Raw genomic sequence first — 144179 nt, forward strand, 5'->3', positions numbered from 1 at the left:
CAGTCTCCTCTCTCACAAACAGCAAATGGATAATACTAGATAATTACTTGCTTACTGATAAGAACAGTGAAACCACCACCATTTTGAGATGAAGTACACATAAAAAAGCATAACTTTTGCAGTCAGAAATAATCAGAGACCTGTAGAACAGTATAAAATGCTATCGGATCATATTGACCCGAACAGTACAAGTGTAACAATCAGCGTGTAGCAAAAAGTAAATGAAAAAAAAAACAAAAACAAAACAATATATAGAGCTCCACAAATGAGGAGAAGTCAAGATACCACTAGTTTCAAATCCTCATATAAAAAAATATATAGGGTCTCAAAAATCATTTCGGGTCATATTGACCCGAATAGGGTTGAGCGACTTTCATTTTTTAAAGATCGAGTCGCGTTTTGTGAAACCTGACTTTGTCGAGTCGAGTCGAGTGCAGTCGGCCGATTATCGCTTAAAGTCGGGGATCGACCGAAACACGAAACCCAATGCAAGTCAATGGGGAAGCATAGTCGGCAGTGAGTGGAGGCCAGGAAAACACCTACAGTGCCCATTTTAATGCCAAAAACATCCATTCTTGTTTCTGAAGCTTGTCAATCTTAATTAACTTTATAATAATAGTTGTTCAATGGAACTTGGGTCATTTGGCAAAAGTTGTGGGGGGTAGGGCTGGTTCAAGGTTTTAGTGGGCCCAGAAATCGTGGACTACGTCACGGCGGTGGAGCAGGGAGAGGTAAGTATTTAAACGTTGCAAGTGCTGTGATCCTGAGCAAGCAGGGGGGCACACTTGTTCGCATTGGCACTGGCACAGGGCCCCTCAAAGTACAGCGGTGTGTTTGCACGGCGGGGGCGCCTCCCACCAGCAGCGACACTTTTGCGTACTCTGAGGGGCCCTGTGCCAGTGATGTCACCAACGAGTATACCCCCCCACCTGATGAAGGAACCTGCACTTTCATCTGCACCTTCCTCTTTGTCCCTGTGTAAGGTGGTATAACATGCGGGAAGGGGAACCTTACTTTCAGCAGGGTCAGATTCTGGCTGTGTAGAGTGCAAGGGGAATGTAGTGGTCTAGGTCAATGTACCAGCAGACTCATCTAGCAGTGGCTGGGCAATGGGCAGGATGAGGAGGAAACAGATATAGGGCCAAAGAATAAAGTAGGCTAAATGCAGTTCAAAATTGGTAACAGGACTAAACAGGGGGCATTGCTTTGTTCAGTGGAATAGCAAACCCAGGAGCAGCAGACACTGTTTTAAGGGCCCAAACACACTAATAGGCCAAATGCAGTTTAATATCTGATACTTTAGGCCAAAAGCCTAAGACTGAATCTCAGCCGAAAGCCAGAAGGTGGAAGCTCAGCTTTATTCAGTTGAGGGCAAACACCAGGGAGGGGCAGACACCGTTAGTAGGCCCTAACCACCAATTTTTAAAAACACAGCACTTAATGAGAGCCAGAAGATTGAAGCTCAGCTTTATTCAGTTGAGGACAAACACCAGGGAGGGGCAGACACCGTTAGTAGGCCGTAACCAAAGTTGAAGGCCAAATGCAGTTTAATATCTGATACTATAGGCTGAAAGCCAGAAGGTGAAAGCTCAGCTTTATTCAGTTGAGGGCAAACACCAGGGAGGGGCAGACACCGTTAGTAGGCCCTAACCACCAATTTTTAAAAACACAGCACTTAATGAGAGCCAGAAGGTTGAAGCTCAGCTTTATTCAGTTGAGGACAAACACCAGGGAGGGGCAGACACCGTTAGTAGGCCGTAACCAAAGTTGAAGGCCAAATGCAGTTTAATATCTGATACTATAAGCCGAAAGCCAGAATGTGGAAGCTCAGCTTTATTCAGTTGAGGGCAAACACCAGGGAGGGGCAGACACCGTTAGTAGGCCGCAACCAAAGTTGAAGGCCAAATGCAGTTTAATATCTGATACTATAGGCCGAAAGCCAGAAGGTTGAAGCTCAGCTTTATTCAGTTGAGGACAAACACCAGGGAGGGGCAGACACCGTTAGTAGGCCGTAACCAAAGTTGAAGGCCAAATGCAGTTTAATATCTGATACTATAGGCCGAAAGCCAGAAGGTGGAAGCTCAGCTTTATTCAGTTGAGGGCAAACACCAGGGAGGGGCAGACACCGTTAGTAGGCCCTAACCACCAATTTTTAAAAACACAGCACTTAATGAGAGCCAGAAGGTTGAAGCTCAGCTTTATTCAGTTGAGGACAAACACCAGGCAGGGGCAGACACCGTTAGTAGGCCGTAACCAAAGTTGAAGGCCAAATGCAGTTTAATATCTGATACTATAGGCCGAAAGCCAGAAGGTGGAAGCTCAGCTTTATTCAGTTGAGGGCAAACACCAGGGAGGGGCAGACACCGTTAGTAGGCCCTAACCACCAATTTTTAAAAACACAGCACTTAATGAGAGCCAGAAGGTTGAAACTCAGCTTTATTCAGTTGAGGACAAACACCAGGCAGGGACAGACACCATTAGTAGGCCGTAACCAAAGTTGAAGGCCAAATGCAGTTTAATTTCTGATACTATAGGCCGAAAGCCAGAAGGTGGAAGCTCCGATTTAGACATTGGAGGACAATTTGAATTAGGGACTGCAGACAGACTTAGTAGGCTGTCCCCTGTGGACCATGCATCCACCACATTAACCCATTGCGCCTTAATGGACACGTAATCTTCCGTGGCCATGCCTACAGGTCCATGCGTCTGTTGTCAGGTGCACCTTTGTACTCACAGATTGCCAGAGTGCATGGATAATGCGGTCTTTTACATGCTGGTGGAGGGTTGGGATGGCTTTTCTCGCAAAAGAAGTGTCGACTGGTTAGCTTGTAGCGTGGTACAGCGTAGTCCATCATGGCCTTATTAATAGTAAATAAAATATATAACTAGGCTCTATGAACTTTTAAATAGGTTCCAGGGGTACACGGGCAGCATTGGTGTGGTCAGTGGAGGAGTATTGCAAGTAGGGGCCGCAGACAGGCTAACAAAGGCCTAAAATAACAAACAATAGGCAGGCATGGCAGTTTTAAATCGGTTACATGGATACACAGGCAGGCACTCCAGGCAGCATTGTGGTCAGTGGAGGAGTATTGCAAGTAGGGGCCGCAGACAGGCTATCAAAGGCCTAAAATAACAAACAATAGGCAGGCATGGCAGTTTTAAATTGGTTACATGGATACACAGGCAGGCAGCATTGTGGTCAGTGGAGGAGTATTGCAAGTAGGGGCCGCAGACAGGCTATCAAAGGCCTAAAATAACAAACAATAGGCAGGCATGGCAGTTTTAAATCGGTTACATGGATACACAGACAGGCACTCCAGGCAGCATTGTGGTCAGTAGAGGAGTATTGCAAGTAGGGGCCGCAGACAGGCTATCAAAGGCCTAAAATAACAAACAATAGGCAGGCATGGCAGTTTTAAATCGGTTACATGGATACACAGGCAGGCAGCATTGTGGTCAGTGGAGGAGTATTGCAAGTAGGGGCCGCAGACAGGCTATCAAAGGCCTAAAATAACAAACAATAGGCAGGCATGGCAGTTTTAAATCGGTTACATGGATACACAGGCAGGCAGCATTGTGGTTAGTGGAGGAGTATTGCAAGAAGTGTCTGACACAGTTAGTACTCCCAAAAAATAAATAGATGTTAATGTCTCGCAAAACAACTATAAATAAAAAAAAGGGTGGCATGCTTAGGTACAGGGGTGGGCTCATCTGCAGAGTTTATGACAAAGTAATTTGGCAGTAAATTAGTATTTACTGGTGTCAATATAGGACACTGACCCAGACTACTGTAACTATCATCATAGATGTCAACAAATTGGTATTGATTGTCAGTGCCAGGCATTGAATGATGTCAGCGCATAGACTAAACATTGGTGGAGCTGTGCGAGATAATTTGGCACGTGGTAGAGCACAGTTTGAGCTGGGGGGGGACTCTCTTGTGGCCGGCGGTACCGCCCGAGGGCCCCTCATGTTACAACGGTGTGTCTGACGTTGGGTGCGCACCACCACCGCCAGAGACACTACATTGTACTATGAGGGACCCAGTGGCAGTGCCGTCGACCAAAAGCGAGCACACCCACCTCTTCTGACAAACAGCACTGTAACTAACGGGTGCTTGCACCAAGTGTCGAGAGTGAGACAACGGCCCCGTGGGGGGAGTTTTCCCATTGGGGGATGTGTAAACATGTCGTATGCTGGTCAAACAGCTGCTGCAAATTAAGAGATTTTAACACTCAGTAAGACCAGTCCACAAGCAAGACCTTTTTATAGGAAAGCTAGGTGTCAGCCGGGAAAGGTGGGGCAAAATAATTTGAAATCCAGGAGAGGTTCATTTTAATGAAGGTGAGATCATCCACATTTTGGGTAGCCAGACGAGTCCTTTTTTCGGTTAATATTGAACCAGCAGCACTGAATACTCTTTCTGATAGCACACTAGCTGCTGGGCAAGCAAGCTCCTGCAACGCATATTCTGCCAATTCAGGCCAGGTGTCTAATTTGGATGCCCAGTAATCAAATGGGAATGACGGTTGAGGGAGAACATCAATAAGGGCTGAAAAATAGTTAGTAACCATACTGGACAAATGTTGTCTCCTGTCACTTTGAATAGATGCTGCAGTACCTGTCCTGTCTGCGGTCATTGCGAAATCACTCCACAACCTGGTCAGAAAACCCCTCTGTCCAACGCCACTTCTGATCTGTGCACCTCTAACACCTCTGCCCTGTAGCCCCCTGCAGCTCGTGTGAGAACCATCACCGGTGCTATGTGCTGGGAATGCCTGAATCAAACGGTCTACAAGAGTAGCTTGTTTGGTTGCTAATATTTGTTCGAGGTTCTCATGTGGCATAATATTTTGCAATTTGCCTTTATAGCGAGGGTCAAGGATGCAGGCCAACCAGTAATCATCATCGCTCATCATTTTAATAATGCGTGGGTCCTTTTTGAGGATACGTAAGGCATAATTTGCCATGTGGGCCAAAGTTCCAGTTGGCAAATCTGCGGTTGTGCTGGTTTGAGGGGCAGTTACAGGCAAATCTACGTCACGTGTCTCCCTTACAAAAACAGAACCCGGCCTTGCAACGCCACTAATTTCTGTTGGCCCAGGAGAAACTTCCTCATTAAAAAAGTACTCATCCCCATCATCCTCCTCGTCCTTCTCCTCCTCTTCGCCCGCTACCGCGTCCTCTACACGGCCCTGACCAGACAATGGCTGACTGTCATCAAGGCTTTCCTCTTCCTCGGCTGCAGACGCCTGCTCCTTTATGTGCGTCAAACTTTGCATCAGCAGACGCATTAGGGGGATGCTCATGCTTATTATTGCGTTGTCTGCACTAACCATCCGTGTGCATTCCTCAAAACACTGAAGGACTTGACACAGGTCTTGTAGCTTCGACCACTGCACACCTGACAACTCCATGTCTGCCATCCAACTGCCTGCCCGTGTATCCTCCCACAAATACATAACAGCACGCCTCTGTTCGCACACTCTCTGAAGCATGTGCAGTGTGGAGTTCCACCTTGTTGCAACGTCGATGATTAGGCAATGCTGAGGAAGGTTCAAAGAACGCTGATAGTTCTGCATACGGCTGGAGTGTACAGGTGAACGGCGGATATGCAAGCAAAGTCTGCGCACTTTGAGGAGCAGGTCGAGTAACCCCGGATAACTTTTCAGGAAGCACTGCACCACCAGGTTTAAGGTGTGAGCCAGGCAAGGAATATGTTTCAGTTGGGAAAGGGCTATGGCAGCCATGAAATTCCTTCCATTATCACTCACTACCTTGCCTGCCTCAAGATGTACAGTGCCCAGCCATGACTGAGTTTCTTTCTGCAAGAACTCGGACAGAACTTCCGCGGTGTGTCTGTTGTCGCCCAAACACTTCATTGCCAATACAGCCTGCTGACGCTTGCCACTAGCTGTCCCATAATGGCACACCTGGTGTGCAACAGTGGCAGCTGCGGATGGAGTGGATGTGCGACTGCAGTCTGTGGACAAGCTCTCGCTTCTGCAGGAGGAGGAGGAAGAGGAGGAGGGGGGCGAACACCTACAGCCAACTCTTTCCTTGACCGTGGGCTAGGCAGAACTGTCTCAATATTGCTGTCCCCTGTGGAGCCTGCATCCACCACATTCACCCAGTGTGCCATGATGGACACGTAACATCCCTGGCCATGCCTACTGGTCCATGCATCTGTTGTCAGGTGCACCTTTGTAGTCACAGACTGCCTGAGTGCATGGACGATGCGGTCTTTAACATGCTGTTGGAGGGCTGGGATGGCTTTTCTAGAAAAGAAGTGCCGACTGGGTAGCTCGTAGCGTGGTACAGCGTGGTCCATCAGCGCTTTGAAAGCTTCGCTTTCAACTAACCGGTAGGGCATCATCTCTAATGAGATTAGTCTAGCAATGTGGGCGTTCAAACCCTGTGTACGCGGATGCGAGGATGAGTACTTCCTTTTCCTAACAAGAGTCTCATGTAGGGTGAGCTGGACTGGAGAGCTGGAGATCGTGGAACTAGCGGTGGTGCCGGTGGACATGGGTGAGTGAGAGAGGGTTGGAGATGGTATTCTTGCCAGTGCCCTACAAGCAGTGTTTCCTACTACTAACCTGGTGATTCCCTGACTGCTTTGGCCTGGCGACGAAAGCTGCACAGATACTGCAGGTGGTGTGGGAAATGGTCGGCTTACAGGGATGGAAGGGATGTAGCGTTGCTAACTAGCTTCATTGGCCGAGGGTGCTGCAAGCTTTAGGGACGTTTGGTAGTTAGTCCAGGCTTGCAAATGCATGGTGGATAAATGTCTATGCATGCAACTTGTATTTAGACTTTTAAGATTCTGACCTCTGCTTAAGGTAGTTGAACATTTTTGACAGATGACTTTGCACTGATCATTTGGATGTTGTTTAAAAAAATGCCAGACTGCACTCTTTCTACTATCGGATACCTTTTCAGGCATTGCAGACTGAGCTTCTTTAACCGGATGGCCACGCTGTCCTCCAACTGGTTTTGGTTTTGCCACGCGTTTTTGGCCAGATACGGGCCCGGTAGATGGAACCTGTTGTGATGTTGATGCCTGCTGCGGCTCCTCCTCCTCCGCTTCAGAACTACTGCCGCCTGCACCCTGTTCCCCCAATGGCTGCCAATCGGGGTCCACAACTGGGTCATCTATGACCTCCTCTTTTATGTTGTGTGCAACTTCGTCTGTGTCACCGTGTAAGCCAGTGGTATTGCGTTCGTGACGGAGCACCATAGTCTCCGCTGGTTTTGATTCTGCCTCAGTACACTGCGAGGGCAATGTTCTGGTCTGAGTCAAAGGAACAGCATAGTAATCTGGCTGTGGCTGTGCATCTGTGCACTCCATGTCCGATTCAACTTCTAATGGGCATAGCCTGTTAACTGTTTCACTGTGTAACCCAGGAACAGTATGTGTAAAGAGCTCCATGGAGTAACCTGTTGTGTCGACTGACGCATCCTTCACTGTTGTTTTTAGTGAAGGACACAAGGAAGCGACTTGTTCCTGACCGGGAGCATCCACTGACGATGCACTGCTCTGACATTTGGCACTTTCCGAGGAGGAGGCGAAAGAGTTAGAGGCAGAGTCAGCAATGAAAGCCAATACTTGTTCCTCCTGCTCCAGCTTCAAAAGTGGTTTTCCTACTCCCAGAAAAGAGAGCGTTCGAGGCCTTGTGTAGCCAGACAACGAACCTGGCTCAATAACTCGAGACTTAGGTGCTGTACTGCTTTTACCACAACCACCTGATGCTCCACCACCACTACCATCATTACCAGCTGACAATGACCGCCCACGGCCATGACCTCTTCCACTAGACTTCCTCATTGTTTGCAAAACGTAACCAAAGTAACGCTATTTGTTACTGTAAAACAACTTATCAGGTAAACTCAAACTTCTGTAGGATTTATATATACCTTTATAGGTGCCTGATACTGAAAGGAAAATCAGGCCCAATGTTACACACTAGGTTTTCTGTGCCTCAATAATTTGAGGCAGATGGCACACACAGGACCAGCACTCAAGCAGAAATGCCAATCTTAATCTCCCACTATTTTTTTTTTTTTCTGGGAGAATTTACCCCTAAAAAAAAAAAACGGCCAAGTATTACACAGTGTTTTCGGTGCCACACAATGACAGACAGATGCCACACACAGCAATGGCACGGAGGCAGACTTGCCAATTTTTATCTCCCACTAATTTTTTTTTTTGAAAAGGGAGAATGTACCCCCCAAAAAAAAAATGGCCAAGTATTACACAGTGTTTTCGGTGCCACACAATGAGAGACAGATGCCACACACAGCAATGGCACGGAGGCAGACTTGCCAATATTTATCTCCCACTCATTTTTTTTTTGGAAAAGGGAGAATGTACCCAAAAAAGAAAAAAAATGGCCAAGTATTACACAGTGTTTTCGGTGCCACACAATGAGAGACAGATGCCACACACAGCAATGGCATGGAGGCAGACTTGCCAATATTTATCTCCCACTAATTTTTTTTTTGGAAAAGGGAGAATGTACCCCCCCCCAAAAAAAATGGCCAAGTATTACACAGTGTTTTCGGTGCCACACAATGAGAGACAGATGCCACACACAGCAATGGCACGGAGGCAGACTTGCCAATATTTATCTCCCACTAATTTTTTTTAGGGAAAAGGGAGAATGTACCCCCCCCAAAAAAAAAATAGCCAAGTATTACACAGTGTTTTCGGTGCCACACAATGAGAGACAGATGCCACACACAGCAATGGCACGGAGGCAGACTTGCCAATATTTGTCTCCCACTAATTTTTTTTTTGGAAAAGGGAGAATTTAGCAAAAAAAAAAAAAGGGCCAAGTATTACACAGTGTTTTCGGTGGCACACAATGAGAGAAAGATACCACACACAGCAATGGCACGGAGGCAGACTTGCCAATATTTATCTCCCACTAATTTTCTTTGGGGAAAAGGGAGAATGTAGCAAAAAAAAAAAAAAAAGGCCAAGTATTACACAGTGTTTTCGGTGCCACACAATGAGAGACAGATGCCACACACAGCAATGGCACGGAGGCAGACTTGCCAATATTTATCTCCCACTATTATTTTTGTTTTAAAAGGGAGAATGTACCCCCCCCCAAAAAAATGGCCAAGTATTACACAGTGTTTTCGGTGCCACACAATGAGAGACAGATGCCACACACAGCAATGGCACGGAGGCAGACTTGCCAATATTTATCTCCCACTAATTTTTTTTTTGGAAAAGGGAGAATGTACCCCCCCCCAAAAAAAATGGCCAAGTATTACACAGTGTTTTCGGTGCCACACAATGACAGACAGATGCCACACACAGCAATGGCACGGAGGCAGACTTGCCAATATTTATCTCCCACTAATTTTTTTTTGGGAAAAGGGAGAATTTAGCAAAAAAAAAAAAAACTGGCCAAGTATTACAGTGTTTTCGGTGGCACACAATGAGAGACAGATACCACACACAGCAATGGCACGGAGGCAGACTTGCCAATATTTATCTCCCACAAATTTTTTTGGGGAAAAGGGAGAATGTACCCCCCCCAAAAAAAATGGCCAAGTATTACACAGTGTTTTCGGTGGCACACAATGAGAGACAGATACCACACACAGCAATGGCACGGAGGCAGACTTGCCAATATTTTTCTCCCACTAATTTTTTTTTTGGAAAAGGGAGAATGTACCCAAAAAAAAAAAAAAAATGGCCAAGTATTACACGGTGTTTTCGGTGCCACACAATGACAGACAGATGCCACACACAGCAATGGCACGGAGGCAGACTTGCCAATATTTATCTCCCACTAATTTTTTTGGGGGAAAAGGGAGAATGTACCCCAAAAAAAAAAATGGCCAAGTATTACACAGTGTTTTCGGTGCCACACAATGAGAGACAGATGCCACACACAGCAATGGCACGGAGGCAGACTTGCAAATATTTATCTCCCACTAATTTTTTTTTTGGAAAAGGGAGAATGTACCCCCAAAAAAAAAAAAAATGGCCAAGTATTACACAGTGTTTTCGGTGCCACACAATGAGAGACAGATGCCACACACAGCAATGGCACGGAAGCAGACTTGCCAATATTTATCTCCCACTATTTTTTTTTTTTGGAAAAGGGAGAATGTACCCCCCCAAAAAAAAAAAAATGGCCAAGTATTACACAGGGTTTTCGGTGGCACACAATGAGAGACAGATACCACACACAGCAATGGCACGGAGGCAGACTTGCCAATATTTATCTCCCTGCAGTTATCTCAGAAAAGTATGGCAGGCAGCTATAAAAAGGACTGCTGCACACAAAAGTGTGGACAAACACACAAGATAGCTGTGCAGAAAGGAAGGAAAAACAGGATTTGTGCTTTTAAAAAAGCAGTTGGTTTGCACAGCGGCGTACACACAGGCACAGCAACGCAGCTATCAGGGTCAGGGAGCCTTCTAGTGCAGCCCAATGAGCTACAGCGCTGAGGAAAAAAAAAATGTAGCTTCCACTGTCCCTGCAATCAAAAGGTGGTGTTGGACAGTGGAAATCGCTACAGCACAAGCGGTTTGTAGCTTTATGTACCCTGCCTATCACTATCCCTGCTTCCGAAGAAGCTGCAGCAACCTCTCCCTACGCTCAGATCAGCAGCAGTAAGATGGCGGTCGGCGGGAACGCCCCTTTATAGCTGCAGAAAGCAAGCCAATCACTGCAATGCCCTTCTCTAAGATGGTGGGGACTGAGATCTATGTCATCACGCTGCCCACACTCTGCGTCCACCTTCATTGGCTGAGAAATGGCGCTTTTTCACGTCATTGAAACGCGACTTTGGCGCGAAAGTCGCGTACCGCATGGCAGACCCCACACAGGGATCGGCTCGGTTTCATGAGACGCCGACTTTGCCAAAAGTTGGCGACTTATGAAAATGAATGATCCGTTTCGCTCAACCCTAGACCCGAACAGTACCACAGGGTTAAGGCATTGAGATGGGACTTATTTGGAAAAATTTATTTGGCAAAGTGAAGGATCTGATTTACATGCATGGCTTCTCTGATTGGGGAGGTATATTTCTGAATAAATTCTTGCCAGTTAAATAATGTTTTGAAAGGAGAGCAAAGGTGTTTTCATATGGAGTTCCCTTTTAGCTTCCACCACGGAAAGGATGAGGCTCAAGGACAGCCAGAAACATTGGATTATTAAATAATGAGATTAGTGGGGAAGGGTTGGACTGCAATTGAAATTTGAATCTTACATTCCTCCAGAATATTAGAGAGTGGACTGTGAAAGGCGCTGTGATAGTTAATCCCTGTGAAGCTTTTCTGTAGTCCAAATGAGACCTGGTAACGAGAATGGCTTTGTGAGAAATGACTCCAAGAGAACCCATCTAGGTTTGCTGGTATGTGAACATGTGATAGTTAGTTAGGGTATTTGGGCTTACTTGAAATATTGTGTGAAGTTGAGCAAGGATAGTCATCCCAATCTCCGGTGATGAAGCATAATTTTTTGGGGAGATTCTAGGTCTCTTTCCTTGCCACACAAATTTGGAAATTGTAGTATGTATATTGAGGAACATTTAGTTGGTATTGCAATTGGGAGGGATCGGAATAGATATAAAAAGCGAGGTAATGATACCATTTTTATTGTGTGTAGTCTACCCAGCCAGGACAAAGTCAAGGGGGACCACCTAGCTAAGTCAGCCTGAAGGTTCTGTTTAAGTAGGGTGTAGTTCCATTTGAACAGTGTCGACTTATTGGTTGTAAGGTTAATACCAAGGTATGTCACGTAATGTTCCTTTCTTATAAACTTAAATTGGGAGATTATGTTGGTTTGCACATCTGTTGGAGTGTTTACGAATAATGCTTCAGATTTTTCTATATTTATCTTGAGACCTCAGATCAATTTAAAATCATGAAGGAGTGAGAACAGATTGGGAAGGGTGATATGAGGAGACTGACTTTGTAATGATCTCCTAAGTTATTGGGGCTCTTTATGCTAGGGTTTCACCTTATGGCTTCTGCCAGGGAGGTTCAAAGGCTAGAGCAAAAAGGGAAATTGATAAGGGAAATCCCTGTCTAGTGCCTCGCTGTATGTTTATGGGGATTGGATGAGTCGATAGCAGCTTTAGATAAGCTGCAGGACTGTGATATAATAGCTGAAGACAAGAGATGAGTTTGGGAGAAATGCCAAATTTGGATGGGACCCAGGCGAGATAGTGTCATGTCGGACGCTGTTCAGACCAGGTCGTTCGGCAGACAGCGGTAATTCCGCTTTTGACCACTATTTGCTCATTGGCGTTGGCTAGATTCTATCTAGCTGTTCCGGGATTAATTTACCTGATCCTTGGATTGGAAGCTGGGCCATGCCCATTGACTTTAAATAGTTCTCCTGATCATTGGGCGTCACCGATTATAGCTTCTGTCTTGTGCGTTGTTATCTCGGTCTGGAGTGGAGAGCTGGTTGTTGGAGATTCGTTGCTGGTGGTGTATTTTCCTTTGTCTTTTTTACTCCTTCCTATATTTGTATTTATTTTGCCCTGCACATTTAAAGTGTATTCCTGAGTGACTGCGGCGTGGTGTATATTTTCCTTTATCCTTGTCTGTGCTAGCTGTGGGTATTGGTGTATTACCAACACTGGGTGTCGGGCGGAGATTTCAGCCTAGGGTTGAAACAGGAGACAGGGTGAGGTTCGAGGCCTGGACATGCACACCATCAGTGTAAACTCCAGGTAGAGGGTCAGTCAGGATTTCCCTAGTCTGAAGGAAATTGCAGGGGCCCGGGTTGTTAGCTCTCGCTCACCTAGTCTCCCCGTGATATTATAATCGGCCCAACAACAACAGTTGAGGGCGCTGTTCCTACAGGTCACTGAGTTGAGGGGGGCAGTGCAGCAACAGGGACTAGCAGTATCTAATGTGCAAGCTGGAGCGACAGGAAGAGTTGCTGAGCCTAAATTTCCTTTGCCTGAAAAATTTGCTGGGGAACGCAGTAAATTTGTTTCTTTTCAAGAAGCTTGCAAACTATATTTCCGCATGCGCCCGATCTCCTCGGGTAATGAGGCTCAGCGTGTGGGCCTGGTGTTGTCACTGTTAAGCGGGGATCCCCAAGCATGGGCGTTTTCTTTGCCATCTGATTCTGCTGCATTTGACTCTGTGGAGAGTTTTTTTCCTCTCTTGGAAAAATCTACGATGAACCTGACAGAATCGCTCTAGCAGAATCTAAGATATGCACTATTCACCAGGGGGAGCGAGTTGCAGAGGATTACTGTTCTGAATTTCCTCGCTTTGTGATCAATACACAATGGAATGATCCAGCATTGCGGAGTCAGTTTATACATGGGATTTCTTGAAGGGTTAAAAAAGCCCTTCTGATGTACAAGACTCCTACTTCTCTAGATTCCGCTATGAGTCTGGTTGTCCGCATTGATCGTCGTTTGCATCAGGGGGAGCAGGAGACACCGCCTATGGGAGAAGGTGTAGGTTCACGTGTGGTTGCTGCAGGTGAGCCCACGGAGTCTATGCAAATCGCAGGGGTGTCACATGTGAAGCATCGAGCCCCTGAGCTCAGGAAGCAGGGAGCCTGTTTTTACTGTGGTAAAACTGGTCATTTTATTAACATCTGTCCTCTGCTGTCTAAGAAAAACGCAACGGTGGAAAACTTCTAAGCTCAGGGTGTGGAGTAGACCAATCTGAGCTTATGTATATCCTCCATGGTGGTTTCTCAATGCATGCTCCCTGCTAAGGTTTTTATCGCTGGCAGTGAGCGGCCAATTACTGTTTTTGTGGATAGTGGTTCAGCCACAAATCTCATTGATGAGGAGTTTGCACGCACAGCAGGTTTTAGGATTGAAAAACTGTCGCATCCTATCCGCGTGGTCACCATCAATGCTGCTCCTCTCTCTCAGGGGGAGATTACTGAATTTGTGGCTGAGGTGAAACTCCACATTGGAGTTCTACATTCAGAGCGGGTTACATGTAAGGTGCTCAAGAATCTTCCTGCTCAGGTGGTTTTGGGTTTTCCTTGGTTGTCTATGCACAACCCGGTAATTGACTGGAAAACTCAGGACATAATTCAGTGGAGCGAGTTCTGCCAGGAGAATTGCCTGGCCACATGTGTGGCTGCAGTGACTTCAAGCGTTCAGGAGTCACTTCTGGATTTTGTGGATGTGTTCTCTGAGAAGGGTTGCTCAAAGTTGCCGCTGTTGTGAAATTGGATTTTGGGCTCCCCCGGTGGCCACTGGTGGAATTGAACTGGTGTGCATCATCCTCTCTGTTCACCTGTTTCCATCAGGATGTGGGAGTCGCTATTTAGCCTTGCTCCTCTGTCACTTCCATGCCGGTCAACATTGTAATCAGAAGCCTTTCTGTGCATGTTCCTGCTGCTAGACAACTCCCAGCTAAGTTGGACTTTAGTCCTTGTTTGTTTTTGCATTTTGTTCCAGTTCACAGCTGTAGTTTCGTTTCTGTGTCTGGAAAGCTCTTGTGATCTGAAATTGCCACTCTGATGTTATGAGTTAATACTAGAGTCTTAAAGTAATTTCAGGATGGCGTTTTGATAGGGTTTTCAGCTGACCATGAAAGTGCCCTTTCTGTCTTCCTGTTATCTAGTAAGCGGACCTCAATTTTGCTAAACCTATTTTCATACTACGTTTGTCATTTCATCTAAAATCACCGCCAATATTTGTGGGGGCCTCTGTCTGCCTTTCGGGGAAATTTCTCTAGAGGTGAGCCAGGACTATATTTTCCTCTGCCAGGATTAGTTAGTCCTCCGGCCGGCGCTGGGCGTCTAGGGATAAAACGCAGGCTACGCTACCCGGCTACTGTTAGTTGTGCGGCAGGTTTAGTTCATGGTCAGTTTAGTTTCCATCCTTCCAAGAGCTAGTTCTTATGTTTGCTGGGCTATGTTCTCTTGCCATTGAGAACCATAACAGTTTGACCGGCCCCAAAGGGTTAAATTAATTGACAGAGAAAGGAGAGAAAAGAGAAGTCTGCTGAAGATTTTTTTTTTTTTTTTTTTTTTTCCTCAGTTCTGAGTGTGCTTGTAATTGAATCTCTTGCAAGTCTGCCTATATTGCAGCCTTTCTCTCTCTCTCTCCTTCTAATCCTGGAATGGCTCTGTGTTCACCTGTTTAAAATGGATATTCAGAGTTTAGCTGCAGGTTTGAATAATCTCACCACGAAAGTTCAAAATTTACAAGATTTTGTTGTTCATGTTCCTATATCTGAACCTAGAATTCCTTTGCCTGAATTTTTCTCGGGGAATAGATCTTGCTTTCAAAATTTCAAAAATAATTGCAAGTTGTTTTTGTCCCTGAAATCTCGCTCTGCTGGAGATCCTGCTCAGCAGGTCAGGATTGTGATTTCCTTGCTCCGGGGCGACCCTCAGGATTGGGCTTTTGCATTGGCTCCAGGGGATCCTGCGTTGCTCAATGTGGATGCGTTTTTTCTGGCCTTGGGGTTGCTTTATGAGGAACCTCAGTTAGAACTTCAGGCGGAAAAGGCCTTGATGTCCCTATCTCAGGGGCAAGACGAAGCTGAAATATACTGCCAGAAATTCCGTAAATGGGCTGTGCTTACTCAGTGGAATGAGTGCGCCCTGGCGGCGAATTTCAGAGAGGGTCTCTCTGATGCCATTAAGGATGTTATGGTGGGGTTCCCTGTGCCTGCGGGTCTGAATGAGTCCATGACAATGGCTATCCAGATCGATAGGCGTCTGCGGGAGCGCAAACCTGTGCACCATTTGGCGGTGTCTACTGAGAAGACGCCAGAGAATATGCAATGTGATAGAATTCTGTCCAGAAGTGAACGGCAGAATTTTAGACGAAAAAATGGGTTGTGCTTCTATTGCGGTGATTCAACTCATGTTATATCAGCATGCTCTAAGCGTACTAAGAAGCTTGATAAGTCTGTTTCAATTGGCACTTTACAGTCTAAGTTTATTCTATCTGTGACCCTGATTTGTTCTTTATCATCTATTACCGCGGATGCCTATGTCGACTCTGGCGCCGCTTTGAGTCTTATGGATTGGTCCTTTGCCAAACGCTGTGGGTATGATTTGGAGCCTCTTGAAACTCCTATACCCCTGAAGGGGATTGACTCCACCCCATTGGCTAGCAATAAACCACAATACTGGACACAAGTAACTATGCGAATTAATCCGGATCACCAGGAGATTATTCGCTTTCTTGTGCTGTATAACCTACATGATGTGTTGGTGCTTGGATTGCCATGGCTGCAATCTCATAACCCAGTCCTTGACTGGAAAGCTATGTCTGTGTTAAGCTGGGGATGTAAGGGGACGCATGGGGACGTACCTGTGGTTTCCATTTCATCATCTATTCCCTCTGAGATTCCTGAATTCTTGACAGAATATCGTGACGTTTTTGAAGAACCTAAGCTTGGTTCATTACCTCCGCACCGGGAGTGCGATTGTGCCATAGATTTGATTCCGGGTAGTAAATACCCTAAGGGTCGTTTATTTAATCTGTCTGTGCCTGAACATGCTGCTATGCGAGAATATATAAAGGAGTCCTTGGAAAAGGGACATATTCGTCCTTCGTCATCTCCCTTAGGAGCCGGTTTTTTCTTTGTGGCTAAGAAAGATGGCTCTTTGAGGCCGTGCATTGATTATCGGCTTTTGAATAAGATCACGGTTAAATATCAATATCCGTTGCCACTGCTGACTGATTTGTTTGCTCGCATAAAGGGGGCCAAGTGGTTCTCTAAGATAGATCTCCGTGGGGCGTATAATTTGGTGCGAATTAAGCAGGGGGATGAGTGGAAAACCGCATTTAATACGCCCGAGGGCCACTTTGAATATTTGGTGATGCCTTTTGGTCTTTCAAATGCCCCTTCAGTCTTTCAGTCCTTTATGCATGACATTTTCCGTGATTATTTGGATAAATTTATGATTGTGTATCTGGATGATATTTTGATTTTTTCGGATGACTGGGACTCTCATGTCCAGCAGGTCAGGAGGGTTTTTCAGGTTTTGCGGTCTAATTCCTTGTGTGTGAAGGGTTCTAAGTGCGTTTTTGGGGTTCAAAAGATTTCCTTTTTGGGATATATTTTTTCCCCCTCTTCCATCGAGATGGATCCTGTCAAGGTTCAGGCTATTTGTGATTGGACGCAACCCTCTTCTCTTAAGAGTCTTCAGAAATTTTTGGGCTTTGCTAACTTTTATCGTCGATTTATTGCTGGTTTTTCTGATGTTGTTAAACCATTGACTGATTTGACTAAGAAGGGTGCTGATGTTGCTGATTGGTCCCCTGCTGCTGTGGAGGCCTTTCGGGAGCTTAAGCGCCGCTTTTCTTCCGCCCCTGTGTTGCGTCAGCCTGATGTTGCTCTTCCTTTTCAGGTTGAGGTCGACGCTTCTGAAATCGGAGCTGGGGCGGTTTTGTCGCAGAGAAGTTCCGATTGCTCCGTGATGAGACCTTGTGCTTTTTTCTCACGTAAATTTTCGCCCGCCGAGCGGAATTATGATGTTGGGAATCGGGAGCTTTTGGCCATGAAGTGGGCTTTTGAGGAGTGGCGTCATTGGCTTGAGGGGGCTAGACATCAGGTGGTGGTATTGACTGACCACAAAAATCTAATTTATCTTGAGTCCGCCAGACGCCTGAATCCTAGACAGGCGCGCTGGTCGTTGTTTTTCTCTCGGTTTAATTTTGTGGTGTCCTACCTGCCGGGTTCTAAGAATGTTAAGGCGGATGCCCTTTCTAGGAGTTTTGAGCCTGACTCCTCTGGTAATTCTGAACCTACAGGTATCCTTAAGGATGGAGTGATATTGTCTGCCGTTTCTCCAGACCTGCGGCGGGCCTTGCAGGAGTTTCAGGCGGATAGACCTGATCGTTGCCCACCTGGTAGACTGTTTGTTCCTGATGATTGGACCAGTAAAGTCATTTCTGAGGTTCATTCTTCTGCGTTGGCAGGTCATCCTGGAATCTTTGGTACCAGGGATTTGGTGGCAAGGTCCTTCTGGTGGCCTTCCCTGTCTCGAGATGTGCGAGGCTTCGTGCAGTCTTGTGACGTTTGTGCTCGGGCCAAGCCTTGTTGTTCTCGGGCTAGTGGATTGTTGTTGCCCTTGCCTATCCCGAAGAGGCCCTGGACGCACATCTCGATGGATTTTATTTCGGATCTTCCTGTTTCTCAGAAGATGTCTGTCATCTGGGTGGTGTGTGATCGTTTCTCTAAGATGGTCCATTTGGTTCCCCTGCCTAAGTTGCCTTCTTCTTCCGAGTTGGTTCCTCTGTTTTTTCAAAATGTGGTCCGTTTGCATGGTATTCCGGAGAATATCGTTTCTGACAGAGGTACCCAATTCGTGTCTAGATTTTGGCGAGCATTCTGTGCTAGGATGGGCATAGATTTGTCTTTCTCGTCTGCTTTCCATCCTCAGACTAATGGCCAGACCGAGCGGACGAATCAGACCTTGGAGACATATTTGAGGTGTTTTGTGTCTGCAGATCAGGATGATTGGGTTGCTTTTTTGCCTTTAGCGGAGTTTGCCCTCAATAATCGGGCCAGCTCTGCCACCTTGGTATCTCCCTTTTTCTGTAATTCAGGGTTTCATCCTCGATTTTCTTCTGGTCAGGTGGAATCTTCGGATTGTCCTGGAGTGGATGCTGTGGTGGAGAGGTTGCATCAGATTTGGGGGCAGGTAGTGGACAATTTGAAGTTGTCCCAGGAGAAGACTCAGCTTTTTGCCAACCGCCGGCGTCGGGTTGGTCCTCGGCTTTGTGTTGGGGACTTGGTGTGGTTGTCTTCTCGTTTTGTCCCTATGAGGGTTTCTTCTCCCAAGTTTAAGCCTCGGTTCATCGGCCCGTACAAGATATTGGAGATTCTTAACCCTGTGTCCTTCCGTTTGGACCTCCCTGCATCTTTTTCTATTCATAATGTTTTTCATCGGTCATTATTGCGCAGGTATGAGGTACCGGTTGTGCCTTCCGTTGAGCCTCCTGCTCCGGTGTTGGTTGAGGGCGAGTTGGAGTACGTTGTGGAAAAAATCTTGGACTCCCGTGTTTCCAGACGGAAACTCCAGTATCTGGTCAAATGGAAGGGATACGGTCAGGAGGATAATTCTTGGGTGACTGCCTCGGATGTTCATGCCTCCGATTTGGTCCATGCCTTTCATAGGGCTCATCCTGATCGCCCTGGTGGTTCTGGTGAGGGTTCGGTGCCCCCTCCTTGAGGGGGGGGTACTGTTGTGAAATTGGATTTTGGGCTCCCCCGGTGGCCACTGGTGGAATTGAACTGGTGTGCATCATCCTCTCTGTTCACCTGTTTCCATCAGGATGTGGGAGTCGCTATTTAGCCTTGCTCCTCTGTCACTTCCATGCCGGTCAACATTGTAATCAGAAGCCTTTCTGTGCATGTTCCTGCTGCTAGACAACTCCCAGCTAAGTTGGACTTTAGTCCTTGTTTGTTTTTGCATTTTGTTCCAGTTCACAGCTGTAGTTTCGTTTCTGTGTCTGGAAAGCTCTTGTGATCTGAAATTGCCACTCTGATGTTATGAGTTAATACTAGAGTCTTAAAGTAATTTCAGGATGGCGTTTTGATAGGGTTTTCAGCTGACCATGAAAGTGCCCTTTCTGTCTTCCTGCTATCTAGTAAGCGGACCTCAATTTTGCTAAACCTATTTTCATACTACGTTTGTCATTTCATCTAAAATCACCGCCAATATTTGTGGGGGCCTCTGTCTGCCTTTCGGGGAAATTTCTCTAGAGGTGAGCCAGGACTATATTTTCCTCTGCCAGGATTAGTTAGTCCTCCGGCCGGCGCTGGGCGTCTAGGGATAAAACGCAGGCTACGCTACCCGGCTACTGTTAGTTGTGCGGCAGGTTTAGTTCATGGTCAGTTTAGTTTCCATCCTTCCAAGAGCTAGTTCTTATGTTTGCTGGGGTATGTTCTCTTGCCATTGAGAACCATAACATGCCGCCACATCGTCCCTATGACTGTGCTATCAGGTTTAAACCAGGGGACAAATTGCCTAAAGCAAGGATGTTTAACATCTCTAGTCCGGAGAGACATGCGTTAAAAGATTACATTGCTGAAAGCTTGAGCAAAGGGCACATCAGGCCATCATCCTCGCCGGTGGCAGCAGGGTTCTTCTTCGTGAAGAAGAAAGATGGCGGATTATGCCCGTGTTTGGATTTCAGGGAGTTGAACCAGATTATGGTTCGTGATCCATACCCTATGCCACTGATACCAGATTTGTTCAACCAGGTGGCAGGTGCAAAGTGGTTTACCAAGCTTGACCTCAGGGGGGCGTACAACCTCATAAGAGTCCATCAAGGTGATGAGTGGAAGACGGCTTTTAATACCCCTGAGGGTCATTTTGAAAATTTGGTGATGCCTTTTGAGTTGACTAACGCACCTGCAGTGTTCCAACATTTCATCAATGATGTGTTCTCGCATGTTTTGGGGAAATTCGTTATCGTGTACCTAGATGACATCCTCATATATCCTTGCGAACGAGATGCTCATTTAAATCATGTCAGGCAGGTGTTACAGCTTCTCAGAGAGAATAAGCTGTATGCTAAACTTGAGAAATGTGTATTTTCTGTTCAAGAGTTGCCTTTCTTGGGTTATATTGTGTCTGCTTCTGGTTTTAAAATGGACGCCGCTAAGGTGCAAGCGGTGCTGCATTGGGAACGTCCTGATAACCTGAAAGCACTTCAGCGGTTCCTTGGGCTTTCTAACTACTGTAGGAAATTTATCAAGGATTTTTCCATCATTGCTAAACCGCTAACTGACATGACTAAAAAGGGTACCAATTTCTCCGTTTAGCCTGAGGCTGCTGTGCGCGCATTTGAATTTCTTAAGAACAGTTTTGTTTCAGCCCTCATTCTTGTGCAGCCAGATGTATCAAAACCCTTTGTTGTGGAAGTCGATGCGTCTGAGGTTGGGGTGGGGGCAGTACTATCTCAAGGCTCATCTTTGAGTGGTTTGCGTCCATGCGCCTATTTCTCCAAGAAATTGTCGTCCGCCGAACGTAACTACGATGTTGGCAATCAAGTTGGCCTTTGAGGAATGGCGACACTTCTTGGAGGGGTCGGTACATCAGGTTACTGTTATTACCGATCATAAGAATCTGCTGTATTTGGAGTCAGCCAAGCGTCTGTCCCCCAGGCAGGCTCGCTGGGCATTGTTTTTCACGCAGTTCAATTTTGTTGTCACTTACAGACCGGGGTCTAAAAACACTAAGGCGGATGCTGTGTCCAGGTGTTTTCCGGGGGGTGAACCTCGGGAAGATCCAGTACCCATCCTCCAAAAGGGTGTTGTGGTTTTGGCTCTCACTACCAAGGTTGAGGCTGAGATTGCCGAGGCTCAGGAGGAGGTACCATCTGAGCTTCCCATCAACAAATCTTTTGTGCCACTTCATCTCCGCTTAAAGTTTTTGGTGGAGCATCATGATGCTGTCCTGGCTGGCCACCCAGGGGTTAGTGATACCTTGGACTTGGTGTCATGTCGGTTTTGGTGGCCCAAGATCTAACAGGACGTGGTCTCATACGTGTCAGCTTGCACCACGTGCGCTAGGGCTAAGATGCCCCACTCCCGTCCTGTTGGCACATTACTTCCTCTTGAAGTACCTAGTAAGCCATGGACGGAAATCTCCATGGACTTCATCACTGATTTGCCCTCTTCAGCTGGGAACACGGTCATCTCGGTGATTGTTGATCGGTTTTCTAAAATGTCGCACTTTGTGTCTTTGCCTTCGTTGCCTAACGCTAAGACTCTGGCTCAGATATTTGTGCAGGAGGTGGTCAGACTTCATGGGGTTCCATCTGACATCGTGCCTGATAGGGGGTCTCAGTTTGTGGCAAAATTTTGGAAAGCATTTTGCTCACGGCTGGGGATCAAGTTTTCTCATTCTTCGGCATTCCATCCTCTGTCAAATGGTCAGACTGAGCACATGAACCAAAATTTGGAACAGTACCTATGCTGCTTCGTCTCTGATAACCTGGAGGAGTGGTCTACCTTTCTTCCTTTGGCTGAGTTTGCCATCAATAATCACCGCCAGGAGTCGTCTGGGGAGTCTCCGTTTTTTTGTGTTTACTTGCTACATCCTCAATTTTGTACCCTGAGTCAGAGGGGCTCTTCCGGCGTTCCGGAGGAGGTTCAGTTAGGAGCACAATTGTCATCAGTCTGGAGGAGAGTTAAACAGCGCCTGTTGAGTGTGGGTGCTAGGTTCAAACGTGTGGCTGACAGTAGGCGTGTGCCAGGTCCGGACCTGAGTGTGGATGACTGGGTGTGGTTATCCACAAAAAACATAAGACTCAAAATACCGTCCCTTAAATTGGGTCCACGGTTTATTGGTCCATTTAGGGTCACCGCCATCATTAACCCAGTGGCGTACCGATTGGAGCTCCCTATGGTGTATAAGATACACAACGTGTTCCACAGGTCTCTTCTAAAGAAGGTGGTGGGTTCTGTGGACGCGGCGCCTATGCCACCTCCAGTCTTGGTGGATGGTAATTTGGAGTTTGAAGTCTCCAAGGTGGTTGACTCTTGTGTACTGTGTTGCACTTTACAGTACTTAATACACTGGCTTTGTTTTGGGCCTGAGGAGAGGTCCTGGGCACCAGCCTCGGATATTCATGCGGATCGGCTGGTCAGGTTTTTTCATCATCGCCATCCAGCCAAGCTGGGTCCTATAAGCCGTGAGGGCCCTGGGGTCCCTCGTAGAAGGCGGGGTACTGTCATGTCAGACGCTGTTCAGACCAGGTCGTTCGACAGACAGCGGTAATTCCGCTTTTGACCACTATTTGCTCATTGGCGTCGGCTAGATTCTATCTAGCTGTTCCGGGGTTAATTTACCTGATCCTCGGATTGGAAGCTGGGCCATGCCCATTGACTTTAAATAGTTCTCCTGATCATTGGGCGTCGCCGATTATAGCTCCTGTCTTGTGCGTTGTTATCTCGGTCTGGAGTGGAGAGCTGGTTGTTGGAGATTCGTTGCTGGTGGTGTATTTTCCTTTGTCTTATTTACTCCTTCCTATATTTGTATTTATTTTGCCCTGCACATTTATAGTGTATTCCTGAGTGACTGCGGCGTGGTGTATATTTTCCTTTATCCTTGTCTGTGCTAGCTGTGGGTATTGATGTATTACCAACAGTGGGTGGTGGGTGGAGGTTTCAGCCTAGGGTTGAAACAGGAGACAGGGTGAGGTTCGAGGCCTGGACATGCACACCATCAGTGTAAACTCCAGGTAGAGGGTCAGTCAGGATTTCCCTAGTCTGAGGGAAATTGCAGGGGCCCGGGTTATTAGCTCTCTCTCACCTAGTCTCCCCATGACAGATAGGGCCAGGATAAGGAATCAAAAGCCTTTTCGATGTCCAAGGCGAACAACAAGAGGGGATTTTGTGGTGGTTTGTCGAGTGAATAATATTTAGATTCCTCCTGATATTATCTGACACTTGTCTCCAGGGTATGAAGCCAACTTGGTCACGGTGGATTAGAGAGGGTAGTAATTTATTAATCCCATCAGTAATGATTGGTGTGAAAATTTTTAGGTCTATGTTTAATAGTGAAATGGGTGTATAACTTTTTGTTAGCAGATGGTCTCTTTTAGGTTTGGGGATCACGGTGACGTGTGTCACATAGAATTCAGGGGCATCTGAGATCCATTTAGGAGTGAATTACAAAAACACTTAATGTGGAGCATAAGTATCCCATTGAATTTTTTATAGTAAATTTCAGTAAGGCCATTGGATCAAGGGTCCTTTCCATTTCTTAGGTTTTTAATTGCTGAGATTATTTCTTCTTCAGAGATATCAAGATGGAAGTTGTTGGGCTGTGGGTTCTGTAATTTTGGGGAGTTGTGGTGGGGGTGGCTGTGGGGTGGAGTATAGTTTCTGATAATAGGTGTGAAATGTGTTGTAGATAGTATCTGGGTGTGCCGATATCTGTTCTGTAGTGTCTTTTTTGGAGGATATGGTGTTGAGCGATTCTTTCATTCTAAGTTTATGTGCTAACATTCTATTGGGTTTGTTGGCGTGTCTGTAGAATGTAGCTTTGGTCCAAGTAAGGGCTCTCTCTGTCCTAGTGGTGAGAGTGGCATCTAATAGTAGCTTAGTGCCCTGTATTTGCTTGGCTAGGTAGAAAGATGTGTAAAGTTGGTTGGCTAGTTCGAGTTTTAGAAGTTTGTTTTGTAAATTTGTTTGCAGTTCTGTTCTCTTCTTTTCCTGTAAGCCGCAAGCTTGATTAGGAAACCATTGCTGGGCCAGCATTTAGAGCTTTTAATTGAAGTTTCAAGTAAGACATGGTTGCTGGGTGCCCTGATACCTCATGAAAACTTGTCACAGACACCAGTTTCATAGAGTACTATTGGGAGAAAATGGTAAGGATAGTAACACAGGCAGTAGATTGAAAGTAAGTGCTGGCCTGCCTGTCTCTACTTCTACAGGAAACTCACATGAAGAAGACCTAACTTGTATACTCCACATTTAAAAAAAACTATTGTCACACACCATTAAAGTGGCATCAGAAACAGTATAATAGGTGTCTGATACACCTTCCACTACAGGTAACTTAATAGATAGAGACCCAACTTGGAGCCTCAATATTTCATTTTTTTTTAAATATCAGCAGCAGTAGCAACAGCAGGAACAGAAGCCATGACAAAGGTATCGCAGATTGCAATAATGCTAGATCAATGCATAACACTAAAAACTACACCATAGCCTATTCTGCGACTGGGGTGCAAAAGTCATTGGAGATCCAGAACTTGTTCATATTGATGAAAGTTTGGTGGTCTACACTTTCAGGGGACAGCTGGATGTGCGTATCCATCATGACACCACCAGAGGTGCTGAACACACGTTCTGAGAGAACTCTGGCTGCCGGGTCATGGCAAAAGCTCCAAGGCGTGACAGGAGAGCTTAGACCACTCTTCCAAAATGGAAAAGGGTCCAAGTTTCCAGTGATGGCATTGAGCTTAAGGTACTCATGCACCATCCTCTCCAGTTATTCACAATGTGCCAGACTTGTACTCTGTTCTGATGGTGCTTGGGCTGGTCTAAAAAATGTATGAAATTACTCTCAGAAATTACTTATCTCACTTACACTGCTGCTGCTATTGCTTTTGCAGTGATGCCTTGACGTTCCCCGGGTTGGAAGTCTAGAGCTGTCATACATGCTGTGTGGCAGCATTTCTGTGGCCAACAGAATCAAAAATGGTGGAGATCAAGCTTATAGCTTTGGCATATGTATTAGGAAACAATCTTTTACATGACTGCAACTGCAAGACTGAGGGCTGGCTGCAACGGTGAGAGAGGGTAGTGTGTGACGAACAGGACAAACTGCTGGAATGTGAGTGAGGTGCAGGTGGAGTTGTTATAGTGGATTGAGAAAGATGTGTTGTGTTTGGTAAAACAAAAACAGCAGGTATGTCCACTTCCATAGCAGCTGAAGGGCTCTCACTTACCCCTAGGGGGCAAACAAGTTGAGTATCTGCGGCCAGAGGCCTGTGTTAGGACACTAGGCATCGTTGCAGAATAGGAAGAAGCAGCAGATGTGGTTGATGGGATGGATGGTGGTTGGGGAGGCCTGCTAGTCTGCATTTAAGCACAGTGAGATTCCCAGACTAAAGCATGATGATCTCGCATGTGCCCGTTCATGCATGCAGTAGTCAAAATATCAAAATTTTTGCCTCTACTGAGTACTTTTCCTCAAATTTGGCAGATAATATGTCTTGAGTCATACTTTGTGGTCTCAAAATACGCCGTGGCTAGGCAATATTTGTCTTCCTGTGAGCTGCTGACTCATGACCAATGCTGACCAGAGCCACAGTTGTGGCTAAGGATGCAGTGCTTATCTTGGTTGCATCACTCCGTGTCTGTACTACAAGCCACCACGTAACCTTTTCATCTTTCTTCTCCTCCACCTTCTCTACTGAGCAACTCAGCTGCATGCCTCTGGGTTCACGCCAAATGATATTTACAACCTCATTGTCATCCTGTCTTTTCTCCCACTCCTCACCCTGAGAGTCGCCCTTCTTCTCTTCCTGCTCTGACACCAAAGTTCAGACCGCATGACCCTCTAGTATCTGAGTGAAATAAAGATCACCTCCACTTCCAGGGATTAACATCTGGTGAAAAGGGTCTAGAATCTGCTCAGACCCTGGATCCAACATGAAAAAAATTAGGGCATCGGTTCAGATACTTTCCTCCTTTGGATTTTGTGAATCTTTTAGCAGACCTCTTATGCCCGTGGACTACAATGTCTAAACAAATCTGCAGACTGGCCTATCTGTGGTTCCCCGCAGTCAGTTGGGTGGTTAGAAATTTGTGAGGCATGGGGAAACAAGGTTGATTGGGGTGCCACCTCTGAGGATTGTACTGTGTGTGTTAAGGTGGAGGAAGAGGAGGAAGAAGAGGAGAGGCCACTTGATGCAGCGCTTGCCATCCACTGGAGAACATACTTTTTCTAACCCTCATCTACAATGTGTGATGCTTGTTTAGTTGAACATTCATTAATAGGGTTGAGCAAAACGGGTCGGCCATTTTCAGAAGTCGCCGACTTTTGGCAAAGTCGGGTTTCATGAAACCCGACCCGACCCCTGTGTGGGGTCGGCCATGAGGTCAGCGATCTTCTGAATCTGGGATCGGAATTCCGATACCGAGTTCCGATATGTTTGCGATATCGGAACTCGGTATCGGAATCCACATTTAAGTGTAAAATAAAGAATTAAAATAAAAAATATTGATATGCTCACCTCTCCGACGCAGCCTGGACATCGCCGCTGGTAACCGGCATCTTCCGTTCCTAAGAATGGCGCTTGAAAGACCTTTCGATGACGTCACGGCTTGTGATTGGTCGCGGCGGCCCACGTGACCGCTGAGCGACCAATCACAACAAGCCGTGACGTAATTCTCAGGTCCTAAATTCCTCATTCTAGGAATTTAGGCCATGAGAATTACGTCACGGCTTGTGATTGGTCGCTGAGCGGTCACGTGGGGCGCTGCGACCAATCACAAGCCTTGACGTCATCGAAAGGTCCTTCACGCGCTGATTCTTAAGAAGGAAGGCTGCCGGAAAGAAGCAGGGTGCGTCCGAGGGTGAGTATATACCTAATAGGAATATACTCACCCTCGGCTTCTTTCATATATATATATCCATATACTCACCTCTCCGGCGGCCCCTGGACCTTACCGCCTTAACCGGGAGCCTCCGTTCCTAAGAATGAGCGTGTGAAGGACCTGCGATGACGTCGAGGCTTGTGATTGGTCGCGTGAGCGGTCACATGAGCGCTCACGCGACCAATCAGAAGCTGCGACGTCATCGAAGGCCCTTCACATGCTCATTCTTAGGAACGGAGGCTGCCGGTTACAGCGGTAAGATCCAGGGGCCGCCGGAGAGGTGAGTATATCCATATTTTTTATTTTAATTCTTTATTTTACACATGAATATGGTTCCGATACCGATTCCCGATATCACAAAAGTATCGGAACTCGGTATCGGAATTCCGATACCGCAAGTATCGGCCGATACCTGATACTTGCGGTATCAGAATGCTCAACACTATTGACAAACTGAAATAAATTAACTTTTTGATGATATTTTAATTTAGTGAGAAGTGCTTGTATAATAACAATTTTATCATGGCACAGCTTTGTGGTAAAATTAAACATATTTTGAAAATATATGGGTGGAAATTAATCAAATGCAGACATGGTCAAACCCTTTGTAGCTGGGTTACTGTTATGATTTATGTCTTTCTGTGTCTTAATAGTATTTGAGAAATAGTAATTCTATGGGGATAATGAGATAAAAGTAGATTTTATTATTATTATACAAAGCCAACACAAGGTTGGTAATTGAAAAAAAGAGAAAAAAACTAGCTTTCAATAGTCTCTCAATATCATTTCTAAACAGATGAAGCAGCCAAATGACCTACACTCATTGCGCCTATCACGCATAATAAAAAAGCAAAGTTGCTGTTGTATCACTATCAGGTATATTTAAAAAAAACAATCATGAAATTATTCAGCAAGTGTCTAAAAACCTGAATTATGTTTGTAAAATAACCTTTATTTTCTTAAACTCTAATACTCATTTTGCCATGGACTAGGTGAAACATTGTTTTCTGGAGTGAGCACACTATTATGCACAGTACACATGTGATAAAGTGGACAATAGATGTAACAGTGAAAAATTAAAAGGAAACTGCCACTGGGGAAATATTATAGTACATTTATTTAGTTGCAGTAAAAAGACAGGCAAAACGTGTTTTACTCCAGGAATCAATGATCTAAATGTAAAAGTAAGTTTAGAACAACGGATAAATGGTTATTGCAGCCTGGAACACATTATTGAGCAATTCAGAAGCAGTTATCTCTGCTTTAAAAAAAATGAAAATAGCCATAACCAAAATGTAAAATTCCTATGATTAAAAAAAATACATGACATTGAAATGTATAAAAAAAAGAGTCCTATCATCAAACAAATTTTAAGCCTTAAATGTGTTTCTTCTTAATACAAACTGAATATGGAGATAGAATGAAATATAACAAAGAGTAAACCTTGCTGTAATATTTTAAACAGTTCTTCTGTACAAGATTCAGAGAAGGGCAAAGACTGAAATCATATCTATGTACATGACTTTGTAACACATCAATACGTTGTTTCTCCATGGTGAAATCTCAGATATGAGATTTTCAGAAGCTCCAGGAAATATTGTTCGAAAGAAACTTTTCTACTTTTCATCAACCTTCACTCTTTGTATAGTTGATAGGCTCATTATAAAAAAATTGTATTAGATCAAGCACTAAAGGCAGCGATACACATTCAGAAGCTGTCAGCCTTGATCAGTCAGCATTAGTGTTGAGCGATACCGTCCGATACTTGAAAGTATCGGTATCGGAAAGTATCGGCCGATACCGGCAAAGTATCGGATCCAATCCGATACCGATACCCGATACCAATACAAGTCAATGGGACTCAAGTATCGGACGGTATTCCTGATGGTTCCCAGGGTCTGAAGGAGAGGAAACTCTCCTTCAGGCCCTGGGAACCATATAAATGTGTAAAAGAAAGAATTAAAATAAAAAATATCGCTATACTCACCTCTCCGACGCAGCCGGGACTTCAGCGAGGGAACCGGCAGCGTTGTTTGTTTAAAATTCGCGCTATTACTTGGTTACGTGAATTCCTGGCTTGTGATTGGTCAGGTCGGCCATGTTGCCGGGACGCGGACCAATCACAGCAAGCCGTGATGAAATTACGTCACGGCTTGCTGTGATTGGTCCGCGTCCCGGCAATATGGCCGCCCTGACCAATCACAAGCCGTGACGTCACGGGAGGCTGGACACGCGCTCATTTTAAAATGGGCGCGTGTCCAGCCTCCCGTGACGTCACGGCTTGTGATTGGTTGCGCCGCGGTCAACCAATCACAAGCCGGGAGGCTGGACGCGCTCATTTTAAAATGGGCGCGTGTCCAGCCTCCCGTGACGTCACGGCTTGTGATTGGTTGCGCCGCGGTCAACCAATCACAAGCCGGGAGGCTGGACGCGCTCATTTTAAAATGGGCGCGTGTCCAGCCTCCCGTGACGTCACGGCTTGTGATTGGTTGCGCCGCGGTCAACCAATCACAAGCCGGGAGGCTGGACGCGCTCATTTTAAAATGGGCGCGTGTCCAGCCTCCCGTGACGTCACGGCTTGTGATTGGTCAGGGCGGCCATATTGCCGGGACGCGGACCAATCACAGCAAGCCGTGACGTAATTTCGTCACGGCTTGCTGTGATTGGTCCGCGTCCCGGCAACATGGCCGACCTGACCAATCACAAGCCGGGAATTCACGTAACCAAGTAATAGCGCGAATTTTAAACAAACAACGCTGCCGGTTCCCTCGCTGAAGTCCCGGCTGCGTCGGAGAGGTGAGGATAGCGATATTTTTTATTTTAATTCTCTCTTTTACACATTTTAACATTAATGTTGTTGCGATACCCGATACCCGATACCACAAGAGTATCGGAATCCCGGTATCGGAATTCCGATACAGCAAGTATCGGCCGATACCCGATACTTGCAGCATCGGAATGCTCAACACTAGTCAGCATCATTCTGAGGTGAGGGTGGAAGGAGCTTTATATGATTGGCACCTGCAAGTGCCAATTCTTGTAGCAGCCCAATGAGTGCTTGCCCAGAATAGTTTATGCAAAATACAGAAGTCGAGATGAGTTTCTCACTGGCTGCTCCACATTGTATAGGCAATAACGAAGATGACAAAGCTCAGAATAATGCAATGAGTCTTGTCATCTCAATGGCTGCCTATGCAGAATGCCTCAGCCTATAACAAAACATTCTTGACTGCTGAGCTCTGTATATGGAGCAATTGTGATGGTAGAAGATGAGTTGCTAATCAATGAAGACAGTATTAAATAGAACAAACCTATTTTTATTCATCAATAACACTTGTCTATAAAAAAAAAAATTCTGGCATGGACTTTAAGAACAGTTTTAGACTAATTTGAGGGTGCTGAATTCAAATCTGATCATATAATTTCTCTATCACATCACGTTTTTGCGCTACAGGTATATAGCCCATTTTCAAAAATTCCATGATAAATATAAGTAGTGTATGTAAAGTGCCGGTTTATACGGTTCACTAAGGTAAATTTAGTTTTCATTTAGTCTCCCAATAAATGTGAGAATATCTTTGTTTTCTTTGAACATGCATAATTCCCATTTATTATGATAACACCCTTGTTTTCTGTTCTACTGGGACAGTAGAGCTACAGCAGAGCATTGGGTGAAAACTGAATGGCCTCAGCGACAGAGTTTGGCATCTGGCGATAAGAATGTCATTCATGATCCTCTAGTGGATAGGAAGAACATTGTCTTTCCTCCCTTACACATAAAACTTGGATTGATGAAGCAGGTTGTCAAAGCTCTCAATCACAGTGGAGAATGCTTTAACTATATATGTTCAACTTTTCCTGGTCTTAGTGAAGAGAAGAAAAAGGCTGGAATATTTGATGGAACTCAAATAAGAACACTTATGAGAGACCCAAATTTTATCACATCAATGAATGAGACAGAAGAAAGAGCTTGGAATGCATTTTGTAATGTGGTGCAGAATTTTCTAGGGAATAAGAAAGCAGACAACTGTGAAGAGATTGTGGAAGAGCTACTAATGAGTCTGCAAAATCTTGGATGTAGAATGAGTATCAAGATTCACTATTTGCACAGCCATTTGGACTTTTTTCCAGAGAACCTTGGGGATGTGAGCGAGGAACAAGGGGAGCATTTTCATCAGGACATTAAAACAATGGAAGAACAGTATCAAGGCCGGTGGGACTCACATATGATGGCTGACTATTGCTGGAGCTTGATGAGAGACAACCCAGAAGCTGTACATCACAGATCAGCCAAGAAAAGAAATTTCAAATAGCGGCCATTTGTCATTCATCTGTGTGCCATATATATGTGTTTTTATATTTTGTAGTTTAATTTTGTAAGTATATTTGATTTGCTGTACATAGACTTTGTAATCTTTGTTATTCCTTGATTAAAAATATACAAAATGTAGTACCGAAAATCATGTGTTTTTATCATAAAACATTAGGAGTAATTTTCATCAAAAAGTGAAAATATCTCGAAATCCTGGTGTGATAGCCAAAAACGGAGTTCATATTCGTAATCAGCAGCCAAAATTGACTTAACCCCTTCATGACCCAGCCTATTTTGGCCTTAATGACCTTGCCGTTTTTTGCAATTCTGACCAGTGTCCCTTTATGAGGTAATAACTCAGGAACGCTTCAACGGATCCTAGCGATTCTGAGATTGTTTTTTCATGACATATTGGGCTTCATGTTAGTGGTAAATTTAGGTAGATAATTTCTGAGTTTATTTGTGAAAAAAACGGAAATTTGGCGAAAATTTTGAAAATTTCGCAATTTTCACATTTTGAATTTTTATTCTGTTAAACCAGAGAGTTATGTGACACAAGATAGTTAATAAATAACGTTTCCCACATGTCTACTTTACATCAGCACAATTTTGGAAACAATTTTTTTTTTTCCTAGGAAGTTATAAGGGTTAAAATTTGACCAGTGATTTCTCATTTTTACAACAAAATTTACAAAACCATTTTTTTTAGGGACCACCTCACATTTGAAGTCATTTTGAGGGTTCTATATGGCTGAAAATACCCAAAAGTGACACCATTCTAAAAACTGCACCCCTCAAGGTGCTCAAAACCACATTCTAGAAGTTTATTAACCCTTCAGGTGTTTCACAGCAGCAGAAGCAACATGGAAGTAAAAAATGAACATTTAACTTTTTAGTCACAAAAATGATCTTTTAGCAACAATTTTTTTATTTTCCCAAGGGTAAAAGGAGAAACTGGACCACGGACGTTGTTGTCCAATTTGTCCTGAGTATGCTGATACCTCATATGTGGGGGTAAACCACTGTTTGGGTGCACGGCAGGGCTCGGAAGGGAAGGAGCGCCATATGACTTTTTCAATGAAAAATTGGCTCCAATCTTTAGCGGACACCATGTCGCGTTTGGAGAGCCCCCGTGTGCCTAAACATTGGAGCTCCCCCACAAGTGACCCCATTTTGGAAACTAGACCCCCCAAGGAACTTATCTAGAAGCATAGCGAGCACTTTAAACCCCCAGGTGCTTCACAAATTGATCCGTAAAAATGAAAAAGTACTTTTTTTTCACAAAAAAATTATTTTAGCCTCAATTTTTTCATTTTCACATGGGCAACAGGATAAAGTGGATCCTAAATTTTGTTGGGCAATTTCTCCTGAGTACACCAATACCTCACATGTGGGGGTAAACTACTGTTTGGGCACATGGTAAGGCTCGGAAGGGAAGGAGCGCCATTTGACTTTTTGAATGAAAAATTATCTCCATCGTTAGCGGACACCATGTCGCGTTTGGAAAGCCCCTGTGTGCCTAAACATTGGAGCTCCTCCACAAGTGACCCCATTTTGGAAACTAGACCCCCCAAGGAACTCATCTAGAGGCATAGTGAGCACTTTAAACCCCCAGGTGCTTCACAAATTGATCCGCAAAAATGAAAAAGTACTTTTTTTTCACACAAAATTTCTTTTAGCCTCAATTTTTTTATTTTCACATGGGCAACAGGATAAAATGGATCCTAAAATTTGTTGGGCAATTTCTCCTGAGTATGCCGATACCTCATATGTGGGGGTAAACCACTGTTTGGGTGCACGGCAAGGCTCGGAAGGGGAGGCGTGCCATTTGACTTTTTGAATGGAAAATTAGCTCCAATCGTTAGCGGACACCATGTCGCATTTGGAGAGCCCCTGTGTGCCTAAACATTGGAGCTCCCCTACAAGTGACCCCATTTTGGAAACTAGACCCCCCAAGAAACTTATCTAGATGCATAGTGAGCACTTATAACCCCCAGGTGCTTCACAGAAGTTTATAACGCAGAGCCGTGAAAATAAAAAAATAATTTTTCTTTCCTCAAAAATGATTTTTAGCCCAGAATTTTTTATTTTCCCAAGGGTAATAGGAGAAATTGGACCCCAAATGTTGTTGTCCAGTTTGTCCTGAGTACGATGATACCCCATATGTGGGGGTAAACCACTGTTTGGGCGCACGGCAGGGCTCGGAAGGGAAGGCACGCCATTTGGCTTTTTGAATGGAAAATTAGCTCCAATCATTAGCGGACACCATGTCGCGTTTGGAGAGCCCCTGTGTGCCTAAACATTGGAGCTCCCCACAAGTGACCCCATTTTGGAAACTAGACCTCCCAAGGAACTAATCTAGATGTGTGGTGAGCACTTATAACCCCCAAGTGCTTCACAGAAGTTTATAACGCAGAGCCATGAAAATAAAAAATAATTGTTCTTTTCTCAAAAATGATTTTGTAGCCCACAATTTTTTATTTTCCCAAGGGTAACAGGAGAAATTGGACCCCAAAAGTTGTTGTCCAGTTTCTCCTGAGTACGCTGATACCCCATATGTGGGGGTAAACCACTGTTTTGGCACACGTCGGGGTTCGGAAGGGAAGTAGTGACGTTTTGAAATGCAGACTTTGATGGAATGCTCTGCGGGCGTCAGGTTGCGTTTGCAGAGCCCCTGATGTGCCTAAACAGTAGGAACTCCCCACAATTGACTCCATTTTGGAAACTAGACCCCCAAGTTCCCCAAGGGAACTTATCTAGATGTGTAGTGAGCACTTTGAACCCCCAAGTGCTTCACAGAAGTTTATAACGCAGAGCCGTGAAAATAAAAAATGTTTCCTTTCCTCAAAAATATTTTTTTAGCCCAGAATTTTTTTATTTTTGCAAGAGTAACAGGAGAAATTGGACCCCAAAAGTTGTTGTCCAGTTTCTCCTGAGTACGCTGATACCCCATATGTGGGGGTAAACCACTGTTTTGGCACACGTCGGGGTTCGGAAGGGAAGTAGTGACGTTTTGAAATGCAGACTTTGATGGAATGCTCTGCGGGCATCAGGTTGCGTTTGCAGAGCCCCTGATGTGCCTAAACAGTAGGAACTCCCCACAAGTGACACCATTTTGGAAACTAGACCCCCCAAGGAACTTATCTAGATGTGTGGTGAGCACGTTGAACCCCCAAGTGCTTCACAGACGTTTACAACGCAGAGCCGTGAAAATAAAAAATCATTTTTCTTTCCTCAAAAAAGATGTTTTAGCAAGCAATTTTTTATTTTCACAAGGGTAACAGGAGAATTTGGACCCCAATATTTGTTGCCCAGTTTGTTGTTAGTACGCTGATACCCCATATGTGGGGGTAAACCACTGTTTGGGCACACGTCAGGGCTCGGAAGGGAAGTAGTGACATTTGAAATGCAGACTTTGATGGAATGGTCTGCGGGCATCACATTGCATTTGCAGAGCCCCTGATGTGCCTAAACAGTAGAAACACCCCACAAGTGACCCCATTTTGGAAACTAGACCCCCGAAGGAACTTATATAGATGTGTGTTGAGCACTTTCAACCCCAAAGTGCTTCACAGAAGTTTATAACGCAGAGCCGTGAAAATAAAAAATAATTGTTCTTTCCTCAAAAATTATGTTTTAGCAAGTAATTTTTTATTTTTGCAAGGGTAACAGGAGAAATTGGACCCCAACAGTTGATGCCCAGTTTGTCCTGAGTACGCTGGTACCCCAAATGTGGGGGTAAACCACTGTTTGGGCGCACGTCGGGGCTTGGAAGGGCGGGAGCACCATTTGACTTTTTGAACGCAAGATTGGCTGGAATCAATGGTGGCGCCATGTTGCGTTTGGAGACCCCTGATGTGCCTAAACAGTGGAAACCCCTCAATTCTAACTTCAACACTAACCCCAACACACCCCTAATCCTAATCCCAACTGTAGCCATAACCCTAATCACAACCCTAACCCCAACAAACCCCTAACCACAACCCTAACCGCAAAACACCCGTAACCCTAATTCCAACCCTAATCCTAACCCTAATCCCAACCGTAATCCTAATCCCAACCCTAACCACAACTGTAACCCCAACACACCCCTAACCCTATCCGTAACCCTAACCACAAGCCTAATCTTAACCCTATTTCAAACCCTAGCCCTAATTTCAACCCTAACTCTAATTCCAACCCTAACCCTAAGGCTATGTGCCCACGTTGCGGATTCGTGTGAGATTTTTCCGCACGATTTTTGAAAAATCTGCAGGTAAAAGGCATTTACAGCAGATTTCCAGTGTTTTTTTGTGCGGATTTCACCTGCGGATTCCTATTGAGGAACAGGTGTAAAACGCTGCGGAATCCGCACAAAGAATTGACATGCTGCGGAAAATACAACGCAGCGTTTCTGCACGGAATTTTCCGCACCATGGGCACAGCGGATTTGGTTTTCCTTAGGTGTACATGGTACTGTAAACCTGATGGAAAACTGCTTGGAATTCGCAGCGGCCAATCCGCTGCGGATCCGCGGCCAATCCGCTGCCGATCCGCTGCGGATCCGCGGCCAATCCACTGCCGATCCGCTGCGGATCCGCTGCCGATCCGCTGCGGAACCGCGGCCGATCCGCTGCGGATCCGCGGCCGATCCGCTGCGGATCCGCGGCCGATCCGCTGCGGATCCGCGGCCGATCCGCTGCGGATCCGCGGCCGATCCGCTGCGGATCCGCGGCCGATCCGCTGCCGATCCGCGGCCGATCCGCTGCCGATCCGCTGCCGATCCGCTGCCGATCCGCGGCCGATCCGCTGCGGATCCGCGGCCGATCCGCTGCGGATCCGCGGCCGATCCGCTGCGGATCTGCGGCCGATCCGCTCTGTGTGCACATGCCATAACCCTAACCCTAACCCTACCCGTAACCCTAACCCTACCCCTAACCCTACCCCTAGTTCTAACCCTAGTTCTAACCCTAACCCTAGTGGAAAAAGAAAAAAAAATATTTTCTTTATTTTATTATTGTCCCTACCTATGGGGGTGATAAAGGGGGGGGTTTATTTATTATTTTTTTATTTTGATCGCTGTGATAGAACCTACCACAGCGATCAAAATGTACTTTGCCGGCCGGCAGATGCAGCGGGCGCACTGCGCATGCGCCCACCATTTTGGAAGATGGCGGCGCCCAGTGAGGAGGCGTACGGACACCGGGAGGATCGGTAAGTATGAAGGGGTGGTGGGGGGGTGGATTGGAGCACAGGGGGGGTGATTGGAGCACAGGGGGGGTGATCGGACCACAGGGGGGAGCGGACAGCAGGACGGGGGAGCCGTGTTATGACCCCAGTGGACAGGGTCTCAGAGGAACGTGTAAGTCTGCAAGATACAAAAATCCAGCTCATAGGGCTGTGGTAACTGGGTTGACCAAATAGCTACTCCTAACGCCAACACTAGAAGTAGCCGGGGATCATGCCTACGGTGATCGCTAGATGACTCGCGCCAGCCGGAGAATCTAACTACCCCTAGGAGAAGAAAACAAAGACCTCTCTTGCCTCCAGAGAAAGGGACCCCAAAGCAAGATACAAGCCCCCCACAAATAATAACGGTGAGGTAAGAGGAAATGACAAACACAGAAATGAACCAGGTTCAGCAAAGAGAGGCCAGCTTACTAATAGCAGAATATAGCAAGATAACTTATCTGGTCAACAAAAACCCTATAAAAATCCACGCTGGAGATTCAAGAACCCCCGAACCGTCTAACGGTCCGGGGGGAGAACACCAGCCCCCTAGAGCTTCCAGCAAAGGTCAGGATACAGATAGGAACAAGCTGGACAAAAATACCAAACAAAACAAAAGCAAAAAGCAAAGAAGCAGACTTAGCTTGAAAAACAGGAACCAGGATCAGAGGACAAGAGCACAACAGATTAGCTCTGATTTCAACGATGCCAGGCATTGAACTGAAGGTCCAGGGAGCTTATATAGCAACGCCCCTGAACTAACGGCCCAGGTGAGGATATAGGAAAAGACAGACGCTCCAGAGTCAAATCACTAATGACCACTAGAGGGAGCAAAAAGCAAAATCACAACAGTACCCCCCCTTAATGAGGGGTCACCGAACCCTCACCACGACCACCAGGGCGATCAGGATGAGCGGCATGAAAGGCACGAACTAAATCGGCCGCATGAACATCAGAGGCGACCACCCAGGAATTATCTTCCTGACCATAGCCCTTCCACTTGACCAGGTACTGAAGCCTCCGCCTGGAGAGACGAGAATCCAAGATCTTCTCCACCACGTACTCCAACTCGCCCTCAACCAACACCGGAGCAGGAGGCTCAGCAGAAGGAACCACAGGCACAACGTACCGCCGCAACAAGGACCTATGAAACACGTTGTGGATAGCAAACGACACAGGTAGATCCAGGCGAAAGGATACAGGATTAAGAATTTCCAATATCTTGTAAGGACCAATAAAACGAGGTTTAAATTTGGGAGAGGAAACCTTCATAGGAACAAAGCGGGAAGAAAGCCACACCAAATCCCCAACACGTAGTCGGGGACCCACACCGCGGCAGCGGTTGGCAAAGCGCTGAGCCCTCTCCTGTGACAACTTCAAGTTGTCCACCACAAGATTCCAGATCCGCTGCAACCTATCCACCACAGAATCCACCCCAGGGCAGTCAGAAGGTTCCACATGACCCGAAGAAAAACGAGGGTGGAAACCAGAGTTGCAGAAAAACGGCGAAACCAAGGTGGCGGAACTAGCCCGATTATTAAGGGCAAACTCAGCTAACGGCAAGAAGGTCACCCAATCGTCCTGATCAGCAGAGACAAAACACCTCAAATAAGCCTCCAAAGTCTGATTAGTTCGCTCCGTCTGTCCATTAGTCTGAGGATGGAAAGCAGACGAAAACGACAAGTCAATGCCCATCCTACTACAAAAGGATCGCCAGAATCTGGAAACGAACTGGGATCCTCTGTCTGACACAATATTCTCAGGGATGCCGTGCAAACGAACCACGTTCTGGAAAAACACAGGAACCAGATCGGAAGAGGAAGGCAGTTTAGGCAAAGGAACCAAATGGACCATCTTGGAGAAGCGATCACATATCACCCAGATAACAGACATGCCCTGAGACACCGGAAGATCAGAAATGAAATCCATGGAGATATGTGTCCAAGGTCTCTTAGGGACAGGCAAGGGCAAGAGCAACCCGCTGGCACGAGAACAGCAAGGCTTAGCTCGAGCACAAGTCCCACAGGACTGTACAAATGACCGCACATCCCTAGACAAGGAAGGCCACCAAAAGGATCTGGCCACCAGATCTCTGGTGCCAAAAATTCCTGGGTGACCTGCCAACACCGAGGAATGAACCTCGGAAATGACTCTGCTGGTCCACTTATCAGGCACAAACAGTCTGTCAGGTGGACAAGAATCAGGCCTATCAGCCTGAAATCTCTGCAACACACGTCGCAGATCAGGAGAAATAGCTGACAAGATAATACCATCCTTAAGAATACCAACAGGTTCAGCGACTCCAGGAGCATCAGGCACAAAGCTCCTGGAAAGAGCATCGGCCTTCACATTCTTTGAACCTGGTAAATACGAGACAACAAAGTCAAAACGGGAGAAAAACAATGACCAGCGGGCCTGTCTAGGATTCAGGCGTTTAGCAGACTCGAGATACATCAGATTTTTGTGATCAGTCAAGACCACCACACGATGCTTAGCACCCTCGAGCCAATGACGCCACTCCTCAAATGCCCAATTCATGGCCAACAACTCCCGATTGCCCACATCATAATTTCGCTCCGCAGGCGAAAACTTCCTAGAGAAAAAGGCGCAAGGTCTCATAACAGAGCAACCAGGGCCTCTCTGCGACAAAACGGCCCCTGCTCCAATCTCTGAAGCATCCACCTCAACTTGAAAGGGAAGCGAGACATCAGGCTGGCACAAAACAGGCGCCGAAGTAAACCGACGTTTCAACTCCTGGAAAGCCTCCACGGCAGCAGGAGCCCAATTAACCACATCGGAGCCCTTCTTGGTCATATCCGTCAAAGGTTTCACAATGCTAGAAAAGTTAGCGATAAAACGACGGTAGAAGTTAGCGAAACCCAAGAACTTCTGAAGACTCTTAACTGACGAGGGCTGAGTCCAATCAAGAATAGCTCGGACCTTGACTGGGTCCATCTCCACAGCAGAAGGGGAAAAAATGAACCCCAAAAAGGGAACCTTCTGTACACCAAAAAGACACTTTGAGCCCTTGACAAACAAAGAATTTTCACGCAAAATTTTAAAGACCATCCTGACCTGCTCCACATGCGAGTCCCAATTATCAGAAAAAAACAGAATATCATCCAGATAAACGATCAGAAATTTATCCAGATAGTTCCGGAAAATGTCATGCATAAAGGACTGAAAAACTGAAGGGGCATTAGAGAGCCCAAAAGGCATCACCAAGTACTCAAAATGACCTTCGGGCGTATTGAATGCGGTTTTCCATTCATCCCCTTGCTTAATGCGCACAAGGTTGTACGCACCACGAAGGTCTATCTTGGTAAACCACTTGGCACCTTTAATCCGGGCAAACAAGTCAGACAACAGCGGCAAAGGATACTGAAATTTGACAGTGATCTTATTTAAAAGCCGATAGTCAATACAAGGCCTCAAAGATCCGTCCTTTTTAGCCACAAAAAAGAATCCCGCACCAAGAGGGGAAGAAGACGGACGGATGTGTCCTTTCTCCAGAGACTCCTTGATATATGAACGCATAGCGGTATGTTCAGGTATCGACAGATTAAACAGTCTTCCCTTAGGAAATTTACTGCCTGGAATCAAATCTACACAAATCAGGTCTACACAAATTCGAACAGTTTGATATTTGGATGGATTGGCACCACAAAAATACCTGGCATTATTTCTCACACTGCTGAAGCATCATAGAGCGAGCAAATGACATCAGGCAAAGCCAAAATGGCTTCCTTATAATGCCATGCAGCTATCACATTTTCTAACACAGCCAACCTGGAGGTCAATCACAGCCAGTATAAAATTTGGGGGCTCTTTTTTCATTTTATAGTGTAGGAATAGAAGACCAGAGGGCACATTTTATTCCACACAGGAAGAAAAAAAAGAACAAAATGGATTGTGTTGTACTACTGCATCATATAGATTGTATCACATGAATATATTGCTCCCAGTATGCCCTTAACAATTACATGGAGTAATGGGAGTTGTTACCAGCCATTATCATACTGTGGATCATACCAGACACAGTCAAAATCACAAATAAACATTTACATCCAGGTACTTTATATGTGATGCTTTCTCTGAATGGAGAACTTCTCATCCATTTCATTTCCATCTGGTCAATATGCCATGATGATTTTTCACATCCAGAGTTTATCACTGCAGACTTTTCTCTTTTTAGGTCTTATGAAACGCATCCCAACACAATGCCATGAAAAACAGCAGTGTCATTATAATGTTCCTGAATATAAATATTTGTACCCATGATGAGCACCTGAATAAATAATTGCTCTGCCTGCTCAAAATGTGACACCCATACTGTACTTCATTGCCTCCACACTGTTTTCTCTTTTACTGGATACACTGGGGCTCCTTTGCAAGCTGTCCTCTCATACTGTGTCCTCCTATACTACTCAACCTCTATATTGTGACTCCTCCTCAGCATCCCTCTGCTCGGTACACTGTCTCCTCGCTGTGAACTCACACAATCCCCCAATGCTGCCCCCCCTATATACTTGGCTACTACCGTCAATCTGTCAGCCTTTATTAGTTATATCAGTCCTCCTTATGAACTATAACCTCCACACTGCCCCAGTTTGAAATAAGATTACTGTGTCTCCACTTCACACTGTCCTATCTCGCCTTTTTACCCTCGGTTTGTATCTTTATCCACACTGACCTCATATTCAATATCCCCTCATAAATTTGACAAAATTTAGAAAAATTACATTTAGTCTGTGTATTTCATGTTTCATATTATTATTATTATTATTATTATTATTCATTTTTATAGCGCCATCTATTCCATGGCGCTTTACATGTGAACGGGGCAAATATAGACAAGTACAATAAACATGAGTAAAACAAGACACACAAGTACAGGAGGAGAGAGGACCCTGCCCGCGAGGGTATATTAAATGAATTTCATTTCCTTTGGTGCTGAGGAGTTTCACAACCCTTTCAATGATGGTTAGTAACATGCAACTCCATTTCACACCTGCTACTGGTCTGGTAATTTCCTCTCTCTATAAAATCTGGCCAGTCGTTCTCTTCCTATTCAGTGAAAGTTTACATCCTGGTTCCCTGGAGCTGCTGTGTGGAGTTGGAGATTGGTTTTGCTGCTGGAGATTGTTGTATGCTTTTCTCATTGCCCTGTTACCATTTGGTTTGTACATTCGTATTCTTCCCTATATACCTCTCTACCTTTGGTGAGTGTTTTGTATGTTAGTTGCTTTTTATATATATATATATATATATATATATATATATATATCTGTTTGTATTATGTTTTTGCACAATAACATTTATCTCCATGGCCTCTTGAGGTAGGGAGAAGGGACATTTAAGGTCTAACAGGAGAATAGTAAGACATTTGGCCCAAACCTCCTCACCATCACAGGTACCTTTGGGAGCAGGAATAGTTAGAACCTCAGCCCTAGGGCTCTTTCCCTTATCACGTACAGTCACAGTATGACATTCGTGCCCTTAAGACATATTATTATACCACTCCAAATAGTTAATGAGCAATATTATCCATATGCCCATTTTATGCCAGCATCACCTTTGAATTCATCTAGGGTTGCAGTGAGCATGTTGACACTATAAGTATTTCACATAATTTTGTTCCAATGAGCCATAAAGATTAAAAAATAAAATTACATCCTCAATACTATTTTTTTTTTTTTTTTTTAAGCCCCATATTTTTTCTTTTTACAGGCAGGAAATGGATCATAGAATGTGCTACACAGTTTATTATTATCACAACAATACCTTCCACTTGAACGGAAACATCTGTTTGGGCACACAACAGGGCTCAAAATGATATAAAGCTATGTGAGTTTTGAAGTGCAAATATTCCTGAAATAGTTTGCGGATGCCATTTGCAAAGCTCATGTGTGCCAAAACAGTAGAAAACTCCCACAAGTGACCACACTTTTGAAACTGCACCTTTTTGGAACTAATGCAATAACTATTTTGACTTTAAAGATTTTTTTGCCAGAAGCGCGAGTTAAATGCTGTTGTCAGAGATTGACAGCGGCATTTAATGGGTTAACAGCCACGGGTGGATTGTGACTCCACCTGCGGGTGTTAGAGGCACATGTAAGCTGTTCAAAACAGCTGACATATGCCGGGAAAGATGTGGGCTCAGAGGCGGAGCCCACATCAAAGAGAGGGAGTCAGACGTGGGCGTATTATTATGCCCAACATCGTAAAGGGGTTAAAAAAAAGAAAGAGAAAAAAATTTGGTCATATGTACAAGGAAAACATTGATAATGACAGCTAAATCGTCTTCATATATAGTATCTCCAAAGCTCCCCCATAAGTCACCCCAACACTACCATCATTCTGAACAAATAAACAATATAAAAGATAAATCCAGCAAAGAGTCCACCATAAGTAACATTGTTAGCAGAGTTTTACCCATAAATATTGCCAGTGAAGTTGCCTGGCCATTAACAACTCAGTAGGGATTTGCCCAAATATACCATCAAATATCATAAACTGTAGAATTGCAAGGATCCCCACATAAAAAGTACAAGCCAGGGGCATAAATTAGGGCTCATGAGTCTCATCCTTTCCCTTGTAGACTGTGAGCCCTCGCAGGCAGGGTCGTCTCTCCTCCTGTACCAGTCGATGAGTGATTTTGTTCAGGATTATTGTACTTATTTTTGTTATTTATACCCCTTTTCACATGTAAATCTTTGGAATGCTAAAGTGCTCTGTACTACTTTGGCAGAAGGCAATTTGGGCTTTCTTTTGGTATCAGAACTCAGGTTGTACCGCTGCCTCTTCACCTTCTGTAGTTAGAGCTAATAAACAATACTACCAATATCGTACCAATTTATAGAGTTTGCCAGCACACTACCATAGACTATTATAACATCCTGGCTGCTTTGAATAGCAATTAGGAGGTACTTTGTACACACGTATTTATAGAATTTCCATTGGGATCAATGTGCATAAATATGCTGATAGAATTACTATGGGCTGTAACAGCTAGCAAAAGTTTAAAAGATCTTCCCTATTTCTTCTGAATACTTCTTGCATCACAGTTTTAAACCAAGGGGGATCATCTACTTACACAATGTAGATCATGTTTGATCCTTTTTATTAATAGGAAATATACCAATAGGTGGTGAGTGTGTTGTGAATAATATTTTTTTACATAAAATGAAGCATAGCTGAAAGAAAAGGTGTTATTCATACACTAAATATTTGAGGAGTGCATTCTGACTTCGAGCTCCATTTTCTGCAGAATAATTTATCCACATCAAGTAGACACAGTCAGAATTACTTGCCATAATAAACATTGCATAGTCATAAAACACTCCTGAAACTTACTGAAAACATGTTTTTCCAATTCTCTATAAATATTTTATTTATTTTTGCAAACTTCAATCTTGGCACTGTGACTTAACTTGTTTGATTCTAAATGAATTATTTTTATTATGGAAAAATATGCACAATGTGTGAGTTTACATCTGTAAAAAAGCAAGAGAGCCACATGTGGTGCTGTACTGAAAGAAAAATGAATATATCAATCTCATTTTAAGGTATTTACAGTTCTTGTTACTGATATGTTTAGTTTATAGTGTATTACATTTTAGGCTGGAACTATATTTTTGTCCTACCATAGCTCTGATTCAATTATACACCTGTAACCTCATCTGCATTGTATTTATCTACATCTTCAGCATCTTTAGCATGCATTTAACAGTAGATCACAAATGGCAGAATTTTCAACGCACTGACGTGATCCGTGTGACTGCCAAACCCCTGTTTCAAAAAGCTGGCATGCAGGTGACTATTTTTTTGTGTCAGCAAAATGGTGTATTATCTAAGACACTACAACAAAATGTAACAGTAGGCCACAAATGGCAGAATTTTCAATGCACTGACGTGATCCATGTGACGGCCAAACCCCTATTTAAAATAGCTGGATTTTTATGCTGTAATATAGAAAGGATATGGCTGTAATCTGCAGTGCCAACAAGCAAATGGAGCAGAAAAACGGTGGGCTCTGGATTGCTTTTAAAGAAAGTAATCAGGATTAAGATCTAAAAAAAATATTCCTGGCCCTGATACCTGAGACTATGTACAGGTGCATCTCACAAAATTAGAATATCATAAAAAAAATTAATTTCATTTGTTCAATACAAAAAGTGAAACTCATTTATTATATAGCATCATTACAAATAGAGTGTTAGGACTGGCAGAACGCACCGAGTAAATATAACGATAGTAAAGGTGCGTTCGCAGCCCGGGGTCCACCGTGCAGGAGTGGAACCTGCTGCTAGGTAAAGGCAGCACTATATGGCGGTACTACACAAGAATAGACATGTGTTCCATCACCCGGTCTGTACAGGAGTGAACTCTGTTGCTTCACAGAGTCGCAGGGAATCAAGGAAATGCTTTCCCCTGTTGGCTGTTACAGGGAGCAGCAAATGAGTACTAGTGGGATCCCTACAATTCACCCCCACTATGCTGCTGCTTGATCCCGCTCTGACCCTCGGTGGCTTTTGAGCCCTGAGTCAGATGCAGAGATCGAGCGGGAGTTCCCGCCGTACACTGACCGATTGTCAGGAGTAATAGAAGATAGTCGCACAGAGTGCGTACAGCACCGCACTGGAGGTCACTGCTGGTTAGACACAGTACAGATCGTGCTCTTGTGTATAGATTAGCCCTGTCAAGCGCTAGTTAAATCCAACATTCGCGAGCATTCAGCATCACTAGAAATGGTATTGATTAAGGAGCAATCACCAGAACAGGCATACAACCACCCACACATGATAACAGGTTTATAGTAGCGCATGGCCGTTCGGCCATGCCAACCTTTTATAGCTGTAGCTCTCCAGGACCTTCCTAGTGGACCAATAGGAGATGCTACAGGACCTGAGCGTGTGACCCCCGACCTACAATGAGAGGTCTTCCATTGGGCATGCTCAGAAGGAGAAAAGCAGGACTTAGTCCCAGGAGCGCCTGCTCGCCGCTGAACAGTACTGGTTATAATGGCTGAACCTGGAAGGCCAGAAGTATCCAAGCGCACAGTATCTGTCTGAACCAGGCGCTGGGACCGACATCTCTGCTGTGCAGGCTCCACTGCGGCTGGAGGAGAATAAGAGACCGCAGTGGAGGTGGTTCGAGATTCCCCCTGTGCAGCGGCGGGAACTCGACACCTAACATAGAGTGATCTATTTCAAGTGTTTACTTCTGTTAATGTTGACGATTATGGCTTACCATAGTAAGCCATCTAAAGAGCGCCAAACATGCAGGGCGGTGACTCGAACTCCCGCCAAGCAAAGGCAGAAATACTCGCTGAGCTCCAAGCATCGTGAGCACTGCGATGCTTGGGCAAGCACCGAGAAGTGGCGAGCATGCTTGCTTATCACTATTGGGAAGTTATGAGGGTTAAAAATTGACCTGCTATTTCTCTTTTTTCCAACAAAATTTTCAAAGCCATTTTTTAGGGACAACCTCACATTTGAAGTGAGTTTGGGGGGTTAATATGACAGAAAATGCCCAAAAGTGACACCATTCTAAAAATTGCACTCTTAAGGTGCTCAAAACTACATTCACAAAGTATATTAACCCTTCAGGTGCTTCACGAGAACTAAAGCAATGTGGAAGGAAAAAATTAATGTTTTGCTTTTTAACAAAAAATTTATATCGGATCCAAACTTTTTTATTTTTACAAGAGTATCAAGAAAAAGTGGATGACAAAATTTGTTGTGGAACTTCTCATGAGTATGCCTATACCTTGTATGTGGGGGAAAGCCATTGTTTGGGTGCATGGCAAGGCTTAGAAGGGAGGGAGCACCATTTTGCTTTTTGAACCTAAAATTGGCTGGGATTGATGGCGAGCACCATGTCATGTTTGTAAACCCCCTGCCGAGCCCAAGCCATAACCCTAACCCTAGCCACAACCCTAGCCCCAACCCTAACTCTAGCTCTAACCCAAACCCAACCCTAACCCTAGCTCTAACCCCAACCCTAGCCTTATGATATTATTTTATTATGTTTACCTAACTAAGGAGGTGACAAATGGGGGTTTCATTTACTATTATTTTTAGTTTGATCACTGTGATAGGGTCTATCACTGTGATGAAAATCAAACAATAGGAAAAATCTATTGTTGCCGAGTACCAGCAGAAAGATCTCGGCAGGCGTAGTGCGCATGTGCTCACTATTTTCTTCCAGGAAGAAGATGTGGAGGGCCGGGGGAAAAATCCCGAGGGTCTTGGGATGACAGGTACTGAGGGGGCTCATTGGACCCCATTTCTTTCTCCTCTGGTATGCTAGATCATATCATAGGAGGAGAGAAATGAATGGGAAATCTGACATTATTATTATTTTTTTGTTTTTTGTTTTTTCCGCAATCGTCGTTATTACATGAATATCAGAGATCACGAGACTAGGACGGTAAAAAAAATGACCCAAATCAAGTTCTCAGCTACCCCGATACCAGAGATCCTGAAGATTTTCCAACACTACTACTGGGGGAGCTATACTCTTAATTCTCAGCGCCATCAAAAAGCGGCACTGAGGAATAAGTACCCTTAACTGCCACCGTTAAAAGGCGTATTGGCAGACGTTAAGGGGTTAATACTTATATGTGTGTAAAATACAGTGTGTGTTATATGCTGATGTGTGTTTACCATGCAGTCTTTGCACCACCTGCAGTGTCTTTGTGTTTGTGTAGTATCCACATTTATAAATATCGTCAACACAGAGTTCTTATCTGTAAACAAGTCGGCAATCACCAAATGAATGAAAAAACTTATTCTCAGTCTTCGAGTAATTGTTTTGGAACAAAAGTCATTTTTTGGCACCACAACACCCTGTGTAAATTGGAGATGTGCTGCTTATAATATCACATAGACACGATATGAATAGGGACAGAATGTTCTATCAGAGATCATTCTTTCCCATTTGTTCACAGCCTGTGTAAAAAGAGTCCGATAAACACATGTCAAGCTGAAATATATTCAATTATATATATATATATATATATATATATATATATATATATATATATATATATATATATATATATATTTATATACAGTTGTGCTCAGAAGTTTACAAACCCTGGCAGAACTTTTGCCTTCTTGGCCTTTTTTCAGAGAATAAGAATCATATCACCAAAACTTTTTCTCCACTCGTGGTTAGTGGTTGGGTGAAGACCTTCATCATCAAACTACTGTGTTTTCTCTTTTTAAATCATAATGGTAACATAAAACATCCAAATGACCCTGATCAAAAGTTTACATACCCCATTTCTTAATACCGTGTATTGCCCATCTAACATCAATGACAGCTTGGTCTTTTGTGGTCGTTGTGGATGAGGATCTTTATTTTCTCAGATGGTAGAGCTGCCCACTATTCCTGGCAAAAAGCCTCCAGTTCCTGTAAATTCCTGGGCTGTCTAGCATGAGCTGTGCGCTTGTGATCTCCCCAGAGTGGTTCAATTATATTAAGGTCAGGAGACTGAGATGGCCACTCCAGAACCTTCACTTTGTTTTGCTGTAGCCAATGACAGGTAAATTTGGCCTTGTGTTTTGGATTGCTGTCATGTTGTAACGTCCAAGTATGTCCCATGCACAGCAGTATTTTCTGATAACATACTGCATTCATCTTTCCTTCAACTGTGATCAAGTTTTCTGGCCTTTGTAGCTCACATCCGTGCTTTACAGTAGGAATGGTGTTCCTTTCATCATGGGCCTTACAGACGTCTCTCCAAATGAAACGTTTATGGTTGTGGCCAAAAAGTTCAATTTTGGTCTCATCACTCCAAATTACCTTGTTCTAAAAGATTTGAGGCTTGTCTCTGTGCTGTTTTGCATATTGTAGGCGAGATACTTTGTGGCATTTGACTATTAATGGCTTTCTCACCCATGCAGCCTATTTTTCTTCAATTGCCTCCTTATTGTACATCTTGAAACAGCCACACTGCTAGTTTTCAGAGAGTCCAGTATTTCGGCTGATGTTATTTGTGGATTTTTCTTTCCATCCCGAACAATTTTCCTGGCAGTTGTGGAGGAAATTTTTGTTGGTTTACCTGACTGTGGTTTTGTTTTTACAGAGACCCTGATTTTCCATTTGTTAATCACAGATTGAACGCTGCTGACTGGCATTATCAATTCCTTGGATATCTTTTTGTATCCCTTTCCTGTTTTATACAGTTCAAATACCTTTTCCCATAGATCTGTTGACAATTCTTTTGCTTTCCCCATGAATCACAATCCAGAAACGTCAGTGGCTGGGTGAAAGATGCAAGAGTCTGTCTGGATCCCAGAAACTCATTCACCTTTTATGCGCACACTGATTACAAGCAAACAGGTCACAGGTAAGTATGTAACATTTAGTAGCCATTCAAACCCTTTTGTGTCAACTTCTCTGCATGTTATCAGGCCAAAATCATCAGGGTATGTAAACTTTTGATAAGAGTCATTTGGATGTTTTGGGTTGTCATTATGATTTAAAAAGAGAAAACTCAGTAGTTTGACAATAAATGGCTTTACCTAACCACTAACCATGAGTTTTGGTGTTATCATTTATATGCTCTAAAAAAAAGGCCAATAAAGCAACAATCCTGCTGGGGTATGTAAACTTTTGAGGACAACTATAGATATGTATATAGTCATTTGTGCGCGTGAAATGGTCTGAAATCAGCTTGTGTAAATACAACCTTAATTAATTCTGTCTGATGGATGCAATATAGAAATAACAAAAAACTGACTGGCGTGGATGTGCCAGTCAGTTTGTTTGTTATTCCTATGCTAGCTTACTGACCGAGTACTCCGCCCTTCACCATGTGGTGATTTTGAGTACAGCAGGTTTCTAACTACCCATAAATGCAGACATTGCTGAGAGAGGTGTCAACATTCACCCAGGAACTCAGACATCAGCCTTAGAGAGGTGTTCACATTGGACATGGACCCATCAGACTTATGGGACCACCTTGACATTGGTTGATGGGCAGACATTATTTGGCCAAATTTTGTGCAAAGCATCTCATTATTTTTTTAAAAATATTCAAAAGCCATATTGCTATTCATATTTCATATATTTAACATTGACATGCTTTAGCACTATAAAGTGCAACCTTTTTTGTATATTGCTGATGCATGCAATATGTGAGAATTTGTGACCCCACTTTTAACTTTTGTTCAAGGCTCCACTTTGACAACAAATGGCCCTGGAGGTGGGTACATAAAAGAACTGAGATATTCCTGAAGGCAGCTCTACCTTTTTTTGCAGATTAACAATGAATGTTATCTTTTTTACAATTTTAATACGCAGAGATGAATATTTCTTCATTAAGTTCCTTTTAAGGAAATACATGTTAGTTGATTAGAGTAGTTGAGTGGTTATCAGAATGACTCGGATTCAATTTAGAGTACATTAGGAACTGAATCCAATCTGTTTTATGTAAATGTGATTGATGAATGTTTTATTCACTACATGTATACTTTAGAATGAAATTCACATTACATGAATATACAGTATATTGCTATATTTCTTGTTTGCTTATACACAGTACATGCTATAATATTGCAAATGATCAATTACTTTCCAGTTTCTAAGTTTTCAGGTGATTATTTTTTGCATAGTTTGACTTTAAAGAAGTTCACATCTATTTCTTACATCCTACAACCTATCCTTGAGTTGTTTACCCACAATTATGTCCCAATTTTCAGCAATTTTATAACTCAATGTGTTATTAACCAGGATTCTTAGTTGATAATTGGCATTCTGCATCTCTGAAATACATAATAATGAAGTAAATTCTTGCATTATTTTGAGCAATAAAATGTAAACAGGCTTTTTAATGTTCAAATGACTTCCACCTATCTGAATAGGGAAAAATGGTGGCAGCAAAAGGTAACCAACAGCGTATTTCACAACACAGTACAGTATCAGACTTTTTAGGCTTCCTCAATTGTATAAATGTGCTAAAATGTATACTTTTGTGGGGATAAGATTAATGCATTGTTGCTGCTTATAAACAGATAGTGCTAACAGAAGAGGCAGTGGTATTTTCACATGCCTGGGTGGAGCAATTACCCCTGATTTAGGGGCACAAAAAGCTTTTCCCCCTGCTAAATAAAGAAGCAACAGCTTTTTATAAACTATCCAAAAATTATTCCTTTAAAGGGAAAGAAAAAGGTGTCTGGTTGTGGCTCCTCAAACAAAAATGAAAAATAAATTAGATTTTTTTGTGGTGTGCAACTGGTTTGCTAATCACAAATTCATTAGGCAATTAAAAACGGCTTTTTGTCAAGCCGTCCAAAAATGATCCTCTTATTACTGGAAACAAGACAGTGGCACTGTTTTGAAAATGAAGAAGTTCTGGTTTGTTATCATCAAGACTTTTAAAAAATTAGCCCTATTTTCATAGCTGTTTCTTGATAGTACCAAAACATGAGCATATGCTTCCCAGCATCAGTAGTACAGTAAAGCACGATGAAACACAGTGGGCAGCCAGAAGGTATATGGCTGGTTTGACGGTGCAGTGGTGCAGTGGCTACAGCATTGTAAAGAGGTAAGATGGGACAGATGAAGAGATACTTGACTGTTCAGTGTTTAGTGTTTTTTCACTATCAGCAAGACCAGGCGTATGTTGATGAGAGTAGTACTCATCAGCCAATGCCTGTCCGGCGGTAACCTTTTCACCACCGGTCACAGCTGCTGGCTTACACGCTGTCCTATGTGTGACAGCTTGGGAGCCACAGCCCTGTGACTGGTGGTAACGTAAGTAAGGTTACCACCAATCAGAGCCAGTGTTTCCCATGCTGTCACACAGATGATAATGTGGGAACCACTGGATGTTGGGACACCCATTTATTTAAATGGGGTTCAGGTTCGTGGTAAAGTTTGGTATTGTTCTGGTACTCGAAACAACCTTTTTTTTTTCTAAAATTCCCAGGGTCCACCCATCCCTAAGAGACTATCACTAACCAGACTACAGCTCACTTGACTGCTAGACAGCCCATACTTTCTCCTCTGATATGCAGCTCACTGTCAATAGACAATGTACATAGAAAATTGTGGTATAGTCAGGGTTGGTTTTCTGAGCTCTGCTTCATGCTACACCTAATAGCTCTGATTGTGTCCCAACTGTAAACTAAGTGATACATCATTAGAATCAGAGATGCTTTTCCTAGATTATGCTGCTCACAAAATAGCAAAGACCTGTTGTAGATTAAATTAATATATTTTTTTTAAAAAAAATAATGATGCTCAATGAAAATTAAATTATGTTAATGAAAACTAAAATGCTAGTTTGTGAAGGTGTTACATGTAGGTTCACAACCAGTAATAAATATACGGCAACAATGGCAAAAAGTCTGTGGCAAGTAAACAATTAAAACAGTTAATCCATAAATAAAAAGACATTTCATAATAAAGCAGAAGAAAAATAAATTCAATGTGCCTTTACAAAATCAGATGAGACCAGAAGATGTATGTACAATCACTTGCCACATGCAAGCAAGTGTAACTGGCCACTGTACACATGTGTACAAGACTAATATTGGACTAACTGGAGACATAAAAAGGGCTTAATAGAATATTTCAAACAATGTTGACAGTCTAGTAGGTGAACAGTTGTGTTTAACCCATTCACCCCCAGCCTGTTCTCATCTTCCTGACCAGGTCAATTTTTCTCAATTCTAACCTCTCATTTTATAACATAATAACTCTGGAACGCATCAACATATCCAAGAGATTCTGAGACACTTTTTTCATGACACATTGTACTTCATGACTGTGGTAATTTTAGGTTGATATGATTTAAGTTTATTTATGAAAATATGGAAAATTTGACAAAAATCTGAACATTTTGTAATTTTCAAAATTAAATTTTTTATGTCCTTAGACCAGATAGTTATACCAAACAATATAGAAAATAAATAACATTTATCACATGTCTACTTCACAATAGCATTAGTGATGAGAGAATACTTTCGGCACTCTTCGCTACTCACACAGATATTATGGTATTTAAGTATATTCGAGCGACCCTCCGAGCAGGTTTGGCGCTTTATTTGCAGCCAATGAACATGCTGGGCTAGCTTGCCAATCACTCTAATCCCGGTGCCATCTTTGGTGTGGCATTACTGTGATTAGCTGGTCTTCCAGAATCCTAGAGACTATTTAAAGGCTGCCAGCACCATCTTGTGCACATTGCAGCAGGAAAAAGCATAGGGAGAGTGTAGTTTCAGCATAGGGAAAGTGAAAGGAGCATAGGGATAGTGATAGAAAGTTATAGTGAGCATTATTTATTCCAAAAAGCTCTTTTAAGGGCTGAAGACTGTCTAGATTACTTGTTTTTGTTTGTTAGTTGGTGATTTAGTACCGAGAGATTTAATAGGAGGGAGGGTGGGTGAAAGGCTGGCACCTGGGTGTTCTGATCATTGCAAATAGATGCTGCAGCTCTCTGCAATTTTTCACTAAAAATACCTAATATTTGTATAGCTTTTGTGCGACTGGCGCTATCTAGGTAGAGATATTCGTACATGACAATTAAAGGGAACCTGTCACCCCCAAAATCGAAGATGAGCTAAGCCCACCAGCATCAGGGGCTTATCTACAGCATTCTGGAATGCTGTAGATAAGCCCCCGATGTATCCTGAAAGATGAGAAAAAGAGGTTAGATTATACTCACCTGGGGCGGTCCGATCCGATTGGCATCACGGTCCGGTCCGGGGCCTCCTATCTTCATAGGATGATGTCCTCTTCTTGTCTTCATGCTGCGGCTCTGGCGCAGGTGTACTTTGTCTGCCCTGTTGAGGGCAGAGCAAAGTACTGCAGTGTGCAGGTGTTAGGCCTCTCTGACCTTTCCTGGCACCTGTGCATGCAATACTTTGCTCTGCCCTCAACAGGGCAGACAAAGTATGCCTGCGCCAGAGCTGCAGCATGAATACAAGAAGAGGACATCATCGAAAGAAGATGGGAGGCCCCGGACCAGACCGCGATGCCCATCGGACTGGACCGCAGCGGGACAGCCCCTGGGTGAGTATAATCTAACCTCTTTTTCCATCTTTCAGGATACATCGGGGGCTTATCTACAGCATTCCAGACTGCTGTAGATAAGCCCCTGATGCTGGTGGGCTTAGCTTATCTTCGATTTTAGGGAGGACAGGTTCCCTTTAAGCTGGGGCAATAATCTTCATTACTCCGCATTTGAAGTATGTCAGCAAGAGGATTGAAAAAAAAAATTCTATTGGTTTAAAAAATAATGTATCTTTATCTAGCAGTTGTGCGACTGGCGCAATCCGAGTACAGATAATTGTATGTGACAATTTAGCAAGGGCAATAATCTTCATTACTCCGCATTTGTAGTGTGTCATCAAGACAATTAAAAAAAATCATAATTTTCTATTGGTTTAAAAAATAGAGAATCTTTATTTCGCAGTTGTACGGCAGGCGCAATTCGGGTACAGATAATCATATGTGACAATTTAACAGGGACAATAATCGTCATTACTCTGCTGTTGGATTGTGTCATCAAGGGAATCGAGAACAGGTTTCACCATTGTACAATGTGCCAAGATTTCACAAAGTACAAAACATTAGCCATGTGGGGTATGCATACATGACCACTAAGTACTTATTGCAGCAGCAAGAGGAGGTGATTTCATGAACAAAATGCATTTGGTTAGTAAGGTATGAATCTTAAGACAACTTCCCAAACAAAACATCTGGGCTGCTTTTACATTACTTTGCTGTCATCCGTAGGGCTTACAAAGTCACCGGAAATCCAGCCCTTGTTCAACTTTAGAAGAGTCAGCCTGTCTTCATTTTCCGTTGACAAGTGTGTGCACCTATTCATTATGATTGCGCCAGCCAAACTAAAAACCCACTCAGACAACACACTTGCAGCAGGGCATGGCAAGACCTCTAAGATGTAGAAGGAGAGGTTGGGCTGAATGTGGAGCTTGGACAACCAATAGTTAAAGGGCACTGAAGAATAAGGAAGGATGCTGGTATGGTAACTTAAGTAGTCCTTCACAATTTTTGTCACAGATAGCCCTTGCTGATGTGACCATTTCAAGAAAATGTGTCAGAAAAGAGCCAGTACCTCTGCCAGTAGCGTTGTCTGAGGGTAATCTTTTTAGAGAGTCTTCCACAATGGCCCAGTGGTATACATGCACTGGAAATGGCATGTCTGCTCAGACATGAGAGAAGCAAGTTTATCCTTGGGTCAAGAAAAATTAACAGCCAGTATTTCATGTTGGACAAAATGTGTGCAACTGGCGCAGTCTTGGTAGAAATAATCGAATGTGACAATTTAGCAGGGGCAATAATCTTCATTACTCCACTTTTGGAGTGTGTCAGCAAGATGATTGAAAAAAAATCATAATTTTCTATAGGTTTAAAAATAGCGTTTCTGTATCTAGCAGTTATGCGACTGGCGTAATCCAGGTACAGATAATCGTATGTGACAATTTAACAGGGGTGATAATTTTCATTACTCCGCATTTGGAGTGTGTCAGTAACAGTAAGACAATCTAAAAAAAAAAAAAATCAACATGGGAGAGGGGAAAAAGGATTTTCACAGTGCTCACCAGAGTATTACAGGACCACGTGTGCCAAGTTCAATATGGCTGGAGTCCACTTGTAAATGCAGTCAAAAATGGAAAAACCAGCACCAGTTGATTTCTATAAAAATTCAAGTTTTGTCTTTTATTTAATCCATTGTTTGAAAAGACTTAATAACATACATATCATAGAGTGTCAAGGGGTAAACATCCCCAGCCTGTCTCATGTGTTTCGGACTTTTTGTTCTTAATCACTGGCATCTCATCCTTCTTCCTCCCACCATGAAGAGTCCCAGGAGATATATGAAATTAACGCTGGCCAATCTGAGAAACTGTTTATGTTTCCTTGGTATTTGTAAGGCATCTCAACGTGCACCATTAAAGATGGTCATGAGGAGGTAGAGTGCAGTGATGTACAAAGATTTGAGCACCAACGGCCAGCAGAAAGGCACATTGGGGAAGGTCAATTGATGTCTGAAGAGGTGGAGGATAATCATAAGGCATAGTTGCCATCAGGTCAGCTTCAAATCGCATCTTAGAAGGAGGATCAGAATGAGTAATTGGAAGACACCGTGGTCGATGATGAAGCCACTGATCCAACCTAGCACGGTGGCCGCCTAGTGTGCACACCAGTGCAGAGAGGGATGGAAAACAGACAAGAAGAGGTAGTGGTTTACCCAGAGGTAGAACTCGGTCAACTGTTCCACTGAGCCTCCCTACTCGGCTAGATAACAGGCCAAGGGTGCGTTGTTCTTCTGTATGGTAGTTTTTTTCCTGAAATTCCTTCAGAGAAAGCAACTGTAATTTGCAGCATCTGCCAAACAAAGCTAAGAAGAGGCAAGAACACTGCCAATCTGAGTACCACCAGCATGCATAATAGCATGGCAGACAAGCACCACAGTAGGTGAGCACTAAATAGTGCCTGAGGGTGAAACCACTGCCCCTTCCCATATGTTACAGCATTCTCAATCTGCTGACCATGAAGCAGTCACTGATGCCTCCTGCCCACAACCAGTGATTGCACACACACAATAGTCAGCAAACACATCCACTTAATTTACCCAGCGCAGTATTCTGTTGCCCCTGCCCCAGACATTTACTAAAAAGCAGAAATATCCAGTCACACATCCACAGGCCTAAACGCTAAACATCCACATTGCCAGATTGCTAGCCCTGGAAATGATGCAATTTCAACTTGTAGAAATTGAGTCTTTCTGTGACCTCTTGGCAGTGGCAACCGCATGGTACTTGATTCTCAGCCAACACTATTTTTCCCGGTGAGCCGTCCCTGCATTACATAAGCATGTGTTACACAGTATCAGCCATGCTCTGGCCAATGCAGTCACAAGGAAGGTTCACCCAACCACAGACACATGGACAAGTTCTTGTGGACAGGGATGATACATTTCCCTGATGACACACCAGATTAACCTGGTGGAGTCTGGGACAGAGTCAAAGGCTGAAACATCACACATCTTGCCCACACCAAGACTAGCGGGCACAACTTCCATCACGATTTCAGTCACCTCATAGTCTACATCCTATCTCTCCTCATTATCATCATCGTCAGTGGAACTAGCCTCCCCATCACTCCCCAGTTAGGAAATCTGAAGCACTGCCTAGGCGGAGCGGCAACATGCTGTGCTGAAGCTCATCTTTTTAGGTGATAAAGCTCACAACGCTTAGAGCTGTTGAAAGGGATAAAAGAATAGAACAATCAGTGTCTCTCCCTGATGAACCTCCAACCAGGTCTGGTTGTGTGTGATAATGGGCAAAACTTGGTGGCTGATTTAAAGCTCAGCAAGCTGGTACACATTCCATGCATGGCCCATGTGCTGAATTTGGTTGTACAGCAGTTTTTAAAACCATACCCTGACTTACTTGACCTACTTACCAAGGTACGCCATGTCAGCGCACATTTCCAAAAGTCATATCAGGCTTTCCCATTCTAGCTTTCCAAAAGTCATATCCCAATCTAGCTTGTTGCAACAGCACTTAAATTTGCCTTGTCACCGACTGATTTGTGACCTGCCCACACGCTGGAATTTTACCTTCCATAAGATGGCAAGGCTTAGTGAGCAGTAGAGGGCAGTCTATGAATTCCAGCTTCTCAATACCCGCCAAAGTAACACTCAGCCCCCACACATAACAACTGCTGAGTGGGTGTGGATCGCTGCGCTATGCAAAGTTCTTCAAAACTTTGAGTAATGCACCAAGATGGTGAGCACTGATGACGCTATTATGAGTGTAACCATCCCACTGCTCTGTCTATTAAAATGTTTGCTGCTGCAGAATTTGAAAGAGGAAGCTTTGCATGCCGAGCAGGTGGGTATGGAGCAAGTTTTTACAGTGGCTGATACCACACAGCCCAGCCTCATACAGTGTTCTCAGGCCACATTGGGTGATGATGAGGAACAGGAAGAGGAGGACGATTTTTTGCTGTGCGCTATACAGGGGACACCCAATCCGAGCCTCATGCCTATCCAACATGGAAGACCTGAAGAGGAGGAGGCTATGCATTGTGAGGAGGAGAGGATGATTAGTGTTCTTCCTGGTGAGGACACTGAACATTTGACTCTTTGTAGTTTGCCACACATGGCAGAGTTCATGTCCAGATGCCTTTCCTAAGATCCTCATGTGAAAGACATTTTGTCCACCAAGAAATACTGGCTGTGCACCTTTATTGACCCACTTGACCCACGATACAAGGAGAAATTTGTTTTTCTAATGTCTTAGGCTACGTTCACATTTGCGTTCAGCGCCGCAGCGTCGCCGCATGCATCATGCACCCCTATATTTAACATGGGGGCGCATGGACATGCGTTGCATTAGCGTTTTGTGACGCATGCGTCGCTGTGGTGCATGCGTCAGGGCGCAGAGAACGCAGCAAGTTGCAGTTTTTTCTGCGCCCAAAACCATGCAAAAGTGGACGCATGTTTCAAAAAACGCTGCGTTGTGCATGCGTTCACATTTGCGTTGTGCGTTGCATCGCTGACGCTGTGGCGCACAGCGCAAATGTGAACGTAGCCTTAGGCAGACGTGTCATTTTCAGTGCATGCATGCCCTAGGGCCGTGGTGAAAGACTTTCTCAAACGATTACCTTCAGACAATGCTGGTAGCAGAGGCATTGGCTCTTTTCAACCAAAAGGATAACATGGAGGGCCACAAACAACTGGTGCAACTCAGGGGGTAATGTCCACCAACTGAGCCATTTTCATGAGACCGTCCCATCAGCAAAGGCTACTTGTGGGTGTAACTATGACGAGGAGGAAGAAGTTGACCAAGAAGGTGAAGGACTAATTAAGTTACCATACCAGCATCCTTTCTGATTGTTCAGGGCCCTTTAACTATTGGTTGTCCAAGCTACACACTTGGCCCAACCTCTCCTTGTATGCCGTGGAGGTGCTGTCATGGCCTGCTGCGAGTGAGTTGTCTGAGCAATTTTTTAGCCCAGCAGGTGCAATCATAAAGGATAGATGCACACGCCTGTCAATGGAAATTGTAGACAGGCTGACTGTTCTAAAATTGAACAAGTGCTGGATTTCCTCTGACTTTGTAAGCCCTATGGATGACAACAACATTATGTAAATGCAGGCCAAATTATTTTTTTTTAACTTGTCTTCACGTCCATCCCTTACCATCCAAAACCAGTTTGTTCAGGAAATGAATTCCTCCTCCTGCTTCTGCAATAAGGACTTAGTTTTCATCTATGTATACCTCACATGGGTGTTATTTTGAACTTTTTGAAACCTTTGCACATTGTGAAATGTTGAAACTTGTACTATCTATCTCTACCTGAGAGAGACCCCTTGGCTAATTTTTTTAAACCATTGCACATTCTGCAATGGTGAAACTTGTACTCTCTATCTCTACCTCTTGCAATAACTGCAAAGTAGTATTCAGTACAATGCTTTACAAGATCATGGCTTTTGAACATTAAGAAAAATATTTATGAGACGCTTTGCACAAAATTTGTCCAAATAGTGTGCGCCCATCAACCATCGTCAAGGTGGCCTCATTAATCTGATGGGTCCCTGACCTCCCTGTCCAAACGTGGACACTTACCTAAGGTTAATGTCTGAATGCTTGAGTGAATGTGGACACCTCACTCAGTAAAGCCTACATATATGGTTTGTCCGGAACTAAATGTGATTAGATGTAATTAAAAACCACATGGTGAAGGGAGGAGTGCTCAGTCAGTAAGCTAACATAGAAATGACAGAAAAAATGACTAGTGTGAATAGGTGCATACCAGGAGCAGCTACCTCCATATACAATATACAAAAAAAAAAGGTTGCACTTTATCGTGCCAAAGCAGACCACATCTCAGTACCAATGCTTTCTGGCTGATATTTTGGTCACTTTTGAATGTTGGTTGTGCTTTCACACTCGTGGTAGCTTGAGACAGACTCTACAACCCACACAAGGGGCTCAGGTAGTGCAGCTCATCCAGGATGGCACAACAATACGAGCTGTAGCAAGAAGGTTTGCTGTGTCTGTCAGCATAGTGTCCAGAGGCTGGAGGCACTACCAGGAAAAAGGCCAGTACACGAGGAGATGTGGAGGGGGCCGTAGGAGGGCAACAACCCCTCAGCCTTTGTACAAGGAGGAACAGGAGGAGCACTGCCAGAGTCCTGCAAAATGACCTTCAGCAGGCCACAAATGTGCATTTGTCTGCACAAACCATTAGAAACCGACTCCATGAGGATGGTCTGAGTGCCCAACGTCCACAGATGGGGGTTGTGCTCACATCCCAACACTGTGCAGGGTGCTTGGCATTTGTCACAGAACACCAGGACTGGAAAATTTGTCACTTGCACCCTGTGCTCTTCACAGATGAAAGCAGGTTCACACTGAGCACATATGACAGATGTGACAGAGTCTGGAGATGGCATGGAGAGCGATCTGCTGCCTTCAACATCCTTCAGCATGACTGGTTTGGCAGTGGGTCAGTAATGGTGTGGGGTGGCATTTCTTTAGCGGGCCACACAGCCCTCCATGTGCTTTCTAGAGGTAGTCTGTCTGCCACTAGGAACAAAGATGAGACCATATGCTGGTGCGGTTGGCCCTGGGTTCCTCCAAATGCAGGATAATTCCAGACCTCATGTGGCTGGAATGTGTCAGCAGTTCGTGCAAGATGAAGGCATTGAAGCTATACCCTGGCCCGCCTGTTCCCCAGACCTGAATCCGATAGAACACATCTGGGACATCACGTCTCGAACCATCCACCAACATCATGTTGCACCACAGACTGTCCAGGAGTTGGCAGATGCTATAGTTCAGGTCTGGGAGGAGATCCCTCAGGAGAACATCCGCCGCCTCATCAGGAGCATGCCCTAGCGTTGTAAGGAGGTCATACAGGAATGTGGAGGCCACACACACTACTGAGCATAATTTCCTTGTCTTGAGGCATTTCCACTGAAATTGGATCAGCCTGTAACTTCATTTTCCACTTTAATTTTTTTTTATTTTGAGCATCATTCCAACTCCAGACCTCCGTGGGAAATTAGTTGTGATTTACATTTATAATTTTTAGGTTTTATTGTTATCAACGCATTCCACTATGTAATGAATAAAGATTCACAATTGGAATATTTCATTCAGTGATATCTAGGATGTGGGATTTTAGTGTTCCCTTCATTTTTTTTGAGCAGTATATATATATATATATATATATATATATATATATATATATATATAGCACAGACCAAAAGTTTGGACACACCTTCTCATTTAAAGATTTTTCTGTATTTTCATGACTATGCAAATTGTACATTCACACTGAAGGCATCAGAACTATGAATTAACACATGTGGAGTTATATACTTAACATAAAAGTGTGAAACAACTGAAAATATATTTTATATTGTAGGTTCTTCAAAGTAGCCACCTTTTGCTTTGATGACTGCTTTGCACACTCTTGGCATTCTCTTGATGAGCTTCAAGAGGTAGTCACCAGGAATGGTTTTCCAACAATCTTGAAGGAGTTTCCAGAGATGCTTAGAACTTGATGGCCCTTTTGCCTTCACTCTGCGGTCCAGCTCACCCCAGACCACCTCAATTGGGTTCAGGTCTGGTGACTGTGGAGGCCACTTCATCTGCCATAGCACCCCATCACTCTCCTTCTTGGTCAAATAGCCCTTACACAGCCTGGAGGTGTGTTTGGGGTCATTGTCTTGTTGAAAAATAAATGATGGTCCAACTAAACGCAAACCAGATGGAATAGAATGCTGCTGCAAGATGCTGTGGTAGCCATGCTGGTTCAGTATGCCTTCAATTTTGAATAAATCCCCAACAGTGTCACCATCAAAGCACCCCCACACCATCACACCTCTTCCTCCATGCTTCACGGTGGGAACCAGGCATGTAGAGTCCATCCGTTCACCTTTTCTGCGTCACACAAAGACAAGGTGGTTGGAACCAAAGATCTCAAATTTGGACTCATCAGACCACAGCACAGATTTCCACTGGTCTAATGTCCATTCCTTGTGTTCTTTAGCCCAAACAAGTCTCTTCTGCTTGTTGCCTGTCCTTAGCAGTGGTTTCCTAGCAGCTATTTTACCATGAAGGCCTGCTGCACAAAGTCTCCTCTTAACAGTTGTTGTAGAGATGTGTCTGCTGCTAGAACTCTGTGTGGCATTGACCTGGTCTCTAATCTGAGCTGCTGTTAACCTGCAATTTCAGAAGCTGGTGACTCGGATAAGTTTATCCTCAGAAGCATAGGTGACTCTTGGTCTTCCTTTCCTGGGGCGGTCATCATGTGAGCCAGTTTTTTTGTAGCACTTGATGGTTTTTGCCACTGCAATTGGGGACACTTAAAAAGTTTTCCCAATTTTTCGGACTGACTGACCTTCATTTCTTAAAGTAATGATATCCACTCATTTTTCTTTACTTAGCTGCTTTTTTCTTGCCATAATACAAATTCTAACTGTCTATTCAGTAGGACTATCAGCTGTGTATCCACCAGACTTCTGCACAACACAACTGATGGTCCCAACACCATTTATAAGGCAAGAAATCCCACTTATTAAACCTGACAGGGCACACCTGTGAAGTGAAAACCATTCCCGGTGACTACCTCTTGAAGCTCATCAAGAGAATGCCAAGAGTGTGCAAAGCAGTCATCAAAGCAAAAGGTGGCTACTTCGAAGAACCTAGAATATAAGAGATATTTTCAGTTGTTTCACACTTTTTGTTAAGTATATAATTCTACATGTTTTAATTCATAGTTTTAATGCCTTTAGTGTGAATGTGAAATTTTTATAGTCATGAAAATACAGAAAAATCTTTAAATGAGAAGGTGTGTCCAAACTTTTGGTCTGTACTGTATATATGTATATATACTGTATACTAGTCTCATAAACTTGACAAGAACCCCCTTAGTGTGAATAGGCGCAAGCTGCAATAACAGCACAATATGTAAAAAGAAAACACAGCAGCACTCTATAAGGGCCAGAACATACATGGAAACATTAACTCCAAGCTGTATTGTTACTCAGTAAGATATATACTTACACAAACTAAAACCCACATTTGTCTGCAAATAATTATTTGAAATGATTCTTATCTATAAAACCTTTATTACCTTCAGTTCATTCAGCACAATTCATTATGATAAATGATGGGCAACTAGGGATGGAGTAAGAGTAGCCATAGCCCAGGCAGTTAAGAGGGCGTGCCCCTCCAGCAAGCAATGTGTCATCTGGTTCCCTTAAGATATCATGTGATAGGTCATGTGATTAACATACAGGTGCTCTGGTGCACATTTGCAAAGGCAAAATGACAATTTTTTTCTTATATGTACAGCAATACAAATAACAGTGCTATACATAGCAGTACTACACGTAATACAGAATACTATATAATAAGAAATGGTGCTATATATAACAAGATGACGTTATATAGTTCGGGAAGGTGCTATCCATAACAAAAGGGAAAGCTATGTAATAAGGGTCAGTGCTATAAATAACAGGGGATGCTAAATAATATGGGACGGAATGCTCAGTGCGCATCATTTAATCATAGGTCCAAAACCAAATTTTATTTTCACACTAAACTCTATTTAATATCATAATATATATATTTTTTCTCTATCCTTCCCTAAGTACACTGTCTAACTGCTTTATTTTTTTCTACTACTTCCTCATTGATGACATTTCCTTTGAGAATCCCCAGTGCTTGCTGGGACAATCAAATCAAGCGTCATCATGGGGCAAAGTCTGTGGTCACAGACCCCTCCCTGGACTGAATTGTCTCCAGAGACCTCAGCAGAGAGCAATGATATCACTTGCTGGTGTGGCACTGGTCTCTGTTTGCTTATTCTTTACTTACACTGTGCAATAACAGTGAACTCTGTTGCCAGCTTATAATTTTGACCTTAAATAGATTAAATAGATTAAGTATGAAAATATCACTTAGTTCTGGACTACACTTTTCATAGCCTTGCTTAAACAGACAAACAGCAGTAAACGACTGACGATTGGTAATGGTTTAAGAATTTGTGGTCACATATTGCCACCAGTCAGTTGGTGTAACCATACCCCTATATATTATCCTTATAGACAATAAATATTTTCAACCAATAAATTATTGCTGACATTTCATCTGGATATAAGCTTTTTCTTCTTCATTTTGTCAAACCTTCTTGCCATTGTAATGCAGCGTTTGCCACACTGATCACCGTTCCCCTGAAAAAAAAGGTCACAAAAGGGTACACATTTGTTTCCTGAATAAGAAATCCCCCACACTGCACAACTGAATACAGATATTCACCCATCATTGATATTTAATTAGCTATTATTAACTCAAGATTACAAATGTAAATTGATAATTCACCGCTTTGCTCACTGTTCACTATATATTATTATTATTATTATAGCGACATTTTTTGCATGGCACTTTAAATGTGAAAAGAGGTATACATACTGTAATAAAAAAACAAGTGCACTAATCTTAAGCAATACAAGTCACTAGTGATGAGCGAGTGTACTCATTGCTCGGGTTTTCCCGAGCACACTCGGGGGATCTCCAAGTAGTTGTTAGTGTTCGGAGATTAAGTGTTAATCGCCTCAGCTGAATGATTTACAGCTATTAGCCAGGCTGAGCACATGTAGGGGTTGCCTGTTTGCTAGGGAATCCTCTCATGTAATCAAGCAGGATAGTATCTGTAAATCAAACAGCTGTGGTCATTGGAGATCACCCGAGCGTGCTCAGGAAAACTCGAGCAACGAGTACACTCGCTCATCACTACAAGTCACGACTGGTACAGGAGGAGAGAGTACCCTACCTGCGGGGGCTCATAATCTATAAGGGATGAGTGATGATACAATTTGAGAGAGCAGAGCTGGTCGTGCAGCAGTTTGGTGGATCGGTGGTTACTGTAGTCACTTTTCCCCTCTCAATAAATATATGTTATTCAGTCACTGTTCTCTTCCCCAATTTATCTTAAATACATGCCCCAATTCATTATTTCATGCAATTTCTCTCACCCTCAAAATCAATTTATTAAAGTATAATTTAATTTCTCCCCATATTCAATTTGTTACAATGTTTTCTCCCTCAACCCCCACCTTCAATCCATTATAGTGTGCTCTCTCCCACACCCACCCTCATTTCATTATAATTTCCTCTCTTAAGCCCTTAATTAATTATAATTTTCTCTCTCCTACCCCAGCTGAGGCATCAGCAAAAGCTGATGATGTAATCATGCTGGGGAGATGACGTCATGATGGGGAGTTATGCACTGCCTTTGATGGCGCACAAAATGATACAATGTGAGCAATCTGGATGTGGGCCACTTCAGAGCTTTGGGCCCTGAGAGGTTTTAAAGATTTCCCTCATTATAATCCATCAATGTGGGCAAATAAACTGTATTCATTTGGAGAGGTCAGGTAATAAGTTTTCAAAGATGAATCAAGATTTCTTAGCGGGAAAAAAAAGTTTTGCCTGTGCAAGTTTTGAAAAGGATTGCTGCTGGATATGTTCTATTGGATGACTACTGAATATGTGAACATAGCCAAAAAAAACCTGATTTCAATTGCATGCATTTTTTAATATTGAAATCTAAGGAAAACACATCTGTTAATTTCCAATCCCTTTTTTATTTAATTTGAAATGGATCAATTTTTTGCTAACTTGATCAGTTTCAAATGGATTAAAACAAATGGATCTTTAATAAAAAACCAGGGGAGGAGTCCTGCAGAGAGAATTTGCATATTCCCAGTGCATTCCTGGGATAAGTGAAGAGTCTCCGCAAGCTCAAAGAACACTGTATTTTGGCAGTTGCACCTGAAAAGAGTACATAAGTAAACCAGGGGAGGAGTCCTAAGGAGAGAATTTGCATATTCCCAGTGCATTCTACGGCTCGCAAATTTGGCAACATTTTTCACTGCTTTGATATCTCTTTAACAGTAAGAACATGGAAGAGGCCAGGAGCCATTTGGTGAGCTGCATTTCTTGCCACACGTTCACAGACTTACCAGTGGAAAAGCCAAACTTCACATGCCAGAAATGCAAGCTTGTGTCCCTGTTGGAGGAAAAGTTGCAAAATCTAGAAGAGAAGTTAGCTACATTGAAAACCATTAAGGAAGGTGAAGAGTTCTTAGATAGAGCAGAATTATCTTTTCATGTTACAGAAAGAGATGAAATCCGAAGTGAACCTGAAAAAACAGAAATGGAAGCATGTGACACAGAGAAGCAGGAGGATCGAGAGGGCGTCAGCACCCATACTGCTCAGGAACCAGTACCAGGCTCTCACGCAGGAGAACAATGAAGAAATACATTAAGATAAGACTTTTCCCTCAAAGAACAACCTTGTATGCCCTCAGAGTCCTCCTGGATGGAGAAAGAAAAGTGTTGTGAAGAAGAAATGGAGAGTTGTGGTCATGGGGCATTCCCTTTTGAGAGGAACAGAGGCTGCTATCTGCAGACTTGATATAACCTCAAGAGAAATGTGCCGTCCTCCAGGTGGAAAAATTAAAGATGTGTCTGACAGGATATCAGGACCCTTCAGACCTACAGATGACCACTCATTCCTGCTAATACATGTGGGGAGAAATGACACCACAATAAAGGACCTGGAAACCATCTGCAGTGACTTTGAAAATTTAGGTAAGAAAGTTAAAGAACTGGAAGAGCAGATGGTCTTCTCTTCCATCCTCCCAGTGGATTGCCATGGAACAAGGTGGTGGAATAAGATTCTGCAGGTGAACAACTGGCTACGTTGATGGTGCTGTCAGCAAGGATTTGGATTTCTGGATCATGGAGTGAATTACCTATGTGATTGACTGCTTGCTAGAGATGGGTGCACCTTACGAAGACTGGAAAACGTATTTGGAAGTTGCCTTGCTGCACTCATCAGGAGAGCTTTAAACTAGAACAATGTGGGAAGGGACGTAAAAGGCCAGAAAAAGCCATACACCTGACAAATACTATTGAGAACTATTGCTCTTAAAAGTGGAAAGGCAGAACAAAGACAAAAAAATATAAATAATAAAAATATTGGAGGAAGAGAAACCAATCACAAACTAAAATGTTTCTATACAAATGCACAAAGTATGGGCAACAAACAAGGAGAATTGGAACTACTAACAAAGGAGAAGAAATATGATGTAATTGGAATCACTGAAACTTGGTGGGACGATACATATGATTGGAATGCAAGACTAGAGGGATACAACTTATTTGCAAGAAACAGACTTGATAAACAAGGAGGAGGTGTCGCACTCTATGTTAGAAAAGCTTATATCTGCATAGAGATTGAAGCTTCAGAGACTGGGAGTAGGGTTGAGCGACTTTTCATTTTTTGAGATCGAGTCGGGTTTCACGAAACCTGACTTTCTCAAAAGTCGGGTCGAGTGAAATCGGCCGATCTTATTGAAAATTCGGGGTCGGGGATCGGCCAAAACACGAAACCCAATGCAATTCAATGGGGAAGCATACTTTTTTAATATTTGCTTCAGCGCGATAATGTTGAAAAGCCGGTAATTCAACTGCCGGCTTTTCATTTCTCCTGCCTAAACCCGACATGATATGAGACATGGTTTACATACAGTAAACCATGTCATATCCCCCTTTTTTTTGCATATTCCACACTACTAATGTTAGTAGTGTGTATGTGCACAATTTCAGCGCTGTAGCAATTAAATTTAAGGGTTAAATCGCGGAAAAAATTGGCGTGGGCTCCCGCGCAATTTTCTCCACCAGAGTGGTAAAACCAGTGACTGAGGGCAGATATTAATAGCCAGGAGAGGGTCCATGGTTATTGGCCCCCCCCGTGGCTAAAAACATCTGCCCCCAGCCACCCCAGAAAAGGCACATCTGGAAGATGCGCCTATTCTGGCACTTGGCCACTCTCTTCCCACTCCCGTGTAGCGGTGGGATATGGGGTAATGAAGGGTTAATGCCACCTTGCTATTGTAAGGTGACATTAAGCCAGATTAATAATGGAGAGGCATCAATTATGACACCTATCAATTATTAATCCAATTGTATGAAAGGGTTAAAAAACACACACACATGATTAAAAAGTATTTTAATGAAATAAACACACAGGTTGTTTTAATATTTTATTGCTCTCTCAATCCACCTGAAGACCCTCGCTTGGAAAAATAATAAACGAACAATATACATACCCTCTGATGAACTGTCACGTCCCATGAGGTAAATCCATCTGAAGGGTTAAAATAGTTTACAGGCAGGAGCTCTGCTATAATGCAGCTGTGCTTGTGCCTGTAAACCCCGGCGAATGAAGGAAATGTAGGTCAATGACCTATAGTTACCTTCAGTCGCGATGATGCGCCCCCTGATGGATGTCCTCATATGACCTGGAGCGTGGGAAAAAGTTCCCATGCTGCAGTTCATGAGGACATCCACCAGGGGGCGCATCACCGCGACTTTTGAAAAGTGCCGATCTGTTTCGCTCAACCCTAACTGGGAGTTCTGTGGAAACTGTTTGGGTAAGAATATAAGGAGAGAACAACGGAAAGGACACCATTGTAGGCATTTACTACAGGCTGCCTGTGCAAGCTGAAGATATGGATGAACTCTTTATGCATCAAATGGCCAAGTTCTTTAAAAAATATGACATAGTGGTCTTGGGAGATTTCAACTATCCTGATATTTGTTGGGAATATCTCTCAGGCAAAACTAACAGGTCAAGCAAATACTTATCCTCTCTTGCTGACTACTTTATCTTCCAAAAGGTAAGGGCGAAAACAAGGGTAACTGCTACCTTGGTTATAACCCTTATAAACAGGTAGGAAATGGTTGATGAGATAAGAGTAGCTGGGACCCTAGGAGGTAGTGACCATGCTATTTTAGAATTTTGGATAACTAAAGGAGGAAGACCTGTGAAGACTCAGACTTCAAGGTTAGATTTCAGAAAGGTGGATTTTAAAGGGACTCAGAAAGAGAATCGGAGGGATCCAATGGCTGGATATACTTAACGAAAAATATGTCTAGGAAGGATGGGAAATGTTCAAAAATGAGTTTCTCAAAGCACAATTGTTAGCAATTCCAACAAGAGGGAAAAATAAGAAGCATTTAAGGAAATGAGAACTTAAACACATGATAAAAAGGAAGAAATAAATATTTATCAAATGGAAAGAGGGAGGCATATCTAAAGAAGAATATAATGCTGTCTGCAGAACCTGCAATGCACAAATCAGATGAACTAAAGCTGAGAATGAATTAAGGCTTGCAAAAGATGTCAAAAGCAATAAAAAAGGATTTTGGGGATATGTAAAAGGCAAAAGAAAAGTCAAAGGTGCTATAGGATGTTTACTGGATGAAAACGATAAAATGGTAAGAAAGGATGTTCAGAAAGCTGAACTTTTAATTTCCTATTTTAGATCTGTTTTTTTCTCAGAAAGGAAATGTAACATCAACTGATCTTTACTGTCCTATGAAAGGAATAGAAGAATCCAGGATATCTATAAACAGAAAGATAGTGAGGAAACACATAGCTAAAATAAATGAGTTCAAGTCTCCAGGTCCAGATGAATTACACCTCAGAGTACTGAAGAAGATAGCAGAAGAAATTTTTGAACCACTCTCCATAATCTTTGACAATTCTTGGAGAACAGAAGTCCCAGAAGACTGGAGAAGAGCAAATGTTGTTCCTATCTTCAAAAGGGGAAGAAAGTTGACCCAGGGAACTATAGGCCTGTGAGTTTGACTTCTATTCCAGGAAAGATCTTTGAACAAATTATTAAACATGTATGTAAGCACCTGAATAAGAATGAAGTGATTATCCAGAGTCAGCATGGGCTTGTAACTAATAAGTCATGTTAAACAAACTAAATTTCCTTCTATGACAGAATCACTGACTGGGTGGATCAGGGAAATGCTGTAAATATAGTATATATGACTTCAGCAAAGCATTTGACAAAGTATCCCACACCATCCTTATTGAAAAAATGACTAAGTTTGGAATGGACAAAGCTGTTAGGTGCATTCATAACTGGCTTAGTGATCGGACCCAAAGAGTGGTTGCAAATGGCTGAGCATCCAGTTGGAAGAATGTCTCAAGTTGGGTACCACAGGGTTCTGTCCTGGGCCCTGTACTGTTCAACATCTTTATCAATGATTTAAATGAAAGAATTGAAGGTACACAAATTAAATTTGCACAAAAAATGACATAAAGCTAGGAGGGATAGCTAATACTAGAGAAGAGAGAGGATTCAAAAAGATATAAATAAATTGGAGCAGTGGGCAGCAGCTAACAGAATGGTTTTAACAAGGCAAAATGCAATGTACTACATCTGGGCAATGAAAATGAAAAAAACATATACAGAATAGGAGGAATAGAGCTAAGCAACGGAGCATGTGAAACTTGGGTATACTAATAGATCATAAACTGAACATGAGTCAACAGAGTGATGCAGCAGCAAGAAAGGCAAATGCAATTTTGGGATGTATTAATAGATGCGTACAGTCTAGATCACACAAAGTCATTATTGTCCTCTGCTCCTCTTTGGTCAGATCTCATCTGGAATACTGTGTCCAGTTTTGGTCACTGCAAAGGAGACATCAACAAACTGGAGCAAATTCAGAGAAGAGCGACCAGAATGGTGACCGGTCTGCAAACCATGTCCTATGAGGAAACAGTTACAGGATTTGGGAATGTTTAGCTTGCAAAAAAGAAGACTGAGAGGAGACTTAATAGCTGTCTGCAAATATCTCAAGGGCTGTCACAATGTAGAAGGATCATCTTTATTTTTATTTGCACAAGGAAAGACTAGAAGCAATGGGATGAAACTGAATGGGAGGAGACAGATTATATATTAGAAAAAACTTTTTGACAGTTAGGGTGATCAATGAGTGGAACAGGCTGCCATGAGAGATGGTGAGTTCTCCTTCAATAGAAGTCTTCAAACAGAGGCTGGACAGACATCTGTCTGGAATGATTTAGTGAATCCTGCTTTTAGCAGGGGGTTGGACCAGATGACCCAGGAGGTCCCTTCCAACTCTACCATTCTATGATTCTATGAATCTGTTTTCCATAAATGTCAAAGTTAAAAAAATGGATCCAGTTGAATCTGTTTTTTTTAGTTGGAAAAAAAAAGTTGTGTCTGAACAACTTTCTTGTCAACGGATTGCTGCTAGATGCATTTAAATGGATGATTACCAGACATGTGAACATAGCCTATCAGTAAATCATAGAGTCATTAAAGGATTAAAACAGCAAATGAAGCCATCTATGTTTTCCTGCTGATAGAGGCAGGTCCCCCATGTATAACACAGTGTACGCTCGCAGTATATGGAGTAGCTTCTTCCAAGCAGAGATCACCTGAACCTAATAAGCGGCTTGCCCTCTTGCTCACCTGCGATGCCCATTGCTTATTTCACAAGTACACATATAGACATTTATTTGAGTCTATGTAAGTGTAATGTTCATTTTATTACACATGCACACAATAGAAAATCTGCATAATATTCAAATCAATCACCATTCAAATCACATAGATACAGTTTCATGTCAAGCATGCTTTTAGACCAAAATTAATCATACCAGATAATAGGCTTCTTTTCACTTCAGCATACATTTCTATCCTCATCTGTTTATCACTGTCATCTTTACTGAATTATAAATTTTTTTCTGATTTCTTCTTCCCATTGTCAAAGTAAACACATTTTTCTATGAACCACATTCTGTTTTATTTCAATAGCATCTTATTTTGCATTTAAAGCATGAGTTCTGAAACTGACATATGTGCACTATATATATATATATATATATATATATATATATATATGTATATATATATATATATATATATATATATATATACTAGCTGAAGAGCCCGGTGTTGCCTGGGCATATTATATATCTGTGGTTAGTTATAGCACCGCGCTTCTCTTATTTTCCCATCACACCTCTCATTTTCCCCCTCACATCTCTTATTTTCTTTCTTACACCTCTTATTTTCCCCCTCACTCCTCTCATTCCCCCAACACTTGTCATTTCGACCTCACATCTGTCATTTTCCGATCACTCCACTATTTTCCCTCACTCCTCTCATTTTGCACTCACACCTTTTCATTTTCACCTCACACCTCTCATTTTCACCTCACACCTCTCATTTTCCCCTCAGTATATACATGTTTGTCATCTCCCTTATATATAGTATACACCTGTATGTCATCTCCTGTATATAGTATATACCTGTATGTCATCTCCCCTGTAAATAGTGTATACCTGCTGTATGTCATCTCCTCCAGTATATTGTATATACATATGTGTCATCTCCTCCTGTATACAGTACATACCTGTATGTCATCTTTTCTGTATATATTAAATACCTGTATGTCATCTCCTATATATAGTATATACCTGTATGTCATCTCCTGTATATAGTATATACCTGTATGTCATCTCCCCTGTATATAGTATATACCTGCTGTTTTTTATCTCAGCCTCTATATACCTATGTGTCATCTCCTCTTTTATATAGTATATACCTGTATGCCATCTCCTCCTGTATATAGTATATACCTGTATGTCATCTCTTCTGTATATATTAAATACCTGCATGTCATCTCCTATATATAGTATATACCTGTATGTCATCTCCTGTATATAGTATATACCTGTATGTCATGTCCCCTGTATATAGTATATACCTGCTGTATGTTATCTCCTCCTCTATATACCTATGTGTCATGTCCTTTTTGATATAGTATATACCTGTAAGCCATCTCCTCCTGTATATAGTTTATGCCTGTAAGTCATCTCCTCCTGTATATAGTATATATCTGTGTGTCATCTCCTCCTGTTTATAGTATATATCTGTATGTCATCTGCTCCTGTATATAGTATATACGTGTGTCATCTCCCCTGTATATAGTATATACCTGTGTGTCATCTCCTCTGTATATAGTATGTACCTGTATGTCATCTTCCCTGTATATAGTATATACCTGTGGGTCATCTCCTCCTGTATATAGTATATATTTGTGTGTCATCTCCCCTGTATATAGTATATATGTGTGTCATATCCTCCTGTATATAGTATATACCTGTGTGTCATCTCCCCTGTATATAGTGTATATGTGTGTCATCTCCCCTGTATATAGTATATACCTGTGTGTCATCTCCCCTGTATATAGTATATATGTGTGTGTCATCTCCCCTGTATATAGTATACACCAGTGTGTCATCTCCCCTGTATATAGTATATACCTGTGTCATCTCCTCCTGTATATAGTATATACCTGTATGTCATCTCCTCCTGTATATAGTATATACTTGTGTGTCATCTCTCCTGTATATAGTATATATCTGTGCGTCAACTCCTCCTGTATTTAGTATACACCTGTGTGTCACCTCCTCCTGTATATAGTATATACCTGTGTGTCATCTGCTCCTGTATATAGTATATATCTGTGTGTCATCTCCTCCTGTATATAGTATATACGTGTGTCATCTCCTCCTGTATACAGTGTATACCTGTGTGTCATCTCCTCCTGTATATAGTATATACCTGTGTGTCATCTCCTGTATATAGTATATATCTGTGTGTCATCTCCACAGTATATAGTATATACATGTATGTCATCTCCTCCTGTATATAGTATAAGGTAAGCACCTTTGCCTGTTTTTCTGTAGTGTTTTTTCTAGAATAGTGGAGGTTTTTTCCTCCTTTTTTTCCTCCTGTTGTGGTTCCTCTTGTATATAGTATATATGTGTGTGTCATCTCCTCCTGTATATAGTATATTCCAGTGTGTCATCTCCTCCTGTATATAGTATATACCTGTGTGTCATCTCCCCTGTATACAGTATATACCTGTGTGTCATCTCCTCCTGTATATAATATATACCTGTGTGTCATCTCCCCTGTTAATAGTACATACCTGTGTGTCATCTCCCTTGTATATAGTATATATGTGTGTGTCATCTCCTCCTGTATATAATGTATACCTGTGTGTCATCTCCTCCTGTATATAGTATATATGTGTGTGTTATCTCCCCTGTATATAGTATATACCTGTTTGTCATCTCCTGTATATAGTAATATATGTGTGTGTAATCTCCCCTGTATATAGTATATACCTGTATGTCATCTCTTCCTGTATATAGAATATACCTGTGTGTCATCTCCCCTGTATGTAGTATATACGTTTGTGTCATCTCCCCTGTATATATTTTATACCTGTGTCATCTCCTCTGTATATAGAATATACCTGTGTTTCATCTCCCCTGTATATAGAATATACCTGTGTTTCATCTCATTTGTATATAGTATATACCTGTGTGTCATCTCCCCTGTATATAGTATATATGTGTGTGTCATCTCCCCTGTATATAGTATATACCTGTGTGTCATCTCCCCTGTATATAGTATATACCAGTGTGTCATCTCCTCCTGTATATAGTATATACCTGTGTGTCATCTCCTCTGTATATAGTATATACCTGTATGTCATCTCCCCTGTATATATTATATACCTGTGTGTCATCTCCCTGTGTATAGTATATGTGTGTGTCATCTCCCCTGTATATAGTATATACCTGTGTGTCATCTCCTCCTGTATATAGTATATACCTGTATGTCATCTCCCCTGTATATACTGTAGTATATACCAGTGTGTCATCTCCCCTGTATATAGTATATACCTGTGTGTCATCTCCCCTGTATATAGTATATATGTGTGTTTCATCTCCCCTGTATATAGTATATACCTGTGTCATCTCCTGCTGTATATAGTATATATCTGTGTGTCATCTCCTCCTGTATATAGTATGTACCTGTATGTTATCTCCCCTGTATATAGTATATACCTGTGTGTCATCTCCCCTGTATATGGTATATACCAGTGTGTCATCTCCTCTTGTATATAGTATATACCTGTATGTCATCTCCCCTGTATATAGTATATATGTGTGTGTCGTCTCCTCCTGTATATAGTATATATCTGTATGTCATCTCCTCCTGTATATAGTATATACCTGTGTGTCATCTCCCCTGTATATAGTATATATGTGTGTGTCGTCTCCTCCTGTATATAGTATATATCTGTATGTCATCTCCTCCTGTATATAGTATATACCTGTGAGTTATCTCCCTTGTATATACTATATATGTGTGTCATCTCCCCTGTATATAGTATATACCTGTGTGTCATCTCCCCTTTATATAGTATATACCTGTGTGTCATCTCCTCCTGTATTAGACCTCGTTCACATGTTATTTGCTCAGTATTTTTACCTCAGTATTTGTAAGCTAAATTGGCAGCCTGATAAATCCCCAGCCAACAGGAAGCCCTCCCCCCTGGCAGCATATATTAGCTCACACATACACATAAACACAACAAAATTCACCCTAGCGAATTCATGTCCACAAATAACCATATAACCAATGTCAAAAGTGAACATATATCAAATAATCACATGACCAGATCCATATAATAAAAAAGATACTAGAAAAATATATAATTCATATACATATATGTGACCTTCCAGAGTGCAAAAACAAAAAACAATAGATGGCGCTATAATAGGCCTTCTATCCCAATAAAGTGCATATGCATCAATAATAATAGTCTAACCCAGACAATAAAGTGCATAAATCTCTGAAAAAATACTAGTACCAGTGTGAAGATGATCTCTGGCCCTCCAGGACTCCGACCCCAACGTACGTTTCACCTGAGTGGCTTTTTCAAGGAGACTCCTATTATTATTGATGCATATGCACTTTATTGGGATAGAAGGCCTATTATAGCGCCATCTATTGTTTTTTGTTTTTGCACTCTGGAAGGTCACATATATGTATATGAATTATATATTTTTCTAGTATCTTTTTTATTATATGGATCTGGTCTCCTCATTAATTATACATTTTGCAAAATACTGTAGTATTATTTGTTGTCGTTTTTTCTTTTTTGTAATAAATTTTGGTAATAAAATCATTTTTTAACATATATATATCTTTCATGTGATTATTTGATATATGTTCACTTTTGACATTGGTTATATCACACATACACATAATAGACAGGTCATGTGACTGACAGCTGTCGTATTTCCTATATGGTACATTTGTTGCTCTTGTAGTTTGTCTGCTTATTAATCATATTTTTATTTTTGAAGGATAATACCAGACTTGTGTGTGTTTTAGGGCGAGTTTCATATGTCAAGTTGTGTGTGTTGTATTGCTTGTGGCGACATGCTTGTAACGACTTTTGTGAGATGAGTTTTGTGTGGCGACATGCGTGTAGCAACTTTTTGTGTGTCGAGTTGCATGTGACAGGTTAGTGTAGAAAGTTGTGTGCAGCAAGTCTGGCGCAAGGCGAGTTTTGCACGTGGCAAGTTTTATGTGTGGTGCATTTTGAGTATTTGCAAGTTTTGTGTGAGGCAACTTTTGCATGTGTTGCAACTTTTGTGCATGTGGCAATTTTTCTGCGTGTGCAAGTTTTCCATGAGGTGAGTTTTGCACGTGTGGCGAGTTTTGCGTGAGCCTAGTTTTGCATGTGGCGAGTTTTGCGTGTGGCGAGTTTTGAGCGACGACTTTTGTGTTTCGACTTTTATGTGGCGAGGTTGGTGTATGTGTGGTGAAATGTGTGCTGAGGGTGATATATGTGTTCAAGCACATGGTAGTGTGTGGCGCATTTTGTGTGTGTTCATATCCCCATGTGTGATGAGTATCCCATGTCGGGGCCCCATCTTAGTAACTGTACGGTATATACTCTTTGGAGCCATCGCTCTCATTCTTTAAGTCCCCCTTGTTCACATCTGGCAGCTGTCAATTTTCCTCCAACACTTTTCCTTTCACTTTTTCCCCATTATGTAGATAGGGGCAAAATTGTTTGGTGAATCGGAATGTGCGGGGTTAAAATTTCCCCTCACAACATAGCCTATGACGCTCTCAGGGTCCAGACGTGTGACTGTGCAAAATTTTGTGGCTGTAGCTGCGACGGTGCAGATACCAATCCCGGACATACACACATACAGACATGCACATACACACACATTCAGCTTTATATATATATATATATATATATATATATATATATATATATATATATAGAAAAAAGAAAAAGGAACAGCACAGAGATACTTATCTTCGGGTGCAGGGCCCCCAGATAACCAGTCCACAGATCATCCAAGTTTCATATATTTCAAAAAAAGAGGCAGCACTCCATTGTTTCAGTGAAAAAATGTGCAGGGTTTAATCTACCCACATATTCAGGCTGAATATGTGGGTAGATTAAACCCTGCACATTTTTTCACTGAAACAATGGTGCTGCCTCTTTTTTTGAAATATATATATATATATATATATATATATATATATATATATATATATATATATACTGCATATGTACAATATTAGGCAAAAGTTGGGACACACTTTGGTATTGAGATATAAAAGTTTGGACACACCTGTTCATGCAATGGTTTTCCTTGTTCTTATTGGAATAGATACATTGTAGATTAACCCGCAAACCGCAGTACTAGTACGGCGCTGCTATTTCCGGTCACAGCGCTGCATAGCACGGTTACCTGTTGAGTATGACTGCTGTTCCTGATAGCAGACCATCCTGGCACGTCATCACGTGGGGCTCATCCGCCCCCCCGCATTGGCGATCACTGTGATTGGCTGGTGAACTCTCACCAGTCAATCACAGCGAAGCTGACAATAAAGTTGCAGAAAAAAAAGCATGTGAAAAGCTATGATTGGTGCTGGGTGACGTAGCACCAATCACAGCCGTCATAGTAGGTGGGGTGATCATCACATCACCTCACCTGATTAACCCCTATGGCGCTGATTGGCTGAACAATAGCTTCTAGCCAATCAGCGCCAAAGGGGTTAATTTGCACGCCATCTTTACCTCAGATTTGGGGTGCAGAGCAGTGGACTAAGCCCCTCTGTGCCACCTGAGCAAAGGATTCCATTGGTGGCCAGTGTGATCGTCCCTGCGATCTCCTACCCTCGTGCCTCCTGTGCTGATCTCCTGCGATCTGTGCTGTGCTGCCATATGCCTGCTGTGTGACTCCTGTGATAACAGCAGCCGCAGCTGCACCTCCCCCACCCCTTTCCCATCCCCCATCCTGTTCCAGTACCCCCCTCCCCCTCCTTCTCCTCCCTCCAATTGATATTGCAATTTGCTATCTTTATTGCGCTTTTATTCCTGTGTGCGGCGTCCCGCGCAGATCATTCTTGCTCTTCCTGCGTCCACAGCGCTCTGATCAGTATCACTGCTGATCAGAGACTGCACCACAGGACTTTTTCTTTTTTTAGCTAGTTAGCGTAGCAGACTTCGCAGTCTAAGCGAAGTCCGATTTTTTTTTTTAGAAAAAATAATAATCGTAGTTAGTACAGTGTAGTTTCAGACTCAGCAAAGTACCGCAGCCAGCGTCCGTGTTTGACGTCCCCTTTCCCATCTTCCCTCCCTGTTCCAGTACCCCCCTCCCTCTCCTCCCTCCAATTAATTTTTTTGCTCACTTTTTTGCACTGTTTTTCCTGTGTGCGGCGTCCCGCGTAGAGCATTCGTGCTCTTCCTGTGTCCGCAGCGCTTTGATCAGTATCACTGCTGATCACAGACTGTGCCATGGGAATTTTTCTTTTTTAGCTAGTTAGTGCAGCGGACTTCACAGTCTAAGTGACGTCCGATTTTTTTTTAGAAAAAAAAAATAATCGTAGTTAGTATAGTGTAGTTTTAGACGTAGCAAAGTAGCGCAGCCGGCGTCAGTGTTTGGTGACATCCCCCCTGTCCAATTGAATTTTTAGCTCACTTTTTTGCCCTTTTTTCCAGTGCACGTCGTCCCGTGTAGAGCATTCGTGCTCTTCCTGTGTCCGCAGTGCTTTGATCAGTATCGCTGCTGATCAGAGACTGCGCCATGGGAATTTTTCTTTTTTAGCTAGCTAGTGTAGCGGACTTCGGAGTCTAAGCAACTTCCAATTTTTTTTAGAAAAAAATAATAGTAGTTAGTACAGCATAGTTTTAGACATAGCAAGGTAGCGTAGCCGGCATCACATCGTTAGTGACGACCAATCTTCTTTTTGAGAAAAAAAAATTGTACAGCATAGTTTTAGTGGTAGCGTGTTAGTACAGCCGGCGTCACCGACCGAAAAATTACAGAGTAGATTTATAGGTAGGGAGATAGCTTTTTTTTCTTGCATAAAAGTGCATTAGGGGAGCGTATGTCACATTGTTGGTGATGTCCGTTTTTCTTTTGTAAAAAAGAATTTGCGTCTGATTTATTTATAGGGAGGGCATTAGTGTAGTGAACGTCTGTTTTTTTATACAAACTTTTTTTTAAATCTGATTTTTCTTTCCATTTTTTCTTCTACATTTTACCTCTTTACTAGTGTTGAGTGATACCTTCCGATATGCATTGGTATCGGTATCGGATAGTATCGGCCGATACCGGCAAAATATCGGATCTCGCCGATACCGATACCCGATACCAATGCATTTCAATGGGATGCAAAGTATCATAATGGTTCCCAGGGTCTGAAGGAGAGGAAACTCTCCTTCAGGCCCTGGGATCCATATTCATGTGTAATATAAAGAATTAAAATAAAAAATATGGATATACTCACCTCTCCAGCGCCTCCGTTCCTAAGAATGAGCGTGTGAAGGGCCTTCGATGATGTCGCGGCTTCTGATTGGTCGCGTGAGCGGTCACATGAGCACTCACACAACCAATCAGAAGCCGCGACGTCATCGAAGGCCCTTCACGCGCTCATTCTTAGGAACGGAGGCTGCCGGTTACAGCGGTAAGATCCAGGGGCCGCCGGAGAGGTGAGTATATCCATATTTTTTATTTTAATTCTTTATTTTACACATGAATATGGTTCCGATACCGATTCCCGATATCAAAAAAGTATCGGAACTCGGTATCGGAATTCCGATACCGCAAGTATCGGCCGATACCCGATACTTGCGGTATCGGAATGCTCAACACTACTCTTTACTTCTTTTTTCTCTCTGTTTTGTTATAAAAAGAGTACCCTATACACAAGCCCCACACATTACATGTGTAAAAGCATCACTTACATACACATCCCTGGGGTTTGGGAAAAAAATTAAAATGGCCCATTCATCAACAAGGCGCTATTCACTAGAGGAGGTTTACGCCATCCTTGTGTCTGTCACGGATCCAGCCAGTGAGAAAGATCCCACATTCCTCTATTCCTCCTCCTCCTCGTCCTCCTCATCTCGTGAAGAAGAACCCCCAACAAGTCGCCCTAGGACCCAGGCAACTCCTGCAGCAATCGATCCCGTATGAATTGCACCCCCTGAAAATTTTCAGCCCATCATTCCGGATTTCAGCAGCAGCTCAGGAATCCAGTTTGACACCAATGGCCTCACTGAAATTGACTTCTTCAAATTCTTTTTCAGTGAGGAAATAATAAATCTTACGGTGGCCCAGACGAACCTATATGCCCAGCAATTTTTCACCCAAAATCCCACGCCATCATACGCCAGATGGAACCCCGTAAATGCAGCAGAGATGATGACATTTTGGGGAATTGTGCTGCATATGGGCATAATAAAAAAAGCAGAGATTCGTCAGTACTGGAGTACTGATATTCTCTACAGTACACCAGTAATCCACATGGCCATGAAAAGGACACGATTTGAAGGGATCCAAAGATTTTTGCATTATAGTGATAATGCGCAGTGTCCTCCCCGAGACGATCCTAACTTTGATCATCTATATAAAATTCGGCCAGTGGTTGAACACCAGCAGAAAATTTACTGAGGCATACATACCCTAGAGGGACATCGCTATTGATGAATCTCTCATTCACTTCAAAGGGAGGCTAAAATTCCAACAATACCTGCCCAGTAAGAGGTCCAGGTACAGAATAAAGCTGTACAAACTGTGCGAGAGTACCTCAGGGTACACCCACAGATTTAGGGTCTATGAGGGGAAGGACACCCAAATTAACCCCCTTAATGCCCCCCCCCCCCCCCCCCCCCGTCCTGGGGGTGAGTGGGAAAATTGTGTGGGAATTGCTGCACCCACTGCTGGATAAGGGTTATCACCTCTACATTGATAACTTTTACACCAGCATCCCACTCTTCAAGGCCCTCTCTGCCAGAGGTACAACTGCATGCAATCAGCGATGCCTCCCTAAGCCGCTAATTGGGCAAATGCTGAGAAATGGTAAAAGCAGAGCCCAATGCAGCGACAACATGCTGGTAGTCAAGTATAAGGACAAAAGGGATGTCCTTATCCTGACCACCATACACCGTGACAACAGCATCCTTGTCACTGTTCGTGGGACCACAACACAAGTCCGAAAGCCAGATTGTATCTTGGATTACAATCGGTACAGGGGGTGTGGATCTTTCAGATCAGGTCCTCCAACCATACTGTGCCATACGAAAAGCCAAAGTATGGTACAAAAAATTGGCCGTGCACATTGTACAGATGGCACTGTACAATGCTTTTGTGCTGTTCAGATCTGCAGGCAATACAGCGATATTTCTTCAGTTTCAGGAGATAGTCATCAAGGCCCTAATGCTTGGCACTCAGGGAGGTTAGGGCCCCAGTACTTCTGAATCTGATAGTGCCCATATTGTCCCACGTCAACATTTCCCAGTACAGGTTCCCAAGCAGCGAGGACAGGCCAATCACAAAAACAGTGCAGAGTATGCTCCAAGAGGGGATTCCGAAAGGACACAACTTACCATTGTGAAACCTGCCCTGAGAAACCTGGCCTTTGCATTAAGGATTGTTTCACACATGTCCACAAATTAATAAAATTAGTTTATACCCTTTTGACACAACACATCTATAATCTGATGTACCGAGCACATCTTACACATACCGCTACATAATAAATTAATACACTAAAACCAAAAGCATTATAGTTATCACTATAAAACTATGCCTCTAGATAAATTCCTTCAGAGGTGTAGTTTCCAAAATAGGGTCACTTGTGAGGGGTGTCCACTGTTTAGGCACATCAGGGGCTCTGCAAACGCAACATGATATCCGCAGACCATTCCAGCAAAGTCTGCAATCCAAAACGTCACTCCTTCCATTCTGAGCCCTGCCGTGTGCATAAACAGTGGTTTTCCCCCACATAAGAGGTATCAGCATACTCAGGAGAAAATGTGCAATAACATTTGAGGTCTATTTTCTCCTGTTACTTTTGTAAAAATAAAAAAATTGGGGCTAAAAATCATTTTTGTGGAAAAAATGTGATTTTTTTATTTTAATAACTCAACGTTATAATTTTCTGTGAGGCACTTGGACGTTTACGGTGCTCACCACATATCTAAATAAATTCCTTGGGAGGTCTAGTTTCTAAAATGGGGTCACTTTTGGGAGATTTCTACTGTTTAGGCACATCAGGGGCTCTGCAAACGCAACATCATGCCCGCAGACCATTCTACCAAAGTCTGCGATCTAAAAAGGCACTCCTTCCATTCTGAGCCCTGCCGTGTGCACAAACAGTGGTTTTCCCCCACATATGGGTATCATCGTACTCAGGAGAAAATGTGCAACAACTTTAGTTGTCTATTTTCTCCTGTTACCTTTGTGAAAATAAAATTTGGGGCTAAAAATCATTTTTGAGGAAAAAATATGATTTTTTTTCACGGCTCTATGTTATAAACTTCTGTGAAACACCTGGGGGTTCAAAGTGCTCACCACACAGCTATATAACTTCGCTAAAGGGTCTAGTTTCCAAAATGGGGTCACTTGTGGGGGTTTTCCAATGTTTAGGCACATCAGGGGCTCTTCAAATGCGACATGGCATCCACTCTCAATTCCAGCCAATTTTGCATTCAAAAAGTTAAAAGGTGCTCCTTCCCTTCCGAGCCCTGCTGTGCACCCAAACAGTGGTTTTCCCCCACATCTGGGGTATCGGCGTATTCAGAAGAAATTGCTCAACAATTTTGGTGGACAATTTTCTCCTTTTACACTTGAGAACATAAAAAAATCGTTGCTAAAAAAACATTTTCTTGGAAAAAATTAGATTTTTTTTTTCACGGCTCTACGTTATAAACTTCTGTGAAGCACCTGGGGGCTCAAAGTGCTCACCACACAGCTATATAAGTTCGTTTAAGGGTCTAGTTTCCAAAATGGGGTCACTTGTGGGGGTTTTCCAATGTTTAGGCACATCAGGGGCTCTTCAAACGCGACATGGCGTCCACTCTCAATTCCAGCCAATTTTGCATTCAAAAAGTTAAAAGGTGCTCCTTCCCTTCTGAGCCCTGCTGTGCACCCAAACAGTATCTTTCCCCCACATTTGGGGTATCGGCGTATTCAGGAGAAATTGCTCAACAATTTTGGTGGACCATTTTCTCCTTTTACACTTGAGAACATAAAAAAATCATTGCTAAAAAACATTTTCTTGGAAAAAATTTGATTTTTTTCACGGCTCTACGTTATAAACTTCTGTGAAGCACCTGGGGGTTCAAAGTGCTCACAACACAGCAACATAAGTTCGTTAAAGGGTCTAGTTTCCAAAATGGGGTCACTTGTGTGGGTTTTCCAATGTTTAGGCACATCAGGGGCTCTTCAAACGCAACATGGCATCCACTCTCAATTCCAGCCAATTTTGCGTTCAAAAAGTCAAAAGGCGCTCCTTCCCTTCTGAGCCCTGCTGCATGCCCAAACAGTGGTTTTCCCCCACATATGGGGTATCGGTGAATTCAGGATAAATTTCTCACCAACTTTATCATTTTTTGATCATTTTCTCCTTTTATCCTTGTGAAAATAAACAAATTGTTGCCGTATTATCATTTTTTTGACTAAAAAGTTAAATGTTCATTTTTTCCTTCCATGTTGCTTCAGCATCTGTGAAGCACTCGAAAGGTTAATAAACTTCTTGAATGTGGTTTTGAGTACCATGAGGGGTGCAGTTTTTGGAATGGTGTCACTTTTGGGTATTTTCTGTTATATAGACCTCTCAAAGTGACATCAAGTGTGAGGTGGTGCCTAAAAAAATGGTTTCCTAAATTTAAATTGAAAAAATTAAAAATTGCAGGTCACATTTTAACCCTTATAACTTCCTGACCAAAAAATATTTTGGATCCAAAATTGTTCTGATGTATAGTACACATGTGGGAAATGTTATTTATGAACTCATTTTTGTGACATCTCTCTGATTTAAGGGCATAAAAATTCCAAGTTCAAAAATTGCTAAATTTTCAAAATTTTCGCCAAATTTCCATTTTTTTCACAAATAACCGTAAGTCATATCAAATAAATTTTACCACTATCATAAAATACAATATGTCACGAGAAAACAATCTCAGAATCACTAGGATCCGTTGAAGCATTTCAGAGTTATGACCTCATAAAATGACAGTGGTCAGAATGGAAAAAAATGGCCTGGTCAGGAAGTTGAAAACAAGCTTCGTGGTTAAGGGGTTAAGGGTATGTTTCCACGGGCAGGATTGCATCAGGATTTGCTCAGGATTTGACTCAGGTAAAATCTGCATCAAATCTGCACCTGAGGTCACTGGCAGGTCACCTGCATTTTTGATGCATTTTTACATGCATTTTTTATGTTTTTTATGCGTTTTTCATGCGGATTTGTGTGTTTTTGTAAGCTCAATAAAGATATACAAAAAAAAGAATGGTGATGTCATTTCTTGTCCAACCTCTTCATTTACATACTCCATTGAAGAATAATGTTTACACACACAGACAGATGATAGGTAACAGATAGATGATAGATGATAGATAGATATGGGATAGATAGATAATAGATAGATAGATCTATCTATCGTATCTATCTGTCGTATCTATCTATCGTATCTATTGTATCTATCGTATCTATTATCTATCTATAAATATATCTATCAATAGATATATCTATAGATAGCTAGATAGATATATCAATAGATAAATAATAGATAGATGATATATACAATAGATAGATACGATAGATAGATAGATAGATAGATAGATAGATAGATAGATAGATGATAGATAGATAAATAGATACGATAGATAGATAGATAGATAGATAGATAGATAGATAGATAGATAGATAGATAGATAATAGATAAATACAATAGATAGATAATAGATAGAAGATAGATAATAGATAGATGATAGATGGATAATAGATAGATAGATCGACAGATAATAACAAAGCCTGATGTTTAGTATTTCTATGTATCTATAGATATATCTATCTATAAATGTATATATAGATAGATTATCCATCTATATACTGTATATATCTATAATCGTCTAAGAGTCTGTTTGTCTGTAGCGGAAATCCCGCGTCGCTGATTGGTCGTGCCAGCCGCCCGTGACCAATCAGTGACAGGCGCAGTCCGGCCGCGAATTGGCCCGGGATTTAAACCGCTCAGCTTTGCTGATTGGTCGCGCTCGGATGGCCGCTACCAATCAGCGATATTGCAGTGGGATTTAAATACCGCTTAGTAAATAAACTACATACATATTCTAGAATACCCGATGAGTTAGAATTGGGCCACCATCTAGTAGATGTGTAATAGCAAGGCCGATGTTTATTAATGAACTAAATAAAAAAAATGAATTAATTTAAAAAAAACTGAAAAAAATGGCGTGGGCTCCCATGCAATTTTCTGCCCCAGAGGGGGAAAGCCGACGGCCGGGGGCCAATATTTGTAGCCTGGGAAGGGGGTAATACCCATGGCCAGTTTCTAGGCTATGAATATCAGCCCGCATCTGTCTGCGTAGCCTTTACTGGCTATTAAATTAGGGGGACCCCCCAAAAAAATTACTTGGGGTCCCCTATATTTTATAGCCAGAAAGACTATGCAGACAGCTGCAGGCTGATATTCATAGCCTAGAGAGGGGCCATGGTTATTGGCCCCCCTGGCTACAAATACCAACCCCACGCCGCCCCAGAAATGGTGCATCTGAAAGGCTTTACCACATCTAATGATTATCTATGGTAGATTTATGGCACGGCGACGAAGCGCCGCTGCATTGTAAACAGACATGCTGCGTTCTGAAAAGACACGCTGCATGTCCGTTTATGCAGGTCTGCCACCTGCGTGTTTTAATGCATAGTGGAGACGGGATTTCATCAAATTCCCTCCACTATGCTGTAAAATCTGGACGCTGCGTGTTTGACGCTGCGGCTCTACGCAGCGTCAAACACACAGCGTTTCCTGACTGTGGAAACGCACCCTAAGACTTAAGGCAACAAAACCATGGCAGATCATAACAAGATGTAAAGAAACACATGTGACGCAAACCAGAATATATGTTGATTATAGATGAGTGAGTGTTTTGAAATTAAAATTCAATGTATTCAGCTTAGAACAGCCTCTGCAAAGCACACCTGATGGTTGCAAACATTTTCTGAAGTAGGTGATTGCACATATGCAATCTTGACAAGCCATACATGTTAATTGGAAGCCGTTCCAAGCGACCATCTGACGACACTACCTGGGAGAATGCTAATATTGTGTAAAGCTATCATCAAAGTAAAATGCTTGTACTTTGAGGAATCTATAGTTTAACAAATATTCTCGTTTTTTTCACATGTCTTTCTTTACTCCTTGTTTCATATTACCGCCATATGAAAAATTCAGAAGATGCAATATAATTACAGTAATGTGGAAACGTTTTAGGCATGTGTGTCTGGAGAAATACTGTAAAGTTGGAATGCTTTGCAAAATAAAATTGCTAATAGTCTACTTTTATTAATTTACAAAATGCAAACTAAATGAACAGAGTAAGCTAGAGCAAATAAATATTTGGTGTAATTATCCTTTGCCTTCAAAAAAGCATCAACACATAAATTCTGCTACGGTATGTATATTACCACACAGTTTTTGAAGGAATTCAACATCTTGCCAGAGAAGAAAGAAAAAAGTCCTCCTCCAAGATAGAGCTTTGCCAATAGCTGCTACTGTGCAGGCGCGGGTGGCGCCATCTTGGAGGAGGAAATTTATTTTCTTTTGTAGCAAGATGGTGCCACTGGCGTCTGCGCAATACCAGCTACTAGATCACTGCTATATACACAGATAGCTACTACTGCGCAGGCACCATTTTATTTTTTTTTAAACTGTCAGGATAACCTCAAGCACATTTATTATTAACACAGTAAACATGCGATTATGCTGCAGCGCACCTGTGTCATGTCGGACGCTGTTCATACTAGGGCGTTCGACAGACAGCAGTAATTCCGCTTTTGTCCACTATGCGCTCAATGGCGTCGGCTAGTTTTTATCTAGCTGGTCCAGGGTTAATTTAGCTGGTGCTCGGATTGGAAGCTGGGTCATGCCCACTGCCTTTAAATAGTTCTTCTGAACATTGGGCGTCGCCGATTATAGCTTCAGTCTTGTGCTTGGTTATCTCGGTCTGGAGTGGTGGTCTAGGAGAAGGAGTATCGTGTCTGGTGGTGTATTTCCCTTTGTCTTATTTTCTCCTTCCTTTATTTGTATTTGTTTTGCCCTGTGCACTTATAGTGTATTCCTGTGTGACTGTGGCATGGTGCATATTTTCCGTCATCCTTGTCTGTGCTAACTGTGGGTATTGGTGTATGGTCTCTTCACTGGGTGGTGGGTGGAGGTTTCAGCCTAGGGTTGAAACAGGAGACAGGGTGAGGATGGAGGCCCAGACATGCACACCATCAGTGTAAACTCTGGGAGAGGGTCAGTCAGGGTTTCCCAGAGTTTAGGGAAATCGCAGGGGCCTGGGTTATTAGCTCTTGCCTACCTAGGCTTCCCGTGACAACCTGCTTGCAGAAGGTTTTTTTTGCAGTATGTACATATATTAATTATGTATACTACAGGGCAGGTCATTGAGAGATCAGTGACCTATTAGCAGAATTCATTCTGAATAGCAAATCAGAGCGCCACATAAAGCCCCCCACAGGCCGCCCCAGAGCACGTGCATATCATTAACTCAAAGCTGAACATACAGAATAAACAACAACCACAAGATGGATTTCATCAACCAAGGTATCATTTTTTCAGTATAATGGCACCAACCTAACATTGTCTGTAGGTTACTGTGCACAATCCTGCTGACGGGTTCCCTTTAATATAAGGACAGAATAGGAATAAGATTGATAGATAGTTAATATAAATAGGAATGGGAAGTACAGTGAGGGGCACGGTAGTGCAGCAAATTAGATAAATTATGCATACATCACAAGGATCTTTCCAAGTTGGGATTGGTTAGGAATAGGCATAGTGGGTAGACTTCCTAATTAGAATCAGTTAAAGAGATAGTGAACCAACAAGGGGTACAGATGAAGCCAAGGTGATGGAAAATACGAGAGAGGTACAGGACCACACAGGAAAGCAGCATGTGAATGGTAGCTACCAGGGGGCCTTGTAAGAATATCAGGGGCCTACGGCCCAAATTAGGTGGATGTATGGATGCCTCTTTCATCTTCCAAGGGAAGCCGGATGGGAAATGCTCTCCACATTGTCCTCTCTCTTCTATACTGGGTCTCCTCTTTACACTACCCTCTCACACGGTGTCCCCCTATACTGCCCAGTCACTATTGTGTCTCCTCATCACACTACCCCTCTTCAGCATACTATTCCCTCCTTGCTGTGCTCTCATACTGTCCCCCCTCAATGCCATATCTATATACCTCCCCCACACTACCTAGTCTCTGTTCTGTGTCTCCTCATACTTTTCTCCCCTATGCTGTCTCCTCTCACATTCCTCCCACTTGCTATATTGTCTCCTCATACATCTCCCCTTTTTTCCCACACACATTCCCCCTCCCCTTATTCACCATACTGTTTTTTCACACATTCTCCCCATACTGTCTCCTAAAAGTTCTCCCCTCCATCTCTCCCCAATTACACTGTGTTCCAAATTATTATGCAAATTGGATTTAAGTGTCGTAAAGGTTTAATTGTTTTGTTTTTCAAATAAACTCATGGATGGTATTGTGTCTCAGGGCTCAATGGATCACTAAAATCAATCTTAAACACATGTGATAATTAGTTTTCCAGGTGATTCTAATTAAAGGAAAACTACTTAAAAATGATGTTCCACATTATTAAGCAGGCCACAGTTTTCAAGTAACATGGGAAAGAAAAAGGATCTCTCTGCTGCCGAAAAGCATCAAATAGGGCAATGCCTTGGTCAAGGGATGAAAACATTAGATATTTCCCAAAAACTTAAGCGTGATCATCATACTGTTAAGAGATTTGTGGCTGAATATGAGCACAGAAGTGTTTGTGCTGATAAAGGCAAGGTTTCTGCCAGGCAAGTTAATTGGATTAAGAGAGTAGCTGCTAAAAAGCCATTTCAAAGCAGCAAACAGATATTTGAAGCTGCTGGTACCTCTGGAGTCCCTCGAACCTCAAGGTGTAGGATCCTTCAAAGGCTTTCTTTGGTTCATAAACCTACTATTCAGCCACCCCTAAACAGTATTCACAAGCAGAAATGGTTGCAGTGGGCCCAGACATACATGAAGACTAATTTACAAACAGTCTTGTTAACTGATGAGTGTCGAGCAATCCTGGATGGTCCAGATGGATAGAGTAGTGGATGGTTGGTGGATGGCCACCATGTCCCAACAAGGCTGTGACGTCAGCAAGGAGATGGAGGAGTAATGTTTTAGGCCGGAATCATGGAGAAACAGCTGGTAGGGCCCTTTAAGGTTCCTGAAGGTGTGAAAATGACCTCTGCAAAGTATATAGAGTTTCTGACTGACAACTTTCTTCCATGGTATAAAAAGCAGAAACATCTTCACCATCTCATGCTGCAAAGAATCCCTCTGAGTCATTGGCTGCTTTGGGCATAAAAGGAGATAAACTCATGGTGTGGCCACCATCTTCCCCTGACCTCAACCCTATAGAGAACCTTTGGAGTATCATCAAGCAAAAGATCTATGAGGGTGGGAGGCAGTTCACATCAAAACAGCAGCTCTGGGAGGCTATTATGACTTCATGCAAAGAAATAGAATCAGAAAATCTCCAAAAACTCACAAGTTCAATGGATGCAAGAATTGTGAAGGTGATATCAAAGAAGGGGTCCTATGTTACCATGTAACTTCGCCGGTTAGGATGTTTTGGAGTTAAATAGCTTTTTTGTTCAGCGAATGTGACCTCCTAATGCTACAAATTCAACACATGAGCATTTTCAGTTCTTTAAAACATATCAAATGTTTAGAAATTCTACTGTGCGTAATAATTTGGAACAGTTCATTTTGAGTTTTTATTCATTTTGGAGATGATACTGTTATCATTGGGAGGTTTCTTCAATAAAATTTGATGTATACTCTAATGGGTGATGACTTTTATTAGACTGACTGTCATTTGCACCAACCATTTAGGAAAACCCGAGAAAAATATCATTTGTATAATAATTTGGAACATAGTGTATAATAAATATTTGGAAGAGCACAAAGACATACAAAGACATTCAGAAGCACACATACACACACACAAAAGTAGAAGTGCTGATTTACAACCTTGGACGTGCCTTTACGTTCAAGGTTGTAAAGGGGTTACTTAGTCTGGTAGACATTGGACATAATACTGTAAAATATGGTTGAAATACTCTGATAAATTAGATGTCATACAATTTCTACCAGACACAATGGTTCTACTAGGTGGAGTGGTTTGGTCTTCGAGTATTTTACATAAATGATAAAAACCTGCTATAGTGTGTAAAATATTGACACATTTATATTGCTGTGTAGTAAGATTAGAGTCTCCATTCATCCATTAATTTTTTTTTTTAATTATCAGTTGAATCACATTTGAGTTTTTGGTAAGTTTTTGTATATTTCAATAATTTCATCTCTTCCATATGATCGTGTTCATACTTCATGATAATGCCACCTCCTTTATCTGCAGTACAGATCACTATATCTCTAATATTTTGTATTTTTTATGGAATATTGTTATACTTTTGTTAAATTACTACAATACATTTGACTTTTATTTTCTGGATATTTCTTATCATTACATTCTGAAATGCATTAAAGGATTCAGAATACTCGTTCATTGGATACATCATAGACTTACATTTAAGTGTAGTGTGTATGAATTGCAGATAATTTTTTCATTTCTTCTGAATCTCTATAATGTTTATTTTATTTATTAATTTAAAATTATGCATTAATCTTTTTACACCCAGAAATGCATCAAATTTATTAAAATGATTTATGGGGGCAAATTTTAAGCCTTTTTGTAGGAATTTTTGGTCATGTTTTTGCTCAAGTAAATAATTAGATTAAAACATTTTGTTCTGTATTGAATACTCCTAATTTGGATTTTGTCATCTTCCTTTTTACCTTTCTTTGCCCTCTTTTGATCCTTTTTGGGTTGCGTTTTGAAAAAAATCCTGTTTTAAAGCAATTTGCTTTATTTTCATTCCTTTTATGGTGTACTTTTTTATCCTTTGTTGTGATACCTCAATGTTTGTTTCCCATTTGTTATTAGTGGAAACTTCCATTATTTCTATGTCACTTAAGATGTCAAACCAAATCTGAATGTTAATACTCTCTGATGATGCTGCCCTTTTGAATGATGTAGGCAGTTATTCATATAGACCTCTATATTCAAAAATAGGCATAGTAGTGGATGATACTGCTTCACCCTCTATTATAACACAGGTCTGCGACTAAAAAGCTGTTTGATTATTTTCATCTAATTTCCATGTATTTTGGTGTTCTGAAAACGAAAAAAAATATAGAAAAAAATCCTGGGCATCAGAATTTGCCACAAAATGCAAAATTCTCTTCAAATTTAGTATATTTTTCTCAATTGTTGGTATTTTTTTATCTTAGGGTTTTGGAAGTCAAAATTACTATTAATTAATTCACATCAATGCTTTGAAGATATACAATGCCAAAAAAATATAACTTTCAATGAAAAGAACTTTCAGAGTTAGCTAATGAAGCCAGCATCAACATATTGCAAGCTGAACGAGCAGGCTCTGACATGCCCGGGCTTGATTTAACTGTTTTATCTTGCCTGTTCACACTTTTTCATCTCAGTTCGTGTTAGCTCATCATATTCAACCGTGTTTCCCAAAATTAGCATCATGGCTCAGCGGAAGTGTATTAATTCAATGTTTCTGTTACATTTTTGGTGAATATACAGTGAATATATCGGAATTCCGATACCGAGATCCGATACTTACCGCATATCGGATACCGGAATCGGAAGTTCCCAGAATTCAAACAGCACGAATTCAGCCAATGAGGAATGATTCCAAGTGTGATCACATCCTGTTCAGCATGGTGGGCATGTAACTACTGGCAAGGCTGTGATTGGCTGCTGAAATGATGTCATGATGCACTATAAAAAACGCTGCCACCCTTTCTGGATCACTCTGCTGTGAATTCAGTTAGACATAGGACGCTGTGTTCTGACTGAGGGCCAGTTGAGATAGCGATTTGCTTCTTTGTGCTTTTCCCAGGCTAATTTAGCAACCGCTGTGTGTTCACCTTGCTTTTGCCTTGCAGTGCTGTTTTCACAGCGATCTGCAAGGTCTCTGTGTGTGTGTGTGAGTGCAGCCCACTCTCTAGTCTGTGTGCAGCCATAGCCGGTTGTATTCAGCTCAGGGTGGTTCACTGTCTCATACTGTTCTGTCCATTCCATTGTCCTTTTTTGCAAATAGTGCAGCCCACTGCACATTTTTTCAAAAAATTCCTATTAGTGGCTTTCCACCCATATCCAGCTAAATTGTGGAAAAAGACTACATAGGATAACGTAGAAGCAGTTTTTTGGGCCTTGCAGCGCCGTTTATTGCTGTCTGCACTGTCTCCGTGTGAGTGCAGCTCGCCCTGTAGTCTGTGTGCAGCCACAGCCGGTTGTATCCAGCTCAGGGTGCGTCACTGCCTCATACCGTAAAATACATTGTCCTTTTTTGCAAATAGTGCAGCCCGCTGCACATTTTTTCTAATAATTCCTATTAGTGGCTTTCCACCCGTATCCAGCTACATTGTGGAAAAACACTACATAGGATAACGTAGAGGAGGTTTTTTGGGCCTTGCAGCGCCATTTACGGCTGTCTACACGGTCTCCATGTGAGTGCAGCTCGCCCTGTAGTCTGTGTGCAGCCACAGCCGGTTGTATCCAGCTCAGGGTGCGTCACTGCCTCATACCGTAAAACAGAGGTCCCCAACCTTTTTTGCACCCGGGACCGGCTTTAAGCAAGACCAGTTTTCCATGGCCCGGTGGGGGTGGGGCAGAGGCGGGGCTTTGGTCATATGGGGGTGGGGTTATGGAGGGATGGAGCTTAGTGCATACTTATCATATAATTATGACATTTATAATGAGAATGTGATTCAAACTGATTCAATGTGATTCAAACCTATAAAGCTGTGCCTTATATATAGTGCTCTGCACCGTTGCCCCATAGATGCTCCACATAAAGCTGTGCCTTATATATAGTGCTCTGCACCGTTGCCCCATAGATGCTCCACATAAAGCTGTGCCTTATATATAGTGCTCTGCACCGTTGCCCCATAGATACTCCACATAAAGCTGTGCCATTGCTGCTGCTGCTGCAATAAAAAAAAAAAAACACATACTCACCTGTCTTGCTTGCAGCTCCTCAGCGTCCCGTCCCGGCGTCTCTCCGCACTGACTGATCAGGCAGAGGGCGGCGCGCACACTATATGCGTCATCGCGCCCTCTGACCTGCACAGGCAGTGCGGAGAGACGCCGGGAAGATGGCGCGATGCCCGGCGTGTGGAACGAGGACAGGTGAATATGTAATACTTACCTGCTCCCGGCGTCCCGCTCCTTCCCCCAGACAGCTGGTCTTCGGTGCCGCAGCCTCTTCCTCTGTCAGCGGTCACCGGCACCACTGATTAGAGAAATGAAGCTAGCTGTCAGCGGCGCCGCGGACCGGCTGAAAAACCCCAACGGCCCGGTCCTGGTCGGCGGACCGGCGGTTGGGGACCTCTGCCGTAAAATATATTGTCCTTTTTTGCAAATAGTGCAGCCCGCTGCACATTTTTTCTAATAATTCCTATTAGTGGCTTTCCACCCGTATCCAGCTACATTGTGGAAAAACACTACATAGGATAACATAGAGGAGGTTTTTTGGGCCTTGCAGCGCTGTTTACGGCTGTCTGCATGGTCTCCGTGTGAGTGCAGCTCGCCCTGTAGTCATTTCAGCCCACCAAAAATAAAAAAAATAATAAAGTTCACCAAACACACCACTTTACAGTTATGTAGGCCACATTAGGTCATATTAAAGTCTAGTCCACACTTTAGAAAATTAGTGTTTCTTACACCTGTTAGGAGCTGTTCAGGAATAAGCACACTAAGCCGTTAGTACTTTTCTGCTTATCTTTATCAGTCAACCAAGATGAAGTAGGCAGGGAGTAAGGCACGTGGGCGTGGGCGCGGAGCAGGGAGAGGACGTGGGATTCTGTGCCTGCTGCGGGCACCGGTGACTCATCATCACCCACTTTCAGCAGGGAACAGTCCTTCATGCGCAGCTTTGTCGGAGAGCACCGTACACCGCTGCTGCGTGAAGACCAAATTGGAGCCGATGTCGGATGGATTGCAGCTAACACATCGACTTCAATTAGTGCCACATCCTCTCAGGCACAGAGCACTGGAGAGCACCCATCTGTCTCTTCACCACCTGCCAAATTGCCCAGGCAGTCAGAGAGCCCAGGACAGGAGCCGTCTCTACTTCTGTTCTCTGAATCTCTTGGCTTGGAAACAGGGGGCCAGCCAAGCAGCATTGGAGAAATGGAAGAAGAGGCAGTGTGCAGTGATGCCCAACAGCTTTTTCTCTCTGAGTCTGAAGAGGCGGGTGGGCCAGTGCCTCCGGTCACCACACCGCAGAACGCATCCGCTGATGACACTCAGGTGCCACTTTCTGGTGCGTGCTGTGCTGCTGAGACTACCCAGGAGGAGCAGTTGGTGGCAGAGGGTAGTGTAGATGATGAGGTCCTTGACCCATCGAGGCGTGAGGGACAGGAAGGTGGTGGGAGCAGCTCTGAGGAAGAGATTCCCCGAACGGGCCAAAGAGGGAGAGGGAGGGGGAAGACTGCGGAGCCTGTAGCCTCCACTTCGGCACCTGTTAGGAGCATGCCTCTTCCAACAGCCAAAAAGGGCGCTCCCAAGACTTGCAGTGCCTGGGCCTTTTTTTGACACAGTTGCAGATGACATTTGCTTTGTCAAATGCAAGGTGTGTCATCAGAAAATCAAAAGAGGGAGAAATGTTAGCAGCCTCAATACCTCAAATATGTGGAAACATGTGCGGACCAGGCACGCGGCGGAGTTACAAAAACACACTGAAGAGCTAGGCCAACCAACAGCGGCAGCTACCACCTCTTCAGCTCGTGTTTCCTCTTCCTCCAGCTCACAAACAGCTGGTTCGGCTTCCTCCCAGGATCGCCATGGAAGAACCTCTGGCAATGTTGTCCAGAGACCCACTGTAATTCCACCCGCAGCACCACGTTCCCAGTCATCCTCACACTCCCAGCCCAGTCTACAGCCATCGGTAGTACAGGCATGGGAGAAAAGGTGGCCTTTCTCGGCAAACCACCCATGAGCACAGGCTCTGACTGCAGGCATTGCCAAACTTCTGTCACTGGAAATGCTGTCATTCATGCTGGTGGAGACTGACAGCTTCCGTGACTTGATGTCATTGGCAGTCCCACAGTAAAATGTGCCCAGCCGCTTTTATTTCAGCAGGCAAGCCGTCCCTGCCCTGCACAAGCATGTGGAGGGACACATAAAACACGCGCTACTGAACGCCATCAGTAGCAAGGTCCACCTCACCACTGATGCGTGGACCAGTCTCCATGGACAGGGGCGATACCTTTCCCTCACTGCCCATTGGGTTAATGTTGTTGAGCCAGGTACAGATCATGTGAGTGGCGCAGGATGTGTCCTGCCCACTCCAAGGATTGCAGGAATCCAGTCTGTACGCATTGACTCCTCCTCATACACAAGTTCCTCAGAATCATCGCTGCAGGAGCCATCACAGTCCACCTCCACATGGACCCGTGAACATTTACCTGTTATGACCGACATGAGCACAGCCATGGCCAAACGTCAACAGGCCATCTTGAAATTAATTTCTTTGGGGAATTAAAGCCACACAGCGCAGGAGCTCTGGAATGCCATCAAGCAGGAGAGCGATGTGTGGTTTGTGGCAGCAAATCTCCAGCCAGGCATGGTAGTGTGTGACGGCAACCTCACTCACATCCCATGTCTGGCACATGTGCTCAACTTGGTCGTGCAGAGCTTTTTGAGGGACTATCCGGATATTGATGCACTGCTGCACAAGGTCCACCTAGAGTGTGCTCACTTGCGGCGTTCCAGCACGGCAAGATTGCGCATTGCAGCTCTGCAGCGCCGATTCCGCCTTCCGGAACATTGCATCATATGTGACCTACCTACCAGGTGGAATTCCACGTTACATATGTTGGAGCGGTTGTGTGAGCAGCAGCAAGCAGTAATGTAGTACCAGCTGCATCAGGCGCAAAGAAGTCGCACTCCGCGCCGTTCAGACTTCACAACCACAGAGTGGGCCACTATGAAGGACGTCTGCCAGGTTTTGCGTCCCTTCGATTATTCCACGCGGATGGCGAGTGCAGATGATGCACTTGTCAGCATGACTGTCCACCTTATCTGCCTGCTTCAACAAACTCTGCAAGCGCTAAGGGATGATGTTGTGGAAGAGGTGGAGGATGAGGACTCATCATTTCCATCAGCTTCTGGACAGTCAGCGCCACGTGGTTCCTCACAAATGCGTAGGCAGGGGACACTTTTTGAGGAGGATGAGGAGGAGTCAATGGAGGAGGAAGACATCCATCCAGAGGAGGGAGTTACACAATTGTCCAGTAGTCAGTGTGTACAGCGAGGGTGGGGTGATGAAGAGCGGGCAGAGCTCATGCCTCAAGCAGGGGACAGCGTTTCTTGGCCAGTTGGCAGTCTGCAGCACATGGTTGATTACATGCTGCAGTGCCTGATAAATGACCGGCGCATGGCCCACATTCTCAACATGGCTTATTATTGGGTGTACACCCTCCTCGATCCTCGCTACCGGGACAACGTACAAAGCCTCATCACACCGTTGAACCGGGATCGTAAAATGCGGGAGCACCAAGACACACTGGTCAATTCCATCATCTTCTCCAGTCCAACTGAGAGAAGTGCTGCTAGTGCTTTACAAAGCAGCTCAGTGCGTCCAGGCAGTGGAGGAGGCTCTGCACAAAGAGGGAGCAGAAGCAGTGCCTCTGCCCAAGGCAAGACCAGTATGGCCCAACTGTGGCACAGTTTTGTGTGCCCGCCACAAATGTCTACACCATCACAGGCGGCTCCAGTCGGCAGGAGGCAACGGTTCCGTCAGATGGTGACGGACTACATGTCTTGCCCTCTTACTGTACTCCCAGACGGCTCTTCCCCTTTCAAGCTTTGGGTCTCTAAGCTGGATACATGGCCAGAGCTAAGCCAGTATGCATTGGAGGTGCTGGCTTGCCCTGCGGCTAGTGTATTATCGGAACGCGTCTTTAGTGCTGCAGGTGGTGTACTAACAGACCGTCGCATGCGACTATCCTTCGATAACATTGACCGGCTTACTTTCCTGAAAATGAACCAGGCCTGGATCTCGCAGGAATTTGCCACTCCTCTTCCTGATTAAATAATTGGGTGAATGTCTACAGTATCCAGGTCTCCTGTTGTGTTCATCTTTCTACCACCTGAACTGTAATTCCTGGGCTCCAACACCACCACTTGAGGCTCAGAAGTGCCGACTGCACAGTCAAAACATATGACCCAGTGTTATTGGGTGTCAGTAACGTCAGCTGATCCCCAGCTGTGTAGCTGGCAATGTGTCCTGCGACCGCCACGCTGACACAACAACTGAAATTAAAGGGAAGCTGTCCCCCCCAGGCATTTGTTACTGACAACTGCGCTGTTATGTTATCCCTTGGCCAGGTGCACTTAGCGCTGCCCATCTTCTGACATCATTTGGTGTCAGGCTGACTGCGCCTGTGCGGCCGCGCTGGCCGAGATCCCGCCTCGCAGTGTCTTCTGATTTAATCACACTGCGGGCGTGGGATCCATGGACATGCGCAGTGCGTATCTTCACCTCCGCCTCTCACTCTTCTCCCTTTGCCTTCTTCAGACTGTGTGCCGTCAGTTGATCCCTAATAGCATGCCACGGCCGGGACGCCGCACAGTCTGAAGAAGCCGGAGGGAGGGGAGTGAGAGGCCAGGATATGCACTGCACATGCCCATGGATCCCAGGCTCGCAGTGGGATGACATTAGACGACACTGCGAGGCGGGATCTCGGGCAGTGCGGCCGCACAGGCGCAGCCAGCCTGACACAAAATGATGTCAGAAGACGGGCAGCGCTAAGTGTGCCTGGCCAAGGGATAACATAACAGCGCAGGCTCCGGGACAGAATCAAACAACGCTGAGGAGGTGACGCACGGCGCCAAGGGGGTAGGAATGACGGCTGTGCTGCATCCCATTACAAAGGAAAGTCCCACCTCCGGGACGGTTTAATGGTGTGAGGGGACACATTTCATAAGAGTCTAGTTCAGCGTTTGCAAGGAGCATAATTAAAAGAGCCAGCTTTTCCTTTTGCAGCATTAGTGCTGTACAAGATGGCTCTTTCAGCAACAAACGCCTGGGGGAGGTTAAAGGTTCCCTTTCAACTTGCTCCAGTGCAGGCTTCGGCCTACTATCTGCTCCTCCTGCTGACCCCGGGCTCTAACACCGCCAGTTGGTGCCCGGAAGTGCTAGCTGCACAGAGAAAAACACCCGCCAATGTGTCAGTGGGGTTCAGCAACGCCAGCTGTTCCCCTGCTGTGTAGCCGGCAACATGTCCTGCAAACACCACGCAGACACAACAACTGAAATTGAAGGGAACCTGCCCCCCCAGGCATTTGTATGTATAACAGCCACCTTGTACAGCAGTAATGCTGCATTTGTACAAGGTGGCTCATTCAGTTATTGTCCTTGCACACGTCAAACTCAACACATATTAAATGAGTCCCCTGAGACCATTAAACCGTCCCTGAGGTGTGATTTTCCTTTGTAATGACTCGCTGCAACCCCCTTGGTAGCGCTGCCCGTCTTCTGACATCATTGGTTGGCTGGCTGCGCCTCTGCGGCCGCCCTGACCCACACAACGCCCCTCGGTGTCTTATTTATTTTGACTGCGAGGGTGTGATTGATTGGCATGAGCAGTGCATATCTTCGCCTGTCACTTATCTCCTTCCGCCTTCTTCAGACTGTACGGCTTCATGGCCGTGGCATGTGATAAGGGATCAGCTGACGCCGCACAGTCTGAAGCAGGTGTAAGGACACGAGTGAGAGGCGAACATATTGACTGCGCAAGGCCATGAATCCCAGCCCCGCAGTGTGAATTAATGAAAAGACACTGCGCGGCTGGGATTCATGGGCATCGCGAACCGCATCGGCTGTCATGAAATGATGTCAGAAGACAGGCAGCACTAACAGCGCATGGCCAAGGGATAACACGACAGCGCAGACTCCTGTACAGCAAATAACGATGCTCAGGAGGCTGCGCCCAGCACCAAGGTGGGATTTTTGACAGCTGTGCTGCGTCTCATTACGAAGGAAAGTCACGCCTCCAACACAGTTTGACTGTATAAGGGGCTAAATGTTATACGTGTTTCATTCAGCATGTGCAAGGAACAAAATTAAAAGAGCAACCTTTGACTTGTGCAGCACTACTGCTGCCCAAGGTGTGGCTCTTCTAGTTTGTAATACCTGAGGGGGGTAAAAGGTTACCTTTAAAATTGGTTAAATTAGGCTTCGGCCTACACTCTGCTCCCTCTCCTCCTCCTGCTGACCCTAGGCTCTAACACCGCCAGTTGGCGCCCGGAAGTGCTGGCTGCACAGAGAAAAACACCCGCCAATGTGTCAGTGGGGTTTAACAATGCCAGCTGTTCCCCTGCTGTGTAGCCGGCAACGTGTCCTGCAAACGCCACGCAGACACAACAGAACTAAAACTGCCTCCAGTGCAGGCTTCGGCCTACACTCTGCTCCCTCTGCTCCTACTGACCCTGGGCTCTAACACCACCAGTTGGTGCCCGGAAGTGCTGGCTGCACAGAGAAAAACACCCGTCAATGTGTCAGTGGGGTTCAGTAACGCCAGCTGTTCCCCTGCTGTGTAGCTGGCAACGTGTCCTGCAAACGCCACGCAGACACAAAGCTGCCTCCAGTGCAGGCTTCGGCCTACACTCTGCTCCTCTGCTCCTCCTGCTGACCCTGGGCTCTAACACCACCAGTTGGTGCTCAGAAGTGCTGGCTGCACAGAGAAAAACACCCGCCAGTGTGTCAGTGGGGTTCAGCAACGCCAGCTGTTCCCCTGCTATGTAGCCAGCATCGTGTCCTGCAAATGCCACGCAGACACAACAGACCTCCAAATGCCTCCAGTGCAGGCTTCGGCCTACACTCTGCTCCCCCTGCTGACCCTTTGCTCCAACACCACTAGTTGGGGCTCTAGGAAGACAAGCTTGAATAGGTCCCCATTCTGGTTCCAGTACCGTCAGCTGGTTCCGGGTTTGCCGGTTCTCGGCAGTGTCTTTTGCTCTTGTACCTTCTGCTCCCCATCCTGGTTCCAGTACCGTCAGCTGGTTCTGGGCAGAGCCTTTGGCTTAGGTGCCTCCTTCTGGGTATCCGAGTTCCACCAACGTCAGGTGGTCCTTGGTAGTGCTTTCAGGCGCGAGTACCTCCTGCTTAGTAACCGGGTTCCAGTAACGTCAGCTGGTCCTCGGTAGTTCCATTGGCTCTTGGACCTTCGGCTACCCATCCGGGTTCCAGTACCGTCAGCTGGTTCTCGGCAGTGTCTTTTGCTCTTGTACCTTCTGCTCCCATCCTGGTTCCAGTACCGTCAGCTGGTTCCGGGCAGAGCCTTTGGCTTAGGTGCCTCCTTCTGGGTATCCGAGTTCCACCAACGTCAGGTGGTCCTTGGTAGTGCTTTCAGGCATGGGTACCTCCTGCTTAGTAACTGGGTTCCAGTAACGTCAGCTGGTCCTCGGTAGTTCCATTGGCTCTTGGACCTTCGGCTACCCATCCGGGTTCCAGTTCCGTCAGCTGGTTCTCGGCAGTGTCTTTTGCTCTTGTACCTTCTGCTCCCCGTCCTGGTTCCAGTACCGTCTGCTGGTTCTGGGCAGAGCCTTTGGCTTAGGTGCCTCCTTCTGGGTATCCGAGTTCCACCAACGTCAGGTGGTCCTTGGTAGTGCTTTCAGGCACGGGTACCTCCTGCTTAGTAACTGGGTTCCAGTAATGTCAGCTGGTCCTCGGTAGTTCCATTGGCTCTTGGACCTTCGGCTACCCATCCGGTTTCCAGTACCGTCAGCTGGTTCTCGGCAGTGTCTTTTGCTCTTGTACCTTCTGCTTCCCGTCCTGGTTCCAGTACCGTCAGCTGGTTCCGGGCAGAGCCTTTGGCTTAGGTGCCTCCTTCTGGGTATCCGAGTTCCACCAACGTCAGGTGGTCCTTGGTAGTGCTTTCAGGCATGGGTACCTCCTGCTTAGTAACCGAGTTCCAGTAACGTCAGCTGGTCCTCGGTAGTTCCATTGGCTCTTGGACCTTCGGCTACCCATCCGAGTTCCAGTTCCATCAGCTATTTCTCGGCATTTTCTCAGCCTTCTTGTACCTTCTGCTACATTTCCAAGTTCAAGACCCTAAAGACGACGACCCGGAAGACCGAGAAGCAGAAGAACAAGAGGCTGCAGAACAAAGAGCAGAAGAACATTAAGCATAACACTAAATATCAGAGCAAAAGATATTATCTAAATTATAAGCAGAAGAAGACTAAGCAGTGTATGGGGGTGAGTCCGTTCCTCCTCATGGTGCCCCTGGATAAAGCCTGATGCTGTAGGCCAAACTGAACGCGGACAAACGTAACTCTTTTGTGACAGGCAGAACGGAAGGTGTAATCTTCAAACTTTTATAGATAACAACTACGGGAATGCCTGTCACAAATAAGAATATGATGAAGAAGTTGAATATGAAGAAGAATAATAGTTAAATAAAAAGAATATGAACAATGTAACATAAAAAATAATAGGTAGAAGATGAAGAAGAAGATGAATGAGGTGAAGAAGAAGTTGATGTCAAAGATGCTGATGATGATGAAGAAGAAAGTGTGGGAGAAGTAAAAAAGAGGGTGAAGGGCGTGGAAGTAGTGAAACGTCAATATCTGACAAAATAAAAAAAATCTTAACATAGTCAATATCTTTGTAACTCCGAACGTCTTAAAAAAATGTTAAAATTCCTGCTATTCTATTTGATTGGGCTAAACCTCTATGCCTTTAATGTCTCCGCCACCTCCCCCAATACATCCTACATTATTCTTATTTGTTTTCCTTCATGTAGAATGGACCTACAAGGAAAGAAAGGGTTTATTTTAATTCCGATATTTTAGTCCCATTGACTTGCATTGGTATCGGGTGTCGGTATCGGCGAGATCCGATATTTTGCCGGTATCGGCCGATACTTTCCGATACCGATACTTTCCGATATCGGAAGGTATCGCTCAACACTAGTGTTGAGCATTCCGATGCTGCAAGTATCGGGTATCGGCCGATACTTGCTGTATCGGAATTTCCGATACCGAGATCCGATATTTTTGTAATATCGGATATCGGTATCGAAACAACATTAATGTAAAAAGGTGTAAAAGAAAGAATTAAAATAAAAAAAATCGCTATACTCACCTGTCCGACGCAGCCGGGACCTCGGCGATTGTAAGCGGCAGCGTTGTTTCTTTAAAATTCGCGCTTTTACTTGCTTACGTGAATTCCCGGCTTCTGATTGGTCAGGGCGGCCATGTTGCCGGGACTCGGACCAATCACAGCAAGCCGTGACGAAATTACGTCACGGCTTGCTGTGATTGGTCCGCGTCCCGGCAACATGGCCGCCATTAACCAATCACAAGCCGTGACGTCACGGGAGGCTGGACACGCGCTTATTTTGAAAAGCGCGCGTGTCCAGCCTCCCGTGACGTCACGGCTTGTGATTGGTCACGGCGCCATATTGCCGGGATGCGGACCAATCACAGCAAGCCGTGACGAAATTACGTCACGGCTTGCTGTGATTGGTCCGCGTCCCAGGAACATGGCCGCCATTAACCAATCACAAGCCGTGACGTCACGGGAGGCTGGACACGCGCTTATTTTGAAAAGCGCGCGTGTCCAGCCTCCCGTGACGTCACGGCTTGTGATTGGTCACGGCGCCATATTGCCGGGACGCGGACCAATCACAGCAAGCCGTGACGTAATTTCGTCACGGCTTGCTGTGATTGGTCCGAGTCCCGGCAACATGGCCGCCCTGACCAATCAGAAGCCGGGAATTCACGTAAGCAAGTAAAAGCGCGAATTTTAAAGAAACAACGCTGCCGCTTACAATCGCCGAGGTCCCGGCTGCGTCGGACAGGTGAGTATAGCGATATTTTTTATTTTAATTCTTTATTTTACACATTTATATGGTTCCCAGGGCCTGAAGGAGAGTTTCCTCTCCTTCAGACCCTGGGAACCATCAGGAATACCGTCCGATACCTGAGTCCCATTGACTTGTATTGGTATCGGGTATCGGTATCGGATTGGATCCGATATTTTGCCGGTATCGGCCGATACTTTCCGATACCGATACTTTCAAGTATCGGACGGTATCGCTCAACACTACTCAACACTATCTATCAGTTGACCACGACGGGGCACTCACAAGCACTTGGAGACACTGCATTTATCTTCACATAGCCAAGCTCAGAGTCTCATCAAAGGAAGTTCTCTGAGGCAGAGTACTCTTGTTATCCATTCCATTACGGATTACCTGAGCTGACAGCATATGTACCCATAACGGAGATGCCCTTAGGAGTGTGCAACTCATTCTTATGGACATATAATCCACAGTTTTGGATCACTACAATTCCAAATCACCATTAACTATAGTAGGTATCATGACTTTCCATTTACATATTATCAAATGTTAAGTTGGATTTACGAATGCATTGAGTTGTTAAGGTGGTACCACAGCAAATATTGCAATTCTTTGACTAAAAATAATATTAATTAAAATCCTACAGCATACATGAAACTACTCTTCACCAGTTTATATGAGTATAATGAGTAGAGCTATAAAAAAAATCCTGATTTCATGCATTTTCTTTTATTTACTTCAAAGAGAACATATAGAAAATAGAATTTACAAAAGATGAAGCATTTATGGTTCATGAAAAAAGAATTCCCTGAAGCAATTTTCAACTAAAATTATAGACTGAGATTTATATTAATCTACAGTCATCATAATTGTTCCCTCATTTTACAACAGTTCATATTTCACCAGCAACTAATGTTGCTTGTAGGAAGCAGCGCTCAATTACTAGAGTCTAAATAGGGCTAGGGACTTATGTTCACCGGCTGTACGATTTGATATATATTACACCAGTCTCAAACCACAGCTGTAACAAATAGGATAGCTAATAGGGTATTTCTAACCAGAGAGTTATAAATAATCAGGTAATCCATGTGGTAGATTGCTTTAACATTACTAGTAATTCAACTTTTTGTGTTTATGGAGTCCATGTGGATACTATCTTACGTCTTATCTCCGGACACAGTGATCTGTTTATAGAGCTGTGCAACTTTCATTTTGCTTATGGTTTGAGCTACTTTTCATAAACAAAATTTAACAGCCAAAGCAAAATATAAATATTTGCTCCCCTCTACTATTTTCCAATACTGCAGCTTCTAATGATTTTATATTTAAAAAATATTATATTTAAACCATTGTCTGTGATTTTGTTCCTTGGATATTTTGTTCTCTAGAATATTGTATAATTGGCTTGCATGGAAGTTAAAAAAATAATATTGAAGGTTAAAAGTTTCCATACAGCTTTATAACCTCCACTAAGGTAGTTTTCATCATGTTTGGGCTCTAAATGCTGTACAGGAAAGTCTCTCATTTAATCTGCCCATAGATTTTCTGTTGCTCAATGCAGAGGTGAATCTAGGTTTTCCTGCACTGGGGCCAAAAATTTAGCATGGCGTTACCGCTTATAAACCTTAAGCATTTGTGTAGTTGTTATGTCACTGCGCATAAGCAATTTGAATACTTACAATCACCTACTTACTAGAGATGAGCAAACCTTTTAAGGTTCGGTTTGGCTGGGATAGGCGAACCTCCAATGTTCACCAAACTGTTCTCCAAACTTCACCGAACTTAGCCTCACTCTTCCCAGTTGCCCTGGTGTGTTAGGCAAGTGGGGTAATAGTTGGGGGGTTGATGTCACTTTTGTATTGACAGATGACATCAAACTCCAAGGTTAGTAATGGAGAGGCGTCTAGAAAACGGACTCATTACTAACCCCATAGTGATATTGTATAAGAAAACGCACACCCATAATAAAATCCTTTATTTGAACATATGACACATACTCCCTGACTCCAAATTAAACCACACTCACGTCATCACCCAGTCCCCTGAAAACAATGTCCCCTATAAATGAATTAAAATAATACAACAACCATATTGCTCCAGCAGTGTGCAGTGCTAAGTTGCAGTGAGAAAGTTCACCCGAATTCATCAGCTAAATGAGCACTGGTGATTTCACTGACGGCGCTGCTGCGTGAATCTCCACACATTAAATGAATGCATCTTCCCACCCCCTTCACGCTCATCATGCAGCATTATCCTAGCCAAAGTCCTAACAAAAGCATTAGTGGAACCTGAACTTTGGCCAAATTTTTACTATTTTGAGAAAAATGCTCAGGAATCCAAACACAAATCCGAATATGCAAGGTTTGTGCCAACTTTGAGATTGGTGAACATTTTCTGAACAACTTTGCTCATCTCTATTGGTAACTAGCTTCTCTTCCTACTTTTGTTCATTTTCAGCATAAAATAATAGCCCCTGCTCCATTAGGAAAAGAAGGAAGAGAAAGAAGATAGTTGTTCAGTATGAAATTACATTTGAATGTTCATCTGATGAAATTAGCAAGCAGAGCTAATCTTGACAATGAGTACAATATACATGGTTAGGATTTGATATGCTAGAGTTCTAAATTGTATAATAAATGCTCCTAACAAAAACAGTTGTAGCAATCCTTAACTTGTCAGACAGCACAATATTTTATTATCATAGTATGTATCATATTAGAACCAATTAGAGTAGAGTAATATAGCACCAGAACCACCATCAGTTCAGAAATGCATCATCACAACCACCATTAGTACATGAATACAGTACATCACCAGAAGCACTATGAGTATATAAATACATCACCATAGCTACTGTCATGACCTCAGCCGCAGGTCCGGTCTCGGCTGCGCAGGGAGACCAGCGCCTATCATACAGTCTTACTCACCCTGTTTTTGGCTTCAGACGATCAGCTGCTCCTTTCTCTGCTAAGAACCTGCATCCTCTTGGCAAGTCTCCTGGAAATGCTCTTAGGAGCCGCATTCCGCTTCCTGCACAGACTTGAAACAGTAGGGCATTTGATCCCCATTAGGGCTGTTTGTGCTTTGATGCTGTGTGCCTAAAAAGCACTCTCCCCTTAAGGGAGGTGCTTGAGCAATGTGTTCATTCTCTGGGATTGTTGCCTCAGCTTCAGGCCACGCACTGCTGTGCTCTGCACTATACTTACATTTCTATTTTCACAGAGTCCTCTTCTGGCGATTCCTATCCTGGATCCCTCTGGTTTCTCCGGTTCCTACTCCAAGCTGACTTGCCTCTCCTCATGGAACCCTCCAGATCCTGCTACTGGTGGGATCAACCTTTCTGGATTTCATGGAGCTTCCAGGATTCTCTCTACCAGCAGAGCCAAGTATTCCACAGTGTTTCTAGTCTGTCAATACGGGTCATCCTCTGGTCCTGGATTCGCGGCATTCAGGCCAGCTGGTGTTGTAACGGGGGAATCCCTGTATAGGGGACACCTTACCCGGTGCTCCACTACGTGGTACAATGTTGTGATCCAGAGGTTCTTTCCCTCTGACACATTTTCCCTTTTTGTTTAACCTTGTTAATAAATATCTTTTGGTTTAAGAAATCCACTCTCCTGTCTTTTGAGTATCGGGTATACAGCCGCCACCGCACCATCAGTGGTCTAGTGAGTCCATTCTACTTTGTACCACCCTGTGGGCGTAACAACTACTATTAGTATATAAATGCTGCATCAGAACCACCATCAGAACAAAAATATAGCACCAAAACTATTATCAGTAATATGAATGCATCACCAGAAAGACAGTGCATGAATGCATCACCATAACCACTATTGGTATTTGAAGACATCACCAGAACCACTATCATTACATACATGCAATTCTAGTACTATAGTACTATCAGCACATGAATACAGCACCTTACCAATATGAGTACATTACTATAACACCAAAACCACCATTGATAAAGGAACATATTAGTACAATGATCAATTGCAATGTCAGGTAAGCCCATTAAATTTTAATAGCATGAACTTTGAACTCTCAATATGTCCTTAACAATAGTAAGGAAATACTGGTGTACTGTCACCTTTTCTTAATTTTGGTTGGAAAAGATAATACTATTAGATAGATATTACTAGATATTACTATTAATTTTTTAGTTTATGTATTATGGATTTTTAATACAATTTTAATGTATTTTTCCAAATAAAAATTTATTGTGATTTTCATTATATACTGCTCTGTGGTCCGTATTTGTTTGTTAGGTTTTCAATATTGTATTTATGGACGAGCTATGATTTTCTGGCCTCCTGTTTGGTATAAAAATGCTTGTATGGAGCTGGTGAAAGTAAATAAATAGGGATGAAGAAACTTGAACTGAAAAGTTTGAGGTTCTTACCGAACACCTAGTCCAGTACCAAACCCTGAACACAGACTTTTAACACTGACTTTTAACACCATGGGGAGTTTTCTGTTCAGGTTCGGATGGCTAATAAAGTTTGTTGGAAGGCTGCAGAGCAGCCAATCAACAAGCCTTTAGGCTGTGGGCTTGTCTGCAGCCATCACAGCCATGACAAACATGAGTGTCGCTACCATTCTGCCCTGATAAGTGCAGGGACAGGTTGCAGCTGGGGTGAGGGACAGAACTAGACTGCACACTCTGCAAAAAAATGGTGTGTGTAGTCTGCATGTGTCTTAGTGGGAGTACTGTGTCAAAATGCCACTGTGTGCACCCTGCACCAATATCTGTGGTCTTACTGTGCCAAAAACTGCTGTGTGTACTCTGCAACCCATATGTGTGTGAGTATTGTGCCCAAAATACCCTGTGTGTTCTCTGCAACACCCACCTGTGGTAGTACTGTGATAAAAGCAGCTGTGTGTACTCTGCACCCTTGTCTGTGGTTGTATGATGCCAAAATCCACTGTGTTTATTCTGCAATCTATATCTGTAGGAGTACTGTGTGAAAAATCTGGTGTGTGTACTCTGCAACCCATATCTGTGGAAGCACTGTGCCAAAAACCGTTGTGTGTACTCTGCAACTATTAACTGTGGGAGTAGTGTGCCAAGAAGCTGCTGTGTGTACTCTGCAACCTCCGTCTGTGAGAGTACTGTGGCATTAAGCCACTGCGTGTACTCTGCACCCTCGCATGTGGGAGTACTGTGCCAAAAATCTGCTGTGTGTACTCTGCAACCCATAGCTGTGGGAGTGTTGTGCCAAAAAACCTTTGTGCACTGCAATCCATATCTGTGGGAGTACTGTGCCAAAAAGTCGCTGTTTGTACTTTGCAAACCATATCTGTGCTAACATTTTTTTTTCCTTTTAGGTCCCGACAAATTGTAAAGGCGAGCTTTAGGCAATTTGGTGCTAGGAATAAGATCAATAGCACAATCATAGGGATGATGGGGAGGTACTATCTCTGTCTCTTTTTCTGAGAACACATCTCCTAAGTCCTTCAGATACCCCGGAAGATCCTTCAGACTAGCGGAGCATATTTGTACGTTTTTTGGACAATTCTTATAACGAGTGGTGTTGTGAATTCCGTTCTCGGACTCCCTCCTGTGGTCATGAATGGTACTTTGGTTAGTTCTGCTCTTGGACTCCCTCTGGTGGCTTTGAGCGGGACTGCTGGTCACTGAGGTTGGCTTTGTCAGCTGCTCTCGTTTATTGCTATGTTGGCTTCCCTATTTAACTCCACTCAGATCGTTACTTGATGCCAGCTGTCAATGTTTCAGTATTGGTCCAGATCTCTCTTGGACTTCTCTGAGGACCTGTATACTCCAGCAGAAGCTAAGTCTTTGCTAGTTCATTTGTTGTTACAGCTTCCTGAATATATTTCTTAGCACTGCTAATTTCTTGTCCAGCTTGCTATCATGATATTCCCTTGCTAGCTAGAAGCTCTGGGGTGCAGAGTGGCACCTCCACACCGTGAGTCGGTGTGGGAAGTCTTTTTGCTTACTCTGCGTGGTTTTTGTAGTCTTTTGTGCTGACGGCATAGTTCCCTTTTCTATCCTCTGTCTATTTTAGTGAAGGCTTGCCTCCCTTTGCTAAAACCTGTTTCATTCCTGTGTTTGTGACTTTCCTCTTAACTCACAGTCAATATATGTGGGGGGCTGCTTTTACCTTTGGGGAATTTCTCTGAGGCAAGGTTAGGCTTCTATTTCTATCTTTAGGGGTAGTTAGCCCTTAGGCTGTGAAGAGGCGTCTAGGGAGAGTATGGTACGCTCCACGGCTATTTCTAGTGTGTGCGATTAGGAGTAGGGTTTGCGGTCAGCAGAGTTCCCACTTCCCAGAGCTTGTTCCGATTACTAGTTTACTCATCAGGTCATTCCGGGTGCTCCTAACCACCAGGTCCATAACAGAGTGGGACTCCATTTCACAATCTCCTTCTGACACCAATCAATAACAGGATTGTGAATCTGCAATCATGGAAACCTCAGTATCAGTCCAGCAGGTAAAGTATTTAACACAATACAGGAGATGGATTCAAAGTGGAGTGCTCCCACTTTGAGAGTGAAATCAAAGTGCTCTTGTCCAAATTGTGAGCCATGGTGTCTTATCAAGGGTGACAATTTAAATGGGTCTTTCTATGCTAACTGTCCCTAATAGAGTTGGGTTGGATGTTCGAGTCCGGTGGGTTCGGCCAAACAGCTGCTCCCATCAGACGACCCCTGCTGCAGCTTACAATGAGAGCAGGAGCGGCTGATAGGAGTATTCATCAGCCGGCACCTGCACTGTAAATAAATAATGAAAAAAAACTGAGTGTGGGTTCCCCGGAACTTTTGATAACCAGCCAAGCAAAGCTCACAGCTGGGGGCTGCAACAATCAGCTGTCAGCTTCAGCAAAGCTGGATATCAAGAAAAGAGGGGGTCCCCACTCTGATTTTTTTAATTATTTAAATAAATAATTTGAAAAAACGGTGTGGGGTCCCCCTCATTTTTGACTACCATCCTTGCTAAAGCAGAGAGCTGGGGCTTATATTCTCAGGCTGGTAAAGGGCCATGGATATTGGCTCCCCCAGCCTAAAAACAGCAGCCTGTAGCCGCCCAGAAAAGGCACATCTATTAGATGCGCCAATTATGGTGCTTTGTCCTGTAGTGGTGGCAAGTGGGGTTCACATTTGTGGGGTTGATGTCACGTTTATATTGTCCGCCAATCAGAAGTAGTGTTTGCCACAAGGTCTTGCACATGACAGTTCGACAAACACCTGTTGTTCAGGGGGCTGAATCCAAACAGTAACATGAACTTTCTGGTAAATTCCATGTTCAGTGTCCCTGCCCGAACAGTAGGTATTCTGTACAGATGCCAAACATTACTGTTTGGGTTTTCCCATCTCTAGTCCCTAAAAATAAATTCAGAACCAATTCCAAATCAATAAAGTTAGCAGCAGACCTATAGTCAATGAACGCCAATGTTGATTACATCTGGTTCTTGAAGGATAACATCCTATTTATCAGAGGAAGGAAAAGTTACTTGGGAGTCTGTGTGACCTCCTCACTAGTGTTGAGCGATACCTTCCGATACTCAAAAAGGTATCGGTATCGGTTGGGATCGGCCGATATCCAAAAAATATCGGATATCGCCGATACCGATACCCGATACCAATGCAAGTCAATGTGACACAAGTATCGGAAGCTATCCTGGATGTTTCCCAGGGTCTGAAGGAGAGGAAACTCTCCTTCAGGCCCTGGGATCCATATTCATGTAAAAAATAAAGAATTAAAATAAAAAATATGGATATACTCACCCCTCCGGCGGCCCCTGGACCTTAGCGATGTAACCGGCAGCCTCCGTTCCTAAGAATAAGGAGTGAAGGACCTTCGATGACGTCGCGGCTTGTGATTGGTCACGTGACCGCTCATGTGACCGCTCACGCGACCAATCACAAGCCGCGACATCATCGCAGGTCCTAAACTCACTGCATTCTTAGGAACGGAAGCTGCCGTTTACATCGCTAAGGTCCAGGGGCCGCCGGAGGGGTGAGTATATCCATATTTTTTATTTTAATTCTTTATTTTTTACATGAATATGGATCCCAGGGCCTGAAGGAGAGTCTCCTCTCCTCCAGACCCTGGGAACCATACACTGGGAACTTCTGATTCCGATTTCCGATATCACAAAAATATCGGAACTCGGTATCGGAAATCCGATACAGCAAATATCGGCCGATACCCGATACTTGCGGTATCGGAATGCTGAACACTACTCCTCACCATCACCCAGACTCAGATGATCTCCCAATGGTTTGTTAGCTTGAGGATGAGTTGGGCAATTCTTATGAAAATGTTCAGATAGACCACAGTATAGACAGAGTCTGAGATCTTGTCTACGTCTTCTCTCCGCAACATGTAGACTGGCAACTTTAACCTCAGATAAATTGACCTGCTCCATTTATCTGACCTGGAAGTATAATGGACCTGGGAAGTATAATGAGCAGACTGCTGTTCACTATGTCTCTCACAGATCATGTGGTCCATTCGTATAGCCTGAGTCATGGCCTCCATCAGAGAACAAGGGGTGTCATGAAAGACCAGAGCATCCTTGAGGGTTTCAGTGGACAACTGTCGGAATTCGGTACAGTAGTCCTCAGCTATGTGACCCCCATGCCAGGTTCATGATCTTAGCCTCAGCGACCTGGATACTGTCGTGTTAATCGTATATCAGACCTAAACAATCAAAAAAGACATTAAAAGAAAAACATTCTGTGGCTTGTGGGGACAAAGAAAATGCCTAGATCGGAGGACCCCCTCACAGTAGGGACATGATTATTCCCACCCATTGGAACACCTCCCCTCATGACCGGGGGAGAGGCATTAAAAATACCCAACAGCTCTCCCTGAATACCCTAAACTGGTCTTTTGCTCACAAAAAATTAACAGAGAGGGATAATTCAGGTTCGGGAGAGGCAAACTGTACATCAGAGGGTACTGATGTCACAAACACTGACAGAAGTGGAAGGCTATAGGGGGACATCATAAAATTATTTTTTTGACCTTGCAACTGAAATTGCAATAACTCCAGACTCTGGTAATCCTTATCCAGATCCTGCGTCATCTGCGTCAAATTCGCCATCATGGTCACTAAGCACGTGAATGGGATCCATACTGGCGAAAATGAAAAACATATAGGCTAGACGTAATATGATGCTAGACACTTCTCACAACCAAGCCATGAGCCAGAATAGTTAAGGAGTCCAAGGTCAGAAGCCAGGAGGGTACATCATAAACAAAAGAAAGAGACAAGTTAGGTAGCATTCCGAGGACACACTACAAGGAGGATGATGGATCAGAGCAGAAAAATTAAGACGGACAGATGTTCAGAATGAGGCTGAAGATCAGGCAATGAAAGATCAAGCATAAAGTACTCAAGGCACAGAGAGAACAAACCTTACTTAGCTGAATGTATGTCTGGGAGAAACAGCTCAGTTTCATAATAATATGAATAATGAAAAGCCAGCACCTTCCAGTCTCAGATTAGATAGGCGAGCTGTCAATCAACACCCTAACATCTCAGCATGCCCCTGTACCAGACTGTATGACTAAGCTGTCAATAAAAGCACCGACAGCTTCAGCACACTCCTGTAACAGGTTGGATGTCTGAGTGGTTAATAACTGCATCCCAGTGGTGGAACCGTGACAAAAATATTATAGAATAATGACATTTTGCAATCCAATTGGCCAGTACGAGTAAGAAATGTACATCAAAAAAATCAACTACTATAGCAGATACAGATGCTTCTCCCAAAATTAGAATATCATCAAAAAGTTAATTTATTTCAGTTCTTCAATACAAACAGTGAAACTCATGTATTACATAGAGTCATTGCCAACAGAGTGATCTATCTCAAGTGTTTATTTCTGTTAATGTTGATGATTATGGCCTACAAGCCAATGAAAACCCAAAAGTAATTATCTCAGTAAATTAGAATAAGTAACAAAAAATGCCTGCAAAGGCTTCCTAGGTATTTTAAAATGTCCCTTAGTCTGTTTCAGTAGGCTCCACAATCATGGGGAAGACTGCTGGCTTTACAGATGTCCAGAAGGCAGTCACAGACACACTCCACAAGGAGGGTAAGCCACAAACGGTCATTGCTAAAGAAGCAGGCTGTTAACAAAGTGCTATATCCAAAAGTATGGTAGAAAAATGTGCAAAAACACCCAGGATAACTGCAGTCTTGAGAGAAGTGTTAAGAAAAGGCCATTCAAAAATTTGGAGGTGATTCACATGGAGTGGACTGCTGCTGGAGTCATTGCTTCTAGAGCCACCACACACAGGCGTATCCAGGGCATGGGCTACAAGCGTCGCATTCCTTGGGTCAAGCCACTCATGACCAAAAAACAACGCCAGAAGGGTTTTACCTGGGCCAAGGAGAAAAAGAACTGGATTGTTTCTCAGTGGTTCAAGGTGTTTTTTTTAGATGAAAGTAAATTTTGCATTTCATTTGGTTATCAAGAACCCAGAGTCTGGAGGCAGAGTGGAGAGGCACAGAATCCAAGCTGCTTGAGGTCTAGTATGACGTTTCCACAACCAGTGATGGTTTTGGGAGCCATGTCATCTGCTGGTATAGGTCCACTGTGTTTTATCAAGACCAAAGTCAGCGCAGCCATCTACCAGTAAATTTTAGAGCACTTCATGCTTCCTTACACAGACAAGGTTTTTAAAGATGGAGATTTCATTCTTCAGCAGGACTTGGCACCTGTCCATACTGCCAAAAGAACCAATACCTAGTTTAAAAACAACAGTATCACTGTGCTTGATTGGCTAGCAAACTTGCCTGACCTTAATTCCACAGAGAATCCATGAGGTATTGTCAAGATGAGAGACACCAGGCTGCTATAAAACCTACCTGGGTTTTCATAACACCTCAGCAGTGCCACAGGCTGATTGCCTCCAGGCCATGCCACATTGATGCAATAATTAATGCAAAAGGAGCCCCGACCACGTATTGAGTGCATTTGCTGAACATACATTTCAGTAGGCAAACGTTTCGGATTTTAAAGCAATTTTTCAAGCTGGTGTTATAAAGTATTCTAGTTTACTGCGATTAATGACTTTTGGGTTTTCATTGGCTGTAAGCGATAATCATCAACATTAACAGAAATAAACACTTGCAATAGTTCACTCTGTAATTACTGTATATAATATATGAGTTTCACTTTTTGTATTGCAGAACTGGAATAAATTAGCTTTTTGATGATATTCTAATTTTGTGAGAAGCACCTCTATATGCATTCTTAGGCCGGCGTCACACTAGGCGTATGAAAATACGGTCCGTTTTTTACAGCCATAATACGCAGTAATTGTCCCAAAACACTGTTCCGTATTCAATGCGAGGATACGATTTTTACACACAAATTTATCCGTGTGTCATCCGTGTGGCATCCGTATGACTTCCGTACAGCGATTTTTTTCTCGCAGGGTTGCAAAATGGACATATCATGGATCCATGTCACTGAGACACACATATATATATATATATATATATATATATATATGTATATATATATATATATATATATATATATATATATATTTATATTTAATTCAGAGCCAGATAGCAGAAATGCCGGTAATTCAATTGCCGGCTTTTTCTATCTCCTTCACAAACCCAACAGAATATGAGACATGGTTTACATACAGTAAACCATCTCATATCCCTTCTTTTATTACATATTTCTCTTTGCTAATGTAACAAGTGTCTCTGTGTAAAATTTGGGGGCTCTAGCTATTAAATTAAAGGGTTAAATCCCGGAAAAATTTGGTATGGGCTCTCGTGCAATTTTCTCCGCCAGAGTGGGAAAGTCAGTGACTGAGGGCAGATATTAATAGCCTAGAGAGGGACCATGGTCACTGTACTGTACTGTAGTTACCTTGAGTCGCGGTGAAGCGCCCTCTGCTGGATGAACTCATATGAACTCGGGCCTGGGAACTTACAATAGCAAGGTGACATTAACTCTTCATTACCCCATATCCCACCGCTACATGGGAGTGGGAAGAGAGTGGCTAAGTGCCAGAATAGGCGCATCTTACAGATGTGCCTTTTCTGGGGTGGCTGGGGGCAGATGTTTTTAGCCAGGGGGGGCAATAACCATGGTCCCTCTCTAGCCTATTAATATCTGTCCTCAGTCACTGGCTTTCACACTCTGGCGGAGAAAATTGTGCGGGAGCCCACGCAATTTTTTTCCGGGATTTAACCCTTTAATTTAATAGCTAGAGCCCCCAAATTTTACACAGAGACACTTCTTAAATTAGTAAAGAGGAATATGTAATAAAAGAAGGGATATGAGATGGTTTACTGCATGTAAACCAGTGTCTCATATCCTGTCGGGTTTGTGAAGGAGATAGGAAAAGCCGGCAATTGAATTACTGGCTTTTCTGCTATCTAGCGCTGAACTAAATATAAATATATATATATATGTGTCTCACTGACACATATATATATATATATATATATATATATATATATATATATATATATATATATATATATATACCTATTCTATGTGTACACATTTATTCTACCTATTCTATTCTATTCTGTCAGTGTGATTTTACTGTACACTGCACTGAATTGCTGGCTTTTCTATAGAACACCGGTGCGTATTTCTCGCAAGTCATATGCATGGTCCGTGTGTAATCCGTAATTTTCTCGCCCCCATTTAGACTTTCATTGGCGGATTTTTTGCGCAATATGCTGACAAACGCAGCTTGCTGCGATTTTCTACACGCGTAACATACCATATATTACGGATGCGTAATATACGGCAGATAGGAGCTGCCCAATAGAGAATCATTGGGCCGTGTGCAATGCGTATTTTCTGGACGTATTTTCTGCTCTTATACATCCATAAAACTTGCTAGTGTGACTCTGGCCTTATACGTACTCAGTGGTATACATCTAGGGCATAAGTTTAAAGGGTTTAAAATATTAATAAAACTTCAAATATATTCTCATCCCTTTCCAATTGTAGCCCTGAAGATTTTATGATAAAACATCAAACAATTTTTTATATACATATATGTATATATATATATATATATATATATATATATATACTAGATGGTGGCCCGATTCTAATGCATCGGGAATTCTAGAATACGCATGTCCACGTAGTAATATTGCCCAGCCACGTAGTATATTGCCAAGTCACGTAGTATATTGCCCAGCCACGTAGTATATTGCCCAGCGACGTAGTATATTGCCCAGTGATGTAATATATTGCCCAGCGACGTAGTATATTGCCCAGTGATGTAATATATTTCCCAGTGACATAGTATATTGCCCATCCACATGGTATATTGCCCAGCCACATAGTATATTGCCCAGCCACGTAGTATATTGCCAAGCCATGTAGTATATTTCCCAGCCACGTAGTATATTGCCCAGCTACGTAGTATATTGCCCAGCCACGTAGTTTATTGCCCAGTTATGTAGTATATTGCCCAGCCACGTAGTATATTGCCCAGCCACGTAGTATATTGCCCAGCAATGTAGTATGTTGCCCAGTCACGTAGTATATTGCCCAGCCACATAGTATATTGCCCAGCCACGTAGTATATTGCCCAGCCACATAGTATATTGCCCAGTAACATAGTATATTGCCCAGCTACGTAGTATATTGCCCAGCCACGTAGTATATTGCCCAGCCACATAGTATATTGCACAGCAACATAGTATACTACACAGAGCCACATAGTATACAGACTTAAAATAAAAAATAAACATATACTCACCTTCTGAAGGCCCTTTGAAGTCCTGGCCCTGTGTGCGGTGCGCACGGCAGCTTCCGGCCCCAGGGTTGGCATCAGCGCAGGACCTGTGATGATGTTGTGGTCACATGACTGTGACGTCATGGCAGGTCCTTCTTGCATACCATCCTTGCCACCGGAACCTGCCACTTGCATGCAGCGGTCACCGGAGCGTCGTGAGAAGCGGGAAAGGCGGCGGAAGGTGGGTATATAATCATTTTTTATTTTTTTTATTATTTTTAACAATAGATCTTTTTACTATTGATGCTGCATAGGCAGCATCAATAGTAAAAACTTGGTCACACAGGGTTAACAGCGGCAGTAACGGAGTGAGTTACCCGCAGCATAACGCGGTCTGTTACCGCTGGCATTAACCCTGTGTGAGCGGTGACTGCGGGGAGTGTGGAGCGGGCGCCGAGCACTGACTGTGGAAAAAGTAGGGAGGGACTAATCGGACTGTGGCCATCGCTGAATGGTCGCAGCAGCCATGACAGGCAGCTGGGGAGACCAATCAGCGACTTGGATTCCATGACAGACAGAGGCCACGACCAATAAATATACGTGACAGACAGACAGACAGAAGGACAGACAGACGGAAGTGACCCTTAAACAATTATATTGTATATATATATACTAGCTATTGAACCCGTTCTACGCCCGGGTGGCGAGCATTTATATTGGAATATGGTCTCCATCCTGGTATGTGCTGCTCCCATCCTGTCATATGCTGCTCCATCCTGCGCCCCCATCCTGTCATGTGCTGCTCCACCGTGTCATGTGCTGCTCCATCCTGCGCCCCCATCCTGTCATGTGCTGCTCCACCGTGTCATGTGCTGCTCCATCCTGCATCCCCATCCTGTCATGTGCTGCTCCACCGTGTCATGTGCTGCTCCATCCTGCGCCCCCATCCTGTCATGTGCTGCTCCACCGTGTCATGTGCTGCTCCATCCTCATCCCCATCCTGTCATGTGCTCCCATCCTGCGCCCCCATCCTATCACGTGCTGCTCCATCCTGCGCCCCCATCAGTGCGGGCGGCTGTGCTGAGTGCGGGCGGCTGTGCTGAGTGCGGGCGGCTGTATGTGGCTGTGCTGAGTGCGGGCGGCTGTATGTGACGTGGCTGTGCTGGGTGCGGGCGGCTGTGCTGGGTGCGGCAGCTGTGGACGGCTGTGCTGGGTGCGGTGGCTGTGCTGGGTGCAGCGGCTGTGCTGGGTGCAGCGGCTGTGCGTGGCTGTAGGCGGCTGTGGGAGGCTGTGCTGGGTGCGGCGGCTGTGCGTGGCTGTGGGCGGCTGTGCTGGGTGCGGCGGCTGTGCTGGGTGCGGTGGCTGTGCTGGGTGCGGCAGCTGTCCGTGGCTGTAGGCGGCTGTGCGTGGCTGTGCTGGGTGCGGAGGCTGTGCATGGCTGTGGCGGCTGTGCGTGGCTGTGCTGGGTGCGGCGGCTGTGCTGGGTGCGGCGGATGTGCTGGGTGCGGCGGCTGTGCTGGGTGCGGCGGCTGTGGGTGGCTGTGCTGGGTGCAGCGGTTGTGCGTGGCTGTGGGCGGCTGTGCTGGGTGCGGCGGCTGTGGGCGGCTGTGCGTGGCTGTGGGCGGCTGTGCTGGGTGCGGCGGCTGTGCTGGGTGCGGCGGCTGTCCGTGGCTGTGGGCGGCTGTGCGTGGCTGTGGGAGGCTGTGCGTGGCTGTAGGCGGCTGTGCATGGCTGTGCTGGGTGCGGCGGATGTGCTGGGTGCGGCGGCTGTGCTGGGTGCGGCGGCTGTGCTGGGTGCGGCGGCTGTGCTGGGTGCGGCGGCTGTGCGTGGCTGTGGGCTGTGCGTGGCTGTGGGCGGCTGTGCTGGGTGCGGCGGCTGTGGTCGGCTGTGCTGGGTGCGGCGGCTGTGCGTGGCTATGGGTGGCTGTACGTGGCTGTGGGCGGCTGTGCTGGGTGCGGCGGCTGTGCGTGGCTGTGGTCGGCTGTGCTGGGTGCGGCTGTGCATGGCTGTGGGCGGCTGTGCGTGGCTGTGGGCGGCTGTGCTGGGTGCGGCGGCTGTGCGTGGCTGTGGTCGGCTGTGCTGGGTGCGGCTGTCCGTGGCTGTAGGCGGCTGTGCGTGGCTGTGCTGGGTGCGGAGGCTGTGCATGGCTGTGGCGGCTGTGCGTGGCTGTGCTGGGTGCGGCGGCTGTGCTGGGTGCGGCGGATGTGCTGGGTGCGGCGGCTGTGCTGGGTGCGGCGGCTGTGGGTGGCTGTGCTGGGTGCAGCGGTTGTGCGTGGCTGTGGGCGGCTGTGCTGGGTGCGGCGGCTGTGCGTGGCTGTGGGCGGCTGTGCTGGGTGCGGCGGCTGTGCTGGGTGCGGCGGCTGTGCTGGGTGCGGCGGCTGTCCGTGGCTGTGGGCAGCTGTGCGTGGCTGTGGGAGGCTGTGCGTGGCTGTAGGCGGCTGTGCGTGGCTGTGGCGGCTGTGCATGGCTGTGCTGGGTGCGGCGGCTGTGCTGGGTGCGGCGGCTGTGCGTGGCTGTGGGCTGTGCGTGGCTGTGGGCGGCTGTGCTGGGTGCGGCGGCTGTGGTCGGCTGTGCTGGGTGCGGCGGCTGTGCGTGGCTATGGGTGGCTGTACGTGGCTGTGGTCGGCTGTGCTGGGTGCGGCTGTGGGCGGCTGTGCGTGGCTGTGGGCGGCTGTGCTGGGTGCGGCGGCTGTGGGCGGCTGTGCTGGGTGCGGCGGCTGTGGTCGGCTGTGCTGGGTGCGGCGGCTGTGCGTGGCTGTGCGTGGCTGTGGGCAGCTGTGCTGGGTGCGGCGGCTGTGCGTGGCTGTGGGCGCCTGTGCGTGGCTGTGGGCATCTATGGTCGGCTGTGCTGGGTGCGGCGGCTGTGCGTTGCTGTGGGCGGCTGTGCGTGGCTGTGCTGGGCGCGGCGGCTGTGCTGGGTGCGGCCATTTTCTCGGTCCTGCTCCCGGAGTCGGCGCCTGCGCAGTCCGCGCTTTCCGGCGCCATTTTCTTGAAGACACTGCAATGTGTCTTCAAGAAAATGGCGCCGGAAAGCGCGGACTGCGCAGGCGCCGATTCCGGGATCAGGGGGACAGTCACGGCCCGGAAGCGCGTCGGTGGAACGGGTCAGGTAAGTATACTCACCCTCCGCCTCCTGGCTCGTCCCTGCTTGTCCGGTGGAGATCGCGGTGTGCGTTCAGCGCTTACGCATACCGCGATCTCCTGGGAGCGTCGCTCTGTGCGGTCCAGACTGCGCCGGCGCTTGCGCTTGCGCAGTCTATAGAGGCTTCGGACAGAGTGACGCTCCCAGCGTTATATTATAGATATATATATATATATATATATATATACAGTATATAATAAACTTTAAGCATGACCTGCACTGGTTAGTATGTTTTTTTCTATAATCGTAACACTACAAAAAAAGAAAAATCATTAAAAAATGGTGCTTTTCTATGCATTGCAAAAACAGACAAAAAAAATAACTAACATGCACAGATACGTTGTAGAATAGAGGAAATAATTATTAGAATGTTGTTTTTCTAGTGTCTGTATTGAGAGCAAATCTAATAGAGGCAGCTGAGTTTGCACAGTGGTTAAAATAGACACATTGTCATATATCCTTTCCAACATCTTTGCTTTATTGCTTGGGGGAATAAATGGGCGTAAGAAATAAGTACTCTGTCTTTACTCTCTCCAATCTAAGATCAAGAATATGCTTTACTATTTCCTTGCAGATTTACTCTGTTTATGTGAAAATCTCATTTGCCATTTGCTGCAGGCTTTCCGAAGCTGTAAATTTATTTTTTCACTATAGAAATATAAAAATAGCTTCCCAGAAGCTGTACATATAGAAGGAATACTGAACACGTAACAGAAGACCATGAAAGTGTGTATATATGATTTAGTTGAGAAAGGATTTTTTATTCTTATTTATATTGAATGCTCATTAATCGACCAAGCAATTCCTAATGTTCTGGTGCTCGTTTCGAGTTACGAGTATAATGGGAGTCAATGGGGAATCCAAGTATTTTTCAGGCAGAACCTACAAGGAGGTCTGAAGGGTAGTTAAAATGTTCAAATGGATGGGAAAAGTGCTGAACGGAAGGAGAACAACATGGAGAAGACTCCTGGAAGCATCTCTGACTCCCAGATTGCTGCTGAAAACAATGGTGTGACACCTTTGCTCCACTTTAAAGACTGACAAAACATTCCAAATTGATGAAAAATTGCATTTTACAGGAAAAAAATGTTTTTGCCTTGTATATAAGGCAAAATTTAAAAATGATTTAAAAAATATATATAATTTAAGTGAACCAAAATTGATTTTTTTATTATAAGATATGACATTTCACTGTAATTTATGAAGGAAGCAAAAACTGGCATAAATTAAAGTCTAAATTATGGACTCATATGCAACCTATATTAGAGATAAAGAAGGGCCTCATACGCATTGTTTTCAAATTGCCATATGTTGGTACTTCTAAACTCATGAAGGCTATGCATTAAGTGCAAATCCTGCCAAAAATTACATGCAGGGTCATCCATACAGCCTTAAAGGCACCGACTGTATTGCCTCATTCAAATATTCGGAACAAAGTGTAGTTGTGCTACTCCTACACTCATAAAGGCTTTGCACAAACTGAAAAGCCAGTAAAATATTACAAGTAGGGTCATCCATAGATCCTAGAAGGCAATAACTGGAGGGCCTCATTCAAATATAGAACTGTTTATGTGCTGTTATCATCTGGTGGTGTGTAAGTTGGATTTAAGCCAGACTTTGTTTATTGTTATCAGAGTGATCCTGCTTTGAGACCCCATAGCTGAAGTTCACAGAGGAACTAGGGAGCACATTGGTTTGGTTAACCAGGTATTGCTAGACCATATTTTAAAACTTTTCTAACCTTGTCAAAAATACTCGGTAATAAGGGCATGGATGCTGGGAGGGTATTATGAAATTGGCCCATGCCTTTGACAATGTACCTCTTCTTCTGCTGTACATGGTGTGTGTCTCCCTAACCTATTCTCCTTGCTTGGGTAAGGAAGCTTGCCCCCTGCTGCTAGCATTGTCTGATGGGAATTTTTTCAACATATTTTCCACTATGGCCTTCTGGTAAAGCACAATTTTAGAAGTCCTCTACTTCTCAGGAAGAAGAGATTCAAAGTTCTCCTTGAAGCATGCCTCTAGCAGGGTGAATAACCAGTACTCTTTTTTGTCCAAGATGAATGTAACCTGAGGGTCACAGGAAAGGCAGTAGTACATAAAGTCGGCCATATGTGCCAAGCTGCCTATGGCCAATGCTTTCCTGTCTCCACCATAATGATGACTATCCATCCCCTTCTCCGTCTCTTCTTCCTCATTCCCTTCCTTACCCCATTCACGTAGGAGAGATGGGGCAAAGGTTGTGTGGGTACTAACCTCTGTTGGAATAGCCAGCAGATCCTGTGCCTCCTTCTCTTTGTCAACTTCCACCTCCTCATTGTTACCCAATCTGTTCTGAGCATATCAGACGGGGCTGGGTAGTATATCCCTGACTCATGTTTTCCTCCTTTTTCACCTGGTCTGCATACAAAGCTTCATGTTTAATTGTCAGCAGCGACTGCATAAGAAGATACAGAATCAGAATCGCTGCACTGATTATAGCATCTTCTCTGCTCGCTATTTTCATGGAGTCCTCAAAGCCTTGGAGAACTGCCCAAATGTCAGACATCCAAGCCCATTCTTCAGTTGTTAAGTGCGGAGGCTGACTATTATACCAAATGGCTTGTGGGAGCTAGTATCCTACAATTGGCATCTGCTGCACACAAAGCCTTGCCAGCATGTGCACTATGGAAATCCAGCTTGTGGGCATGTCTCACATGTGGGCACTGCCAAAGCTGCTGCTGCTGCTGTAGCTGACTTGTGAAAACGGATGCTGCCGAGGCAAACATTGACCAGAAGCTTTAGCAAATCTGGGTATGTTTTCAGAAACTGCTGAACTACCAAGTTGACAATGTGTGCAAAGCAGGGTATGTGTGTGAGCTTAACAATCTTCACAACCACCACCAGGTTATGCCGATTATCACACACAACCATGCCTGAGTGGAGGTTCAGCAGCAAAAAGCACAGATCTGTCTCTTAATTCTTGACAAAATAGCTTCAGCAGAGACTGTGCTGTGCTGCAGCGCGTCTGGTTGATGTGGATGATGTATTCTAAATTAGCACATCAGAGATAGAGGATAAGGAGGAGCAGGAAGGGGTGTAGGAACTGATATAGGAGGTGGAGGAAACCCTGATAGAAGTAGGGCCACCAATCCTCGGCATCAAGAGCTCATGTGCCATGCCAAGGTGTGACTCAGCTCCATCCTCTACAATGTTCACCCAGTGTTCCATCAGGGAAATGTTGTGTCCCTGGTTCATGTGTTGGTTGTTAAGTGGACAATGCCAGTAAGTGCATTGGTAAGGGTATGGGTGATGTTCCAGGACACGCACTGGTAAAAGGTGGGGATGCCACACCAAAAGAAAAAGTGGCAACTGGGGACTAACGAGGGATGGCTGATGTCATGAATCAGCAAAAATCCTCAGTGTCTACTAGCCTAAATGGCAACATTTCCACAGCATGCAGCCTGGAAATGTACCCATTTAACATTTGGACCTGTGGGTGGGTGGTTAGAAACTTTAATTTTTGTTCCAAGGCCTGGGGTAGGGAGAGCTGAATGCTGTGCTGGGACAAGGATTGTGAAGCCTGATGATGGTGCCTCAGAATGTGCAAGGACATGTGCAGGGTACAAGACATCTGCATCAGTGTTACGGACAGGGAATTGGGAAGCATCTAGCACAGGGGAAGAGGCAGTGTTGTCACCCACTGGCACCAATCGGGGACCAAGGCATTTATCCCACCGAGTCAGGTGCTTAGATGACATGTGCCTGATTATGATAGTGGTGGTTAGGCTCTTAGTTGTCAGTACCCTGCTCATCTTGGCATGGCACAGGCTTGTCTCAGAACTCTCTTTATAAAGTCTCTGGAACACATAACTATTTGACAGAGAAATTCAGTGTCAGTGCTCTGCAAAACAGTTGCTCGGCTTCTCCTTCTGGTCACCCCACCGCCACTTTCTGTCTGTTTTGGTGCTGCCAATACCTACCCTTCAGCACTGTGGGCCTCCTCTGCATGCTAAGTTGGGTGTGACTTCATCATTCACCATCTCCTCTTCCACCTCCACACCCTGGACCTCCTGTCTTTGTGACTTAACAGCAACAAGATTTAGCGGCAGCTGTGTCTCATCATCATCTTCCTCCTTAACCAAAATTTGCCATTCTCCACCATGATCTTTTTGTGGCTGCTCTAAGTTTTGTGCATCACTGAACAGCATGTCATTCTTTTTCTCTTGGAGCATGCAGATTGAGATGCCACAGTCAAGAAATGTTGTTGTAAAGAGCTCTTCGGAGTGTCCTAGTGTGGGATCATTAGTCTCCAGGGAGTCAACATGGTGGGAGAAAGGAGGATCAGGATGAGGAATAAGTGATCTAGACTGTAGGCTGGTGAGACTGGACCATGTGGAAAACTGGCTGGTGCTGCCAAGCCTGCTGGAAACATTATCTGATATCCAACCGACCACCTGTTCGCACTGCTCTGGCTTCAGAAATGGTGTACCATGCCTCCCTGCAAAGTGAGACAGGCACCTATGTGTCATGGATGGGCGTGTTTCTTGTGCTCCAGTGACAGGCATAAGGGCACCTTCCCCACATCCTCGGCATCTGCATGCACCATCATCAACACTTCCACTTCACTGTTCCTTACCGCATGCCTAACACATTTTGTAATTACTAGGTTTTAGGACTGGCAGCACCAAATAAATATAAGTATGGAAATAAGGTGCTTTTGCATCCCGGGGTCCACTGTGCAGATGGAACCTGCTTCTGAGTAATGGCGGCACTTTATGGCGGCATTACACCAAAGTACACATGAGTTAACGTCACCCGGTGTGAACAGACGTGAACCTTGTTGCTTCACAGAGTCGCAGAGCACAATAGAATGCTGTACCCTGTTAGCTGCCACAGGGTGCAGCAGAGTAGGAGCTAGTGGTTTCCCTAACGCTCACCCCCACTGCACTGTAGGGATGAACCCCCTCTGTCACTCAGTGGCTTTTGAGCCCATGCCTGAGGATACCCAGAGACAGATGCTGGATTCAAACAGGAATTCCCACCCTCCTCTGACAAAGGAATTGTGCTCAAATAATTAATGCAGACACAATTGCGAACCGCTAAAGGAAAGCAATAGCGCACGGAGTGTGCACAGTCTCACGCTTGCGTACGCCGCTACTGATGCTGACCTTGTGTGTAAAGGAGGCTTAGCCACTGACTGATGCTGTGTCTTAGCTCCACTCACCCTGATGCCCAAGCACCAACAGGAGGGAAGGGAAACATTAAGGAGCATTCATCATATACCATCACACAAGCTCACACACACCATTTAGGTTTATACTAGCACATGGCCGAGCGGCCATGCGAGCCTTTTATAGATGTAGCCTTCCAGGACCTTCCCAGTGGTCCAATCAGAGCCGCTACTGGATCTGAGCATGTGACCTCTGACCTCCAATGAGACGTTGTCCCACAGGCATGCTCAGTAGATGAAAAGCAGGACTTAGTCCCTGGAACATCTGCTTGCCGCTGATCAATGCTGGTTACAAAGTAACGCAAAGTATCAGCTTGAGCCAGATGCTGGGACCGACATCTTTGCTGAGCAGGCTCCACTGCAGCTGGGGAGAAATGGGAGACCGCAGAGGACATGGTTTAAGATTCCACCTGTGCAGCAGTAGGAACTCGACACCTAACATACCCCCTCCTAGGGTTCTCCCCTCCTTGGGCCTCGCTACGCTCGAAAGCTGAAATGAGCTGAGAAGCTGGAATGTGCTCTATAGGCTCCCAGGACCTGTCCTCGGGACCATGACTCTTCCAGTCCACCAGATAGTACCATTTGCCCAGTACCACATTGCACCCAATGATAGCATTCACCTCATAATCATCCAATGTCCCAGGAGGTGACTCAGAAAACCGGAACATGTGGACGGGCTTTAGGAAGGACACATGAAAGTTATTGATGATAGCAAGGTGTGAAGGAAGGGCCAGATGATAAACTACATGATTAATCTGTTCCAGGACCTTGAATGGACCTATGTAGCGAGGCGTAAACCTAGTGGACTCAACTCGCAGGCTGATGTTAAGGGCTGAGAATAGTGTTGAGCATTCCGATACCGCAAGTATCGGGTATCGGCCGATATTTTGCTGTATCGGAATTCCGATACCGAGATCCGATACTTTTGTGGTATCGGGTGTCGGTATCGAAACAACATTAATGTGTAAAATACAACATTAATGTGTAAAATAAAGAATTAAAATAAAAAATATTGCTATACTCACCTCTCCGACGCAGCCTGAACCTCACCGAGGGAACCGGCAGCGTTCTTTGCTTAAAATGCGCGCTTTTCCTTCCTTCCATGACGTCACGGCTTCTGATTGGTCGCGTGCCGCCCATGTGGCCGCGACGCGACCAATCACAGCAAGCCGTGACGTAATTTTCAGGTCCTTCTAGACATTCAGTATTTTAAAATTACGTTCCGGCTTTGTGATTGGTCGCGTCGCGGTCACAAGGGCGACGCGACCAATCACAAGCCGTGACGTCACGGGAGGCAGGAAACGCGCGCATTTTTAAAATTACGTCGCGGCTTGTGATTGGTTGCGTGCCGCCCATGTGACCGCGACACGACCAATCACAGCAAGCCGTGACGTAATTTCAGGTCCTGAATGCAGAAATAGGCGTCGCCCATGTGACCGCGACGCGACCAATCACAAAGCCGGAACGTAATTTTAAAATACTGAATGTCTAGAAGGACCTGAAAATTACGTCACGGCTTGCTGTGATTGGTCGCGTCGCGGTCACATGGGCAGCACGCAACCAATCACAAGCCGTGACGTAATTTTAAAAATGTGCGCGTCTCCTGCCTCCCGTGACGTCACGGCTTGTGATTGGTCGCGTCGCCCATGTGACCGCGACGCGACCAATCACAAAGCCGGAACGTAATTTTAAAATACTGAATGCCTAGAAGGACCTGAAAATTACGTCACGGCTTGCTGTGATTGGTCGCGTCGCAGCCACATGGGCGGCACGCGACCAATCAGAAGCCGTGACGTCACGGAAGGAAGGAAAAGCGCGCATTTTAAGCAAAGAACGCTGCCGGTTCCCTCGGTGAGGTCCAGGCTGCGTCGGAGAGGTGAGTATAGCAATATTTTTTATTTTAATTCTTTATTTTACACATTAATATGGTTCCCAGGGCCTGAAGGAGAGTTTCCTCTCCTTCAGACCCTGGGAACCATCAGGAATACCGTCCGATACATGAGTCCCATTGACTTGTATTGGTATCGGGTATCGGTATCGGATTAGATCCGATACTTTGCCGGTATCGGCCGATACTTTCCGATACCGATACTTTCAAGTATCAGACGGTATCGCTCAACACTAGCTGAGAGCAACACTAAGTCGCCAGGAGCAAAGGTCAGAGCGGGGCACCGATGTGCATCGGCGGAGACCCTCATTCTCTCCTTGGAGGCCCGGATGGCATCCTGTGTGCGGTCCCAAATGTCACGTGCCTCCAACGCCCAGTCTGCCATCCTAGAATCGGTGGACGACACAGGCATGGGCACAGGGACACGTGGATGATGGCCGTAGTTAAGGAGGAGCGGGGTCTGCCCAGTGGAGTCGGCTACAGTGTTGTTCAGCACAAACTCCACCCACGGTAGCAAGGATACCCAGTCATCCTGCCTGGCTGACACAAAATGTTGCAGGTATGTGACCCGGGTCTGGTTGGCCCACTCTACCAACCCGTTTGTCTTGAGATGGTAAGCTGAAGAGAGATTCAGCTCAATGCTGAGTAGAAGACAGAGCTCTCTCCAGAACTGAGACACAAACTGGGGACCCCAGTCACTGAAAATTTTGTCAGGCATACCGTTTAGTCAAAAAAGGTGCTTAATAAACAATGCCACCAAAGCCCATGCAAAAGGTACCTTGGGAAGAGGCACAAAGTGCACCATTTTGGAAAAATGGTTGGTGACTACCCATATGATGATGCAGCTACGAGACATGGGTAAGCCCACCACAAACTCCATCCCCCAAATTTTCCAGGTCCTTTCAGCCACTGGCAAGAGGTAAAGTAGCCTAGCAGCACATTGCCGAGGAGACCAGTTCTTGGAGCAGGAGACACACGCCCAAATATAGTCTCCGACGTCATGGGCCATATGAGGTCGCCAGGAACTCAGATGTTCTCTTAGTCCCAAAATGTTCACCCACCCTGGACGAATGAGCCCAAGAGAGAACCTCCTGTCGCAAATCAGGTGGTACAAAAGTCTTGCCTGGGGCACAGACTCTAGTGAGACCAGAGCTACAGTTCTCAGACTCTCTGAAGGGACAATTAGCCGAGGCTCCTCCTCCTCTGATGATACTATGGAGTGGGAGAGAGCATTGATACGAATGTTCTCCCCAGAGAGAAAATGGAGGGTGAAATGGAACCAGGAGAGGAACAGGTGCAGCGCCCCAGAGTCCTGGTCATTGCAGTATTGTCGCTCTGCCGCTAAGGGGAGTGATGGTACGTCTGATGGCACTAAAGGAGTTCACCTGACCAGGTATCACAGTCACACATCACACTTCACACTCCGGCCACCAGGGGAAGCAAAAGGTTCTATGTATTAGGCCACTCCTCACACTCTGGTAAAACTGGGAGTCGGATAGGAAGTTAGAGAGAAGCTGACTGGGTTTTGCCCAGGTAACATCTAGTGAGAGAGAGCGTTGCTTGGGAAGATTCAGGGAGGTCCCTGTCAGGGGTGGGATCCTGGTAGTGGCCTAGCACAAGACAGATCGTTACGGAGCCGTGCCTGCACCTTATTGCGGCGGCATCCTAAGAAAGGACACAAAGATAAGTATATTGTGGAGAAGTGAGAAACGAGATCACAGCACAAAGGAGTAAAAGACTCTACGCATTACTTTGAACTACGGCAGGGCAGTTAACTCCAGGTTGGCTGTCTCACCTTTACACCTAATGAAGACAACAGAGGCAATTGTGGGAGAGGGGCGTCTCTAGGGTCCCTATAAAATAACTCCAGGCCTACCCCGTCATACGGGTGCATCCTATCCAAACCATCTGGGGGACGGAGAGAAAGAACAGAAACATACACGACAGTTGTGAGGACTATCCGTGGTGCTCAGCAAGGAGGTACTACAACACACAGGCACTAGTAGGAAGGCTACTGAATTCCACCTGCAAAGGGAACTCTGGATGTGCCTTCGAACCGGCCGGTCTCAGCCAGCCCTGTTAGCAGTGCTCTGGATTACGGATGCCGAATGTTGTGAACTCTGTTTTCGGGCTCCCTCTTGTGGTCACAGGTGGTATTGCGTGAGTTTTATTTTTGGGCTCCCCCTGGTGGCTTTGTTTGTTATCTTGCGGATCTGTGCTGATCAGCTGCCTCGTTATTCTCTAGGGAGGTTCCTATTTAGCTCTGCTTCACCTCCACTTGTTGCCGGCTGTCGATGTATTCAGTGCTATTCTGATTACTCCTGACTATCCTGGTTTTCTGTCTCTTCATGAGAAGCTAAGTTCTGTTTGATTATTTTTTGCTCATCTGTCTGCAATATGATTTCTGTTTATGATAAATTTAGTCCAGCTTGCTAATATGTGATTTCTTGCTGCTGGTAAGCGCTGGGGTACGGAGTTGCTTCCCCCGCACTGTTAGTTGGTGCGGGGGCTCGAGCAATCTCTGCGTGGATATTTTGAATAGGGTTTTTCATTGACCGCACAGTTCTCTTCCTATTTTCTGCTATCTAGTGTTAGTGGGCCTCATTTGCTAAATCTATTTCATCTCTGCGTATGTGCTTTCCCCTTAACTCACCATTAATATTTGTGGGGAGCTTTTCTATATCCTTCTGGGACATTTCTCTGAGGCAAGTGAGGACTTACTTTCTCTCTAGGAATAGTTAGTTTCTCAGGCCGTGACGAGACATCTAGGATTTCTAGGTAACGTTCCACGGCTACTTATAGTTGTTTGCGGATAGGATCAGGTTGCGGTCAATTCAGTTACCACTTCCCCAGAGCTAGTCTTCGGTTCAGTTTCTTAGCTAGTCAGATTTGCGATCCTTGCCACTAGGATCATAACAGCCAAAGCCTTCAGTAAAGAGGTAGAGAGACTGCAACCCTGTGTCTTCATCATTTACTACGACCTACACCATTACCATCTACGCATCAAGGGAAGCCCTGGGGACACACTTCACCTGTGGGAAGTTACAATGTCTAGCTGCCATTCCATCACCCCAGCGGACCCCCAACAGCATCAGCATCGTCGGTCACCCTGACCGAATACCACAGGTGGCATCACGAACACTAGACAAACAAGACCTATTAATTGGATGCCCCTCAAAGGGCCACGGACCGGGTCAGGCCACCGTGACATCCCCCGAACCAAAAGACCCGGTACCGAGTACCCCATTGCCCTTAACATGGGGGCGCTCCACAGGGACCATATAGCCTGGCAATAATTTAGCTGCTGGGCAAGTTTGGAGGTATACCAAATTCTTGTGGTCGGTGTGAACTTTGAAGGGAAATCAGCCCCCTCCAGGAGGTGCCTCCACTCCGAGGCCAACTTCATAGCTGGCAACTCCCTTTGAAGGTCTTGGAGAAAAAGAAGCAAGGATGCCCCTGCACCGACGGAAGAGGCATCCGCCTCCATTATATAAGGTTTATCTATATCGGGGCGATGTATAATGGAAGTGGTAGCGAAGTGAGACTTGAAAGAGAGGAAGGCCCTGGAGACCTCCTCCAACCACAATTTGGGATTTGCTCCCTTCTTGGTGAGGGCTACCAAGGGAGCTACTAAAGTTGAGAAGTAGGGATTGAACAGGCGATAATAATTGAACCCCATAAAGTGCTGCACCACTTTGAGAGAATGATGTTCCTGCCAGTCCATCACAGCCTCTAGCTTGGCAGGATCCATGGCAAATCCCTTGGCAGAGATGATATAGCCCAGGAAAAGCAAGGACTCCTGCTCAATCATACACTTCTCCAACTTGGCATAGAAGGAGTTTGCCGGTGAGAGGTCAAAGACTTTGTAAACATCTCTCCGGTGGGAGTCTATATCTGGAGAGTAGATGAGAATATCATCCAGGTAGACTATGACCGAGGTGGTGAGCGTATCCCAGGAGATATTATTCACAAAGTCTTGGAAAACAACAGGAGCACTACAGAGCCCGAAGGGCATCATCAGGTATTCATAGTGCCTGTCCCTGGTGTTAAATGCCATCTTCTATTCATCCCCCTCATGGATGCGAATCAGGTTGTAAGCACCCCGCAGATTGAGCATAGTAAATACCATGGCTCCCCGCAACCTATCGAAGAGCTCAGATATCAGGGGCAGAGGGTACTTGTTCTTAACCGTGATGGCATTAAAACCCCTGCCATCTATGCATGGATGTAGTTCTCCATTCTTCTTCTGCACAAAGAAGAACCCTGCCCCTGCAGGTGACACTGACTTCCTAATGAATCCTCTTGCCAAATTCTCCTGAATGTATTGGGTCATCGCCTTCATCTCCGGGAGAGATAGGGGGTAGACTCAACCCCGAGGAGGCTCTACACCAGGTAAGAGGTCAATAGAACAATCATAGGGGCGGTGAGGCAGAAGGGTCTCCGCAGTCCTCTTGGAGAACACGTCCGCATAGGGCCAATAGTGCTTGGGGAGAAAGGAATGATATGCGGGTACTTCTGTAGTAGCAACCTGAATGCACTCCCTCAGACATCTACTCTCACAACATTCACTCCATCCCCAAATTCTCCCAGAGGACCACTCTATATGTGGGGAGTGGTAACATAGCCAGGGTATCCCTAACAGGATCTCATCAATTCCCTTGGGAATGACAAGAAATGCAAAAATCTCCTGATGGGATGGTGACATGGACAGAGTAAAAGGGATGGTTTGATGAGTAATCTGTGAGGGCAGAGTCGACCTATTTACCACTTGTATGGTCTCTGGCTTGGTGAGCATCACCAGGGGTATTGTATGCCATTGAGTGAAGACAGAAGACATGAAGTTGCCCTCTGCCCCGGAATCCATGCAAAGCTCGACCATGTGAGCAGATGGGCCTATGGTAATTGTCCCCTTGAAGGACAATTCGGAGGAAAACGTTTCCATGTCAAGTTTACCTCCACCTACAACCACTAGACACTGACATCTCCCTGACCGCTTGGGACATTTCCTGGCATAATATCTTGACTGCTGGCAGACAAGAAAGACCATGGGTACTCGAGCGACCCAGGACTTAGATCTGGCTCAAAAAACCTCCATGGCCTCATGTGGCTCGGACCCCTGAATCGGAGATTCCAGAGGTCTGGCAAAGGTGGGAGTCAGCCAAAACCTCTGACTACATGGGGCTCGCTCCAAACTTCACTCAATAAAATGAAGGTCAAAGCGAGTTGAGACCGCTATTAGCTCCTCCAGTGTGACGGGAATCTCCCTAGTAGCCAAAGCATGCTTCATATGGTCAGCCAGCCCCCTCCAAAATACAGGGAAGAGGGCTTTATCCAGCCACTCCAACTCAGATGCTAAAGTCCGGAAGTGGATGGAAAAATGGGCCACCATGGATGAGCCCTGTGTAAGTGACAGCAGTTGGATCGCCATATCATGGGTGACTTGAGGTCCCAAAATGACCTTTTTCAGAGTGCCCAGGAGCTCACACAGCGTCGTAGCCCACTCCAATGCCCTTTCTGACAAGAGAGATATAATGAATCCCACTTTATCCCACTCTAAGGGGAAACTTGCAGCCAGATTCTCAAGGTGTATCGCACACTGGTTCGCGAATCCCTTACATGACTTGCTATCGCCAGATTACTTATCTGGCAGTGGGAGGAGGGATAAAGTTGGAACAGTGGTGACAGCACAAACTAGCTGCAGCCACGCTTCCAGCCTGAACAGCTATATACTAGCTGTGCTATATACTAGCACATGGCCGAGTGGCCATGTGAGCCTTTTATAGATGTAGCCTTCCAGGACCTTCCCAGTGGTCCAATCAGAGCAGCTTCAGGACCTGAGCATGTGACCTCCAATCTTCAATGAGAGGTCGTCCCACGGGCATGATCAGTAGACGAAAAGCAGGACTTAGTCCCTGGAACGTTTGCTCACCGCTGATCAATGCTGGTTACAAAGGCTGAACCTGGGACAGCAGCTGTAACCAGACACACAGTATCAGCTTGAGCCAGTTGCTGGGAATGATGTTTCTGCTGAGCAGACTACACTGCGGCTGGGGAAGAATGGGAGACCGTAGAGGACATGGTTCAAGATTCCCTCTGTGCAGAGGCAGGAACTCGACACCTAACTGTTTTTTGAAGTGTTGGATGTCACAGAATTGTACCTCAGACCAAGGTATACTATATGGCTGAGAAATGTAACAATACAAACATTTTTTAGCATTTTTCATTTTTATAGATCACAGAAATGTACCTCAGACCATGGAATTGCATATTGTGAGGAATTTAACCCTGACAAATTTTTAAATGCTTTTTTGAATGTTATATATTAAAAAATGCTTTCAAGAACACAGAATAGTTTACCAGTAAGAAATGTAACCCCTTTCTACCATTGGACGTACTATTCTGTCCATTTGACCCGGACCCTAATTCCCATGAACAGAATAGTATGTCACATGCGATCAGCCGCGCTCCCCCCGATCGCAGCCGTGTGTCAGCTGATTATCACAGCTGACATCTGGCACTATGAGCCAATAGTGGTCACGGACCGCTCCTGGCACGTTAACAACCAGAACACCAAACAAGTTTGCAGCATTCCGGTGGCATAGGGAAGCATCGCGCAGGGAGGAGGCTACCTGCATGCTTCTCTGAGACCCTGAGAGCAACGCGATGTGATCTGCTGAGAGCAAGTGCCGGCAAGCCTCCTCCACTGCCTGTCAGATCGCTGATCTGACACAGTTCTGTGCAAAGTGTCAAATCAGCGATCTGACTTTATAAAGTGATGTCTCACCCTGGGACAATGTAAAAAAGTTTTAAAAAAAACTATTATACTGTGTAAAAATATTTTTTTTAAAAATCCTAAAACAATAAAAAAATATATATATACAGTATATTGTTCCAATAAATACATTTCTTTATGAAAATAAATTAAAAACAATAAAAGTACACATAATTAGTATCGCAGTGTCCGTAACGACCAGACCTATAAAACTGTCCCACTAGTTAACCCCTTCAGTGAACACCGTAAAAAAAATTAAAAATGAGGGAAAAACAATGCTTTATCATCATACCACCGAACAAAAAGTGGAATAACACGCGATCAAAAAGACGGATATAAATAAAAATGGTACAGCTGAAAACTTGTCCCACAAAAAACGAGCCGCAACAGCACAGCACTGCGTCATCAGCAAAAAAATAAAAAAGTTATAGCCCTAAGAATAAAGCGATGCAAAAATAATAATTTTTTATATAAAATAGTTTTTATTGTATAAAAGCACCAAAACATAAAAACAAGATATAAATGAGGTATCGCTGTAATTGTACTGACCTGAACAATAAATTTGCTTTATCAATTTTACCACACGCAGATCGGTATAAAAGCCCCACCCAATAGAAATTCATGAATTGCTGGTGTTTGTTCATTCTGCCTAACAAAAATTGGAATAAGAAGCGATCAAAAACTGTCATGTGCCCAAAAATGGTACCAATAAAACATCAACTCGTCCCACAAAAAAAAAAGACCTCACATGACTCTGTGGCCCAAAATATGGAAAAATTATAGCTTTCAAAATGTGGTGATGCAAAAACTATTTTTTGTAATAAAAAGCGTCTTTTAGTTTGTGACAGCTGCCAAACATAAAAATCCGCTATAAAAACCCACTACAAATAGTAAATCAAAACCCCCTTAGGAAGGGAAAATAATAAAATAAAAAAGTATTTCCATTTTCTCGTTAGGGTTAGGGTTGGGGCTAAAGTTAGGGTTAGGGCTAAAATTAGGGTTGGGGCTAGTTAGAGTTATGGTTGAGGCTAAAGTTAGGGCTAGGGTTGGGGCTAAAGTTAGGGTTGGGGCTAGAGGTGGGGTTAGGGTTTGGATTATATTTACAGTTGGGTTAGGGGTGTGTCAGGGTTAGAGGTGTGGTTAGGGTTATGGTTAAGGTTGGGATTAGGGCTAGGGGTGTGTTGGGGTTAGGAGTGTGTTGGGGTTGGGATTAGGGTTAAAGGTGTATTCAGGTTAGGGGTGTGGTTAGGGTTGCGGTTAGGATTGGGATTAGGTTAGAGGTGTGTTGGGGTTAGGGGTGTGTTGGGGTTAGGGGTGTGGTTAGGGTTAAATTAAGGATGGGGTGTGTTGGGGTTAGGGTTAGAATTAGAATTGGGGGGTTCCACTGTTTAGGCACATCAAGGGCTATGCAAACGCAACATGACGTCCTATCTCAATTCCATCCAATTCTATGTTGAAAAAGTAAAACTGTGCTCCTTCCCTTCTGAGCTCTGTCGTGCGCCCAAATAGTGGTTTACCCCCACATACGGGGTATCAGCATACTCAGGACAAATTGGACAACAACTTTTGCATTCCAATTTCTCCTGTTACCCTTGGGAAAATAAAAATTTGGGGGCTAAAAATAATTTTTGTGGGAAAAAAATATTTTTTATTTTCACGGCTCTGAGTTATAAACTTTAGTGAAACACTTGGGGGTTCAAAGTTCTCACAACACATCTAGATAAGTTCCTTTGGGGGTCTAGTTTCCAACATGGGGTCACTTGTGGGGGGTTTCTACTGTTTAGGTACATCAGGGGCTCTGCAAACGCAACCTGACGCTCGCAGACCATTCCATCAAATTCTGCATTCCAAAATGGCGCTCCTTCCCTTCTGAGCTCTGCCATGTGCCCAAACAGTGGCCCCCCCACATATGTGTTATCAGTGTACTCAGTAGAAAAACAAGAGGAAAATACAGCTCACCCTTATGAGAACATCCCCATAATCCAAGAGAGAATCCGAGCATGGAGAAGGGTCTCTGCAGAACGCTGTAAACTTGTGTAAGGAGAAAGGAAGGTATCCAGCTCCGGAGATAAAAACAAAAAAATCTTTATTATGACATGAAAATAATGAGCTGTCTACCATTAAAAACAATCTGGATAAAGACCTTTTGTCACTTAAATCCACAGTGACCAAGCAGGAATACGAAGACTTCCAAAAAGACATAAAGTCTAAATTACATTCCCTGGAGGAGTTCATTATCTTGAACAAAAAGAGGAAATTCAGCAGGAATGTTTTTGACTATACAAATAATCAGGTCTATGAATGGGGTAGATGGGAAAGGCAATCAACGTCCCCAGATCATTTTTGAAAAAACGCACTCGCACTTTTTCTTCTGCACATCGAATCCAGGTAACCTTTTCTTCTTCAGATCTAGAGTTGCATGTATCTGTTGATTCTTCTAAGAATCGTAACAGCAACATGCGTAAAATGACTAATGACAACAAATCACAAATTAGTTACTATCGTAAGTCAAGAAATCATAATGTTGGACTTCCAAAAAATAACGCTTCAAAAAGCGCATCAGAAGGGGTGGGAGAAAACACCGTAAATGTCCCCCCATCCTTCAAAATTGACTGAGGAGCTACAACAAGACGCCTCGTTAGATGTGACTAATTTCTCATCCATTGTTCTTTCTGATGCAAAGACCAAATTATTATCAAAAGGCTTGAACTTTCCTCCAACTAATATGGACCTCAATGTTTTTTCCACTTCAGCAACAAATTTGTTAGAGACTTAACAGTAAAAAAACATTTCTTCACGGAAGAACAAGAAGTGACTGTTCCCATTCAATCACCTGTCTTTAACAAATTCACAGGGAATAATTTTTCTGAACAAAATGGTCTATTTTTCCTCATGAATTTGGACACCATAAATGAATCTCCAATGGATACTAATTTGGTCACCACCTTCAGAACCTAGAATGCCTAATTTTATCCAGTTCACACTAGGACTGATTCTTTGGACCGCTTCCAGAAAAACATAGAAAGGGATATTCGAAAACTTGCTGGAATCTGCCTCTTGTTCCAAGAAATACAACTTGTCAAGATTTAGAAGCTTTCAAAAAAATTAAATCTTACAAAGACATTATCATCAAAATATTGGATATGGGGGATCTGTGGTGGTTTTAAATGAATCAGACTATATTAATGCCATTCATGATATGTTATCAGATACTACTATCTATCACCAACTTAAATCAGATCCCACATTGGAATATCTAACAATTTGCAAAAAAATAATTGAGGACGTTCTAGGTCAAGGTTTTTTTTCCAAAAAACAGGCGGAGTACATTTTCAGTGATAATCCTGTAATTCCGATCATACATGTCCTGCCTAAGATGCATAAAAATATCTTTCCACCTCCAATGCGTCCCATAGTTTCAGGGATAGGGTCCTATAGTGAACATTTAGGTGAATGGCTTGATACTATTCTCCAACCGCTAGCAGAAAGAGTACCCAGCTATCTGAAAGATTCCAGAGATATACTTAATATTTTCAATGAAATTACTTGGAATTCGCAATGGTCATGGTTAACCTGCGAAGCAGTTACTCTATATACGTCCATCCCACATAAGATAGCTCTACATGTGGTACAGTTTAATTTGCTGAAATACAGTACATTTTCTCATGATTTACAATTGTACATTATTTTGGTTCTTGCTTTTCTTTTGTCCCATAATTATTTTCTATTTGACAAAACTTTTTTTCTCCAAAACAATGGATTGTCGATGGGAGCTAAGTTCTCTCCATCGGTAGCCAATGTAGTAATGGCATGGTGGGAGGAGTAGTATATCTTTTGTTCTGATAATCCATTTTGTAAAAACATTAAATGCTATTCCAGATACATAGATGATTTATTATTGGTGAGTAGTGTTGAGCATTCCGATACTGCAAGTATCGGGTATCGGCCGATACTTGCTGTATCGGAATTTCCGATACCGAGATCCGATATTTTTGTGATATCGGGTATCGGGTATCGCAACAACATTAATGTAATAATGTGTAAAAAAGAGAATTAAAATAAAAAATATCGCTATACTCACCTGTCCGACGCAGCCGGGACCTCAGCGAGGGAACCGGCAGCGTTGTTTGTTTAAATTTCGCGCTTTTACTTGGTTACGTGAAGTCCCGGCTTGTGATTGGTCAGGGCGGCCATGTTGCCGGGACGCGGACCAATCACAGCAAGCCGTGACGAAATTACGTCACGGCTTGCTGTGATTGGTCCGCGTCCCGGCAACATGGCCGCCATTAACCAATCACAAGCCGTGACGTCACGGGAGGCTGGACATGCGCGTATTTTGAAAAGCGCGCGTGTCCAGCCTCCAGTGACGTCCCGGCAACATGGGCGCCATTAACCAATCACAAGCCGGGACGTCACGGGAGGCTGGACATGCGCGTATTTTGAAAAGCGCGCGTGTCCAGCCTCCCGTGACGTCACGGCTTGTGATTGGTTAATGGCGGCCATGTTGCCGGGACGCGGACCAATCACAGCAAGCCGTGACGTAATTTCGTCACGGCTTGCTGTGATTGGTCCGCGTCCCGGCAACATGGCGCCCTGACCAATCATAAGCCGGGACGTCACTGGAGGCTGGACACGCGCGCTTTTCAAAATACGCGCATGTCCAGCCTCCCGTGACGTCACGGCTTGTGATTGGTTAATGGCGGCCATGTTGCCGGGACTCGGACCAATCACAGCAAGCCGTGACGTAATTTCGTCACGGCTTGCTGTGATTGGTCCGCGTCCCGGCAACATGGCCGCCCTGACCAATCACAAGCCGGGACCTCACGTAACCAAGTAAAAGCGCGAATTTTAAACAAACAACGCTGCCGGTTCCCTCGCTGAGGTCCCGGCTGCGTCGGACAGGTGAGTATAGCAATATTTTTTATTTTAATTCTTTCTTTTACACATTAATATGGTTCCCAGGGCCTGAAGGAGAGTTTCCTCTCCTTCAGACCCTGGGAACCATCAGGAATACCGTCCGATACCTGAGTCCCATTGACTTGTATTGGTATCGGGTATCGGTATCGGATTGGATCCGATACTTTGCCGGTATCGGCCGATACTTTCCGATACCGATACTTTCAAGTATCGGACGGTATCGCTCAACACTATTGGTGAGGGAAGGTGAATCTAATTCACTAACACTTTTAATTCATTATATTAATAACAATTCGTTTAATTTGAGGTTCGCCCACACTTCTGATAAAGAATGCATCAATTTTCTGGATTTGTGTCTCTCAGGCACACCCTTCTGAATTTATTAAGATCCATACGTACTGCAAACAAACCGCAGGGAACACTATACTACGTGTCCAGAGTTTCCATCCTCCAACAACAATTCAGTCAAAACCTGTTGGTGAGGCACTTAGGGCAAAGAGAAATTGTAATCACGATCTAGCCCTTATTCGTGAAAAACAAAACACCAAAAAATGTTTAATCACCAGAAAATATCCCAATTGGGCTATAGATCATGCATCCGATATAGCAGACGGTAGATCGAGATCAGAACTCATTGGGGCACATCCTGATTCTGAGTCTGACTCTAGTAATGCAATTCGAACTGTTAACGAAACCAGTAATAAAGATAACAATAAAAGGAAAATAACAATCATAATAATTCCCATTTGGAACAACTGGTTTTAATTCTGACTTACAGTACACATTTTAAATCGATTTCAGAGATTGTACAACGTAACTTAAATATGTTGAGAGACGATGAAACTATGGACTCGATTCTCAAAAACGGCATTAAAATCACGTCCCTAGATGTGCCCCAACTCTTGTCAGTTCCCTGTCCCTCAGTTTCTGTGATGCAAATAAAGCCAAACATTATTTGAATTGGTTGTTAGCCATGAACCTGCTCTTATACTAAAAAATCCCCAGCTTTTTCATGTTAAAAAAAAAGCAAAAAAAACTACAGGATAAATAATTTTTTAAATTACAATTCAAATTATGTAGTTTACATCATAGAATGCTTGGATTGCAAACTGTTATAAGTGGGATCTACTATCAGGAGGCTCAAAGACAGGTTCAGAGAACACTTATATGATATCCTTCAACCCAAAACCCGTCATGTTTCAAATGCATCCAATCATTTTGTTTGTGCTCAAAATAGACAAACAATGCATCTCAAAGTTTTTACAATTGAACAGGTGCATAGGAATGTTTGCGGTGGTGACAGAGAGAAAACATTGCAAGATAGGGAGGTTTTTTGGACCTATTTATTAAATACTAGAGTGCCCTTAGGCTTAAACTTAAAAAAAGTAAATTATGTTGCACTATAAGTACAAATGTTTTTGTTTATGCATTATTTTTGTCTTTTCTGTATTTTAATGTATGTTTAATTTATCATATTTTTCACTTTTTTTTATAAATTGTGTTTACGTTTCTTATATTTATGCTAAGGAGATCATCTTGATATTAGCTCATTAATCATCACATGTGTTTTTCACCTGTTCTTATTTTGAAACAGACTGCTTATTTGGATACTGAGGACAAAGAACACTACACGTGTTTGAAACGCGTTCAGTGGTTCATGGCATTTCTCCTAGGCAAACGCCTGTCATTGGCAAGCGGCTTTTTATTTTAAAAATGTCATAATAAAGATTTTTTGTTTTTATCTTCATAGCTGGATATCTTCCTTTCTCCCTACATCAGCGTACTCAGGACAAATTGCACAACAACTTTTGGGGTCCAATTTCTCTGAATACCCTTGAAAAAATCAAAAATTGGGGGTAAAAGATTATTTTTGTGGAAAAAAATTATTTTTAAAATTTTCACGGCTCTACATTATAAGCTTTAGTGAAAAAATTGGAGGATCAGAGTGCACAGCACACATCTAGATAAGTTCTATAGGTGGTCTAGTTTCCAAAATCGTGAATTCCACTGTTTAGGCACGTCAGGGGCTCTCCAAACATGACATGGCGTCCTATCTCAATTTCAGCCAAATCTGCGTTGAAAAAGTCAAACGGTTCTCCTTCCCTTCTGAGCTCTGCCATGCACTCAAACAATGGTTTATCCCCACAAATAGGGTATCGGCGTACTCAGGACAAATTGTACAACAACCATTGGGGTCCAATTTCTCCTGTTACCCTTGGTAAAATAAAACAGATTTGATCTGAATTCATATTTTTGTGAAAAAAAAGTTAAATGTTCATTTTTTTTAAACATTCCAAAAATTCCTGTGAAGCACCTAAAGGGTTAATAAACTTATTAAATGTGGTTTTGAGCACCTTGAGGGGTGCAGTTTTTAGAATGGTGTCACTTTGGGGTATTTTCTATCATATAGACCCCTCAAAATGACTTCAAATGTCATGTGGTCCCTAAAAAAATGGTGTTGTAAAAACAAGAAATCGCTAGTCAACTTTTAACCTTTATAACTTCCAAACAAAAAAAAATTGTGCTCATGTACAGTAGACCTGTGGCAAATTTTACTTAAGTATTTTGTGTAACATATCTCAAATATTTTCTAAATTTTTGCCAAATTTCTGTTTTTTTTCACAAATAATTGCAAGCAATATCAAAGAAAATTTACCACTATCATGAAGTACAATATGTCATGAGAAAACAGTGTCAGAATCACTGAGATCCATGCAAGCGTTCCAGAGTTATAACCTCATAAAGGGACAGTGGTCAGAATTGTAAAAATTGGCCCGGTCATTAACGTGCAAACCACGCTTGGGGGTAAAGGGGTTAACCCAGGAAAAAAATTCAACTATTTTTGGGGTATTATATAACAAAAAAAGTGACATAAAGTACCTAATTGTCAATGGATCAAAATATATTACATTTTTTCAACCCCCCCCCAAAAAAAAAGAATCTTGGCAACAGATTGCACAACAATAATCCCTGTCTAAAGACTGCATGCAGCTACTCTCCCTGATCCAGAGCTAAAACTAAATGTAGAATGTATGTGATAGAAACAGCAAAAAAAAGATTAGCCCATAAAAGGGCTGTTAGGCTGGTTTCACAGTTGCGTTTTGATCTGCAGCGTTTTAGTGCTAAAAAACGCATGCATTTTTTTTTCTATACTTAACATTAAAAAACGCATGCGTTTTTTAGCATGCGTTTTGACGCGTTTTCGGCAACGCATTCGTTTTTTGACACGTGCGTTTAGTTGCAGAAATGCAACCTGTAGTAATTTCTAGCTGCGTTTTTTTTTGCCGCAAAAAAACTCATGCGTTTATTCGCAGCAAAAAAATGTATTGCTGTGTATGTAAACACATGCGTTTTTAAGCACATGCGTTTTTAAACGCATGCGTTTCTATAGAAAAACACAAGAAAACACAAAAAAACAAGAAAACCCTAACTCTAACCCTAACCCTAACCCTAACCCTTGGTTACTAGGGATCCTAACCCTAACCCTAACCCTAACGTTAGGATCCCTAGTAACCCTAGGGATCCTAACCCTAACCCTAACCCTTGGGATCCTAACCCTAAACCTTAGGGTTAGGGTTAGGGTTAGGATCCCTAGGGTAATGGTTAGGGTTAGGGTTAGGATCCCTAGTAACCCTAGGAATCCTAACCCTAACCCTAGGGATCCTAACCCTAACCCTTAGGGTTACGGTTAGGATCCTAACCCTTAGGGTTAGGGTTAGGGTTAGGATCCCTACGGTTATGGTTAGGGTTAGGGGTAGGGTTAGGGTTAGGGTTAGGGTTTGGATCCCTAGGGTTAGGGTTAGGGTTAGGAGTAGGGTTATGGTTAGGGTTAGGGTTAGGATCCCAAGGGTTATGGTTATGGTTAGGGATAGGGGTAGGGTTTGGGTTAGGGTTAGGGGTAGGGTTAGGGGTAGGGTTAGGGGTAGGGTTTGGATCCCTAGGGTTAGGGTTAGGGGTAGGGTTAGGGTTAGGGTTTGGATCCCTAAGGTTAGGGTTAGGGTTAGGGGTAGGGTTATGGTTAGGGTTATGGTTAGGATCCCAAGGGTTATGGTTATGGTTAGGGTTAGGGTTAGGGTTAGGGGTAGGGTTAGGGGTAGGGTCAGGGGTAGGGTTTGGATCCCTAGGGTTAGGGTTAGGGTTAGGGGTAGGGTTAGGGTTTGGATCCCTTTATCACCTTGATGGTGGGGGGTGGCTTATCAGTGACCTGGTGACCAGGACATTCTTCTAATAAAAAGTTACCCCTAACCCTAACCCTAGGGATCCTAACCCTTACCCTAACCCTAACCCTATGTAATTCTATTAATAGTGGGTTTTCTAGTTGATTTTGATGATTGGCAGCTGTCACACACTTCTCAGCATGCGTTTCAAAAACGCAAACGCAGGAAAAAACGCATGTAAATGCGTCAAAACGTCGCGGTTTTTTTTCTGCATGCAAAAACGCATGCGTCTAAAAAAACGCAGCGTTTGCATGCTTTTACATGCGTTTTTTCACCACCTGCATTTTTTTTAAAAACGCTGCAGATCAAAATGCAAGTGTGAAACCAGCCTCAGTCTAATGGTTCGGCTAGCACCGATCGTGGACATTTAACCCCTGTGATGCCACTGTCAGTAGTGACATACAGAGGTATTGTGCACTGCGTTGTCCTGATGATCTCCAAGGAGACCCCCGGCAGAAAATAGTACCTGAGTTGCATCCTTCCCTGCCTGTCAGTCCCTGCTCTGATTTTCTGAAGTGCAGATGCATTGCAGAATAACAGATCAGTGATCTGACATTATACTGTAAAGTACCATCCAGGAAAAATGTAAAAAAGTAAAAAAAATTAGAAAGTGTAAAATTATATATTTTTTTAATCATCAAATAAAGAAATAAAAAATAAACAAATGTTTTTCCAATAAATACATTTATTTATTTAAATTAAAAAATAAACAATAAAAGTTCACATATTTTGCTTTGGTCGCATCCGTAACAATTCGCTCTATAAAACTACCCCACTAGTTAACCCCTTCAGTGAACACCGTAAAAAAAATGCTTTATCAGAATACTGCCAAGCAAAAAGTACAATAAAACACGATCAAAAAGACAAATGTAAATAAAAATGGTATCTCTGAACACGTCATCTTGTCTCACAAAAAAACAAGCCGCCATACAGCACTATCAGCAGAAAAATAAAAAAGCTACAACTCTCAGAATAAATTGATGCAAAAATAATTACTTTTTCTATAAAATAGTTTTTATTGTGTAAAAGTGCCAAAGCATAAAAAAAATATAAATTGGGAATCGCTGTAATCATACTGAACCAAAAAATAAAGCTGCCTTACCAATTTTACACACAGAATGGCATAAAAAAAAAAATCCTGAACTGCTGGTTTTTGTTCATTCTGTCTCACAAAAATCGGAATAGAAAGCAATCAAAAATTGTCATTTGCCCAAAAATGTCACCAATAAAAACATCAGCTCTTCCCGCAAAAAACAATCCATAACTTGACTCTGTTGGCTGAAATATTGAAAAATTATAGCTCTCAAAATATGGTGATGCAAAAAGTTTTCGCAATAAAAAGCATTTTTTAGTATTTGACAGCAGCCAAATATAAAGA

The sequence above is a fragment of the Ranitomeya variabilis genome, chromosome 3 (assembly GCF_051348905.1).
Source record: "Ranitomeya variabilis isolate aRanVar5 chromosome 3, aRanVar5.hap1, whole genome shotgun sequence".
In the NCBI taxonomy this organism is placed as follows: domain Eukaryota; kingdom Metazoa; phylum Chordata; class Amphibia; order Anura; family Dendrobatidae; genus Ranitomeya; species Ranitomeya variabilis.